At 46.1% G+C, this 144179-nt stretch overlaps 1 protein-coding gene across 2 annotated transcripts; it reads right to left on the reverse strand.

The window, feature by feature from the left end:
• Positions 1 to 17435: 17435 nt before the first annotated feature.
• On the reverse strand, positions 17436 to 108413 carry PRMT8 (protein arginine methyltransferase 8). 2 transcript variants are annotated; one of them, XM_044914962.1, is made up of 11 exons: positions 108339 to 108413; positions 97312 to 97315; positions 69850 to 70031; positions 56259 to 56414; positions 53902 to 53965; positions 40763 to 40905; positions 40071 to 40158; positions 32554 to 32669; positions 26622 to 26772; positions 18290 to 18411; positions 17436 to 17519 (listed from the first exon to the last, which is right to left on the reverse strand). In XM_044914962.1, the coding sequence occupies exons 1-11, from the start codon at positions 108411 to 108413 to the stop codon at positions 17436 to 17438; spliced, it is 1185 nt and encodes a 394-aa protein (XP_044770897.1). The 2 variants fall into 2 exon arrangements, with proteins under 2 accessions (XP_044770897.1, XP_044770896.1); XM_044914961.1 differs by lacking the exon at positions 97312 to 97315 and having other exon boundaries at positions 69850 to 70027; positions 108331 to 108413.
• Positions 108414 to 144179: the final 35766 nt, after the last annotated feature.

Raw genomic sequence — 144179 nt, forward strand, 5'->3', positions numbered from 1 at the left:
CACTGGTTCAAAATGAGCTGCTGCTTCTGGCTCTTAAAACAGAGTGCTTACTGGGTATTTACCCCAAAGATACAAAAGTAGGGATCCGAAGGGGTACGTGCACCCCGATGTTTATAGCAGCAATGTCCACAATAGCCAAACTGGAAAGAGCCAAGATGTCCATCGACAGATGAATGGATAAAGAAGAGGTGGTATATATATACAATGGAATATTATGCAACCATCAAAAGGAATGAGATCTTGCCATTTGCAACGACGTGGATGGAACTGGAGGGTATTATGTTGAGTGAAATAAGTCAAACAGAGAAAGACATGTATCATATGATCTCACTGATATGAGGAATTCTTAATCTCAGGAAACAAACTGAGGGTTGCTGGAGTGGGGGGTGGGGTGGGAAGGATGGGGTGACTGGGTGATAGACACTGGGGAGGGTATGTGCTCTGGTAAGCGCTGTGAATTGTGCAAGACTGTTGAATCTCAGATCTGTACCTCTGAAACAAATAATGCAATATATGTTAAGAAAAAAAAAGAAGAAGAAGAAGAAGGTAGCGGGAGGGGAAGAATGAAGCGGGGGAAATCGGAGGGGTAGACGAACCATGAGAGACGATGGACTCTGAAAAACAAACAGGGTTCTAGAGGGGAGGGGGGTGGGAGGATGGGTTAGCCTGGTGGTGGGTATTGAGGAGGGCACATTCTGCATGGAGCACTGGGTGTTATGCACAAACAATGAATCATGGAACACTTCATCTAAAACTAATGATGTAATGTATGGGGATTAACATAAGAATTAAAAAAAAATCAATGTAAAAAAAAAAAAAAACAGAGTGCTGAGAACATTCCAGCTGCTGTGATTCAATTGCATTTCAGACAGTGTGATGCCCATCAAAGCATTCCATCTCATCACCCTGCAGCCTCCCCAGCTGTTGCTAGTAGCAATCCATTACCCTCGGGTGGCTCAACAACTCAATCTCACTTGGGCTCCATGCCTCTGTGCATAAAAGATGCTTCTTTACCTGGTTCTCTTCCTTCCTGGTATGGAACCGACCATCTTTACCCAGACTGTGCCTCTCCCAGATGTTTTCTCTAACCCCTAACGATCTGTTCAGAATAAGAACCTGCACACAAGTTGTGTGGCTTTAGGCAAAAGCTGGAACTTCTTGGTGCTCTGAGCCTAGCTTCCAAATCTGTAAAATAGTGTTCTCTGTCCTACTGTCTGCTAGTGTGAAGGTCAAACAAGAACTCTGGGGAAAGGGTTTAGACAACTGAAAGCCTCTAGACAAATGTTAGTTATTACATCATCTGTCTCCCTGTGCAAAAGACCAAAACAAAATAAGGAAGAAAGAAAGTCCCACACTTCTTGGTAACCAGGAGAAGCTGGGGCCTTAAGTAAGAGCATCTCCTATTTCTCTGGGCTAGTAGAATAAGGAAAACTTGCATTCCTTCAAGCTACAGACTTCTGTCTAAGAATGCTTTGTATCTTTCCACTCTGCCTTGAAATGGGACAGGAGCCCAGCATCACAGACTACAAGGTTCTCACTGGCAGGGTTCTGGTCTCATTCATTTTTCTATTTACATAATAGATGCTAGGTGTGGATGTGTAGTTTTGTTGCCCAGTCAAGACTTCAGATAGTGCACTCCTAATCAAACCACCTTTACATATATGGTTTACAGACTCTTTCATTTTGGGATGGTGAAAAGCTCTGGAGTTGGAAGGGAGTGATGGTTGCACACAATATTGTGACTGTACTCAATGTCACTGAATTGTACATTTGTAAATGGTTAAAATTGCAAACTTTACATTTTGTATATTTTACCATAATACCTTTTTTTCAGAAAACACTTTCACAAACAATTATGTTCCATGAATGAATATAGGATTGATTCTCTTCAATGCCCAACTACTGAGGGTCTAAGACATTTCTCTCAGGTTTTATCAGAGATAAGGGAGCAGAAAGGAAGACAGGCTTACTTAATGCCCTCAATGCTTCAGTGTACTCAAGGGGAAGAAATACCTAGAAACCCACAAGTATACAGTAGAATTCCATAAAAATACCATGACCACAATCCCCCGGGTCCCCTTCCCTTAAGGGCCTCAACCAGCCCCACCTCACCCTGGATTCTCCTAGCACTTCTGCCTCTGCACACCCTTCTCTTTAGGAATTTGGCTCTATTCCTTGTAGATAAGCTCCTGGAGACAGGACTTCCATATCCTCTATGTCCACAGGAGGGGCTAACCTGGTCCCAGAGTGTGGACTCAATAAGAGTGTGTTGAATGACACAAAAAAATGAATGGCAAAAGTCTTTTGTTATTCCTGAAATTTTGTTGCATTGCCTACAGTGGGAAACACACTCATTAGCATCCAGAAATACTTTGGTTTAGCAAGATTTATGCTGTAATCGTTTATGGTAAGGACACTAGGAACTAGCATAGGAGGACTGGAGTAGAGAGGACCCAAATACTGTGTTCTGTGATGAAGGGCTGACTCTGACTTGGGCATTACATTGTTCTGAGGGACTCAACAGGCCAGATTAGGGCCAGCCAGCACAGAGCATGGGGATTGCAACCTATCCTAAGGAAGTTTGTCCCCGTAATCACTGCCCAGCAATGGAACAGGCTGTCTCACCAGATACTGAGCTCCCTGATACTAGAGGTATTCAAGCAGATGTTGAACACTCTGCTCCCAGGATTGCCTCTACCTCTACCCCACCAACCCTGAGAGTCTGGGATTGTTTTGAACTGAGACTGACGTCAAAGTATACAGTGTAAGGCGTGCCGGGGAGTCTGGATGAGTTGACTGGGAACTGTCCCTGGACCAGGAGAATGTTGAGCCAGTCCATTTCTGAGTCTTACCATTCACCCTTCTCCACTTTCTACCCTGCCCCACTTCTGCCCCACTTTTCCCTCCCTTTCCCATCTTCTGTATCTTTTTATCTTTCCGCCACCTCCTCCTCCAGGCTGCTCCCACTGTCCGGGAGTAGAAGGCACCTGGCGTGAAGGTCTCCCCACGCCTCCGCAGCTGGCCTGGCCTGGGGAGAGGTGCTGCGTCTTCGCTCTCTGCTGCGGCAAGTGAAATTACCAGCTTCACTCTGCAGATCTACTCAAATCAGCCTTTCACGTCTGATGGATTTAAAAACATGCTAGAAGTCAGCATCTTAAATCCAAGAAACACAAACAAGCAGATGAGGCTGCATTTTCCTCCCTCTGTGCCCACCCCACCCTCTTCCCTTCCTCCCACTCTCTCCTGCCCCCTCCCAAGGCAGGTTTCATTCACGAGGCCCATCTCCCCGCCCCCCAACCCATCCCTCCCCTTCTCTAGCTGGTGCACAGTCTTCAGCCTGAGCAGTGGCTGGGAGCCCCGGGGTCTAGGTTGCCTCCTCAACTCTGAGGGACACAAATAAGGCCACCCAGCAGTGAATGCCAACACCCTCGCTCCCAGAGTGGCCAGGGGGGGTCTTCTGCCCTGGCAGCTGTGACGGAACCCAGGGCGGGCTCACCAACCTCCCTCCTGTCCCAGACAAGGAGGCTGTGGCTCGGCAGGAAGGGTGACCTGCTGCGTTCAGAGGTCAGTGAGCGGCCACGCGGGCTCCTGGCCCACTGCCCCGGCAGTCCACAGCCAGCCTTCCCAAGCCTGTGTGTTCAGTTTTCTGGGAACGCCATTTGCTACCCCAGAGCCCCACAGCTCCCAGCAATCCTCCTGTGAGAGTTTCTCAGGCTCTGGTCACAGCAGGTCTGTCCCCGGATATTCACTGGGGACCCTCTTTGGGGCCTTGGCCCACTTCGGTTGACCTAGCCCAATTTTCTCCAGCTATAATTTAAGTCCTATTCCCTTTAAGCCCTGAGTGCCATCTCTTTGAGACTTGATAAATGGGCCCCCCAGTATGTCCTCTGCCTGTGGGGCAGTGGCCGGCTCTGGGGCTGCAGTGGGGAGGCCAGGAGAGCTGTCTCACCTGGAAAAGGCTCGACTGCTCTGCCCGCAGCTCAGGCAGACGTGGTGGTTCCAGGTGGTGGTCCTCAACCTTGGATACCCCCTGGCATCACCGGAGTGGTTTTTCTTTATCTTTACTAGCTTATTTATTTTTATTTATTCTAATTCTTCTTGTTTTATCATTTAAAAAAAAATAATGCCGATCCTCGCCCCCCCCACACACACACGCCAGAATTTCTGATGTAAGTAAAGTTAAAAGAGCTTTAAAATTTTGTTTAATATTACCATTATTAGCAATAAAAATAATGGAATGGAATAATGGAAAGAGAAAAATATTCTGCTTGTGTGTGAACATTTTCTTGACCTTGGGTCTGCTCTTTGTACCTCTGTCTTTGCCCATGCTGTTCCCTCCAGTTGGATTCTTGAAGAGAATTTCAAGGACTTGCTGATGGCCACGTAACCGGCCATCAGTGAGGCCGATGGCCTAACAGGGTTCTGAGGCCTCCGTAGCATTACACGCCCTCTCAGTTACCAGGCCTTCGAAAGCAGCCACGTGCTGATGCTCTACGCTCACGAGGGACAGTTGGGGCTCAGGTGCTACACCAAATTCATCATGTGTCTGTGGATAGAGCACTCACGCACACACACACAGAACCATACACACATACCACACACTCAGACACTCATACATGCACACACACCACATACACACCACACACGCCGCACACTCAGACACAACTCACACACACATACACCAAATACTTACACACCATACACACACCACATGCTCAGATATCACACACACCAAATACTTACACACCATACACACACCACACGCTCAGATATCACACACACACCATATACTCACACACCATACACACAGCACACGCTCAGATATCACACACACCATATACTTACACAGCATACAGCACACGCTCAGATATCACACACACCATATACTTACACACCATATACACACCACACGCTCAGATATCACACACACACCATATACTTACACACCATACACACACACACATACCACATCACATACTCAGATACTACACACTCACACATGTACCACACATATTACACACTCACACACATTCCAGCACACCACGCACACTCTCATACTCACATGCACACATTCACCAAACACACACGTACCACTCACACCACACACACACACCACACACACTGAGGAAACTGCACTCTCTACCCGTTCCAGTTTCATCCCCGACTCCCTCCCCAGTAGTCCCACCACTGATGGCTTGAAATACTTTCCATGAGAGTTTGAATATATGCCACCGTGCCAAGCAATATACTATGCCCTTGGACCATAAAAACGGAGAAAAAAATCAAGGAGCCCAAAGTCAGTGGAACTTAACTAGCAGAGAAATGGGAAATGAGAGGGACAGGGCAGGATGCCCTGCGATGTGGGAAGTTAGAGACTAAGTTGTCCCTGGGTTTGGAGTGGGGGGAAGCTGCCTTTTGTGCCCTCAGACAAAGACAGAAGGGGGGCAGTGGGGAGTAGCGATGACAGGAAGAGAAGTGGGAGAAGGCAGGCGGTTTGGGGATCCAGCCGGGCTGGCTGCCAGGCTTGTGGGCAGATGTGGGATGAGGATTCTGGGGTTGGGGATGGAGAATGAATCCGGGGATGTAAGCAGATGAGGCCAAACCTTGAGAGCCTGCCTGGACCAGAGGAGTTTAAATGCCATCTTGTCAGTGATGAGGAACCCGCGGAGGGTTTTAAACAGGGAAGTGACAGGGTCAAATCTGTCACTCAGGGCAGGAAGACAGGGGAGGCTTTCTGGCGCTGGTCCCAGGATCCTGTGCTGAGAGAATCAGGGTGTGGCGAGAAGGGAGAAAGAACCTCATAACCAACCAACCTCAACTTTCAACATGACCCGTGTTTGCCCATGAACCAGGCCACATTTTATCCCTTGGCTTCCCTCTCTGCCTTCCCACAGCCCAGTGTGTTCCCAGGCTGGCCATTCCTTCCTCCTTCTGGGATAGGGAAGCTGAAGAGCTCCATCAAAATCTGACTTTTGCTCCTTGTCCTGCTTCTATTCTTGCTGGGACTTGCACCCCTACTTTACATGTCTCTTTAGTGCAAATAATGTGTGTCCTCCTTGTAAAGGACAAGGAGTTAATGATTTCTTTGGAAGTCATCCAGCACAGGATATAACATCTAAGGAAGGACTGGGTGAGAATGACCTCATGAAGCCATCATGTGCGTATTCCAGCCCACGGGTGCTGGACATCTTGGTACCAAGACCTCCTGACTTCAAGGAATAAGTGACTTATAGAGGACACCTGGACCCTTATCCTTGTTCGAACCAGTTCCAGGATGCCTAAGAGGACACTTATACCAGACCACAATCCTCAATAAAACCCCAGGCCCCAAGCAAAGACGAGACTCTCCTTTTCTTTTCCGAGTCTCCCATGTGCTCTGTATCTGCGCTCTCTCTGTATCTTCAATAAACTCTGCTCTCATTTCCTGCTGGCTTGCATTTGATTTCTATCCTGCACGTAGCCAAGGAGCCCCTCTGTGCACTTGGACCCAGCCGGGCTACATCAATCCCATACCTTAAGTCACTAAATATTAACCACTGATTTTTTTTTCCAATTAAATCCAGTGAGCCTTAGGAAACATGGTTTCTCAGGAGGTGGGGGCTTAGGGATTATACACTGCAAACCTCAAGCCAAATAAAATTAGATTTTGTATCATCCACTACTTTGAATTCTCCAGGTCCGAATTTCCTCCATGCACATAAATAGTCAAAGCTAGATGTGGTTTGTGGACTGGGCAGGGGTTAAGAGAAAACCCAGGACTATACAGCACTTTAGAGTTTACAAGTTTCTTCCACGACACCCTCTGTAGATCAACTTCTGTCTGTGGAACTGGAGACTTATGAGCATGAGGACCTCCTCCAGAGCATGGCTGTGAGCAACAGAGCTAGAACTTGTCCAGCCCCCGAATTCCTTTTTTTTTTTTTTAAAGATTTTATTTATTTATTTGACAGAGAGAGACACAGCGAAAGAGGGAACACAAGCATGGGGAGTGGGAGAGGGAGAAGTGGGCTTCCCGCCGAGCAGGGAGCCCAATGTGGGGCTCGATCCCAGGACCCTAGGATCATGACCTGAGCCGAAGGCACACACTTAACCAAATGAGCCATCCAGACGCCCCTTCGTCATGATTTTTTTTTTTTTAAGATTTTATTTATTTGACAGAGAGAGACAGCGAGAGAGGAAACACAAGCAGGGGAAGTGAGAAAGGTAGAAGCAGGCTTCCGACAGAGCAGGGAGCCTGATGTGGGGCTCGATCCCAGGACCCTAGGATCATGACCTGAGCCGAAGGCAGACGCTTAACGACTGAGCCACCCAGGCGCCCCCAGCCCCCGAATTCTTAAGTCTGGGGCCAGAGTCACTGCGCTTAGATGTGACCATATTGTTCGCCCTCCGCTTCCATCTGCTGCTTATCAATCCCAGCACCCCCTCCACCCTGGATCCTGAACACCTGTGCAGCCCTCCTCCTCCCACCCATTCCCTCAACTTCCTCAGAAGCCCACCTCTCCACAGGTCTCCTTGTTTGGGGACACTCTGGGGAGTGACACATGAAAGGGAATCTAATCAGAGATCATCAATAGGCAATATTAGCAGAGCCAAATGAAGTCCCCGGCTGGATGAGAGTCAGCTAGCCCTGGCCAGCAGGCAGCCAGGACCCCTAATTCCATTTCCTCTTGGTTATTAAAATGATTTTCCAAGAGATAGTCCCATCTCAGGAGAGTCACAGACTAATAAAGTGCAGTCAAGGGCCCAGAAAAGACCTGTATCCATGCCCCCCTCCCGTTTCCTTTGGCTGCTCACTGGCAAAGCCTCTGGGGGGTGTTTCTGCAGTGGGGAGGGATCTTCACTTTCCCTCTTGAGCCGTATTTCTCACCCTGACCCTGCCCCCACAAAAAGCCCAGCAGCCTTCCTCCTTTCACTGAAAACTCAGGCACCGGATCTCCTTGGACAGCTCTGAGCCCAGGGTCACAAAATAAGGGCCGTGGAACTGCAGAATGGGAGAGTCAGATTCTTCCAGCCGGTCGTGCAGGCAGGGGAAGGGGGCGCCTGGGGATCATGCCCAGCGAGCACCTTCGTTTCATAGATGAGAACCCCTAGGCCTAGAGGGGGCCACACCGGAGGTCCCAAGAGCAGGAGCAACAGGTGAAACTGGCAACGGGCAAGAGAGTCATGGCAGCGAGTCATCATCTGCCCCTTCGGCAAATATTTACCCCATGTCTCTGATGGGCCATGGGACTCTACTCAACACTGAAGCACACACATAAGTGAGCTGTAGAACCTTCCCTCCAGAAGACTGCAGTCTTGGGGCTGGGGAGGGGGGCAGTGAACACAAAACCAGATACTGCTAATAGAGCATCGTAAGTGTGGGCACAGAGAGCTGCCCAGGACACAGGGAGCCGAGTGGGGAGGCTCACAGAGGCCAACGTGTCTGAGTCCCGCAGGCGCTCAGAGCCCAGCAGAAGTCGGAGCCTTAGCCTGTAATCAGCAATGACAGCGGACATACACCTGTTGACTGCGTCCTCAGCACGGTTCTCATTCCATCCTTCCCATCTTCCTCTGAGAACAGTACCGCCAGGATACAGGTCAGGGAAACTGAGGCAGGGAGAGGCTAGCTGCCTTTCCTGAGGTTATGCAGCCAGGAGAGGGAGAACTGGGGTCCTAGCTCCAGAGTCCACACTCCAGCGTGGCCCGTGCTCCTCTGCTCCCGGGTGACCGCAGGTCCTGTTAGGCCACTATGGCCAGCTATGAGCTCCCGGTCCAACACTGCCCCATGCAGCTGGCGGCCTGGGGCCTGAGTCACGTTTAATGATCTCAGCTTCCCCAAGCCCTGGCCCTGCTCTGACCTCCCAGGGTGTCCCTAATCCAGACCTCTGCAAATACCACTTGCAGAATTGTTTCCAAGCAACAGGATAGTGTGCCTTTTCTCTTTGGCCCCCCCAAACAAGCATTCCCATCTCCTGCGGGCAGAGGCTCTACACCCAGAGTCACCCGCACGTTCTCACCTGGGGCCCTCGGTTCCGAAAACAGGGAGCAGCGCTTATAAGCTGCTGCCATGTGTGCTGCGTGCTGCATGCGCAGCGCCTGGAGAAAGGTGTTAGTCTCGTCCACATTTAACAGAGAAGAATTCACACAGGAACAAAGACTCCCAGCAACCCAGGGCAGGTCTCAGGGCCACTGGCTGCAAGAGTCAGCCTTCTGCCCCAGGTCTGCTCATCTCCAAGGCTGGCTGGAGTTCAAGGCATCGTCCATGACCATGAAACTTGAGTGGTGAATCTGCGAAGCCTCCATCTTTGGCTTCAGGCACAATGCTGTATCCAACTGAGCTAACCGACCGTGGCCCGGAAGTAATTGTCATAATATCAGAAACCCATTATGACCCACGAAGCCTCAGAAAGATGCTTCAAGAATCCGTCTGTGAGTTGAAAGCGATGCTGAGCATTATGCACCCCTGGAAACAGCTGCCTAGGGGTTCGGAGACAGCAGAACCATCCCAAGACGCAGAGCCAGCCTCGTACAAACCCTACCTTTTGCCTCCCAGACATTACATCCTCTGAGCCGAGGGGAAGCCATCCTTGTGCGGAGAACAGTATGACATGACACCAGAAAGGATAATGCAAATAATCTCAGAGTTGCACAAATTGCCCCTTTGTGGATCCCTGATTGGTGAACAAGGCAACCCTACAATGAAGCAATTGTATTCAAGCCATTTTCCATAGCAGCATCCCAGAGAAGCCTCAATCTACACCCTCCACTCGTGGCTCCTAGAGGCTCTGCCCAATTTACATTGACCTTGTCTGTGGTCGTCTGTGGTTTTCTGAAGCAGGCAGTGGGTTAAGTCTATTACCAGATTCCAGGGGAAAGGACTGCCAACTTGAGCTCATTAAATTGTGAGCATGCGTGGGGTGCAAATCTTGTCTTGTCACTTTCCTCATTAAACCTTCAGTGGCTTCTCAGTGCCCAAGGCAAATAGCTCCCTGACATGGTGGCTCCTGAGGCTCCTGACCGTGGGCCCTGGCTGTATCTTCTCACTGCTCTCCCCTGGCCCTGGCCTTCGCTCTTCTCTTCTCCTCTTTTCCAAATGTGTCACTCCCTCTGGCCACCTTTGGGCTGGGCCTGGGCATAGATGTTTCCCCACTTCTCCCTCCCTTGCCTTGCCCCTCTGCTTCTGCTTTTGTGAGCTCCTGCTTAAAGTCGTATCTTCAGAGAGGCTGTCTTAAAAATTTAAAAAAAAAAAAAAAGATTTCTTTATTTCAGAGAGAGAGTGCAACAGGGGGAGGGGCAGAGGGGAGAAAGAGACAAGCAGACTCCCATGAGTGCAGAGCCCCTGTGGGGCTCGATCCTATGACCCTGAGATCATGACCATGACCCGAGCCAAAATCAAGAGGAGGAGGCTTAACCAGGTGCGCCACCCAGGTGCCCCCAGAGAGGCTCTTATTCCCTCAGCCTCTGCCTTTCCTCTTCCATCATATTATCATTCTTGTCTAGGCTCTGCTCTTCCCGTTTCCTGTACATTCCAGGAGGGCAGACGCATCTGTTTTGCTCACTCCTGTGTTCCCAGTGCCTAGCGTCATGTCTGCTACACGGGAGGGACTCAAGAAATCTCTACAGAAGGGGGTAAGTTAGGAAAAACTACTTGCTTAGCTCTCCTGGTTCCAACTGGGATGGAACCACAGTCCTTGTGCTGAAGATGAAGTAGCATCCCGTGCTTGATCCGAAAGCCATGCCCAGTCTCCAGACAACAAGTGGCAAGGGTACCCTCTCTTGTCCTCAAATAGATTTCATGTTTCGTGGTGACATGTGGCGGTGTGTGCAGCAAAGCATTTCAGCATCTCTGGGTTTTGCTCCTTCCTCCCTGCACTGATGTTCTCTTGGGAGGCTCAATCCTTGCCCTGGGCACAGAGAAGGATCCCTATTTTTCTGTTCTTCTAATGCCTTCTGACTCACAATGCCACAGTGGCATGTGCCTCGGCCACATTAATGACAATTTGTGACACTGGAGAGGTGGCTGGTTATTTCCTATTAAGTGGAGCCAGACAGCTCTCATCTAAGCATTTCCATGGTTACTGCAATCCAGATGAAGCTCCCAGCCTGGTCCCCACTCATCCCTCTTGCCAGGCCCAGAGCATGCTCCCGAGCCACTAACCCGGGCCCTCAAAGAGAATAGGTGCTCTGAGTACACAAACTCAATACATTATTAATCACAACCAAATACCACTAGAGGAAAAGTCTCCTGGGAATAGCAACATGTGTCTGATTCCAGAGTAAAGCGAACATTTTGGATTGCTACTGCTCTTCTCCGTGGGATATGAATCATGCACTAGACATAGACTCTAGGATCGGTCTCAGGGTCACCGGGAAGTCCTTGTGTCTGGAAATGCAGGTGGAGAGAGCCAGAAGTGGGGGTCCTGACCAGGTGCCCCAGGTGGGGCTACGGCATCTCGCTGATTGAGGATCTTTTCATTCTAATGGAAGGACACGTGCTGTTGGTGTCAGTCAGTCACTTCCTGCTGGAGGTCTGAGAGATCTCCACAAACCACTTGTGAGGCCTTTAAGAGCTAATGAACAGGAGCCAGTAAGCAGGCCGCTCTGCCCAGGGCTTTTGGCAGAAACCCTACATGTGTGTCACCTACAGTGACCAGCCTGCAGTCCTGGGGCCGCACCAGCTGCTGACCTTGGCTCTGACAGCAGAGCCTGCCGCCCCCAGGACCTTCAGAGGCCCACAGGCACTGGCACCCAGGCATGCTTCTCAATAACGGAGTTGGCATGCAGGGCAGAAATATTATTAAAATAGCAATTGTAACTGGAATTGCGATTGCGCTTTACACATTCCAAACATGCTTTATATTAATCTCATTTCCTCCAGGTCATCTCTTTCTGAGTCTCATGGATGTAGAGTAACTTGCCCCACAGTTAGTAAGCGGCCCCACTGGGGTTTGCCTCAGTCTTTGGCTCCAATCCTCACGGTGTGTGGCAGAATTGTCCAGTGACAGATGCTTCCCTTTGAAGGAGGGACAGCAGGGCCTGGGTCAAGTGACGTAGCATCCAGGGAGTTTCTTCTGGCCAGTTTGCTCTGGCTGCCCCTGAGGCTGAGATGCTAGCTGGAGCCTAGTATTTGGGAAAGACCCTTTTCACTTCTGCTATGATAAATGACTTATGGTTAGGATCAAAAAGGGTCCCGGGTCTCCTTGAGTGCTGTCATTCTCTGAAAATGATAGACTGGGTCCTTCTATGGGATTCACAGATAGCATATTTTCCTTCTGTTTCATAGGCTTAATGACTGAGAGATGCTAAGAAGGCTAAAACCTCACCGCCCAGCCTGGCAGGGCTTGTGACACTGAGCTGGGCTCAGACTACGGATGTGGTGGGATGGGGTAGAGTGGGCTGCTGAGGGAGGTGGCTGAGGGACCTCATTTTTCAACCAGCCAGTGTGGCCGTGAGGGTAGGGACAGTGCCTGCTGACTCTGCTGCCTGCCATTGCCTAGCTCAGGGCCAGGAGCCTGTTAAGTAGCTGATAAATGCTTGTTGGCCAAACTTCTGATTGTTGAACGTGTTGTGTCTGAGCCTGAGCTGAATATGAGCTTGTTGCTTTCCATGGGTTGGGCTCCGGGCAGCCTGGGAGGCTCTAGATGTGGTTAGACAGGTGTGAGGAGATCACCCATCCTCAAGCAGGCTTATCCTGGCAATCCCAAGACCACAAGCCAAGGGTTTGGGGGAAGCCTGTGGAGGCCCGAGGGTCTAAGGCAAGCTGGAAGGCCACATGGATGGGGTTGTGCTCAGAAGCCCGGTGTGCAGGGAGGAGCTCTTCAAGACTCTAGGCAGGGAACCAGAAAAATATGTCTTCGGGAACAGGGCTCCAGAACCCAAGGTGGGGGCCCTCTGTGCAGTGGCAGGGTGGGGTGGAGAGCAGTGCAAGAATAAGAGAGACTCAAAGATGAAAGATAGGCGATCACCCCTTGATCACAGCTGGCCCCTAGGCCGAGGACAAGGTCTTAGCTGGGTGGCTGATCCTAGGCATGAGAATGGGCTGAGATGTCTGGCTTAACTGCACTGTGTTGCAGAGGTCCTGATTCAGGCAGGGCCTCGAGGTGGGGCTCCAGCTGTTGTGCCCGGGGGAGGAAGGCTGTAGAGACAGGGGAGCAGGGAGGGCCTCGCACAGGGGAGACGGCCTCCATGGGGTGGTTTGTACAAGAGTAAGGAAAATGTCAGCCTCTCCCCAGGGGCAGGATAGAGGGACAGGAAGCCGGTAATCCTAGAATGGCTCCTGGACACATTCCATGATGTCAAGCTGGCCAGCTGTCACCGTCTCCCACCTGCACCCCATGCTGTTCAAGGGGATGGGCAGAGAGAGGCCAGTTCCCGCCCCTGGAGCCTGCGTTCTAAAGGCAAAGAGGGACCATGCTTGCAACGACCCTCAGAGTGACTCAGGGAGACAAGCTCAGATAAGACCCCAAAAGAGGCCCCCTGGCTGTGGGTGTGGGGAGAAGTCGGCTGGGAATGGAAGGGAGAAGTTCCCCCAAAGAGGAAGAAGAGGACAGGAGTGCACTAGTAGGTTTGTACAGTCTTTAAGGATAAAAAAAAAAAAAAGGTAGGGTCAGGGACAGAAGAGGTTTCATAAGTGAAGTCATATTTGCCACGCCTCTGTTGTCATGCCGAGACCCCATCTCACACACCAGCTTGGATGCAGAACGTGTTCCAAGCAGATATTGCTTATTTTCCACTGAATCAGAAGGAAATTACAGTTCCCATTAGAGCATTCCCGTGGGCAGGAGGAAGGGGCTGCTGTGGAGGTGCTCCTTCCTGCCTCCCCAGGCCTCACCCCTGCAACCCAGGAGCAGAGATGGGAATGACGCGACAGGGGCTGGAGACCCAGGGCCAGGGCAAGCTGCAGGGGTGACCTTCTTCTCTTCTGGTGGCTGGAGAGGCCTGAAGGACCTCTGGGCCTCCGCTCAGCCCAATCCTCCCCTGTCCCCCAGCAATGTCAGGGATGCCTGCAGGCCCCAAATGCCTGCAGCATCCGGCGTGGGGGGTGTCATCATCCTGATTGGCTCCTGCTAATGTACAATTTTACCCCATTGACCATGGATGGAATCCTCCATGAACTTGGCTGGGCTCCCTGCCCAAGGAAAGGCAGAAGGTAGGAGTTCCCCAAGTGCCACCACAGTGAAAAGCCACTACTGCGTTTCCCTCAAATGGCCTCTGGGGGAGCCCCCACCCCCATGTCCTTCTTCAAGCCCCCTTCCCTCTCCTAACACATTCACTGCTGTCCCCTCAAGCTTTTCTGTCCTTCTTGTCTAACATATGGACTACATGATGTTAGCTGTACTTGTCCAGGTACAAGGAGAGGCCTCCAGGCCTGGCTTCAGAGGGACCCGCACGGGTGGTGGAGGGACCACTGAGCAAGACTCAGGTCCCGGCCCAGCTCTGCTACAACCCCACTCCTCCTCCTGGGGCCTCAGTGGGTCCCTGCTACAGAACGGGTGGGGGCACCTCTGCCCCTAACTCCAGGACTCTGGGGAAGCCAACAAGTACATTATGGAAGGGTAGGGGCCACTGCTGCTGGAGTTGCTCATCTTTCTCAAAGGCACTGCCAGCCCCCGGACGCCCCACCTGCAGCCAAGCCAAGTGCTACTCTACCTCCCTCTGTCTGGGGCCCACTCAGCTCCACCCACCACCTCCAAAGGGCCCTTTTTTCTTCCCAGCACCTGGGGTGTCTCTCCCAGGGGAGATGATGCAGATGAGATCTCCTGTCTCAGAAGCTAAAGAATAACCCAAACCTAAACCAGATCAAAATGCTTCACCATACCTGGCAAAGTACACTGACTCCCATCCCACGGAGATTCAGTTACCACACTTGGATGGAGGCTGCAAGTTTTGCTGACAGGTTTCTAATGGAAAGTATGATTGGCTAGAATTGGAATGCAGGGCAGCCTTCTACTAGCTAGAAGGAAACAAACACGGGCTCCAACGGGCCCAGCATAGCTTTTCTTGGGGCACCTGAGTACTGTTGTGCAGTTTTTGTGCCAGACCAAGGGACAGGGGGGACTGAAATTCACTTTGCCTGCCAAGTAGAGCATCCACAGAGCTATGTGTGCCTTCAGGAGGGCCCTTTTAAAATCCAGGCAAAGAACCCATATCTGCCCACAGAGCCTGTCCCCCTTTCTGAGTGACAGTGGTTCTAAAGAGAATATTTCAGAGCTGATGGGGGCAAGAGATAACATAAAGATGCAGGTGGGTGAAAATGTGGTTCTGAGCCAAGTGGTAGGCACCCAGCTGAGACCCAAATGCTGCTTGGGGGCAGCTTCCGGTGAAATTGCACAGAACTCACAGTGGGAGAGAAGGAAAGAGAAAGAGAGAGAGGGTCCAAGATTCCACTGACCTCAGAGTATTAGGGCCAGGGGGACTCCAGGGTCACCTAGATACATCATTTTTGGAGGTGTTTGGTTTTGGTCTTGGTTCCTTTTCATTTCTTTATTTCATTTTTATTTTGAGTAGTAGAATCCTTTTCCCAAAGAAAATTAAAACAGATAAGGGAAGCATTGGGTTGTTTCTTTTTTTAATCTGGGGAGAGGGAAATCCATAGCTCTGCCCACCTTGACCTGGCACCTCCCCCAAGCCCTAGGGCTCCCCAGGACACAATGTGGAAAACATTCACCTAGTCCAGCTCCCTTTCCTCAGTGGTAATAAGGAAAATGATGTGACTTGCCCAAGGTCCACTGAGGCAAGCCTACACCTCCATGGCCCAGGATCTGTTCCTTCCCACACAGCAAAGAGGCAGACCCTCAGGCTCCTTGGCAATGGAATCTTCAAGGCAGCTAGGCCTGGGTTCCTGCCCACAGGTAAGGCCCATGTCTTTCCCTCGGGTGATTGTTCCCAATCACAGAAATCCCTCATCTGGTTCTGCCCTCTCCACGATGGAACCAGAGTCTAGAATCTGGTTGACGATTCAACCCTGCAGGGTTGAAGAAGTTGAGGGCACTGGAGATTTACCAACCATGCTGAGGATGGGGGAGCTGCAGTGAGAACCTGGGGTACCATCCTAGGACCCAGTCTCACTGGGGCTCAGTGGGAAGGCCCCCGTCAAGGTGGGTGAGCTCCTGTTGGTGCGGAGGGTGGCAGGCCAGGCCAGCTACTGGCCAGGGGTGAGGGAGCAGGGATGAGACTCTGTGCAGTGCTGCAAACTTTCAGCACCTCGGACAAGAACAATCTCCCCACTAGCCTTCCACTCAGACCCTGCCCCAGTCTCTCCCCAGGGACCCAGGACCACCATCTCCTGCTTTCTCCGGGCCCTCCCAGCAGGACGCATATCCCGGATTCTCCTGTTCCTGAGCTTGGCCTCCCTCCAGGCAACATGTAGCCTCCTATTCTAGAGCGTTCTTGGTTAGCTCACATCCCCCCACCTCACTGCTAAGTCCCTCTTCCCACCCCCTGAGAGTTTGCAGCGAACATGCCCTTGAACCAGTCGTGACTTTCACGGCTGCTTCGACCATGAGCTGCCTTCTGGGATCTGGGAGCAGCATCCATTGCTCCTTGGATCTCCCGTTCCTATGGGGCCTCTGATGTCCTTCCGAGCCCTCCCAGCCCAGAGCACCAGGAACACAGCCAGGCCATCGATTCGCTCTCATGTGCATTTATTGAGTGCCAACAGAGTGCATGGTACTATGCTCAGGGTTCAGAGCCACAGTCTAGTCAAAAGGAGACCAGAGCTAGTACAGAGAACGTTTCATAGCTGCTTAACATCTGTAAGGGACGGGGAACGGGGAGAACTAATCACAAAACAAATTCCTATTCGAAAGCAACAGAATCTCCTCTCAGAGTAATATATATTCTACACACACACGCGCACGCACGCACACACACACATACACACACGCACACACACACACCCTGAATGAACACAGAAATACACCCACGTGGTTGTATATGCATTCATATACAGGTGTTGTGGGTAAAGAAACTAATGGATCCGCTGGAGGCGCGCACACACGCACGCACGCACGCACGCACACGGCACCACGCAGACGGGTAATCTGGCTTATGCTATCAAAGACACTATGTCTCCAGGTTCTAGTGAAGCAATCTGTCCTAGATGCCTGCAGCATGCAAAACTTGAAAGTTCCGGAGATTCACAGTTAAGGAGGACAATGGGTATACGTGTGTACTTTTCCATCCTCGGGGCCCCAGCCACCACACTGGAGATTGCTCTTTGTCTGCGACAACAAAGCCTCGGTGAAGGGCTCCCAGAGCCGAGCTGGGGAGCTGGAGGCTCTCTGTCCTAGTGGCAGGGCCCACAGGAGCCCTGGTGAGTTCACCAATCTTCAAGGCAGAATTTAAAACTCTGGTTTTCAAGTGTATAGTCCTGCAAACGGTATTCCTTGTTACAGAGCCGCAGATCGAGGGAAGAGTTTCTCTTCTTGCTCGCTCGCTGCAGCTTCCCACGTGTGCTAACGCATTTTGTAGTCGTTAGATACAGATGTTTCACACAGCTGTCCTTTAAAATCCAAATCTACTGTGAAATCGAGGTCTCGCTGCAAAAGAGGAACGAAGGGTCCCAGCATTAGTGTGGGAGTGAGCGAGTCGAGCGCCTCCCACTCCTGCGGGCAGGGGGGTGGGCAACTACCGTTTCTAAGGTTTTCTAGCTAAGGGGTTCCCACGAACAGCCCTCGGGAATCTATTCTGGTGTCTCATTATCCTCACAGGAAGTGCTTTGATTTTGAACCTAAACCCTTCCTGTTATAACATAGAAATGTTCCCACTGATTTCATCCTGAGAGAAAACAGAGTGGGGTGGTTGAGTCTTGTGTGGCACAACCCTCAAAGCATTCTCTAGACTCTTTCAACACACATGCTTGCACCTGGGGCTACTCAAAAAGAATCACATGATCCCCAAGCCACCAGGGCCACTGAAGAAATGTGAACCAAACATCTTCCAGGCCACCAGAAACTGTTATTTCCTGGCTTGGCTTGTTCTAAATGATCTGAAACCCATGGCAACAGCCTCTGTGCTCAAAGCCCCCTGGGTGAAGAACTGGAAGCTGTTCAAGGCTGAAAGTCCAGAGCGGGGCCTTGAGAAAAATCTATCATCTTTGAGTGTTAAGGGGCCACGGCTGGAGGCCTTCAATGACACCTGTCAGATCCAAACCAGGCTTTCTACTGCCCCTCCCCCAATACCTTGTCTGGTTGTGCACAAGACACTCGGGCACCTGGGCAAGGGGGTCCTGGCAGCTGCAGGGAGCCAGCTCAATGGGTCCCTTCCTCTCTCTGACCCTGGCCCAGACAGAGACTTCCTCAGCACTCACCACGTTTTTGGCATTTGGCTTCATGGATATGGTCCCATAGATTTCTTCCCCCCTCCGGACAGTGAGGTAATCTTCCAAGTAGAAGACAGTCTGCTTCCAGTGGGTGTAGGGGGCATCGGGGGCTGAGGGGAGAAGAATAGGGGAGGTAGGAAGGAAGGATCAGAGAAGATATCTCCAGAAGGTCTGAGGCTGAGACCCTGCCTAGAAGTTGCTGGGCTTCTTCTGGGATTCACTGAACCAATACCCAGCACTCTTGCAGGGTCAGTGCCCAGCCCCTATAGCCTGCCGCCAAGCCCCAGAAATCCTCACTCGGCCCCAGTGCTCCTCCTTCCATCAAATTCCCATCTCCTCGGGGCTGCTGATCTTCCAGGGAATCAGAAGAGAAAGATGCTGGTATTACCAGTTCATTCCAAGGGGTGGGATGAATACCCTCTCACCAACTAAACTCATTAACGCAAATGAAACTCAAAATGCTACTGTTTGTAATCAGTTCAACAGAGGGAAGACATTCAGACAGTGTAAGGGGGAGATTTGTAGAGTAGGCCATCCTGGCTCTCCTTAAATGACATTATGTATGCAAATTCCAGAGCTAAACTAGTGTCCCACTGACACCCCCATCCTACACATAGCTTTCCTTGCCATTTCTCTGCCCTAGAACCAAACCTAGTACCCTTGGCCCAAGCCTGCTGTGGGGTTTCAGCGGTGTCCTCCTAACTGGATCAAAAAGAAATGAGGGATGGGGTGCCTGGGTGGCTCAGTCGGTTAAGTGTTCAGCTATTGATTTTGGCTCAGATTATGATCTCGGGGTCCTGAGATCGAGCCCCACATCAGGCTCCGCGCTCTGCAGGGAGTCTGCTTGAGATTCTCTCCCTCCTTCTCCCTCTGCCCCTCCCCCCTCAAATAAATAAATAAATCTTTAAAAAAAGAAATGGGGCATAATTCTCATCCCACAGACCCACCACTGGTCTACAGTGCACTCCTGCAGGATCCAGAGCTGCACTGATGCTGGCGCCTCCCCTGTATTTGCCATTAAATCCCAACCAGCCTCTCTCGACACACTGCATGCTCAAAAGCCAAAGGAGGGGTCCTGCTTATGGGCCATCTTCCTCAGCACCAGCTGTCTTTGGCATACTCTTCCCTCCCTGTCCAGCAAGCTCTCCCTTCCTCATCCGTCAAGGTCACTTCCTCTGGGAAGCCTTGCCTGACGGCCCACCCTGGGCTTATGCTACCACAATGTCTATCACACTATGGCATAAAGGCCTTCGTCTTTTTTCAGCTGTTTGTTCCTCCATAGGATTGCAACTTCCATGAGGACAGGTGCCCTGCCAGGCTTATTGACTGTGACGTCCTTGGTGCCTACCACCACACTTGCTAGATCTGTAAGAGCTGAATAAATGAGCTATGGCAAAAACCCAAAGAGCAGACACTTCGTTATGCTTCAGGGTACCCACAGATGTTCAATTACAGTGGAGGCTTTGAAAACTGTAGGTAGTAGAAGAAGCCATTATAGTAAGTTCCTCTTGGCCCTTTAGGATCTTACCTTCCACCACCTGGATGTAGGACTCCTTAATACTGATTTTCTCTTTGCTTAGGACCAGAGCTAAAGATGAGAAGACTTGGGAGAATATAAGAAGTGCCTTTCAAATACTTCAAAAGCTGTCATATGGAAAGACTTACATGTGGGGTTATATATGGCGTTGGAAACAGAACAAAGGCTAGTCACTGGGAATTACTAGAAGGCAGATTTTTAATTCATCAGGAAAAATCAGGACTGTTCTGCAATCGTCTGAGCTACCTGAGATCCAGCCTTGAGGTGTTCCTACAACAACCACTAACGGGATTTATCATGCGCTGAGCCAGACCAGGTAACCCCTAAGATCTTACAAACCCCAAGACCTATTTAAATGGTAGTGAAGGGTCTGTCTTTCTTCGCCCTTTGCAATGAACTGGCTTGATCAAAGGTCAGTGGTTTGGTTAAAGACTCGTGTAGCCTTCAATGTGTGCATTTAGGAGATCAACACAAACTCAAAGTTATGGTGGGGGAAAAGCAGCCTGAGCACTTGGAAAAGATCAAAGGAGGGTCATGAATGTGCAGTCTGTGCCTCTCAGATCCTAGATTCCCAAACACATCCAGCCTTCATGGCCTCTAAGGCATACTGCTGTCTACGGACAAAGTCCACCTGTCCCAGCACCTTCCCCGCCAACTATATCTAAATAAATTGTCAAAAGATAGTCTCTGGTGTGTGCAGAGAATGGCAGCGTATGACTGAAAGCACTCTCGCCCCCACTTCCTCCTACACCAGTCAGACAGGTGTCTCTCTCTCCTGTTCTTAAAGACCTTCAGGCAAGGAGATTCAAGCAGCTTCCTTCTGTCACCTAATCAGATGCCTTAAGAGAGTCCCAGAGATTTTGCTGGCTCAGGGTTGGCAGCCATCAAGCCTAGGTGTGTCTGATGGTTGTCCAAAATATATGCCAGCCTTGTGTTGGAGGAAAGTGATTTTTTTCCCCTTGCCATCAACATCAAAAGTTTGAGAACCTCCCCAAACATTTCATTTCTGTGATGGGTCCATTAGCTGTGGACTAATTATCTAAACCAGCTTTCACAATACTAATACTCTGTCGGGGTGTCCAGGAGAAACTGATTAAAATTCAGATGTCTCGACTCTACTCCTGGAGACTTGAATTCAGTCATTCTGGGGGACGTGAAGGGGGCATACTTGCCAAGACTTAAAAATCTCCCCCCAGATGTTGTAGACATACAGCATGGCTGAAATCACTGTGCAAACCCACTCTTTTGCATCTAATAACATCTCCAGATGGGCAAGAGTGGAAAGGACATTAAATAGGCAACAACAGGCCCAGTTTCCTGCTTCCACATTGCCATGTGTTTGCACTATGACCCTGGGGCTCATTTGCTATATCTGCAGAATGTGGGGCGTGATATTGATCTCCCCGGGTACTTTGAGGATTAGATGGGATGACAAGGGGGAAAGGGTATACTAAGGGTGACCAAATATCCTGCTGTGCCCAAGACAACTCCAGGTTACTTGTCTTTGTGGCACAACTATGAATAGCTCTCCCTTTCACTATCAGAAGTGTCCTTAATTGGAAGATAAATTATATAGTCACCCTATGACAGACACATTAGGCCAATGTGAGGGTATCACTAAGCCATTATAATATAAGTCCCATATAATCACTATGGGAAGTGGTATATATAATTTTATTTATCCATAATCTATGGTTCTGACCTGCAAAGATGTGCTGCCTCACTCTAGCAGTGTAGAATGTCCTGGGGAAGCATCTAGAAAGGTGCTAGGTTGCAAGGGTGAGTACACAACACAGGGCTGTGGATGACATCTAGAGTTCTCATCAGGGAATAAGTCTTTCCCTCCCTTCCCTGCCCCAACTATAACCTTCAAGATCATGTATGTGACTTTCAGCTTTCCCTGTTATGAAGATATCTTTATACTCTTAATATCCTGACCCCATACGCCAACCTCTCCTTTTCTCCCTCCCTTTCCCAGTCTCTCTGGGCTCTGGATTATGGACAGCTTTTGTTCTATATTTTAAGTGAGTGTGACCAGTACTGCCCCCAGCATGCATTCCTCCATTCAACAGACATCAATTCAGGATGCCTATCATGTGCCAGTTACGGTTCTAAATTTGGGAAACAGCAACCTGTACAGCCTTGCCTCCCTTCACATCCTGCAGCCTCAGCAAGAAGACACTCAGATCGCTGGGTCATCCTCCTGACCAAGGACAGGGGTGCAGAGCTCAGGGGGCTGTGGGAACGAACGGCAAGGGCCCCTCACAAGAAGATTTTTCCTGGTGCTTTCAGAAAGGGAGTGGAATCCTGCTCCCTGTTTCACTTCCCAGTGTCTAAGTGGCTGGTAGCTTTTCCTGAAATTTAGCACTTTTTCTGGCTATCAATTTGCAATTATATTCCCCCGGGGGGTCAGAAGCTTTTTAGAGAATGAAAGATTATGCACCAAGAAGTTTCTTTGACCTGCTACAATGACTCATTGTCACGGGATGGCAAAGCGGGAAGGGGCTGCTAGGCATCTCGGTCTGACCACATCATCTCACAAATAACAAGCCAGAGTCCCAGAAAGTAAACTACTCAAAGCCCATCTCCTATGTATGGCCACCCTACCTGGCTGACTCCTGGAAAAACGAAGACTCCAACCCAGGCCTGCTTCTACTCAAGCAACTGCCCCTCCACGCACTCCAGCTGCCCCAAGGGTCCCAGTTCCCATTTCCTGCCCCCACCCACTGAGGATGTGGCCAAGGTGTGGGGCAGCCATGCCCGCTGGCTGGCACAGCCTGGAACCCTGGGCTCCTGTGCTCATTTTCAACAGCTTCTGCCTGGAGCTGCAGAGAGGAGACTCGAGAGCCATTAACAGGGACTGTCTTCAAGCTGCATGCTACGTGGTGTGCTTTCGAGTGGGCCCCCCAGAGCTAGCTGTGGCTGGGCTGAGACAGAAAGCTTGGCGGATAATCGATGGGAAGGGGCCACATACAACAGGCTACACTCTGCATGAAGTTCGAAAATAGCTGAGACCAAACAATACAGTGTTCTGACATACACATAGATGTGATCAAACTTTTTAAAAATAGCAAGGGGATAAAGAACACAAAATCATTTGGAATAATGTTCATCTAGAGGCAATATGGGGGGGGTGTGATGAGATGGGGTGGAGCATCTGTTTAATTATGTGATGAGCTCACAGGGATTAATTATGTGACTGTGAATTAATTTACTTATTAATTATAAATAGTATCATTATAGCCACTAATGTATTTCTGGTTAACACTCATATTCTAATTAGTAATAGTTTATTTCTTGATATTAAATAATACATTTACATTCTAATAACAATAATACATTTCTTTCCAGTTACTATTGCGTTCTAGTTAATAATACTTTATTTACATTACTGAGTTAGTGGTGAGTTCACAGGTGTTCATTATATTAATAAATAAACAAGCAGAAAGTGAACCGTGCCTGACCCAATGATGTCATGAACCAGGAATTAGGATTAATCTAATTCTGTGCATCTGAAGTCCTTAAAAACAAAAAGTAAATACTCTTTTCTAGGCGGTCAGACTACAGAGGGTCTGAAAAGCCCACTGCCAAACCCACACTACCTGGTAGCAAAATCCCCAGTGGACATTCCACAGGTGGCTGAAGAATCGGCTAAACAAATTATTTCCCCTGATCTCTAAACATATGGGGATGCTGCATCAAGAGGGACCTACGTCAGACAGAAGACCTAGGCTTTGATAAGAAAAGAGGGCATATCGTAGTAGGGAGATGGAATTATCTTTCCAGAAAGGCATCAACAGGAGCCAAATTCACAAGCATCTTGTTCAAGCCGTCCTGCACAGGGGCAGTGGTTCTCAGACTGATTTGTGTATCACAATCACCTGGAGGGCCACACCCCCGAGTTTCTGATTCAGAAGGTCGGGGGTAAGTCTTGAGGATTTGCATTTCTAGCAAGTTCCCACGTGATGCTGAAGCTGCTGGCCACAGACCACACTTTGAGAAGGGAAACGGAAGACTGCAAGACCTCTGGGTGACCTTTGAGACCTGAGTTTCCGGGGTTCTGTGCAAAGAGGAGGCAACATAACACCATAGTTGCAAAAAGACAGACGAGTGAGCTCGGACCTTGATCTAGACCCACGGTATTTGAGCCTATGAAACACAGTCCTTGTCATTTCTCTCATAGGGACTTGTGAGGAACTACAGTGGGGTTGTGACCACAGAATAGGAAGAAACTGCACCAGTGGGTTGGAGACTTGAATGCTGAGAGCAAACCCTCACCATCCCTCAAGCAGGCTCCTGCTCAGCCCTCCCGCAGCTGCCTTACCCCCTACTGTGAGGCTGAGTCTCACCCATCCTTCAAGGTCCAGGTAAAACCTCCCTTCCCCTCCAGGCTATTCCTGACCATCAGGAAGACAATCTCACCTGCTGCCCCACTAAGGAAGGTAGTAGCTGAAAATGACCCCAGTTGGGGGGGGGTCTCTTGTTTTCCCCAAGACAAGGGGCACCAGCACTGGCCTGGATGATGGAGACCAGAAGATTGTGGTCTTGTTGGTCAGGAGACACCAGTTCTGGAAAAAGCCCTCTGGGAGGGGTTGGATAAATCTCTTGCCCCCCCTGTCCACAGGTAAAAGAGGATCATTGTCACCAAGGCTCAGGAAGTGAATGATCATATCCTCAGATTCTGGTAGAACACATTGACCCCTGCCACATGCACGCTCACTCGCCCCCGACAACGTGCTCCCACTTCCCAGGAGGACTTCACAGGCATGATCAATATGAACATGTTCCCAAGGGCAGGACTTGGATCTTGATATACTCCCTGGACGGAGATTTGTTTAGAACCTACTGCGAGCCAAGCCTACTGCAGACACCAGCAGGGCAGAGATTCATGAGATGTGACCCCAGCCCATGGGGAGACAGAATTGCATAAAAAGAGTGAAAATATTGAATAAACAATGGTACATTTGGCACTGGAATCCTGTGTAGTTGTTTCAAAAAAAAAAAAATACACTAGCTACGTCTGTGAGTCTGTGGAAGGCTCTCCAAGGTATATTGTTAAATAAAGACAAGGTGTCAGAGGGCAGCGTGTTTAGTATGAGCTATCCGGTGTTTTAAAAAAGGTGTAGTTTGGATGTGGTACTGTGGTTACATAAGATGCCACCAATGGGCGAGCTAGGTAAAGGGTTCACAGAGCTCTATGTTCTATTTTTGCAACTTTATATGAGAAGTATTTCAAATAAAAAGCGATGTGCTTCTGTACCATTGAAATGTTTGGGAAGGATACAAAAGAAATCATTAACATATGTCTCTGAGGCACAAGGCTGGGATGCAATAGAAAGAGGACTTCTTCCTTGACTTTTTATACCCCCCTTTTTTTTTACATCACCATGACTGACTGACTAACATAAGCACAGGATATTAGGGAGCTCCAAGAAGGATGCCTAACCTTGACCAGGAGTGAAGGAGGGCATCAAGTAATAACTGAGGTGAGAGATGAGGCCTGTGCTGGAGTTGGCCAGGTGAGGGGCGGGGATGGGGGAGGTGTTTGGGGCTGAATTGTGTCCCCCATAATTCATGGAGGGAGGGTCTGGAGCTGAGGCCCTAAGCCCCTGTCCCTCGGAATATGACTGTATTTGGAGATAGGACCTTTAAAGAGGCCTTTAAAATAACGCCTTTGGGTAGGCCCTAATCCAGTGTGGCTGGTGTCCTTCTAGAAAGAGGAGATTAGGGTACACACAGAGATACCAGGAGCACACATACACAGAGGAAAGTCCACGTGAGGACACAGAGAGCAGGAGGCCACCTGCAAACCAAGGAGAGAGCCTCAGGAGAAACCAAACCTGCCGACACCTTGATCTTCCAGAACTATGAAAAATAAATTTCTGTAGTTTAAGCCACCGGCCTGTAGTACTTTGTTATAGCAGCCCTAGCAGACAAATATGGGAGGAAGGAGATGACAAGAGTCTCTGACAAAAGACCCTCCTGTCCCCATGGTGCACCTGGATGAACAAGGGGTTGGCGTGTGCAGAGACAATGGCCTAGAGACTTAAGAAGCCTTGCTAAGTTCCGGGACTGCAAGGTGTTCGGTGTGACTAGGCTGTGTGTGCAGTGAAGGGACAAGGGAAGAGGGCAAAGCAAAGGAGGGGCAGTAAGAAGCGAGGTGACAGAAGTGAGCTAGGGCCGGGTCATGGAACCCCCATTTACCAGGCTAAGAAATTTGGGGTCATCTGCTGCAGGAAATGAGACACTTCTGAAGCCGGGCAGGGAGGGAGTTTTGTTGTGCTTCTAGAACAGGTGGGCTTTGGGGCACAGTGTCAGGAACTTAATGAAGGAAGGATTGGGGTGGAAGCAACAAAGAAAGGAAGGAGACAGAGAGACATAGGCTGCAGCCTACTGAGAGACCCGTTGAATCCTGTGGTAGGGCAAGGCAGTGAAGATAGGGAAACCTTACTCTATATCCTTACCGCTCGCACGGAATATGCTCAGTAAATGTTCAAAGAACAAATGTGCCTTTCAAATGGGGCCGCCCCCCTCTGCCTCTCCCTGCCCAACACACACTCTCAGCTCTGGTCTTACCATACCTATTTTCATCTACCTTCTCCTTTGGCAGCCAAAAGCGTGCTGGAGAAGGCTTATAAGATGCCAAGCAAGGGCCCCTGCCTGGCTCATGCCCCAGGTCCTGCCCCCAAGAAGAGGCCAACCCCGGTCACTTCTGCAAAGCATCAACATGGAGGGTCTCAACATGGAGGGAGGGTCTGGAGTGAGTGCCCACCAAAGGCTCACCTGTGGAAAACCCCATTTTCTTGTGGCACTTGGTAAATTCAATATTAAAATAGGTGACCAGGGCGTGGATGTAGTCATTTCTCTGTATCTGCAGGCAGAAGGCAGATGTGAACGACAGCTCTTCCGTCTTCACCGTATAAATGTCCACTTCCTGTGGCCCAGAAGAAAGAGAATGCCAACACTTAGTGCCTCCACCAGGTCTGGGTCCTGGTCAGCAGCTTCCTTCCCGTGGAAGACCACCAACAGTAGACTCTCTGGGGGTGTCATTACTCTCGGGGTGGCTCCCCAGCCTGCCCACCGCCCTCCCAGGGACCTCCTCCATCCTTTCTAGGGTGGGGTAAGCTCAGGTAATGGTGCAAACACATTTGAATCAGAATGTGTGGGGAACAGAATTAGGAAGGTCAATCTTCTGGGGATGGGGGCTTATGGGGGAGGGGGAGGAGAGGGGAGAGGAGGATTAATGAGACAGAGCTTTCCTGAATCTAACAGAGCAGCCTCAAAGCAGTCCCCCTCAGCATTGCTCCCTTCATCTAGTGGTTCTCAAAGTGTAGTCCCAAATGATAGGCATTAGCATCACCTGGGTGCAAATTCTGAGTGGGTGGGGTAGGGACGGCATCTCAGACCTATGGAATCAAAACAGCAATCTGTGCTTTATCAAGCCCTCCCCTTGATTTGGGTGAACCAGATTAGTCATTTCCCAATTTTTTGATATTCAAGTTTCCAGCAATAGGAGACACTAAGTATTATCTCAGGAGTGAGGACCTGAGCCCACCCACAGTCACAGACTGGACCAAGGGAAGTTCTGCTGACCATCTACACCAAGCCTGGATGAAAGAAAGAAAAGGCGGGGGAGAGAGACAGAGGAAGGAAGGAAGGAAGGAGGGAAGGAAGGAAGGAAGGAAGGAGGGAAAGAAGGAAGGAAGGAAGGAAGGAAGGAAGGAAGGAAGGAAGGAAGGAAGGAAGGAAGGAAGGGAGGGGGGAAGGAGGGAGGGAGGGAGGGAAAGAAAGAAGGAAAGGAAGGAAGGAAGGGAGGGAGGGAAGGAGGGAGGGAGGGAGGGAAAGAAAGAAAGGAAGGAATGAAGGAACGAAGGAAGGAAGGAAAGAAGGAAGAAAGGGAGAGGGAAAGGGGAGGGAGAGGAAGGGAAAAAAGAGAAAGGAAGAAAGAAAAAAGGGGAGAAATAAGAGGTAAGAATTTTTCAGTTCTGGCTGGGGAACGGAGAACACAAAGAACTAATAATTCTAACAATTTCAGTTGGGAAGTGGCTGAAAATCAATGTTGCGTGGGGAGCAAGTATAATGAAAGACAGTTTGCAATGTGCAACATGTTCTTTTCTGTGTGGAGGATGCTGACCTACTGTTTCCTGGCCCCGATGAGACAGGGCAAACCTCCCAAGAGCCCTAGAGGCATCCGGACAGTTTTCAGTGAGGTTTAAGGAAGCTTCCCATTGTTGGGGTTGTGTAGCAAGGACCTCTGTCTGAAGACTCTGTAAGAGCCAGACAGATACCCGTGTGCCTGGACTGGTTCCAAGGGGCTCTCCTGAGACCCGGATGATGGAAGATATTGGAGAAAATTAGGAGAGGGGTCTCAGGGTGGGGAAACAAGAGCAGGGAAGACACAGAATAATGTAACAGAAATGGCTTTTATCTCTACATATTTCTAGAATAAATAAAGGAAAAGAAGACGCAAAGCATCCCGGGGCCTTGAAAGAGAAGTCCTGTTTCCAGGGGGTGGACAGAGGAAGAGGTTTGGTCAAGGAGGCAAGTCAGATCAGAGCCCTATTGTGGTCTGTGGTGTATAGCCCTTGTATCCCCTGGGGGAAGCTGAAGCTCTGACCTATTAGTTGGGAAGAGGGTGGGATTGCAGATTTAGGGGAATGGGGAGCCCCTTGGTGATGTCACCTCAATGCAAGTTTTGTTGTGCTTCTAGAACCAAGGATGAGGAACAAGAATCAGTAGAATGGGAAGCCATGGGTCAGGCATGCAGAATTTGACGGGATTAGAAAGCCATCAATGCAAGAGCCCTTTTGGTAGCATCCCTAGGAAGTCGTCATCGGGTGCTTGCTAGGACACCTTCGTGGGTGATGTATTCAGTACCTGTCAGGCAGCTGATTCCATTTCCTGACATCTCCAATGGACGGGTCCCTCTTCAAAACGAGTGAGGAGAGTACACACCCGTCTCTGTAACTTCCACCCATGGTATAAGCCAAATGCCTATTCCCGCTCATATGGGCCCCCTAAACCTTTTCTTCTCCAACATAAACTGTGTCTGGTTTTTCATTCACTTCTCATAAGTCATGATTTCTTACTCTGTCACCCTCCTTGTTTGGGACCTACTTCTAGCAGCCTCTGGTCTCAAAGAGCACACTGCTGGCTCAGACGCACTCGGTTGGCCAAGCCCTCTCCCTCCACCGCATCCTGCTCATGCTCCTTTTTGCTTTTGTCCTGGAAACTGAGTGTAGGATCCTCCATTATATGTCATCCTGCTAAGTTTGATCCATGGCTCCTTTTTAAAGCCAGCGCCTGTCAGCCTACATGACATTCATTAGCCCTCCGGCCACATGCTGCCCAAGGTTCCTTCCAGCTCCACAACTCAGAGCAAGATGTGGTTAACTGTATTTTTGTTAATGGCATCAGCACAGTCCACCAGGCTCACGGTGCCTATACTTACTGACTACCATTTGCTTCTTAGCCAGGGCCAGACGGCCAGGCTCCAGACTCTTTCCAAGGTCCTTGTTATCTTTTTCTCTCGGTCCCTCTGCCTCCAGCCTCACCTGGTCTTTCCACCGTACTTCTGGCTATCTCAGCAGCCTGGCCCCCTCGTTGGACAGGATCTCAGCACAGAGGCTGCCCATTATGGGTCTGTGTACCCTCGCTGTGTAACCTAGCACCTGCCAGCCCTCAGTCTTCTCCTTACTGGCCTCCACACTCGACAGTGTTCCTGCCCCCAGCCCCAGGCCTCTTCTCCAAACCAAGCCCCTAATCCCTCAGATCCATTCAGACTGTACTGCTCTCTGAATCCGAAACCTTCCATCACTCTGTATCGCTTACCTAAAGAGAGTGGCCCTCTTGGCCTGAACACAGACAGTGAGCTCCAAAGGTAGGCTCCGGGACACATCTGGACATGGCTGCTTTCTCTAGTCACCCGCCTCACTTCTTCACGACATTCAGGGCGCGCATGTGCACGCACACACACACTCCATCCCTCCTTCATAGGGTCCTGCTCTCAGATGTACATCAACCACTCTCAGCTATCGACTCCCCTTTTAGCTGATAGTGTTCGCTAAGTCCTACAGATATTTGCATCTTAATAGGGGCCTCTGAAGGAACAAAAGTTTTCGAGACAGAAGTGATGAAGCTATACATTAAAATGGTGACAATGGAGGGGCGCCCGGCTGGCTCAGTCCATAGAGCATGTGACTCTTGATCTTGGGGTTGTGAGTTGGGCATAGAGCTCACTAAAATAAAATAAAATAAAATAAAATAAAATAAAATAAAATAAAATAAAATAAAATAAAATAAAATAAAATGGTGACAATAGAGGCAGTTGGTCTTTTGGAATGAGGGCTGGGCCATCTGTGAAGGTGGCCAGCTATGACTAGGCTTTGGAGACTCAGAGGCCCTCAGGGCTCAGGTCCACCCTCCTGTCAGACCCAAAGGCTACAGAGCCAAACCCGTTACCTGGCTCCCTAGAGCCCTGAGCCCTGTGGTGGAAGGTTTCTGTATTCCTTCTGCAGCAGCATCTCTGACACCACAGGGGGTCCCCCTGACTAGGCCTCAGGGAACCCCCGTGAAGCGGAGGGCTCTGGAGGCCTCAATACTCAGAAGAACCCCAGGTCTCTGTTATCCCCAGCACTAAATAACGTTACAAATGGATGTCTCAGAGCAGAAGACTGGTCAAAACAGAGTCTTAATTATAATAAGTGTCACACTCTGCAACGTTAATAGCGATGAAAGTAGCAATTAAGTGTGTGAAGAAGGGCAAGTGTTTTCCCAGCAGGCTTGGCAAAATGTTGCTTAGCACACTGGTGAGCAAGCTGATGGAGGGGCTCTCCTGGTTGCAGAAGCATGCACAGGCAGCCCTTACCCTTCTCGGGGAAGAGAGGAAGAAGGGTTGCGGGCACAGGGAGGGGGCAGGACTTCAGCCCCAAGGAGTTTACAGGAGTGTGTGATGCGTGCCCTTCTGCACCCCATTCCCTGAGTTCAGTTGTTTTGCCCCTGGCTGCACTCAGGTATAACCAAGGGGAAGACCCTTGCTGGGAGTGGGGGGAAGAAGGCGGGAGGCCAGGGTGGCCTGGGGGCGGGGGTGGGGTGCGGGGAGGAGAAGCAGGCCAGTCCACCACGTGACCTGCAGTAGACCTATGGAAGCACAGTGGCCACACCTACCGTCAAAGGCGGAAAAGGTGGAAATTGACCTGGGGCCCCAGCACATTGAAGGAGTTGTACCTTCAAGCCAAGGCCATGACACACAGGTGCCTGACGGTTCCATATAGCTGCCACATGTCATTTAGGCAAATTCAGTTGCACCAGTTTGGGAGTATACTTTCCTGCTTTTGTTTGGGGCAGGGAGAGGCTTCAGGGACCGAGGGGCCGATAGGAAAAAACTAAAAGGACACGTTTGTTTGCAGTTGAGCCTGCCTGGACTTGGGATGGGCCGAGTTAAGAAGTAGTGAGAACCCCATCAACAGAGAGCCCAAGACTTAGATTTCCAGCCACATCTCTTAGGCGGGATGTTACAAGGAAGCAGCAGCTGATGAGACTTATCTGTGTATTTGCCCTCGGAGGTCCCTTCTAAATGCTACAATGACACTATGGACCAAGAGTTGTGTTTCTTCTTAGGAAGACTGTGCCCAGGGACAAGGGACAGTTGTGAACCTAGCAAAGCCATGGTATATATCAGAACTTCAGAAATCTCTCCTCATCCCCAGTGGCCCTGGACTCTTCCCCTTTATCCCCTGAAAATGCTGCCGGTCTCCAGCCCAATACTCCTGGCAAAGAAGTGACACATACAGGACCAGAGCCGGCAAGTATGTTTTAGTAAGATGAGGGCTACGTGCGCCAATGAATACTTACAGAATGAACCCAGATTTTTAAATTAAAAAGTTAGCTTCAACCATATGAAAGTGATGTCTTTCTAGATTTAAAAAAACCAAATATCAGTAGTTTATATGGTTCAACATAATATATTAGTGTCTGTAAATGCAAATTCTCAGGAAAGGGCTGGAAAGATCAATCCAACATGTGAACAGTATTACCTCCAGGAAAAGTGTGGGGTTGAAAGGGAGGGGAGGTCAAGGGGAGCTTTTGTTTTCACTCTCTCAAATTTGCTACGTTTGAATATTTAATAATAAGAATACACTAAGGATCGGTGTGCCGAGGATACTGACCAGCTGTTCTTCATTTGCACCGAAGAAAGTCTTGTCAGGAAAGTTGTTAGAGCATATGTACAAACAAGACCACTCGGGAAGGGGGTTGAGTAGCTCTGTCTGGCCAGGTCAGATGTGTGCTTGGAGGTGGGAGTATAAATGCCGATTACACAGCAGATTGAGGTATTGGATTGCTTCCCTAAGAGGGCCATCCACCTTGGAATGGAAGAGCTTCCCCAAACCTGAGCATACCCTCCTGCCTCTCTGCTGATGCCCCCTCCCCCATACCCTTCCCTTTGCACCACCGAGGGATGTGAACTGACTCCCTCCCCTCAGCTGTGCCACTGTGGAGTCCAGGGGCTCTCTCTGTGACTCTGCTTAGTATGAGCATCTTCTTTTGACTGGCGGTCACCTTAGGTTGCCAAAGGCTCTGGCCAAGGTGGCCTTGCTTTGCCAGGCCGGGGCAGTGCAGGAGCTGAATATTGCTTTTACTCCAGGCCCACAGGTTTCCAGGGTGGCACAGCTGGGTTGCCAGCATGCTTGGGCCCCAGCAGAATGAGTCTGCAGACCTTTATTAAACAGGCATTGGTCACCACTTGCTTTGGGTCCACGATGTCCACCAGGGGCTCCTTCATGGCAACATCCCGGATACAGGTCATATCAAAGCCATAGACATTCTCCCACCCTGTGAAAACAGAGCGAGACATGAGGGCCAGCAGCAGGACCCCCGGAAGTCTTCCCAGCCCTCCTGAGGACTAGAGCACAGCATGCCCAAGAGGGGGAGGGGCATACCATGTTCCCCTGCAATCAGAATAGAAGAATCACTCATCTGGGTGAAGAGCTTTGCAGAACATACAGATCGCACTTGATGGTAGGAAAACTAAAGCTCAGAGAGGCTGAAAAACTTCTCTAAGGTCACACGCCAGAATGCCACAGGGTCAAGACTAGAATCCAGATTGCCTGACTCTTCCTGTATCCACTTTCCTGTCCCTCTATCTGAGCCAGCAGAGTCTCCTACAAACTCTTATCTGGCACCCACATTTCTATCTTGATGCCTTTGCTCAAGCTGTCCTGCACACTTAGAAGACCCACCTCTCTCCCTTCTCCTGTCCCCGCCCACTGAATCTTTAACAAAGCAGGGAGAAACATGGGCTCTTAAAATTATATAGACTAGTTTGAATCCCAGCACCACCACTTACTGGCCAGGCCCTTGTGCTAATTCCCTAACATCTCTGAACCTCTGTTTTTTCAACTGCAAAACGAGGGGGGAGGGTGGGTCCGTGAGAGTCTTGGCCTTTCTCACATGCCATGATGCACTCACTAAGAATCCATCCCATAAGAAATACCCCCAGGTGGTGCACAACCATCCCAGTGGTGCTCATTGGCTCCTTGTGGCTGCTCATAAGATGCTTTGAGAGGGAGAAAGATGTAGGGTGCAAGGCTGGTGAGTAAATGAATGTACATCTGATGGCCCAAGACCATCCTTATATGGTGGCCATCATTGCTACCATTGACTGACCACCTAGCTGAAGCCAGACTCTTCATTTAATCTATCCAGCAACCTCCAGATATGTCTATTGACAGTCAAGGAAACAGGCTGGGAGAAGTTGGCATGTGGCCCACACACAATATATGGGCCAAGATCACACATCAAGGAGATGGTGGAACTAGGGCTCACTCCAGCTTGTCCCCTGACTCTTCAGCTGCACTGACCCAGCTGTGACAGCAACCAGGAATGCAATTTCCTCCCCCGTACTGTAGAGGGTGTGGCCTAAGCAGAAGCTTTAGTCACTGAGCAGCTGAATCTCATTTGTCTGTTTATGCAGATGGGTCTAGAAATGCATCGAAGGAGAGATGCTTTTCTCTAGAATCTTATGGGATTAAATTTCCTTTTAAAATGTGCATCAAACAAATGGTAGTTTCGGGAACTATGTTTCCGTATGTTTAGTAGAGGGGGTGTGTGAAGAGGAAGGTGGGAACAGTCAGTGAAAGCCGTGTGTTTCTTTGACTCCTTTCTAAGGCACACAAAGACCTTCCTCAGGGAGAAGAGGCAGAGAAAATAATCATCTCCCAGAGGGTGAGCACTTGTGAAATTCTGGCTTGAGGATAAGATGCCAGTCATATCCATTAAATCACATGAGGTTGGTGCCAAGTTCCTAGTTGAAGCCTACGTTTGGAGAAGTAAGCTGCTTGGTTGGCAATGGCTTCAGAGGAGTTGCCCTTCTAGAGTCTGGAAGCCCCCACATAAAACGTATACACTAAACAAAGTGCCTTCATTTTAAATCTTTCCTAAAGACACCTGCTGCCATGTTCCTGCTCCTTCCCATTCCCCGCCCTGCCTTAAGTTGAGGTTAAGGGTAAGTGTTGGGCAAAAACCCAAGAGTCCATGTGCGTGATGGTTAAAGGCCTGGGCTTTGGAGTTCAACTCTGGGTTCTGCCATTTATTTGCTGTGTAATATTAACAAAAATTTAGCTCTCGAAGAGTTGGTTTCTTCTTTAAAATAGAGATGATGGTGATAACCACAGCTACTCTGTTGGGTTGTCATGAGGATTAAATGTAGAGTGTGTAAGGGGATGCCTGGCACACAGAACTGCTGGTTCATAGTGATTGTTATCATGATGTGGTTTGAGCTCTGACTTTGTCACCATCTGAGCTGCGTGATCTTGGACATATCAATCCTCTTCTCTGGGCTTGTTTGTAAAGTGAGGAGTTTGGTTCAGTGGTTCTGTGCTCCAGAATCACCTGGGATGCTTCTAAAAATACAAATTCCTGGGCCCAAACCAGATCTGCTGAATCAGAATCTCCAGATTTGGGATCTGGGAAGCTGGAATTTTACAAATCTATGTAGGTAGGGGTGCCTGGGTGACTCAGTCAGTTAAGAGTCTGACTCTTGATTTCAGCTCAAGTCATGATCTCAGGGTCGTGAGATCAGCCCTGCATTGGGCTCTGCACTGAACAGGGAGTCTGCTTGAGATTCTCTCTCTCGTTCTCCCTCTGCCCCTCCCCCCACCACATGCACATGCTCTTTCTCACTCTCTCTCTCTCTCAAAAAAAAAATTCCTTTACAGTCAAGAAATGGTGAGTTGAATGTCTCTTGCTTTTGTGAAACCTTTTCTAACCATTCCCAACTATGAGACTACTTCTATATCCTCAACACCTATAGCCCAGCATCTAGTGCAATACAAGCGCACAGATAATGCTTTTTTAATTGGAACTCATTCCCAAATATTTAATGTTCTACACTGCCTTGCAATGCCCAGTATTTTAGTTACCTTTTCAGAGGTTAATTCATGTTTTTCTCCCCAGCTAGACTACCTTGCCTTCAGTTATTCAGGAGAAAGTTCACCCAGGACAATAAATTTGTTTTCTCTTCTTTCTGCTAACCATTTATCTCCCACTAGCTCCTTTAGCAGAAGTGGAGCAGGGATGGGAGACAACACTAATCAAACAGATTAATTTTTCGTTGCAACTCTATCTTGTTTATTGACTAAGTGAATGTGGGGTGAGGGCTATTGCTACCAGGAAATATTGTTATTAATTTTCTTATTTAAATTTAAACAATAACATCAGATGGACCTGTGAACTTTTGTTTATGGATTAAAAAACAAATTCTCAGAAAGGACAGCACTGAGGCACGATGAATGTAACTAAAGCAACAGCCAAAACGCAACCTATCATTATGACAGACTAGATTGACTCAAATCCCCACTTTAAAAGCCTGGCAGAGGAAAAGGCATACTCTTTTCTGGGCATAAATATTGTGCATCTGTCCCTACTGTTCTCTTACTGATATTGCCCAGCATTAAGAAAAATTACAAGATGAATGAAAAAGGAAAAAAAAAATGACCCATCATCAGAAGAAAATATAGTCAATAGAACCAGACTTAGAGACAGCCCAGATGTTGGAATTATCCAATAGAGACTTTAAAGTACCTATAATAAGAAGTTAAAGACTCCAATTGAAAAACATGCATGAACAGATCAGGAATTTCACTGGTGAGATGGAAACTATAAAAATGAGCCAATGGAAATGTTAGAAATGAAAATCACAATATCAGGGGTGAAGAATTCTTTCAATGTGCTTATTAAAAGAATGCATACATCAGAGGAAGTAATGAATAACTTCAGGATAGGTCAATAAAAATTATCCAAACTTAAATACAGAGAGAGAAAAAATATAGCACCCAAGATCCATAGGACAATATCAAACAGTATCTAACATATGTGTAATTGGAGTCCCTGAAGGAGAAGAGAAAGAGAATCAGGCAGGAAAAAATATTTGCAGAGATAATGGCTCTAAATTTTCCTGAATCAATGAAATCATCAACCCATAGATCCAAGAATGCTGTAGAACCCCAAGCAGGATAAATAGAAAGGAAAACACTTGTAGACACATCCGAGTCAACCTGATGAGTATCAAAATAAAGAGAAAATCTCAAAAGCAGTTGCAGAAAAAGAAATGTGAAGTACTGGAGAACCAACTTTATGTTTCATTGAAGAGAGCTGAAGCTACATCCTCCTTCCCCACCCTGGCCCCACAGTTTCAGTTTCTCCGCTAGGGCGGATGGGACTGCCTCCGAATGTGTTAGAGGGAAACAGAGCAAGTGCCACCAGGCGCTACTTACAGTTTCTCTTCTAGACAGAAGGGAAGGTGTTCACAATAGTTTCATACATTCTAGTCTCTCAGGCACAGAGGCAACTTCTTGTATAAAATAGGACAGAGGGGCACCTGGGTGGCTCAGTCGGTTAAGCGTCTGCCTTTGGCTCAGGTCATGATCCCAGTGTCCTGGCATCGAGCCCTGCATCGGGCTCCCTGCTCCGAGGGAGGCCTGCTTCTCCCTCTCCCACTGCCTCTCCCCCCAGCTTATGCTCTCTCTCTCGTTCACTCTCTCTCTCTCTCTCAAATAAATAAATACAATCTTTTTAAAAAAATAAAATAAAATAGGAAAGAGCCGGAGAACAGAGCTCTGGATGTTGAGGGTGGGGGTGAAGGTGGGAAAGAACCACATGGAGAGCAACTGAGCACTCCAAGAGGTCCTGCCTTTACAACCTCCCTCGGGCTGCAGGCACCACTGACGCTATGGAAGGCCTTCCTTCTTATCTTCTCATGAGCTGGGAAGCTGGTGCCCATATCTCTGACTCCCAGCAGGTTGGAGTTTCATGTATTGGGTCAGATTCGTGTATTGGATAAGAAATCAAATAGAACACCTACCACATTTCCTTCCAGTTTTAAGATTCTATAAATCTCCTCCATAGTAGAAATTCTAAAAAATGATCACTCCTCTCTCTCGGGGTTACACACTACACTTTGCACATTCCTCTACTGCTTATTTTTACTCCTTCATTTGTTTCTTCATGCATTCACTCAACAAAATATGTATCCTGAGACTGGTTCATGCCAATCATTTGCCTCTCTTCTTCTGTGTTCTCTAGTAGCTGGTGAGCAAAATAAAGGCAATTTCTGTGTTTCACTTATTCTTGTGTTTCTGTGTTGCATGTGATTGAGAAAGGAAAGGAGAGAAGAAGGGAGAGGGGAAAGGAGGGAGGGAGGGGAGAGAGAGGGAGGGGGGAGGGGGGGAAGGGGAAGGTGGTAGAAGGGAGGAGAGGGGCAGGGAGGAAGCGGTTTTGTAACAATTTACTTTGTGAAAGGGTCTGGGCTTGTCTCATTCTCCTGCCCCACTTTAAGATTTTTCTTTTTTAGCCGGTTCTTGAACCAACTGAAATTTGCTTACAATTGTTCCCTTAGCAACCAGCAACCTTTATGCTTTACTTTTGATTTAGAACTCAAGAGTATCCAAAATCTCTGTTTATCTGAAACAGATTTCTAAATGGGCTTGCTTCCTTTACTAAAAACAAAAACAGATCATTAAAACATTTTTAAATGGAAAACTTCACAGTTTTTTAAATAAATTTTAAATGTATGTTTCATTTTTATTTTTTGGGTCTGGGGTTTTTGGTGTTTGTTGGATAGAAGACTCCAGAGCAAACATTTCACAAGAAAAGAGGATTTAAATTTTTTAGAAGCTGATTTAAATTTTTTTTCTTCCCCAGAACCTATGAAAATTGCAGTGGTCATCATAAGATTAAGTCACACCATCTCCAGTCCTGCACCAGCACCTGAGGAACAGCAACTGCCCTCTTGCACCTTCCAGGGTCCATGCAGTCCGGTCCAGCTCCAGCTGGCTCACTACAATGTGCGTCTGCCACAGGTTCCCAAACACAATCCAGCGAAAGGAGGAAGGTAAGGAATGTTGGCTTTTAAACCATGAGGAAGTCCCTTAAAGAGCTGTGCCCAGGGTCAGGGCTCGGTAAATATTTATGCATAAGAATGAAGAATGCACCTGATGGTTCTCCTCAAAACATGATTCGGTATAGTTACACCGCAAGAACTCCAAAAGCAGTATTATAATGCAGCTCCAGGGCAAAATATGTCCTATTTATACATGCATTTGATCAATGTTCACTGTTGGGTTGTTTCTGCAATCTACCGTGAGAGCACATCTGTCCTAGATTCTGAGCCACTGGAGGCCAACAAGCTTGGCAGTCAGGCTCGCTTACCAGAGCTGCAAACAGAAAGGGGCTTAGTGACATGTTCCGTGCCTAGGTCCAGTCTGGTGCCATGTGCCTCCAAGAACTGTCACATCCTTTCCTATACATCATCTCACTTAATCCTCATGGCTAGTGTGTGGGATTGGTGATATTATCTGTGAGGCCAAAGGGGTTGGGTAAATTGCTCCCAGTCATCCAGGTAGGATTTGAACCCAGAGCTGGCAGACTTTGAAACATGATCATCCAACGTAGGCTACTCTCCCTCTCATTGCTCATCAAATGTTAGAAATGTCACCAGATTGGCTGGAGGCAGAGGGCACAGAGCCTCGAATAACTGTCCGGCTTCTGCCTTCTCCTGAATCTGACTCTGCACTTTGTGCTTTGATGTTTTATTTCCGGAAGGGTGTGAACACACACACAAATGTACGCGTTCCGTAGCGCAGTCCAGCTGGGGTGTCATTAAGGCACTAAAAAAATTAGATGGCAATCGTGTGAATCCATGGAGCAACAATTTGTCGAACTATCAAGTCTCAGCCTCTCAGGGTGCTGATCCTCTGCTCAGTCTGTGCACGCCTCCACAGTAATCTTGCCAAGGAGGGCTTGACCACTGCAGGGGCAGGAACCCCAAGTCTGCTGACTCCATCGCACTGCACAGAGTTCCTGTGTCATGCTTTGGGTTGGATTGTGTGTGTGCTTGCCTGTGTGAGGGGCTCTTTGCTCCTTTGTCGTGTTTTCTTCTGGCTGAGGAGACATGGCTGTTTCTAAGTGATGGGAACACATTTGAAATAAGCTTGAGGACTAGCTTGTGTCACTGAGAAATGCTACCCTCTAAATTAAAAAGAACAAAGCATCCTTTTTGGACCAGATATGACATTGGAGAGGGTTTTTGTTTGTTTGGCTTTTTTTCCCTAAAAGAACAAATTTTCAACTGATAAAGCAGTATGAATGTAGGTTTGGATATGAGTCCCTGACACACGCATGTACACAACTGCACATATATGGCATGCAAAGTCTCCATCTCTCCCCACCCCCACTGCCATCCATTCCCCCAAAAGAACCACAAAGAAGAATATATATTTTACTTAATGTGAAGAAGAGTCACTATCATTTTCATAAATTCAAGTAGCATGAAGGCAGGCTTCAGAATGGTCGAGCTGGCTAGCGATCTGCCATTTTTGACCCCTGTAGTGGACTTTTGGGATAACCGAAACTCCTCAGGCTCCCAGCCCCCTGGCCTGAAGTTCTCTACAAAAATCAGTTTCTGTTGCTTCAGCTCATTTTTCATTCACATTGCTTTCATTCTCTCACCCCAGGATATGTCTCTTAAATCAACTGCTTTGCTTATTTTCTCTCTGCAGACCTCCTACCCTTGGGACCAAGGGAAAACGCCTAGAGAGAAGAATCCAGAATAAGTCACAGGTAAACTCCTCCATAGGTATATCAGCTGTATTCATGAGGCTGGTTGCTTATCTCAGAGCCACTGTAGTACCTCCCACCCCAACTGTGAGAAAGACAAAAACTTAAAAGGTGACTTACAGTGGATTTTGAAGTCCTTGTACTGTCTGTCTTCAATTGCTACCACGTACAAAGCTGCCCGGTCTGGAAACATAAGCCCTCCAGGTTTCTGTTGATGAATTGTGGGGAAATGGGTCTCGTAATCTATTCACCTGACAAAGACATCACATTTTGAACTGCACATAGAGTCACCAGACAGGCACCCCCTTGCCAGTATTTCTCATTCAGCAGACTGTCACCTTGGCCAGGGTTAGGGTTAGGATGACAATGCCCAATTTTTATTTGGGAATGGGGAGAACTTGAGGGACCTAAGTGGAGACCATAGAACAAAAGAACTGGGGCAAAGGTAAGTTCAATGGGGAAAAGCCTGGACAAGCCAGAGTCAGAAGCATGCTCAGCTCTCTGGCAGCCAAACAAGTCCTAAGTACCTGTTGACCAGAAGAGATTTTTGTCTTGACAACAGAGAATGGGTGTTGATTACAACCAAAGAGGACAAGGTGAGCCCTACAGAACAATGAGGCAGACATGTTGGACCTGGGTACCATCGTTCTGTCCCCTGAAGCAGATCTGGTTTAAGGAGAGGGGTCTGGAGGAGGTGACCTTCTAGCCCAAGCCCTCTCTGGAGTCCTCATATTCTTCCTAGACTGTCGACCAGGGGTAGAGCAGCAGGACAGCCAGCAGACCAACAAGGGGATGGCATGCAGGACACTTACCAGCCACTTGTCCCTGGCAAAGATCACCGTGTTGAGCATTGACTCATAGAACAGACAGTAGCCCATCCACTCGCTGATGATGATGTCTACCTTCTCCACAGGCAGCTCCACCTCTTCTACTTTACCCTTAAATATGGTGATGACTGGAAAATAGGAACCCCACGGCCACACTTTGCAGGGACCCTAGCCTGGAACCATGAGCACCCCACATCAGGGCCAGACCTGCAGGTTTTAGCCCTGTTCTGATTCTGCTTTTAGGATGCGACATACCTCATCCTTCACCAAGCTAGTTATGCAAAGAGAACTGCGAATGACTTGCATGTTTTCTCCCCAAAATGTACAGGGCAGTGACTATGTCCTGGCCCCTGTGCTGAGCCTGTGATACGCACCGTATCATGTGATCTTCCCAGCAACTCCATGAAGTAAGCACGTTACTATTATTCTCATTTTTGAAGTGAGGCTTAGAGAGGTTGAATGGTGGGTGTGGAAGTACAGACCAGGTCTAATATGCTATGACTCTAACACTCTGATCACAGTCCCCATCCCATTTTAGGCCACCATGATGGTTCAGATCCAAAGGGCAAAGATGTTCACATCCAGGGCTCATCCCCCAGTGGGTTCGTGAGGAAGGCAACTTGGTGTCTTGACAAGAGCATGGGCTCTATAATCAGGGGTTTAAGTCCTGATTCTTCTCATTATTAACTATATGATTTTGCACAAGGTTTTTGACTTAACTGAACTCCGATTCCCCAGAAAACAACCAAGGAAAGTAGTATCTACTTAGCGGGCAGTTGAACTGATACGATGAAATAACAAATGTTAAGTGCCAGGCTTATAGCCAGGGCTCAAGAGAAGGTACACATCATCTGAAATTTCCCCCCTTGCTGATGGAAAGGTGAGGGGGATAAGGATGGAACCACTCTCCTGCTCTTAGTGACCTCTGCTCATGAGTCACTTCCTAGACCTTCCTATCCCTCCGTGGCAGGAGAAACTTCTTAGTTGAGTTTTTGATCATTTGACATAGTCATACACATAATTTTGGAGTCTCTTTTTTGCATTGGTTGCTCTAAAGATCATAGCAAACACTATCTTAGATGCTGCTATGAAATTGACAGGGTGATGTATTGGTTGGCTGATTCCATCTGAACATTTCCTCTGAAAGGATACACATATTCATACTCTGAAATTCTCTTTCTGCACCATCTTCTGAAAAATCACACCATGCCTGAGCTTTGCTGGGAAAATTGAACAAGAGCTTGTATTCAGGAGTGAAAAAAAAAACAAAAAAACAAAAAAACAAAAACCTGTACACAAAGAGAACACATCTGTCCTGAATCTGAGCTTCATGAAAATGAATTTGGATTAGAGGCTCCTGGATGACAAAGGGCACACAGGTCACTGGTTTTGTTTCATGTCCTCACATTGGATAATGCAGCTGATGAAGTGCCCATTAGCAGCCTTTAATGATTTGCTCTCCAGTACCTGGTGTCTAATCAAGTCTTAACCAGATAAGGCCTCCTCCATGATCAGTCAGACACTTTGCAGACGTACGTTGGTCCTGATCGCTCTAGAGGGAGGCCCAGGCTTGTGTGGCCTTCCTGGCTACTACTCATGAGCCCTGCCCCTAAGTGGTAAGAACAAGGACAGCCTAGTCATCTCCAAAAGTTTTGGAAGGGGTGGGAGGAGTAGGTGTCAAAGTTCTGCTTCTCTGGGGGGCTCCACAACCCGAGAGCAGGAACGCAAACAAGAGGAGAGCCCAGGATGAACCAAGAGAATTCACAGGGAACAAAGTAAGGGATTTTTGAAAATGCAAAGTGAGTGCCTAACTTATTTCTCATTCTGAAAAAGAGTTGACAGGTACAGGCCCGACCCACCTGTCTCATTATTTGAGTGCAAAGCTTGGTTTGTCTTACTTTTGCAAATCTTTGTTGTTGTTGAAGAGTAACTGACGTATATTCATTTCATGTGCACAACACAGTGATTTGACATTGTATATGTACATTGTGAACTGATCACCACGATAAATCTAGTTACCATCCGTCACCAGACAAAGTTGATACAAATTATTGACTATATTCCTCATGCGGCACATTACATCCCCATGACTTATTTATTTTAGAGCTGGAAGTTTGTACCTCTTAATCCCCTTCACCCTTTCCCCACCATCCCCTACCCCACCTCTGGCTGCCAGCAATCTGTCCTCTGTGTCTATGAGTTTGGGTTTGGTTTGGTTTGGTTTTGTAGACTCCACTTCTTAGTGAAACCATGCAATATTTATCTTTCTCTGTCTGACTTCTTTCACTTATTGTGATGCCCTCAAGGTGGCCTCCCTTTCTTCTCTCTTTGCACATTTCTTGAAGGCTCTTCCCTAATGTTTGCATGTATCTATGGGGCTATAAGTCTGCTCCATCTCCTACATTAGATCATGCCCTCCATGTGGCTTGGGAAGATGACTTCTCCTGCCCATGGTGCCCCACGGCCTCCACTCTGGGTGCCTAGTACACAGCTCACTGGGGATGGTTCCATGAACAGGACTCCAATAGGACTACAAGAAGCAGAGATGGACAAGAACTTACAGTCTCGTCTGACAGATGGGTATGTACAGAACATTCCTGGGGTATCCCCAGCATGAGTGAATGCTGTCCCTGTTCTTGGCAGTAGCACTCTATCCATTCGTTGCTAAATCCTGATCACTATGGCTACGACAGATGATAGGTAGGTAGATAGATAGATGAGAGACAGACAGAGAGAGAGAGATACACACGGTAGGTCATAGAAAGGTAGAAGGTATCAATTAACCCTGTTTTAAAAAATCAACAGTCTGTGCCTCTGTTTACTTAACATCACCATTCTGCATCCAAACATTTTTTGGAGCAGATGTAGCCCCTGCTTGGCTTGGTGAGTAGATGGGCCCTCTGTGAAAGGAAAAAGGCAGGCCTCCTCTCAGTCCAGTGGTGGACTGGATTTCAGACCCCCTTCATCCCCTTGCTCAGGTGTTTCTATACAGTGCTCAATTTCCACAACCTTCTGCCGGTGTCCTAGGGGCAGACAACTTCTGTTCTTCTTCCAGCTGACAACAAACCTTGATCAAACATTTCCTCCCCTTTGGGGACTCAATTTCTTTATTGTGGGGGAGAAAAGAAGGGGGATTGAACCTAAGATGCTCTGCAGTGCCAAAATGCTTCGATTCTTCAGATATATATTGAGCATGTAAAAGGCATTCTGCAAAGTTTACTGGTAGAAGTAGCTGACACCAATAAAGAAACAGTGCCTACAATTTCCAGTTTGACTAATTTGCACCAATTCCTTGAGGCTAATTTAAAAAAAAAAAAAGAGGCTATGTTGTTTCTATGGACCCAAATATAATTGCCCAGCTGAATCATCAAGGATATTCTTCCTGTTTTCTACAGTCACACCAGCAACCATTTAAATTCCCAGATTCAATTTCCCAGTCTGCAAAATGCTACTTCTTGCGGTGGGCTTTATGGCAACCAATGGGGTGGGGAGGGCTATTGGCCAGTGCAATGCAGTGGGCTGCTTCCAAGGACTGTGTGGGCATCTGAACCTTCTCCACATCAAGATTTTTCAAGGGGCATCTTAGCCACTGATACTCAGGTTCTGAGCAGCTATGAGCTGCAGAACCCCACTCCCAATCTGGACCCCACATCACTAACCCTGTGTCAGCTCAAGGTTGCACTGAGGTCCCTCTTTGGAGCTATGTTTTTACTCCATAGAGATAATGGAAAGTTTGTTCCAACAACAGGCCCAGGGCTCATAAATTTTGGAATGATTAATCATAACTAAGTGCACAACAAGGGGCAATGCACTCTGAACTCTAAATTGGGACATTCTTCCCCTGTAATTTCAAGTTTGCAAATTAGACATCCAGATTTTTTTTTTCTTTTTTTGGATTTGTTTTCTTTTTATCTTGAGTGTTTATTACAGAAAGTTAGCCAAACTGACTCACAGTTATTCGTTTGACTTAAAAAAAACAAATCGGGACAGCCTGATATCATCTGGGCCTCCAGCATGTCCATCAGAGTCAACTGACCCCACAGGTCCGAAGTTAGAGGTCTCCTCAGTTTAGACTCTTCTGTTCCCCAGAGCAGATCCTGTGCCAGAGAGGAGTGGGCATGAGGGTCGTGAGTGCGAGGTGGGGGCACATTCTGAGGCAGTAGAGCCTCTCTGATGCCACCCCCACTGCAGCATGGCCACTAGCCGCCCCCCAACTATCTTGCCATGTTGTTCACCTGCCTATTTTGGCGACACCCACGCCGGCTGCCACACACCTTCCAAGGGCCTGACTCACCTCCAGGCTACGATCTCTTCTTCTTAATTGCCTATCCTAGCGTCCTATTTCCAGGACCTCACAGAGCACTTGACTCCTCACAAACATCAGGAATCATTGCTGAATGAATGAATGGACGAATAAGCAATTTTGAAAAAAGGGTATTTGGGTTCAAAGACAAAAGATCCTCAAACCAGTCCTAATTAGGATAGTAAAAAATTACTAGCATTTGAATAGCAGCTTTGCAGAGTTGATTTCGCTTATATTATCTCTGTAACCCTCACAGGAACCTGTGCGGTTGGTTTTTATTATTCCATCTGCCTAATGAGAAAACTGGACTTTAGAGAAATCAAAAGATAGAGCCAAAAGCGAGGCCTGTTTTATAACCTGGTACAAGTCACCAGCCTCCCTGAGGTTCCCTTCCTTCACCTGCAGCCGATATAGCATCTGCCTTAAATACCTCGTGGGATTGCTGTGGACATGAAGCAACTGCTTGGGAATGATGGAGGAAAAGAAATCAGAGAAGGCCAAGGACTAACCCATCCTCCTCCTGAAGGCTGTCAGATTGGTTAGGAGGGTGAGGAGAGGTAGAGCCATCATGAGCCTATCAGGATGGTGGAGGAAGAACCCATCCAACCCCCTGGTATCAGCTCTGTCTCAGGTTCCCATGGTCCAGACACATGGATAAATCTCTCTTACAAGGTCAGACCTAGCCCCATTCTTGAGCCAGTAGTGATGGGACAAAGAAGACAACAACAACTTTACCCCCAATATCTGGTGGGACTTGGAATATACTCTACAGCCAACAGACCCCATAACTGGAGTGGCAGAGATGAGCCATGGGTGCTTCATAGCCGCAATATAGTAGAAACTTCAGTATGGTAACCCCTTTCTTCCCCAGCCCCCCTTTGCCCGAGAACATAGGGCTTGAACTTCTGTCTTGTCCCTAGTACATCATCTGCCTGGCTTTGTGTCTTAGCCTGCTCTGGTTCCCTTGAGGACCGAGGACCTTGTCTGCTTAGCTAAAGCTCTGAAGTCCTGCTAGTTTTGGCCAGAGAACTCCTCTGGCCAGAGACCCTGCACAGCTGGACTAACACTCAGGCAATCAAAACCATATTGGGACTCACCCCCACCCCAAGCTATTGCCTACCACTTAGGACCCCTGGCACAGCACAGCCTGGGAAGATACCTCACACATTGGCCACAGGCAGAGGATTGTGCGGGCTTGGCCAAGTGGGGGCAGGGATGAGGAAGGCAGTGGAACGGGACAGGGTGGTTGAATCAGTGCAAGTGTAGAAGACAGCAAAGCCTCCCCGAGGCCCCAGGACTCAGGAAATCATCCCAGGTGTCACTGTCGCTCACTACCTAGAGTTTACATGGGACAGGCACAAAGTGTCTCTCATCTCGGGGAGCTGGCATGGACGGTCCCTCTGCGTGACACACTTCTGTCCACTCAGCAGCTGGCCTCTTCGTCCGTCAGGTCTGTGCCTCAGGGGCCTCCCTCCAGAAGCTTCCTCACTTCCAGTACTGTGCTGGTCAGTGTCTAACAACCGGCTCCGGGAGTGGGGCCAAGGTGCTTGCTGGTGTCTGTGGTGCAAATATCTCCACCATGGCTGATTTCTGCTCACCCCGGGACGTCACCCGTGCGCAGTTGGGAAGAAAAGTACAAGGCAGTGTGAGCCATGTGAGCCGGCTCCAGAATGCCATTACGACCCCCCAGTCGGAAGTGGGCACCCCACTTTGCTCAATGGCCCCATCGTGTCTTGTTCTAAAACCTGTCATGATTTGTAATTCTACCATGATGTCTGTTCACTTGCGTTCATGTCGGTTCTCTCCGTGAGACGGTGAGCTTCACCAGAGCAAGAGCCTGCCTGTTGGGTCTGCGATTGGCACCCAGCACGTGGCACAGGGTGTGGAGCGTGGCACAACGATGCCTGAAGGAACGAGTGTGTGAAAACCAGCCCTAAGGTTATTAATAGGCTGCTTCACGAGCAGTTAGGAACGGAAGTAGCAACCGCCAGCAGTCACCAGTGCAGGTTCATTAAAAACAATTATATCTGATTGATCTCACTTCTTTTGACAGGGTTATTAGTCAAGTTAGTAAATGAAATAATAATAACAATAGCGAACATTTATTGGCCACTTACTGCCCACGAGGTATCGTTGTGTTTTACACAGAGGTGTGCTAGTATGACCAATTGGGGTTTCGGGGGAAGTAGCCCTGATTTGTAGCATTTGCTGATTTCTGCGGTATAAATATTCCCATGGTGGCCGATTTCAAGCCACCAGAGTGGCTTCATCCATATAACAAATGTACTGAAAATTTCACAGTCCGCCCTCAGGAGCCTGTAGGAGCCTGTTTCGGCACACCGTGGTTTTCCCTAGTAACATGGGATTATCACAATGACCCTATGAGATATGCCCCGCTATTGTTCCTATTTCACAGATGGGGAAACTGAGGCACAGAAAATGAGGGGTCCAAGATCACAAGCTAATTGGGCAGAACTGAGTGTGAACCAGGAAGCCGGGGTCCAGAGTCAGTGCTCTTCACCTGCCCCCCCCTCCCCATGCCCGTGGTGAGCGATGTGGGCACATCCTTGCCTCCATGGGATCCTCATGGATATGCCATATTACTGTATGGCTTCACCACTGGCTACTTGGCTGTATTCAAAGGTGCTGATCAAGAGCTGAATGCAGACCAGGCTACAGGCACTTCACACTCACCCCAGGGCTCCCATCAGAGATGCAGGAACGCCAAGCACAGAATGGTGACCCTGGGAGAGCCATGCTCTCGGGATTCCTAGCAGTTGTAAGGAAGGACCAAATCTACCAGCATGAAGTCTACTATGAATAAAAAGGGCAACTCTCCATTTGGATTCAAGACATAGGTTAGGAACTACAGCTTGGCAGTAACTCTGATAGACGACAGATACGGGTATGGACAGACAACAGATTGTAGCTGATTCCAGCTCAGCACCAGATGACATGCGGTTTCCATGATTCCTAATGGACACTGGAGCCACGGGGCCAGCAGCACAGCATCTGGGTCCCTCCAGGCGCCAGTTGGGTTTATTTCTTAGCATGACTCTGAGGGTGAGAGGGTGACTCAAACCAAAGCCAGGGGTGAAGGACCGTCGGGGGATGTGGGAGAAGGGCTGCCGCCTGAGGAGGAGGCTTCTACGCCACGTGGCCCCAGAGGAAAGAAAGGGAGCGTGGGCAAGGTTGCAGGGAGGCGGACGCCCCCAGGAGCCAAAGCTTCTCCCAACGGTGGTTCACAGGTGGCCAGTGGCGGGGTCCCTGTCAGGGCCACCTCCAGGACTGCATGGCTCCAGGGCACGGGAGGAAGCCTGCTACAGCAGATAATTCAAGCATCGTCTATGGAAGTCATTGAGTGTGGGGCTAAGAAAGAGCAAAGTGCCCAAACGGACCCACACTTAATGCTTTTTGAGCACCTACTACGCAGGAAGCCTAACACTGGGCACTCGGTGAACGCTCTCTCGCATCCCCCCAGGACCCCCGCAGGCTGCGCAGGGACCTAGCTCCTCTCTGGGCAGGAGGTGAAGTGACAGGACAGAGCCACCCCTCCTGGGACGTTGCAGAGCTTGCTGTCCACTGCCACTCTGCCGGGGTATGTTACGCTCAGGCCTCTCCGTCCGCGACTCTCCTGCTTTAGGATGTGCGCAGGTAGAAAAAGAGAGGAAAGGAGGGGTACACTTTCTCCCTTTAGTTTTCTGAGAAGTACGTGGGTTCTAATTCTTTTGTTCCTAAAACTATAAACATTTCATCAATCCCTGAGCACCTATGTCAACTTTCACAAACAAATCTACCTTTTGAGGCATCCCGGCAATAGCACCCTGGCTTCCTCCGCAGGGAAACAGAGGAAATAATAGTGCTTAAGTCAAAGAGTGGGCCACCCGTGTGGTAGAAGCCATGTGACGCTGTGAGACCGCTGCAGGTGGCTTCGTGGAGGTGTGTGTCTCCATGGGGATAAACCCCTCCCCAGGAACCGTGTGGAGGTAGATGGGGAAAGGGCTTGATTGATTCTGGGTGGCAGGTATTTTATGTCCTGTGTTGTTATTTATGTCTCTACACCTACACTCCTGAGCCCCACACAACTGGCTGTTGCAACATTTCAAAAGCATTTCCATGGAAGCATTCATACAGTCAAGCTGTCCTCTTTCCAGTACACACGCCAAGGCTGAGTGAGCAGGTGCCACAGTCGGGGCCCTGGGCGGCCACCCCGGCTCCAGCCACCTATTGCTGTGCTCGGGGAAGGAAGAAGTGGGAACAACGTTGCCTTGGAAGGGCCCCTGGCCCTGGAGTTCCCTCCCCCTCACTGGATGTGAGGGGAGGGTCCAAGGGGGCAAGAGGGTCCCTGCACAGGAAGCAAGCCTGGCTCAGCGGACTGGAGTCGAGCAGGGAGAGGAGAGTGCCCATGCACGTGTCAGAGCCCAGCACGGGGTGACAGACACATCTGCACTGGGCACGAGGTGGTGACAGTGGGAGATGGTGCACATACGGTGGGATTGATTCAATAAGTAAACATGTTAAGAATAGTGAGAGCCAGATTTTTCACCGTCAGAGAAAGGAATCTCCAACGTGGGAAGGGAGGAAGTTAGAGCACCCGGTGGGGCTGGTTGCAGCCAGGGCATCACGTGAACTCACACTTGACAGTATGTGTAGATAGATTCAGAAACACACGTTATGTAAATGCCTATGTACACACACACACACACACACACACACTTTAGTTCTTTCCACTGAAGCAGCCCTGGGGACATCAACGCCCTAAAATCAATGAGGACACTTAGCCCCAGATCCTAGTTTCTAAATGCCATCGTCCACTAAATGGGCTTCAAGACTCCTTGGAGAAATGACTGATTCTAAAACAAAGCCATGTAAAGTACAAGGTGAACCTGGAACATTTGTGCCAGAAAATAAGAAAGCTCACAAAAAAAATGAAGAAGGAATGACAAAAGGATGCAGAAGCCAGCTTGAAGGGGGTCCTGTGACCAAATTAGGAACAATTTGTGTTTCAAAATGAGTATTGATAATAACAGACATAACCTATTGAATAAAATAAGGAATTAATGATAATGAATGAAGTGTTTACATGGTTTCAAACCGCCTCCCCCAGAAAATCCTACTCATTACAAAAGGAGAAGGAGCAACGTGACCGTGGAGAAGCCTGGTAGACATCACCTTAAGCAGGGATCAAAGTCAATGCTGTCAGTGACAGGACAAATCCAAACTGCATGTCCCCAAGAGCGTGCAGGGAGAAGGACACAGCATCTCAGCTGAACCCATTAGTGCAGAGGCATCCTACATCCCCAGACGGAGGGACATTCTACAGAACTCTGGCCTGCGATCCTCAAGCATCAAGATGACAAGAGTCAAGGAAAGTCTGGCTGCTCCAGCCTGAAGGCAACCAGAGATATGTCAACTAAATGCAACACGTGGTTTGAAACAGAATCCCTTTGTTGTAAAGGGTATTATTTTCGACAAGTGGCCAGCAGTAGGATCTGAGCACTCAATAACAATAATGTAAGAACGCTAGTCTCCTGATTTTGATGGGCGCAGTGTGGCTATGCAGAGAAATGTCCCAGTTTGTAGGACACACACATTTGTGTCTTCAGGGCTGATGGGGCCTCATGTCAACAACTTGCTTTCAAAGCATTCAGGGAAAAAGAGAAACTTGCACCTTTTCTATAAAGTGGAATGTTCTGAGGGTTAAAGGAAAGAAGGGAAAAAGGAAAGGAAGGGGAATAAAACAATTTACAGGAGTCTGAAGCAGGGACGGGGAGGGGGGCCCTCGAGGTGTGACCAGAGTTCATGGTGAGGAGCTGTGGGCTTTCTTTTTCCTGGCAAGCCTCCGGAGCCAAACTGCTCTTCTCCTGAGGTCAGGCACTCCTCAGCTAATGTTCTCCCCTCTCCCGCTCAGGCCTGCCCCACACACTGCTACCAATGGCTATGGGCAGCCAACCTCAGCAAGCCAGGGGGGCTACGGTTCTAGATCCCGACAGCAGCAAGAGACAGATGACAAGTAAGTGGGGGCTGGGCAGAACCTCCCTCCAAGGGCAGGCGTCCTTGCGCAAGAGAACCTGTACAGAGGCAAGGATGGTCCAAATGTCCTTTGAAGGCCTCTTAGGGCCCAGGGATGGGACTGAGAGGACGTCAGGTCAGACATCTATTTGCACACACCCTCCTCTCCTAAGAGGTTTTGATGTTCATTTTCAGGATTGGCAGCCACTGCTGGGGCTACCACATCAACGTAAACACACTTCAGGGGAGAGGACATGAGCAAAGCCAAGACTGAAGGTTCTGCCCTAGCTCTCCTAACCTCAGCTTCCACGGCTGTGGCACAGAGCTGGAGAAAAGGATATCCGATGAAAACATGGGGATGGCAGGCCGATTCACCCTTGTAGAGAAAGAACTGGCCAGTCTTCTTTTCCATCATAGTAGGCAAGTAGAACGCTCACCTCTCTTTCCCTTCTGCCCACGTCAGGTACTATTCCGAGGAGCGTAGGAAACAGCCGGCTCCCCTGAGCGAACCGAGAGAGGCTGGACACCAAGGCCAGAGGTCAGGGGTGTCTGAGCAACACTTCCCCTACTCAGGCTGGAAAGAGGCCTCTGGACCCCTTTTGTGGCCCACCCCTAACTTTTGTGCTGTGGCTCACCCACCATCGCCCCCTTCCCTTCCTCACTTCCTGCCTTCCCCAGCTTGGATTCCATGATCCATTATTGCAGTCAACTCCCGTGCTCTGCCATCAAATGCCCCACCCAGGCAGTCCTCCTCACACCCAAGCTGGTGAGCGTGGTAGGGGGAAATTCATGCGTGGACCAAGCTTACTGCCTGTCTGTGTTGACTCATCTCCAACAGGCACTGACCACTCCCCAGCAATCCCCACTAGTCCTACTACTATATCTGCCTTTCTCCCTCCTAAAAGACCATTCCATCCCTTCTCATGTCTCTTCTCATCACCTTCTTCTCTGCCAATGACTGTCTTATTCTTTGAAAAGGAAATGGAGGCAATAAACCAGGGGCTTTCCACTGCCAGCCCACCTCTGTCTGGACCCACACCCTCCACTTTCCCTCTGGTTCCCTACTCCAAGAAAAAGGCCAACCCCTGAACCTGTGCTCTGAACTCAAGGGCCTCGCTTCTGTATCTTTCCCCTGGACAATTGAATCAAACACACGTTTCCATATCTCTAGCCTTAAAAAACAACTCCCTCCCTTGGCCCCACATTCCCCTGTAGATACAGTTCCATTTTTCTGTGCCCCAGCACAGCAAGAAGACTTACTTATAGCCCTCCCTTAACCTACTCTAACTGGACTTCAGAAACCCCCCCCACATTGAGTCCGCTCTTGTTTAGAACACCAGTACCTTCCATGTGGCCAAACTCAATGATCACTTCTCTATTCTTACCTTACTTGATCTCTTAGCATTCCCTACACTCGTCCCTATCTCCTTCCCTTGACTTCATGGTACATCTCTCTCCTGAAGGTCCACCAGCCTCACTGGGGGTATCTTCTCTGCCTCTTGCTGGCCCCTTCTCCTCTGCTTGCTCTCCAGATATTAAAATGCTCTAGAGCCCTATCTTTGGCCCATTTCTTTTCTTCCAGCTCTACTTTATCCTTAAGTGACGTCATGCTCTAGCTTCAAATAAAATCCATATGCCAAAGACTCCCAACTCTATATGGCTCTCCCTGGAACTCTAGACTTATATATCCCATCTTACTCAACATGTCTATTGGATGTCCATCTCAAACCTGACATGGGCTGAAGAGAACTTTTGACTCTTTTCTCCCTCCCATCACCCCTAGGAATTCTCTACTTTCAGTCTTCCACCACCACCCCCCCATTTTCAAGGCAACAAAACAGCCCTTGCTCCTGTCTTTTTATCATTCCAATATGCATTGCATCAGTAGGTCCCCTTGCATTTTGGCCCAAAGTGCTCAAATCACCTCCACTGCCACCATCCTTGCCACCAGCCATGCCACAGTACATCCCCCGAGCACTGAAATAGCCTAATGAGTCTCTGCTTACACTCTTGATGCCTACAACCCATTCTGATCCATACTCCATAGGAACCACTTCTCCAAAATGCCTCCATCATCCTTAGAAAAAAAAAATTCAACTTGGTTTTCCTAGTTCATAAAACCTACATGATCTGGCCCAGCTCAGCACAGGACTTGGGGGCTAAATCACATCAGGTTGACTGATAAAAGATGCAAGGAGTTCTTTGGATCTGGGACACTTGTGGGTGTGAGTGTGTTCAAGATAGGTTCCAGGACAAAGGGCCTGGGAACTGTTGCAATGCATGGGAAAGGAGTGAGGGGAGGAAGGGTAGAGAGGACACCTCTCTTTATAATCAGACTCCAGCCTGGAGAAGGTCCCACTCCCAAGGGCAGCCTAATTGCCAAGACAGCTTCATCAGCAACAGGGCCGGTGGGCAGTAGAGGACCGCATTTCTCCAAAGGCAGAGCCTGGAGTCTGCTAGGATGCCCCTGCTTAGCTTACAGGGAGAGGTGGGGCTGGGGGCTGTGCAGAGGAAAGAAGAGGAGGAAGAGCAATAGAATGCCTACAGCTGGGGCCAAGCAGAAGGAATGGTGGCTAAGCCATGGAAGCTGAGCTGGGAATAACGTGCCCTTGGCTGAAATGGCTGGGATGGGGAACCTCAAAACCTCCTGGGCACCATCCTGCAAATAGGGCCTCAGCCAGGCTCCACCATTCCAAGGCCAAGTGCTCTGTACTCTTCCCTCTTATGTCAGTCTATACCACCCAAACAAGAAAGTGCAAGCCCCCTCACTCCCTCCCTCCGTGGGAAAATACGTGGAGGTGTGTCTTACTGTTGTCCAAGTGGTTGGCCTTAATGATCTTCTCTGAGTAGTCAGAAATACTGGAACATTCAATCTAGAAAGGGCACAGAACAGAGGAGTGAGGCATAAAAAAGATCACAGCATGTCTGGCACCAATTTAGCCGATGGAGAAGCTGAGCCTGGAGGGGTACGGTGACCTGCCCAATGCCATACAGTTATTTTCTAGTAGACTGAAGACTACAGTGCAGCCCTCCGAATTGGCAGGACTGTGGCTCTTGCATTGAGTCTGTCTGCCTTTGCCGGAGGCTGATTCCCAGCTACTGCTTCACAATGGAGGGCCTGGTATCCAAGTTGGGGGATTCAGAAGGAAGTGGCAGGCCTCCTCCTGGCCAGAGGAGAGTGGCCTGGAGAGTGACCTGGATTCACATTCAGCCTCAGCCACTCTCCACCTGCCCCTCAGTTTCCTCCTAAGTGAGGAAACAGTCCCTGTTTTACTTGGTCATTGTGTGGATTAAATAAGCCAAAGCATGTGATCCACTCAGAGCATGACGGCCCCCAAGCCCCAGCCCCCGGGAGGGCGGCCTTACAGCCCTCTTTTCTCTTCTCCTGTCTTTGCCCCCCTGCTTTCCTTTTCCCCTTCTCTCTTCTCTCCCTCTCCCTCTCTCTCTCCCTCTCTCTCCCTCTACTTCTCTCTCTCTCTGGAGAAGAGCAGTGGGTAGAAAGGGGAGCCTGGAACAGGAGAACCTGTGAAATGGGCCATCAGGAAAGAGGCCCAGCTAAATGTGGGAGCTGTTTAGAAAAGAGCAGTGACAACAAAAGCCCGGGAAGCAGACAGATTGGGACAGTTGGGATAGTCGCCACAGCTGGAAGGCGCCAAGGGGGCGCCTCCTGACAGCTCCTTAGCTGGGGCCGCTGGCCACTTAGAAGCCCAGCCCTCTCATTGCTCAGCCCTCGGCTACCCATTCCCCAGCTGGACAGGGGCTGAGATGAGGCCTCTGAGACAGTGCTGGGAGGGCGGGCAGGGGGATGGCCAGACAAACCAAGTCCCACCCTGAGGTTTTGTGACCTCATTGGAAGAGGAGTCTGTCCCTTGCTGGAAAGCCTCCCTTTGGGTGAGGAAGGCCCAGTGAAGGAGAGCTGGAAGGTGGGGAGGGGCAGGACTCGACCTGGGGCATCCGGATTGGCCCGTCTCCTCAGCTGAGTACATCTCAGCTTTTTCAGTCAAGTCTGTGGTGGAGATGCCTCAAGGATGGCCCAGGTTTCTAGAAGACCTCTACAGCCAACGCCTAGGCACTTTCCAAGTGAGGCATGGAGAAGGAACGTTGTCGCTGCTGGGGACTCAGGGACAGGCCTCTGAGGCCAAGTGGGGTTGGCCAAGGGGATGTGGAGGGCTCTGGGATTGTCAGCACAGGCTACAGGACCACGCAGCTAAATGCACAGAGAACAAAGCCCCACTGAAAGTTGCTCAGCTCCCATGGGCCTCTGCAAGCAGCTGTCTTGTGTGCACACTGGGAGCTTAATTGTAGTGTGTCTTAAATTTTGCTCAAGACCAATTCCCATATTCTAGCCTTGGGCCCTCTGCGTTTTTCAAACATCAGCCAGCCACTCAAGAGATTTTCTTTTTCACAGTTTCTTCCCAGCTCCAGAGCCCACAGCCTCCCTGTCATCAAGCAGTGCCCAGCTCTGTAGTGTAGCCAGAGGAAGGCTGGGAGCCCTCCCAAAGTGTCAGCCTCCATTTCTATCTGGAGGGGCTGCAGCAGCCAGAGCAGCAGAATTTAAACTTACCAACTTGCCCTTTAACGAACAAAGGAAGGAGATTGTCTTGTTATTATCCCCTAGGGCCTCATCCCAACTATATTAATATTAGACACTGAGCATTGGTCATATGCCAGGCCCTGTTCTAAACACTTTACATATGTATTAAACTCATTTATTCTTCACAATCACCGCATGGGCGAGGTATTGTTCCTAGGGCCATTTATAGATGGAGAAACAGAAGTACAGAAGTGAATTATCCTCAGTCACACAGAGCAGAGATTCAAGCCAAAGCCCACACATATAACCACACAGCACTGCTTCTCAAGCTGATGGTAGGACTAAGTGCTCTAAGGTAATGATGACACCAGAATGATTTCCAGAAAGTCAAAAATCCTCCCTAAATGTCAGCATTTGTCAGGGCAAGGAGCCAGGAGCAATGCCCAAGTGACAGGGAGCCCTGCGAGCTTGCCCCACCTCCTAAGAGTCACACTTGATTTTCTCTACCTCTCCTCAAGGGTGTGGCCCCAGCAAGGAATGGACCTAGATTTGTACTTGTGGGAGGGGCAGGAGAAGGTAGGAGGCAGCTGGTTCTACAGGAGCCAACAGGAGGGAGGGAGTCGCATGCTCACCCCAAATACTTTCTTGGCCCCTGCTTTGGCAGCAAACATGGAAAGGATCCCAGTACCACTCCCAACGTCCAGCACCACTTTGTCCTTGAACACATGCTTATTGTGGTACATGGAGTTCCGGTAGGTGAGTGTCCGCACCTCATCCTTCAGCATTTCCTGTGGAAGGAAAGGCAAGGCAATGTCAATGTATTCAAGCGACCTAGGAGTACACCAAGGTCATGGACCCCAGGACTGTCCTGTTAAATTTTTCAAGAATACAGCCACTTTGGAAAACAGTGTGGAGATGCCTCAGAAAATTAAATATAGAGCTACCCTATGATCCAGCAATGGCACTACTGGGTATTTACCCCAAAGACACAGATGTAGTGAAAAGAAGGGCCATATGCACCCCAATGTTCATAGCAGCAATGTCCGCAATAGCCAAACTATGGAAAGAGCCAAGATGCCCTTCAACAGATGAATGGATAAAGAAGATGTGGTCCATATATACAATGGAATATTACTCAGCCATCAGAAAGGATGAATACCCAACTTTTACATCAACATGGATGGGACTGGAGGAGATTATGCTAAGTGAAATAAGTCAAGCAGAGAAAGTCAATTATCATATGGTTTCACTTATTTGTGGAACATAAGGAATAGCATGGAGGACATTAGGAGAAGGAAGGGAAAAATGAAGGGGGGTGGAGATCAGAGGGAGAGATGAACCATGAGAGACTATGGACTCTGAGAAACAAACAGGGTTTTAGAGGGGAGGGGGGAGGAGGGGTTGGTTAGCCCGGTGATGGGTATTAAGGAGGGCACGTACTTCATGGAGCACCAGGTATTATACGAAAACAATGGATGGTGGATCACCACATGAAAAACTAATAATGTATTGTATAGTGACTAACATAACATAATAAAATAAAATTAAAAAAAAAAAGAATCTCAGTGATGGGGGTGCCTGGCTGGCTCAGTCACTGGAGCGTGCAACTCTTGATCTTGGGGTTGTGAGTTTGAGCCCTGTGTAGGGTATAGAGATTGCTTAAAAATAAAATCTTTAAAAAAATCTCAGTGATGTCATTAGGCCAAGCTGCAGGAGAGTATTGTAGGGCAGCTGGACTAGGGGCTACCTGTACACTTATAAACAACTCCAGCCTTAAAACTCTACCCAAGAAAGATAATTTTGTACTATAAAAGGAGAAACCCATGTCCAGCCCTGGGAAAACTTCCATCTACCAAAGAAAAAAGGAAAGATCAGTGCAATGCAACCTGAGGGATTTAAGTTAAACCTAAAGCAGAATCTTCTGCCACCATGAAAGAATTGTCTTCAAACAGGTTATTAGAGGAGGCTTTGTTTCGTGTGTGTGTGTGTGTGTGTGTGCATACCTTTTTCATTTGCTTTTTTTAAAGAATGGAAAACATATTTCTTTGCTCACCATTATTCAAGTGCTTTGTGGCCTAAAAGAAAGCAGGTTACCCCTTACAACTGTCTCCAATCTAAGGAGAACATGATTAATCTGTGTATGGTGGTGAGGCAGAGACCTTTGTCCATTCAGGCTATCAGGAAACACTTTTTCTTTTTTTTTGAGAGAAAGAGAGCATGCAAGCAGGGTGGGGAGGCAGAGGGAGAGGGAGAGAATCTTAAGCAGGGTCCACACCTGACATGGGGCTCAATCTCACTACCCTGAGGTCATGACCTGAGCCAAAATCAAGAATTGGACATTTAACTGACTGAGCCGCTCAGGCACCCCAAACACTTCTGACTAATTCATCACCAATAGTACTGGGGTTATAGTATAATTTTAGTATAATGTTTAGTATAACTTGCATACAATAAAAAGCACAAATTTTAAATGCATGGTTAGGTATAGAGTTTTTTTTTTTAATTTAAATTCAGTTAGCCAACATATAGTACATCACATGCCCTCCTAGGGGTAAGAGTTTAAACAAATGTATACCTGTGTAACCACCACTATAACCAAGATATAGAACATCTCCACCCCCCTAGAAAGTCCTTAATGTCCCTTGGGCAGTCAATCCCCACCACCACCCAAATGATTAATCATCTAACTTCTATCACTGAAGTTTCCTTCTGTCTTCATATAAATTAAATCATATGGTATGTACACTTTTGTGTCTGGCTTCCTTTGCTCAATATAAGGTTTTTGATGTTCATCTACTTTATTGCATATATCCAAGGTTTGTTCCTTTTTTCTTGTTCTTGTTGTATTGACTAGTATTCCATTGTATGGACATTTATCCATTCACTTGTCGATGGGTATTTGGATTGGTACAAATAAGTCAGGTACAAACATTCTTGTATAAGTATATTTGAGGATATGTTCTCATTTTCCTTGGGTAAATACCTAGAAATGGGTTTGCTGGTAGGTGTTTAATATCATAAGAAATTGCCAGTTTTCCAAAATAGTTGCTCTAGTTCATGATCCCACCAGCAATGCATGAGATCTCAAGCTGCTTCACATGCCAGCAACTTATTATTATCACTTTTTAAAATTTTATTCATTCTTGTAGATATGAGCTGGTATCTCATGACAGTTTTAATTGCATTTCCCTGATATCTATTGATGTAGATAAATTTTTCATGTGCTTATTAGCTATTCATATAAATCTTCTATGCTGTGTCTGTTTGAGTCTTTTGTCCACTTTTTTCTTGACCTATCTGTCTTTTCTTTATTGAATTGTAGGAATTTATATATTCCAGAAACAAATCCTTTGTCAGACATATGTACTGTGAATATCTTCTTCCAATCTGAGATTTGCCTTTTCATTTTCTTGATGTTGTCTTTTGAAAAACAGTTTTTAGTTTTGATAAAGGCCAAGTTTGTAGGTGTTTTTTTTTTTTTAATGATTAGAATTTTTTGTGTCCTGCCTAATTTTTATCTACCCCAAGGTCACAAAGATAATCATCTATGTTTTCGTCCAGAAGTTTTATAGTTATGGCTTTTACTTTAGGTCTATGATTCATGTCAAATTAATTTTTTTCATATGCTGTAAATTAGGGAAATGAGTTCATTTTTTTATATAAAACAGGTGATGTAAGCACCATTTATAGAATAAACTCATTTCCTCCATTGAATTACCTTGCCATCCTTGGCAAAGATCAATTAACTATGTATTTGTAGCTTCTCTGACCTGTTCCATTAATATACCAATTCAACACTAACTTGATTACTGTAGCTTTATATTAACTTTGAAATAAAGTAATGTGAGTCCTAGTTCTTTTTTTACAAGTTTTATTTTAGATCCTATGCATTTCCATATACATTTTAGAGTCTGCTTATTAATTCATACAGAACAGCCCCCTGGAGTTGATTGGAATTGCATTGAATCTATAAATCAATTTGGAGAGAATTGATATCTTACAAATATTGAGTCTTACAATCCAAGAACACTGACACAGCTTTCCATCTATTTAGGTCTCCTTTAATTTCTCTCTGCAATGTTTTATAGATTTTAAAAGGCTTGCATTTCTTTCATTGAATTTATTCTCAACTATTTTACTTTATGGTATTGTATATGATATTTTTAAATGTTATTTTCCAATTGTTTTATGTCAGTGTATATATTGAACATATTGTGTTTTGCAGGCTTGCTCACTTCCCACACTAATTGTAGTATGATTTTTTGTAGATTCCTTTGTTTTTCTATGTAAAAAATCTTGTCACTTGTGAATTAAGACAATTTTACTTCTTTTTTCCAATCTGTATGCCTTATATTTTTTGTTCTTTCCTTTTGTTTTACTGCACTGGCAAGGACTACCATACAATAAAACATTGAATAAAATAGGAGAAGACAGGCATTCTTTCTGTGTTCCAATAATGTAAATGTCACCATTGAGCATAATGTTAGCTGTGGGCTTTCTATAAATGTCTTTTATCAGATGAAGACGTTCTTTTCTATTTATAATTTGCTGAGAGCTTTTATCATGATTAGCATTGAATTCTGTCACATGCTTTTTCTACATTTATTGAAATGGTATGTGACTTTTCTCCTTTATTCTGATAATATGTTGAACTCCAGAGATTGGTTTCAAATGCTAAACCAACATTTTGTCATGACGTATTATCCTTTTTAAATATTGCTGGGTTTTATTTACTAATATTTTGTTGCAGATATTTCTATCTATCTTTGTGAGACATTAATCTGTAATTTTCTCTTACCTTTCTCTGGTAATAAGTTATGCTGACTGAGCTCATCACACAAGTTAGAAAGTGTTCTCTCATATACTTTCTGAAAAAGTTTGTGTGAGATAGGTATTTTTCTTCTTTAAATATTTGACATATAATTCACCAGTAAAACTATCTGGGCCTGGAGTCCTTTTTGTGGGAAGATTCAATTTTTCAATAGATAGAGGGCTGTTTTAGTTTTCCGTGCATTCTTACATCAGTTCTGACAAAGTGTTTTTCCAAGGAATTTATCCATTTCAGCTAAGAGATCAAATTTATGGGCATAACATTGTCATAATATTCTCAAATTACCTCTCAAATGTTTATATAATCTGTACTAATGTCCTTGTCTTACTATAATTTGTATTTCATCTGACTTTTTCTTGATCAGTCTAACTAGGGGTTATCAATTTAATTAGTCTTTTCAAAAACTAACTTTTAGCTTCGTTGATTTTCTATATTGCTTTATGTCTACTTCATTGATTTGTGCTCTCATCTTTATTATTTGCTTTTCCAAACTTACTTGGGTTTTCTTTTCTGCTTCATAAAGTAGAAGTTTTGATCATTGATTTTGTACCTTGCTTTTTGTCTAATATAAGCATTTAAAGTTATAAATTTATGGGGTACCTGGGTGGCTCAGTTGGTTAAGCATCCAACTCTTGATGTCAGCTCAGGTCATGATTTCAGGATCATGAGATTGAGCCCTGCATCAGGCTCCATACTGAGTGTGGAGCCTACTTAAGATTCTCTCTCTCCTTCTCCCTCTGCCCCTCCCCACTATAAATAAATAAATAAATAAATAAATAAATAAATAAATAAAGTTATAAATTTCCCTCTAGGTTTTGCTCTAATTACAACCCACAAATTTCCATGTGTCTGTTTCTTAGTTCAGAAACAGCTATAACAAAATACTATAGACTGGGTGGCTTAGAAAACAAACGTTTCTCACAGTTCTGGAGACTAGAAATCCAAGATCAAGGTACCAGCAGATCCATTATCTGGTGAGGGCCTGCTTCATGGTTTGCATATGGTCATCTTTTCCTTGTAGCCTCACGTGGTGGAGAGTAGAGTGAAAAAACAAGCCCTCATGTCTCTTTTTATTTTTTCAAGATTCCAGAATACATTATAAATTTATTTTGCTGAGAGAAGGATAGATTATCTAATAAATGATGCTGTAGTACCGAACAACCTGTATAGAAATATGGCTGGACCATAACCTCACAGGATATAGAACATTACTTAAAGATTAAATACTTAAAAAAATAAAGATTAAATAAACACTTAAGTATGGAAAAAAAAAACAAAAAATAACTTCAGCAGAATTTTTAGGAGACTGTATTAGTTTTCTATTCCTGCTGTTACAAATTACCAAAGACTTAGTGATTTAAAACAACACAGATTTGTTATCACACAGTCTGGAGGTCAGAAGTCTCATCCAGGTCTCATTGGCCCAAAATCAGGTGTCGGCAGGGCTGTGTTCCTTCTGGAAGATCTAGGACAAAATCCATCCCCTTGCCTTTTACAGCTTCTAGAAGGTACCTGCATTCCTTGGCTCATGGCTCCTTGCTCCTTCAAAACCAGCAACTGCATCACTGTAACCTCTGTCTCCATTGTCCTCACATCTCCCTCTCTGACTCTGACCTCACTCTCCTGCTTTCTTCTTTCACTTATTGGGACTCTTGTGTCATGTCTCCTCTTAGTATACTAATCCCATTCATGAGGGCTCCACTTTCATGACCTACTTACCTCCCCAAGGCCCTACCTCCTGATACCAATATACTGGGCATTAAGATTTCAATATATGAATATTGAGGGGGACACAAAATTCGGTCCATAGCATTGTGTTTTCACTATCATTCAGTTTCCAATATTTTCTAATTTCTCTTGTTATTTCTTCTCTGACCTTGTTTTCAGTGCTGCTTAATTTCCGAGTATTTAGAGATTTTCTCAATAATTTATTGGTTTTGGTTTCTAATTTAATTCCATATGATCAAAATAATGTATTCTGCATGATTTCAGTGTTTTAAAATGTATTAAGATTTGTTTATGGCCTGACATATGATCTATCTTAGTGAATGTTTCAATGTGTACTTAAAAGGAATGTGTATTCTTTTAGTTTGGAGATGCAATGTTCTACAAAAGCCTATTAGGTCAGGTTATTTGATTGTATCATTCAAATTTCTACATCTTACTGATTTGTGTGTGTGTATTTGTTCTATCAATTATCAAGAGGGAAGTGTTAAAAAAAAATCTTTAACCATAGTTGGGGATTTGTATTTTTATCCTTCTAGTTCTATAGATTTTGCTTGATGTTTTTGAAGTTTTGTGCACACATGTGTGACAGCTTTGTAATGTGTCACCTTGGCTTGCTACTCTGCATTTCCCATAATTCTCTTTCTACTATGTTACCAGTTAAAGTGGGCCATAGAGGAGATTTGGAAGGTAAAAAGGAGGCAGGAAGCATTTTGTAGTGCACACGTCATTGACGAAGTGTTGACTCACTTTGTTGGCATGAAGCAGCAGCTGGACCTTCTTCCGTTTCTCTGTCTCCTGAGCCGGGTGTGTGTGTATAGCTCCATGGTGAAACTCCCAGCCTCTATAGGATATGATCACCACCAAGGTCAAAGGCAATAGAATGGGCATGTCTTTCAGTCTGTCGTCATAGGGTTCAAGCTTGTGCTTATTGGTTCTAGCTTCTCCTGATCTCCCCATATTTTACATTCATATTCTTTTCTGGCTACCTGCCCTGTGGACTTCAAGCTCCAGCATAGACATGGAGACACAGCCTTACACAATTACATTAGCCAATTCTCTGTGTGTATGTGTGGAGATATATATATATATATATATATCTGGATCAACTTTCATGGTTGAACTCTGTCTGATACAGAATTTGATACCAAGAATATCTCTTGAATATAAGGATGTATTCTCTGAATTGGTTTTCAGTTTTCTGGAATCTGATTAGAATTAAAGGCACTAATGCCTCTATTGCCAATGATAAGGAGGACACAAGTGGCCAATAGCATGAAATGGCAAAGTAGTCACTCAAAACTTTAGATACCTATAATAAAGTATCTATGGAAGACCAGATTCTGGATGACCAAGTATTTTCTACCTTAGAACATTTTAGTCAACATAAGAGGTATAATGGGTGGGTTAGTTGGTTGGTTACTACTAACTGTTCTAAAAAACATGGAGAAAGAAAATGAACTTAGGAATTTAAATTCTCAGCTCAAGGTCTGCACATAGCACCCAAAAGCTTCTATGATTTCTCTGGGGAAAAAAACACACACAAACAAAAACATTTCCTGTAGGTACAGGGCCAAGATTTCCAAAAACCAAATCCAAAGTCTAATCATACAAGTGCCTGAATTACAACACAAATTGCATTCTCATCCTTGCAAGGCCTCTTTTGTTAAAGTTGAGGCATCTGTTGGGAATGAACAGGATCCTAAAAATTGGAATGGAAACATATAGGAAACATATGATTAAGGTGGGACCTCAAGTTCCTAAATTACAGAATCTTCTTTGCCAGTAGAAGCATCTTCTTCCCCTGCCTGAGGGAGTTAGTTTTCCTTTTCCTGAAGAATCATATTGGCTTCCCTTGAGGTAGTTGCTTGCAAGTACTGCTGATTCTCCTCAGGATCTACCCCTGCTTTCTTTTCTGCTAGCCCTATAACTAGATTCAATTCCAATCAGGCCCCAAAGGGTGAGGTATATAATGTGACTCATGAGGAGGTATGATACACACCAAAATGGTATTTCTCATTTATATAGATTGAATCCTGGGGAATATGTATGGGAATGTGTATTAAAGCTGTGGGATCAATGTGGAAGGAATGTAAAGTTGAATGGGGCCAAGTTTATTGATATGGGCTCACTAAGCAGAGATTCTGGATTCACTATTTGTGCTTAGAGGCTTAGAATGCCTGTAACAGTTGGTTTGTTTGAGTAGCTGAAACATGGACCCAAGGTTAGCCTCCACTAAATGAAGTTGAAATGCTAGAACTTCCTTGGTATGCTGAAGAGAAAGGTATGCAAAGGCTTAGAAGATTGGAATGTTAGAGTGCATTTGTCATGTGAGACTTACTCACCAACATCAGAGAACAGACCTTTGACCACAGCTGTGAAAAATAAGTTTGCAAGGGGAGTCCAGCATCCTTGAAGAGCTCTGTGGTTGCTCTTCTCTATAGGTCAGAAATTACAGTGGGAACTGCTACCATCGAACTGAGATCCCTAATTGCAATGGGAATAATATCAAACTGGGATTCTGGGGAGGCACAGGTCAAATCACAGCACCTAATCACCATATATTAGGTGGGTGTGGTTACTGCAAAGGACTTGGGAGCCAAAGCAGTAATCAGAACTCTGACTTGCAGAGACCTATGGTGTTGGCCATAGGTCTTTAGAAAAGAGATCATAGAGTGTTTAGAAAAGAAATAGCTAGGAAGCATCCTGAATTCTTACTCGATCTGTTTAAGCAGAAAAATTATAGGTCTAGTGAACAAAGGTCTGGTTTGAATCATTAAATCTAGAGTCACACTGTTCAACTGATTCCCAGACTTGAGCCAGTTAACAGACACAGAACTCTTGAATGAAGGAAAGGCTATGTTCCATGAAGAAAAACCCTGTTACAGTGCCAAAAATGAATACTGTTAATCTTTCTTCCAGTCTTCACCAACAGGACCTGCAGCCATTACCACATTACAGTGTGACTAAATTGGAGAAAGGAAAATAAACAAATTTTTGAGAATTATTGGATATTGGCTCTGAACTGACACTAATTCCAGGAGACCCATTAGTCCAGGAGACTAATTTCAGGAGACCCACGTCCCCATTCAAGTGGCCTATTTGCCTATGAGAAAATGGAAATGGATCTTGGAGAATGACTATAGATTATCATAAACATAATCAGGTGGTGATTTCGATTATAGCAGCTGTTCCAGATGTCATTTTAGTGCTTGAGAAAATCAATACAGAGGATTGCTGATTTGTTGTTGTTATCAGTTTTAGCAATTGATCCACCTATATTTCTTTAAATCACAGCTCCCACGCTTTTGAGGTCTTTAATCCAGAGCATCATTTAGCTTCTGTGTGTCAATTTCCCCTTCTGGAAAATGGAATGATAATAGTACCTACTTCGTAGGGTTGTTGTGATGATTAAATAAATGCAGCAAGTGTTACAAAAGTGTTAGCTCTGGCTCTTTGTGACAACTGTCACCATTTTCATCCATGCAAAGAAACAGTTGAAGGTGAGCAACAATTGAGGAATGGAGGCAAAATAGTGGCAAAGTTTTCGGAGATTCATCAGCCATAGCCAGAGTTGGAAGTCCTTATTGCCTGTCTTCTTGGAATTAGATTGGCCCAGTGCCTCTGCAGATTCTGTTGTTGCTAAAGGGGAGCTTCCCAGATGCCCATCTTTAATTCAATGCTTTCTGTCACTTCTTTGACCCCCTCTTTCCTCTAAGGCTTCAGACCACAGGAGTTTGGTCCAAAGCTACAAGTTCTGGGAGAAGAGTTGTGACTTAGCAAGGCTTCCCTTGCTCAACCCGCCAAAAGAGAGGCTCTCTCCCGTTCCTCCACCCCTGCTTTAATCATCCCTAGGAGAGAAAAGCCCAAAGAAGTCTCCAGACATTTCAAACAAGAGCATGCCACTCTTTGTTGAAAACGATTCCCAGCCCCCAGCTGTGGATGCCTTTGTCTCCCAGCTTCCCTGCCTATTAAACACATGACAGCACATTGACTAATTGTTGGGAAATGAGGCCCTGAAGAATCTATTTCAAAAGAACCTGCAGCAAGATTGTCAAAAGAAGAGAGCTGGCCGGGAGTGGGATCAGTGCCCAGGACTGGGGGCTGGGAACACAGCCCCACCAGCAGGCATTCTTCTGGCTGCCAAAGAACCAAGCCCAGGGGCCCACTGTCAAAGATGCTGGGAATTTGGAGCTGGGATTTGGGAGGTCGTGGATCTGGCCCCCTCCCCTCTGAGAGCCTCAGTAAGCACACATCTGTCATTTCCTCTCCTATTCAAGATTCCATTCCTCTCAGAGATGCCCTGTAACAGCTGGGCCATGGGATGGAAGAACAGAAGTGTCCAGAATCACCTCTTACTGTGCTCTCCCAGCCCCTAGGAGTGCCCTCCCCCAAACTCGACACTTCTTGTTTGTATTCACAGACTAATCAAACCCAATCCATCCAGTACCATGTTTCCTAAACACTCACTGATCACTATTAATCAGCAAGCTGGCGATGTTGCTGCCTGCCCGTGAGCATCTTGTTAATGATGGGAGAAGACTGCCAAACGGCCAGCTCAGCTCTGGATGGGGAGGTATGGGTCTTGTCCAGATGGAGGTATGGGACTTGTCCAGACTGAGGAGGCAAACGCATTGCTGCAAACTGCCTGGCATAGAAAGGAGATCCCTGGTGCTTGATAATGAGAAACGAGCAGGCCCTGTCTCTGCAAAGAACAATGTTCAGAGTCCATCCACATGTCCCCTACCTTTTTTTATACCAGATGATCTTGGGGACCAAACAGGGTGGAGAGAGACCTCAAGGGTGAAGGAAGCCTAGGTAGCCACCTCTACACTGAAGACCTATGCATTTCCCAAGAAGCCAGATCTAGAGATGGATGGCCTACAGCAGCAGGAGGGTGATCAGAAATACTTCCAGATGCAAAGCATTGCTAAAACTATTCTGGGGCAGGTTACTAAGGAAAGAAATGTTATGTATGACCTGAGAATCATTTGTTCCATGTTTATTAGCTCAGTCTGCACTATATTTATATATGTTTATGTATAAGTTTGGGTTTTCTATCAATACATGAAATGGAGGGAAGCTGGTACAATATTTATTTGATGGCCCTTGGTTTCTTCTCCCACTGGAGATCACACCCTCCAGGATGCACAGCCATGTGCTGACCAGGCATCACCTGAGTGATCAGATTAGCAACCATGTTAACAAACCTTTACAAATCAGTCAGTGTCAAGCCCTGGGTTAGAGGCAGGGGAACCAAGTCCTGAGGGAATTATAGAAGTTAATCCTAGCACAGGAGAGCACATTGTAGGAGCCAAAAACTTAGTTATCCAGAGGGAGTTGTCCCAGAAGTCAATCACAGGAGGCTCCATTGGGGGGGGTGGAGCTTGAAGACCAGGGAAGGAAGGGCATGAGGTGCACATCATGATTGATTGGTTTCTAGGGGAGGGATTTCAAGCAAGCCCAAGGGGAGGCATTTTGGGGAATTACCATCTCTCCTAGGAATCTACCTCATTGAAATAGGTGCCCAGACCCACATGCCTGTTAGAATTTGTCATGTTGTGGGGGGGGGGGCTGGGTGGCCCAGTTGTTAAGCATCTGCCTTCGGCTCTGCTCATGGTCCCAGGGTCATGGGATCGAGTCCCACATCGGGCTCCCTGCTCGGCAGGAAGCCTGCTTCTCCCTCTCCCACTCCCCCTGCTTGTGTTCCTTCTCTCACTGTGTCTCTCTCTGTCAAATAAATAAAAAATCTTTTAAAAAAAAAAGAATTTGTCATGTGGATGACATGTCCTCTAACTAGGGACAGGGTGAGCTCTTAAAGATGTCCTTTCTGCCTCCCAGAACCTCTCACAGGTCTAGGATAGGGCTTAGTGCACCACCTCACCCCTACCCCCACTCCCATGGGGAACAGGATCAGGGAAGGTACAGCAGCTCACTTATCTGCCCTAAGATGGGACATGTGAGCCACCAAGAACAGGAGCAGGCTCAGCTGCCCTGGCCCTCCTAGGCCAGGACCCCCAGAACAAGCACAGGGCCCACTCTTCCTCCCCTGCAGGTCCCACGCCTAACAATTTTATGTGAACAGCAGTTCTTGGGGGTCAAACCCTGAGTCTCCCCAAGGTGAATGAGCCAAGCCTCTGAGTCTAGAATTAACTGAGGGACCCCTCCTTCTCTCTCTGTCTCCATATGGAATTGCAAAGGAACCACCAGAAACAAAGTCAAAGTTCCCAGAAAGAAAGACCTGGTTTAAAGTCTATAAGGCATGGTAGCTACGGATGAAACTCCTGGGTCCCAAACATAAAGGTTTCATTCCTAGCTCTGCCACTTGTTAGCTTGTGACCTTGCACGCAAAAGACACAAGGAATGAAAGTTGATCTGGATTCTTAAGATCTCACATCCTCATGTATAAACTGGGGACAAATAATCCTGTATTCCTCAAGTTCATTATAATGAATTTATATTATTTTATAAGTAGGTTGGTGGGTGGCATAGGGGATAATGTGCCTCTTTAAAAAAGGAATATATGAAATCAAAACAGAAACAAAAAGAGTAAATACTAAGTAATACAAATTTGGCTTGTCTAAAAACAAACACACAAATAATTATAATTGGGGACAAAACCCAACTTCATAGGGTTGACCCGAGGAATAAATGAGCCAATCATGTAAAATCTTGGAACAACACCCAGCATGCTGTAAGCACTCAAAAAAAAAAAAAAGGAAAGAAATGCTGGCTATTATTTTTTAAATACTCTTCTGGCAGTGACAGTGTTACCATTTTGTCACAGGGAGGGTTTACAGAGGCATCTAATTGAAAGGGGAACTTGGAGACTTATTTCAAAAACGCATTTGCAAAGCAAGCAAGGCTTTGTTCCTTTTTCAGTATTATTTCATACTGTAAGGGGATAATAGAAATATTTTCTTCATAGGGTTCTTAGGTGATTAAGTGAAATGATATGTATAATGTGCTTAGAACAGTGCCCAGCACTGCGTAAGCACCTGGTTAAAGAATAAACACTCCCCGGTCTGGGTGGCTGGAGAAAATGCTGGAGGTGAGGGGGGTGGAGGCTTCCTGGCTGTAGGGGAGTTCTGTTCTGTTCCACAAGGAACATAAATCTTCCCCTGCTGTGGTACAAGTCAAGCATTTAGACACAAGAATTTCCCGAGAATCAATCAGGATGGCAGACCTGGGCCAGGTTTCCAAGGAAGCTTGCTGTATTTCTTCCCCTGGAGGTGCTCACTGGTCTAGGACCTAAGGGTTCATGTTCAGGCCTCCCTGAAGACCAGACATCATGGCCTCTGGAAGGTGTTCTCAGCCTTAGGACTCAAGCTGCAAAGCATCTGAGCTCCTAGAGCAGGGACCTAGAGCAAAGACATCTGGTCCACCTGGATCACCTGGGCTTAGGGTCTCGAAGACTCAGGGGCCGAACCATAAAACAAAGAAACCTTAAGCCCCCCTTGCTCTCTGGCCAAGAAACACACAGACATATGCTTCTAGATACTCACCTGCTGCTGGCCTGGCCCTGACCATCTCCCAGAGAGGCTCACAGGAGGGAGGGCCAGGGGCCTTGGGCCCCTGAGAAAACCTCCTTTATGACAGTAGACAATACATTACGCTGCCTCAGAAAACAGTGATGGAACAGCAGGGCTGAGCTCAGCATGCTTTACCTCGTGGATCCCAAAGTGGGCGTAGGAGTCGAAGTAATAATCTCTCGAGGTCATCTCTTCCGGGTTCAGCAGCTTGGACATCTTGCCCCGTCCTGGGCAGCTGGGTTGAGTGGACACATGATGGACACATTGCACAGGCTTGGGTGGGACGACGGGCTGAGGGGGCTGCGGGGGGGGGACTGCTCACCTGAGGGGAAGAGAAGGGGCCTGGTGTCAACAGCAGCACTGAGGCCCTGCCCTCTGAGATGCCGCCTTTCCTTCCTTCCCCTCCCTGAGCCCCTGGCTCCAATCGCCACAGCAGCCACTCCTAAGGGGCAGATGGACCCTTCCGGCTTTCTGGCAGGCCCACTGAGGGCTGTGACTTGTAGAGAGGCGCCATGCTACTGAGGAGCCAGAAAGACCTCAAATTAATCCAATCTCATCACTTGCTAGTCAGGTGACCTGAGCCAATCTGGGCCTCAGTTTCCAGATCTGCTAAATGAGGACAAAAATACATTCCTTTATAGGCGAATAGTGGACTCTCACTGAAGGGAGAGATGCATAGCATCACATAGCCTGGTGGCTGGAGTATAGATTCCAGAGCCAGTCTGCCAAAACCGGAACCCCAGCTCTGCCACTCAGGAGCTATGCACCCAACCTCGGGCAAAATTAACCTCTCAGGGCCTTGGTTTCCCCATCCCTCAAATGGGAATAAAATGATCCCCACGTCCTAGAATCACCCTGAGGATCAGATAGTTGTTATTTGTGAAGTGCTTATAAAAGGGCCTAGCACATAATCAGTATTTGTTAAACTGAATCCCACCTGCACCCTTAGGAAGATCGAGTCCCTGGGCTTCCCTCCAGCAGACCGCACTTGTCCCCCAAAATGCAGGTCTCTTAGGTTCTGGGGCCTCACACCTATTGTCTTCCCTCCTGCTTTCTGTGAACTTCACTCTGAACTTCGGCAGAAGTCTACTCTGAACTGTGAATGCCCACGCTGATGGTGGCCTCCTTCCTGCGCACAACCAAGCATGCTCTTTCTGGGTTCCCAACCCTGCCATGCAGCCCCACTCTACACTCCACTGCTGCTGCCGGTCCCTGGCCAGCACCTCTGCCTTCACAGGCTAAGGGGAGGAGGGAGAAGGAGAGGAAGTTCAGGGAGTTTTGGAGCCCAAACATTTGGCTTGACTGCAGACACGAGGTCATCCTAGAAGAAACTTCTCTCCCCGGAGCGTAAGAATCCAGGTGTGCACAGCACAGCAAAGGCCTCAAAGCAGGGTAAAAGTTTAAAATATAGAGAAGCAGGATTATCCAGTAGTTGGTCCTCTGGGACTCCTGGATCCCATCCTGCCTCTAGTAAAATTAAAAACAGATATTGAGAGTCAGGTGGTACGGTATAAAGCATAAATCCTGAGGCCACATTGCCTGGCTTTGAAAAACAGCCCTGTTGCTTAGTGGCTGACAAATGACCTTCAGAAGTCATTTGTCATCATGTGCCTCAGTCTCCTCCTCCATAAAATAGACATCATGGTAAAACCCATCTGAGCGAGCAGTCAAAAAGTTTGGGTGAGTTCATACATATGAAGTGTTGAGAACAGTGCCTGGCAATAGTAAGCTCTAATATTATTATTACCGTTATCAATATTATTCAGATTACATAAACATGTCTGTTTCATGCCTTGATTTTCTCATTTGTGAGCTGAATCAGCTCAGACTTATTAATCTCCTTCCCAACAAGGGAAATAGGGAGGCCCTAGGACAGAGCAAGATCAAGAAACCCAAGTGACTCCATCTCTCCATTGTGCTGTGCATACAGCCCCCAGACTGCCCTGTGTCCTGGGCTGTAGGGGAGTGAGCTCAGGGGAGTGTGATGGTCCCATTTTCCTGGTGTATCTAGGCTACAGCCTCTGGGAAATAAGCAGACTTCCCAGTTTAGCAACATCAGATTTGAGGTCGGAGAGATCCCGGCTGGCTGGCAGAGGCAATTGGGGCTGCCTCATTAGAATGCAGCAGGTGTGCCCACCCTCATCTTGGGATATTGGTCACGGTCCCTGGGAGGCTAAAAATAGACTGTCAGTTGCATACTCCCATGCTGGCTTCAGAGTCACCTCTAAAGCTGAAGAAGGCTCCGTGCATGAAGCTGACCCCAATCTTGACTCTATTTAAATACATTAAAGAGAGAAAAAGTCCTCCTGGTCCAGGCAGCATGCATGGTCAGGGTCACAGGAGCCTCCTGCACCCCTGAGCTGCCGTTCAACTCTGATTCCAAGGTTCTCTCTCCTACGAGGTGTCTGAAATCCTTTTCTCAGCTGCCAACTTACGAAGTGTCTACCATGCACCATGCATTGCATTCATGAGGCAAAGTGATGATTGAATTTGGGGAAGCATTCACCTCGATAACCACAGGTCAAACCATGAGGACAAAGAGGTGACTGTGGCCCAGTCCCTGGTCCCAAAGGCTGTCAGCCTGGCTCAGCCTCTTGCAGAGGGGACTTGCACTCTGTCCATTAGCTGATAGTTGTGTCCTGTCCCTGGAGACCGGGAGTGGGATGGGAAACAGCAGTGACCCATGGTCCCCAGGCATTCAGCTACCTGGAGGGTTGCTTTTCATCCCATAAATGCCTACTGAATATCAGCTGTGGCAAAACACTGCAGGTTCTGTGGAAGAACAGAGACGAATAGTAAGAGTGCCCTCAAAGGACTCTGCTTTTTTGGTAGGAAAGTAAAACCTTAGAAGGCTCCACTAGATGATGGAATAGGATTTGTTTTACAAGAGAACCTTGAGCAAATTGTTCTGGGAGTTTCAAATAGAGAGAATTCACTTTAAAGAATCAGAAAAGCTTGGGATAGCTGGCAGTGGGGTAGGTGGGGAGCTTTCTGAATGGATTTTGGTAGATGGAAATGGTGGGAGGGGATTCTAGGAGGAGGAAATGGCTGGAGCAAAAGGTAAAGGGGCAGAAAGCTGTGAGCTTATGTGAGGAGCAACTTGGCCGAGATAGTGGGAGATTCCATTGAAAGGAAATTAAGGCCAGGCTAAGAGGTTGTAATTAAATACAAGACAATGGGGAGTTGGTGGTTTGTTACCAGAGAGTTCCATGCTTAAGCTCTACTTTAGGAAGATTAATGTGGTGGCGGTGTGCAGGAGGGGCAAGGAGGAGAAATGACAAGTCAAGGGACTAGGGTTGGGGAAGCAAGGTATGAACTTATGAGGCCATTTTCAAAGTCCAGTCAAGAAATAATGAGAACCGGAACTACCATTGTGTTAGAGGGCCCGCCCGCCAGGGAAATGACAGAAATTGAATCTTCACAGAGATTGCCTGTGGGCTGGCAACTGACGGGATATAGGGGAAAAGAGAAATGTTGGAACCCAAGATAACCCCAACAATTCAAGCCTCGGTGACCAGAAAAACAGTGGTGACATTAATAGAAAAAAGCAAGTCAGCAGGAAGAGCAGGTGAGGCGAGAGGGGGGAATAATGAATTTCCGCTTGGATTTGTGAAGTTTAAAATGTCATTGAGTCATATAAGAAAAGAGTCTAGAGGGCGCCTGGGTGGCTCAGTTGGTTAAGCAACTGCCTTCGGCTCAGGTCATGATCCTGGAGTCCTGGGATCGAGTCCCGCATCGGGCTCCCTGCTCGGCGGGGAGTCTGCTTCTCCCTCTGACCCTCCCGCCTCTCATGTGCTTTCTCTCTCTCATTCTCTCTCTCTCAAATAAATAAATAAAATCTTTAAAAAAAAAAAAAAGAAAAGAGTCTAGCAAGCAGAGTAGTACAGTCCCAGTCAATAAACATCATAAATAGAATTGAAAAGCAAATGATAAAATGAGAAGTACCTTTCTAACATAGATGGATGAAAGTGAATATCCTTAATATGTAGAGAGCTTTTATAAACCAATAAGAGGGAAGCAAGCATCCCTCATTTAGCATTGAACAAAGGATCTTACCGTTAATTCACATGAAAATAAACAAATGACAAATGAACATGAGGCAAAAATATTTAGCCTCTCTAGAAACCAGGTAGCTTCAAATTTAAAAAAAGTTATCATTTTTAATTATTAAATAAGCTTGACTCCTCCCACAACTATGATAACACTGCACTTGTAAAGGCTGTAGAGAAAGAAGTACTTTTATATAGTTCTAGAGAGGATTTTTCTGGAAGGCAGTTTGATAAAAATGCATTAAAAGTCTTTGAAAGCACAAATCCTTAAACCCAGTAATTACTTCTTTTGGAATTCATCCTGAGGAAAGAGTCATGGCAGACAACACAAAATGGGAGTCAACCTAGAGGTTCCACGAAACAAAACTGATTACATAAACTATGGTACATCCACACAACAGAATGCTATACATCCGCTTGTAATGTTGTGGCAGAGTGTTTAATAAAAGAAATATGATCACGATAAACTGTGGGTTGAGGAGAACAAGTGCGAGAAGAATAGACAGTGTGATCACATTTTTAAAATTAAAACCTATTCATGCCTGTGTTAAGAGGGGAGACTCAAGGAAGTCACCAGAATTGGCGACAATTATGACAGGGTGTTGGATGATAAACAGTTAATTCTTTCCTTTCCTGTGCTTGTTGATACTTTCTAAAATGTATGCCATTCACATGTACTACTTTTGAAAAGAGCAAAGCATAATAATATTGGCAAAAAAAAAGAAACTCAATCCCAGACCTCTGAAAAGAAGCCGAGGCTGGCCCTCTGGGGGGAAACCATCTGCTCAGAGAGGGGCTAAGGGGCTCACTTGGGAGACACCGCCAGGGAAGGAGGTAGAGGGGAATGAGGCTGCGCCAGGGAGAGAAGCCAGAATCCTCCTTCTCTGAGGACCTTGGAGGCACAGGGGATGTGGGGGGAGAGGCTTCGGAGGATGTGTCTTCACCCCTCCAGTTCTGTGACTGCCCTTCCTCTGAGGATGTGCGAGACAAGCGCTGCAATCCAGTGGCCACTCAACAGCACGAAAGCAAAGACAACCTGTAGCTAGCCTCACTTATCCAGAAGGACGCCATGCTAGGAAGCTGTGCAGTTACTTCTAGAGCTAACGAATTCTCCATGCATGAAGCTGACCCCAATCTTGACTCTATTTAAAGGTATTAAGGAGAGGAAAATTCCTAGCTGGTCGGGGCAGCATACGTACAAGGGCCTCCTGCACCCCTTAGCTCTGATTCTGAGGTTCCCTTTTCCACAGGGTTCCTGAGATTCTTTCCTCCATTGCCAACTTGGAAAGTGTCCACCATGCACCATGCATTACATTCATGAGGCAAGCAGGTGAATGGATTTGGGGGGGGCATTCACCTCAATAACCGCAGGTCAAACCATGAGGACAAAGAGGCACCTGTGGCCCAGTCCCTGGTCCCAAAGGCTGTCATCCTGGCTCAGCCTCTTGCAGAGGGGACTTGCACTCTGTCCATTAGCTGATAATGTGTCCTGTCCCTGGAGGCTGGGAGTGGGATGGGAAACAGCAGTGACCCATGATCCCCAGGCATTCAGCTACCTGGAGTGTTGCTTTTCATTCCATATATACCTACTGAATATCAGCTGTGGCAAAGCACTGTGCAGGTTCTGTGGAAGAACAAAGATGTATACAAACCTTCTAGGTCCCCATATGGGCATATAGGAACTAGTATAGGAATCCAGATGTTTCTGTGGAAGCTATCAAAGTTGGTTAAGCCACAGTGGAAGGTCCTTTGGACGGTATCTGAAAACCCAGCCTTTGCCACATCTGCCTACCCTCCATGGCCCTGGAAAGACTCGAGCAATGTAGGGGATGGGTCTTGGAGGACAATGGTGGGTTCATCTGGGAAGTCAGAAGCCCTGAGTCCTCCATAGGTCAACCAGAGGCTCTGGGTGAAGGCAGCCTTCAAACTTCGACTCATCTTGTCTACATTGGCTGAGAGGGCAGACAAGGGTTGGGAATCACAGTGGGAGATGGAGGCCAGACTGACTCCCGACCTCAGCTCCTCAGTCTCCCATAGCTGTGGCTGTCACAGCTCTGATCTTCTCCCTGTGCCCAAGTTCTTTCCCACCAGATGTTTTAACCCCTCTAGCACTGCAGCATGAGACTTGTGCTCACATTACTCTCAAGTACCATCCTTGATGCAGTGGGATGCTTGGTGCTGCAATGCATACAGAAGCCCTGCCTTGCTCTCCCACCTCCCCCAAGGGCCTCAGGTTCAGGGTACCACTATTTGCAGAATAGCATGTTGCCTGCTTTCCTGGTCTTTTGAGACTCACCTGTCACTGTCAGGATTTCTGACTTTGTTTTCTGCTCTTAGTGCCAACTGCTGATTGGGACTCTTTAGACACTGTAACCTCCCTCTAGGCCTGGCCTTTCCCAAGGCATTTCAGCAGTTTTTCTCCCCAGTAAATCATCTATGATCTTCCTAGTCCACCCCATTCTGCTGGGGTGAATGGGCCCAAGTCCCACTAAATGCTGAGATAAGCTGAAGGGTTGTGGAAACACCAAAGCTGGAGGAAGCACCAAAGCTGGAGACCAAAAGGAGGACGGCTTCCTGAAGAAGTGGTGTTTGAGCTGGCCCTTGAAGGGGTGGAGGGGCAAGGATGGGAGTTCAGGGAGAGCATTTTTTTTAATCTAACTCACTTCCATCTGAAAATAAGGGTAGATGATAGGTGATAATGCTGTTGATGATTGATCCCTAACATTGATTGATCCCTAATGCTAGGCACTGTGCTAAGCACTTGACAAACACCATCTCATAAAATCCTCCTAATAACTCAATGAGGCACTGAAATTTACAAAGAAACTGATGCTCAAAAATTTTAGTCAGAGCTCACAAGTAATGGAGCCAGGACCTAAAGTGCTATCTGTTGGACACCAAAGTCATGCTCTTGACACGGATGCTGTGGTTAGCTCAGTTCAGTCACACCAAGCTTAACTGAGCTACTGCTAGGAGCCCTGTGCTCAGAAATAGGTGGCAAAGCTGACCAAGACAGGAAGTCCAGTCCTGCAGAAAAAGGGGTCAACAGGCAATGACTAAAAAGAAGAAAATGTGAAGGTAGGCAGAGGTAGGTACCTCTCCAAAGTAACTGAGTTCAAAGGGGAACAAACAGAAAGCTCCATTTTATAGAAAGAGGAACTGAAGCCCACATAAGAAAAGGAATGTGTCTAGGGTCACACAGGCAAATCCAGAACTGGAGCCTCTAAGAAAATAGAGAAGGAGTGGTGGGGGAGAGGGAAAAGAGGTTTTGAGGAAGGAGAGTGGAGGTAAAGGAGATATGATGGGGAAAGCTGGGCAGCAGGGGGCAGAGAGAAGCCAGCACTTTCTGCACCAGGCAGCTGAAGCTAACCCAAGCCCATTGGGCTATAAATGGCTCTTACTGGCACCAGCCCAAGCTGTAAAAATGATTTTCCTGAGAACAAGAGGCTCCACTGGAGGAGCCAAATCCTGCTCTGTTTTCCAAATGTCAAGAGAGCTTTTTCTAACCTGAGTCGTCTGTCCTCAGCAGCAGCCTGCCTGGCCTGAGGTCCTATGGAGGGAACAGAAAGGGGACTGCAAAGGGTGGGTCACTGCAAGGTGGGTAGAGGAGAGTGTGGGAGGAGAGGTGACCCCCTCGCCAGGTCTCACCACATCTTTTTTTCCAGACGACTTTGTCTCTCTCCCACCTTCTTCTAGCCCATGTTCACACTGGCCCCTGTCCCAGGTTCACCCTCAGACACTCATCACGCTATTTCTTCATCCTGATTTTTACTCACAAGACTATGATCTTGTGGTCCATGTCATTGGTAATCACCTAGGGTGAGCTCTTCTAGCACCATCTGTCTGCCTTTAGATAGGGACCAGAGCTTTAACTGAAAGGAGAAAATTCTAATGGTAGAATGTCAGGCAACAGGGCTCTGCTGGGCATATGGACCTCTCCTATTGTCCAAGATCACAACAAAAATATATAGCTTTCATGTCTGCCTTTGGCCAAAGACAACCCTGTTTCCACCCTCACATCTACTCTTCTGCAGCCATGTTTCCTATCATCTGGGCTGAAGATGAGTCCCAGCAAAGCAACGTCAAAGTCAGCCTCCCCACCAAAAAGTGCTATACTAAATAGCCCCAGCTCATGGTTTCTCACCCTGGGAGTCAGAAACCTGTGAATCTGGAGGATGGGGGGAAGCATCTAGATGCTGCTGGTCCCACAAGACTGTGATGTCTTCCTGTACATGGCCTCCAGGGCACCTTGGCCTGTATATTTGTCAACAGTCACTCTCATGTCCCTCACTAGAGTTGGCTCTTTAAAGTCATAGACTCTTTCTAGACCCCCCTGGGGCAGGGCCAAGCACTGATGCATGTCAGAGAGTGTCAACTGCTGTCACCCACTGGGATCATCCTGTTCTACAGTGTCCCTGATTATGACTGACATCTTGGCAGAACCAATCTTCACATGCTTTATTACTTTAGACTCAAGTTCCCTCCAAGGCTGTCCTCCCTGGAATCTTCTCCCCTCCGATCCTGCCACCCACTTTTCTCAGCCCCCACTTTCCTACTGGTGAATGCTTTGCCCTGGGGAATGTTGCCAGGAGGCCTGGCAGAACACTTGCCTGAGCCAGGGCTTACCAAGGGATCTAAGACAGTGGTTCTCAATGTCTAGTCCTCAGACCACCAGCATCAGCATCTCCTTGGAGCTTGAAAGAAATGCAAATTCTCAGCCTTTACCAGAAACCACTGAATCATAATCTCTGTGGTAGGGTTTAGCAATCTGTTCCAACAAGCCTCCATGTGATTCTGATGTATCACAGAGTTTGAGCTCCACTGGTCTAGTGTTACATTTTTCCACATTGTATTCTACAGAATAGAGATTCCTAGAAAAGGGGTTCCATGGTCAAGTAAGTTTGGACAAGTAAGCTAAAGAGATTTTTCATTTTTTTCCCCAGATTTACTGAAGTATAATTGACATATAATGTATAAGTTTAAGGTACAACATAATGATCTGATATATGTATATACTGAAAAATGCGAAGAGGTTTCTTAATTGCAATACTTTTAAACCTTTAATTTGCTAAAACAAATTGTGAATCTGCAAGAGGGAGTTAGGGTGTCTTTTGCTACCAAATTTATGGCTGCGACATCCTTTTCTTCTGAGAGCTCTATAAACATCTCTAGAAATTAATGTTCTGAGGAAACTATCTGTGGGACTCTGATTTAGGACAGTGTTTCTCTATTAAAATCTGCATCAGCCACCTTGGGATGGGTCTCAGGCCCCACCCCAGACCAATGGAGTCAGAGCCTGTGGGGTGAGACCCAACAAGCTGCACATTTAACAAGCTCCCCGCAGTGATGCCTATGAAATCCTGGTCCAGAGCTGAGGACAGCTACCTGCCTTCTCCATCACTCTCTGACCCCTAATGCAGTCCCCAGGGCCAGCCTGGAATAGCCTTGGTGCTACTGTGATACCCCAGACAATGTCAGGGCTGGGCCAAGGACACCTGGACCAGAGGCAGCCACAATTCACAGAAAGCACCTTAGCTCCCACAGTGAAAGAGCTTGGATTGAGTGTAGCTGTGCCACCTTTAGGCTAGGTGACCTTGGGCCAGTCCCTAACTTGCTGTCATTGCCAGGGTCATGATGTGCCTCAACTCGAAGGGCAGTCCTCGGCAGCTGTGCACTGTGTCTGGGTGCTTCCCGTCAGCCCTTGGCTGTCTCTTTGTGGTACAACAGCTGTGCCTGCTTTAAATCAAAATGGCATTGCACCCACACGGCACTCCCTCTGTCTCCTGGATCAGTAACTGCTGGGAAGGAGTCTATTGGATTTGTTGGGCCTGACCTATTTTTTAAATAAACTGGGGCTGTTTTCCAGCTATTAGTCACTTTTCTCCCAAGCCTCCACATATTAAATTCTCTTCTTATATCCTCAGATATTTTGGCTGCAAGAGATGTCAGGTTAATTGGATGTTTGACTCCTGGCTCTTCCACCTTAATGGGTTTAAAAAGCAGACTCCCCCCCCCCCCACATTTCCTCCCTTTTCCCTCCCCAAGGCAACAGGAGCCTTTTCTCTCCTTTGACTTGAAAGTGGTCACCAAGCACTTGGCTTCCTTCTCCACTTCCCTGTATGGGCATATGTGCAGAAAGACACAGCCAATGTCCTCACACCCACACCTCACCCAGAGTTGGACTAAGCTTTAGTTTCATATTTGGGTCAAATCATCCCTGTAGGATCTGAGCTGGGTTCATGACTCCCCACCCCAGGCTGGGTCATCCATGGAGGCAGTGGGTATCAGGCTGAAGTTGTACAGATAGAACATCTATGGGTTTTGGTTTTGGTTCTTTCTTGTCCTATTCAGGTCACTATGCAAAAGCAATTTAAACTTTCTTACACTCTCTTTCTTTTTCTGTCAAATGACAACAATTATGTGTCCTGCTTCTTTCATGAGCCTACTGTGATGACTGAAAGATGCTGAGTATGTAAATATTTGCAGGAAATTCTAATGTGTGGTAAAGGAGTATGAAACTTCCATCTGTGGCAATCTGAATCTATGCCCTTATGCTATTTTTGGATGTCCTCTGGGCTCTTCTCTGGCACAAGACACAGTAGCTTTGGCTACTCTTAACATTCTGTTCTTCTGCCTGCCTGACTCTGGTCCTCCCCCTCCACATTGTCCGCTCTCTAGGCTCTATTCTGCCCCCCTTCCTTGGAGCTTTCTGAGTATTATGCAATTGCTATCTTCAGGAACATAGCCATCATGAAAAGTCAGTCATTTTTTCCAGCTCCTTACACCTGGTCTCTTCTACTCCTATTCTGAGCTCATATGACGTCTGCTAGTCTAAAGCAGTAGGTTACATTCTGTGTTATTTTGTTGAAAAATGGTCTCACAATTGTAGGTGTTGCTTCTACAACTAAGAAGTAAATTCCTTCAGACCAGGAACCAGATCCTATGTGTTATTGTTTCTCCTTTAATACTTGGCATAGAGCTGGGGCTCAATAAAGATGTGTTGGTTACAGTATCCTTACACTTCATTGGGTCGATGTTGCCCTTCATAAATATATTATGAAAGTGGAGTGAAGGAGACTTTTTTCCCCACCATGTAATCAGAGAACTTTCATTCCCCTTGAAAGGGTAGAGAGACAGCAAGAAGAAAGACAAAACTGAGAAAAATAATTATCAGAATCTTAATAATACTTAACACTCCTATGAGGGTTGAATGGTACTCCAAATGTCTTTATCAAGAAGTGTCTTATCTCTTGATCTCCTGAGATTTCTAGGAGGAGAAAATATCTTTCAAATACAGAATGGATTTACTAAGCACCCATAATTCCATCTGTACAGACTACAAGTGGTTTCAAGTACAGATTCAAGTATATCTGTTAGATATTTTCCCAAATCTCTTCACACCAAATAATGCAAGGCCAGAAATGCAGGTAATGATACTGTGGCTCAGGGAAGCTGACTGACAGATTCAGCCCATATAGCATACCTGGTCTGAACCTCAGAGTTGAACCTCACAGAGCCTCAGGCCCCATCACCTGGCCATTAAGCTGATCCCTGAAGAAAAGTGAGCTACAGTCATACATCAGAAAGAAAATCACAAGTTGTTTGTCAAGACCATAGCCACACCAACCAAATTCTCATCTGGTTTCTATGGACTCCTCCAGACACTTTCTATCTAGTTCTAGCAAACCCATTTACTCCAAATAAATGTATTTCTACCCAGATCCTGAGCAGAAGTGACTGACTCCTTTAATCAGAGATTCTGATGCAAGTTTGCACAGGAAATACTGGCATTCCAGTTAGAAAGAAAACAATGTCAGCCATCTGGTATATATTTGGCCACTACTCCAAAGGTGGCCTCAAATTGGTCAATGAGAGATTCCAGGAATCTGGATTTTTAAAAGCACTCCCAGGCAATGCCCATGATCAGTTAAAAAGCCAGGCAAAACATAAGAAATAATAATTTTCAAGACATGGAACATCAGACAATGAAAAACTGTACCCTGAGATGGCAAACAAAAAAGACGAATCCTACAATGGCCCAGCTTGTTGCCTAGTGTGAGTATCCAGGCTACAGTGTAGGGAGTGGAAACCAAGCTAGAAATCTGTCTTAGTTGAAGAGATGGAGGTGGGACTCTGGAGATAGCAGGGCAGTGAGAGTTGGCAAGGCAAAATACTGGAGGGTAGAAGACTATGGGGCTGGGGGGAAGGTGGGGCTTTGGAGACCTGGAGAGAATCCCCCTCAAGCCTTCAGCTGAGGTGGATCAAACCATGCATGTGAAGAAACTACCTGATGCCAGGAAAAGAACTACTGAGAAGACAGAGGGACGATTTATTGTTCTCACAGAGGGACAGGAATACTTCTTGACCCCTTAAGCCAGAGTAGAAAACTTCATAATTCATGAATATGCAGAAAAGGTTATTTTTCCCTTAGTGGTGGAAATTAGCCCTAAAGACTGTTTTAATCCCACCAAACAAAGCTTAAAAGCAAGACCTGAAAGGGTTAAACTGTTCAAGTAACTTAACTGCATCCCAGAACAAAGCCTAGAAATACAATATATCAAAAAATATCCAGTACCCAACAATATCCCAAGGTCTGGATTGCACAGTGTTTGCCATTCAGTCAAAAATTATCAGACTTACCAAAGAATTGAGAAAATACTACCTATAATGAAGAAAAAAGCCAATCTCATGATATCAACCCAGAAAGAAGACAGATGACAGAATTGGTAGACAAGGTCATTAAAATTGTTATTGGAACTATTTCATATGTTCAAGTAACTAGATGAAAAATTAAACCTAATAAGTAGAGACATGAAAGATAGAAAAATGACCCAAACTGAACTTCTAGACATAAAAATTATATGTGATGAAGAATATACTGGATTAGGTTAATAGCAGATTAAGCATTACAGAAGAAAGTATTAGTGAATCTGACAGAAGGCAATAAAAACTATCTAAAATAAAACATAAAGAGAAAAAAAGACTGAAAAGTGGTTAAACAGAACGAAATCTTACCATTTTCAGCAATATGTATGGACCTAGAGAGTATAATGGTAAATGGAATAAGACAGTCAGAGAAAGACAAATACCATATGATTTCACTCATATGTTGAATTTAAGAAACAAAACAAATGAACAAACAAAGGGAAAAAAGAGAACAACAACAACAACAACAGACTCTTAACTATAAAGAACAAACTGACAGTTACCAAAGGGGAAGTGGATGGGAAGATTGGTGAAATAGGTGAGGGGAACAAAGAGTACACTTATCTTGGTGAGCACTGAGAAATGCATGAAATTGGTGAACCACTATATGGCACACCTGAAATTAATATAACACTGCACGTTAATTATATTTGAATAATAAAAAAAGTTAAACAGAGCATCATTGAGCTGTGGGACAACTTCAGGTGTCCTGGGGCACATGTAATTGTAGCACCCAAAGAAAGAGGAAGCAGAAAAATAGTTAAAGAATATTGGAATGACGGCTGAAAAATTCCGAATAATAAAAACCATAAATTTGCAGATCCAAGAAACTCACCAAACCCTGAGGAAAAGAAATATGAAGCAGAAAAAATTACACCAAGTTACATCATAATCAGGGCACCTGAGTGGCTCAGTCAGTTAAGCATCTGCCTTCAGCTCATGATCCTGGGGTGCTGGGATTGAGCCCTGCATCAGGCTCCATGCTCAGTGGGGAGTCCGCTTTTCCCTCCCCCCCCCCCACTCACCCACTCGTGCTCTTTCTCGTGCTCTCTCTCTCTCTCTCATAAATAAATAAAATATTTAAAAATAAATTTTTTAAAAAGTTACATCATAATCAAACTGCTTAAAACCACTGATAAATAGAAAATCTTAAAAACAGCCAGAAGGAGGAAAAGAGATGCTATATACAGAACAAAGAAAATAATGACAACCAACTTATAAGTAACAACACAGCCCAGAAGACAGGACAGCAACGTCTTTAAAGTGCTGGAAAGAAAAAAGAAAAACTCTCAACTTATAATTCTATACCCAGTGAAATATCCTTAAAAATAAAGACAACATATGGGGTGCCTGGGTGGCTCAGTCAGTTAAGGGTCTGCCTTCAGCTCAGGTCATGGTCCCAGGGTCCTGGGATCGAGTCCCACATCGGGCTCCCTGCTCAGCCAGGGAGTCTGCTTCTCCCTCTCCCTCTCCCTCTCCCTCTCCCAGTTCATGCTCTCTCTCTCTCTCTCTCTCACTCACTCACTCTCTCAAATAAATAAAGTTTTAAAAATAAATAAATAAAGGCAACATAAACACTTTTTGAGTCTTACAAAAGCTGAAAGATTTCATCATCCTCAGGCCCACACTCTAAGAAATGTTAAAGGACATTCTTTGGGCAGAAGGAAAATGACATCAGAGAGAAATTTGGATCTATGTCAAGAATGAAGTGCTCTGAAAATGGGTAAATATAAAAAAACCCTTTTTTATTATCATTTAAATGTCTTTAAAAGATCACTGTTTAAATAAAAAAAAACCAATGTCTTATGGTATTTATAACATATGTAGAAATAAAATGTATGGTAGCAGTAGCACAAAGGCCAGGAGGGGAAAAATGGAAGTATACTCTTACAAGATTCTTATAATATATGTGAAGTGCTGTAATTTTACTTGAAGATAGACTGTGTTAAATTAAATATATATACTACAAAGTTTAAAGCAGCCATTTTATAAAAGCACAAAATGTTATAGACAGTAAACCAGGAAAGGATATAAAATGAAATCATAAAAAATACTCATGTATTACCCCCCCCAAAAAAAAGTTGAAAAAAAGGGTGAAGGTAACAAAGTACAGATAAATGATATAGAAACAAATAGCAAGATGGTAGATTTGAACCCAATAGCATCAATAATTACATTAAATATAAATGGTCTAAAAACCTCAATTAAAAAGCAAAGGTTGTCATATTAGATTTAAACACAGACATATTCCACCCTATTTGAAACTTACTTTTAGCATAAAAAAGTAAAAGGATGAAATATGGCATACTATGTTAACTCTAATGAAAGGAAAACTAAAGTAGCTATATTAATATAAGACAAAATAGATATGAGCCAATAATATCAGGAAAAGAGGATATTTTCATAATGATTAAGATCAATTCATGAAAAGAACATAATTGCAAATGCATATTCATCTAATAAAAGATATGCAAAATATATGAAGCAAAACCAAATAGAACCAATTATTAATGAAATGGAAATTGAAAGAACAATGAGATACTACCTCACATTCAGTAGGATGGCTAATATTTTTTAGAAAGAAGGAAAGAAAAAGAAAATAACAAGTGTTGGCAAGGATGTGGAGAAATTGGAGCCCTTGTGCACTGTTAGTGGGAATGTAAAATGATGTAGCCACTATGGAAAAGGGTATGGCATTTCCTCAAAAAAATTAAAAATAGAATTACCATATGATCCAGCAACTCTACTTCTAGATACGTAGTCAAAAGAATTGAAAGTGGAGTCTTGAACAGATATTTGTACATCCATTATTCATAAAGCTAAAATGTAGAAGCAACCCAAGTGTCCATCAATGAATGAATGGATAAGCAAAATGTGATCTATACATAAAATGGAATATTCAGTCTTAAAAAGAAAGGAAATGCTGACAATTATTATAACATGGATGAACTTGAGGACTTTATGCTAAATGAAAGAAGCCAGTCACAAAAAGACAAATACTGTATCATTCCACCTATATAGGGTGATACTTAGAGTAGTCAAAATCATAGAGACAGAAAGTAGAATGGTGGTTGCCAGGGGTTGGAGGGGGAGGGGAACATGGTGAGTTATTGTGTAATGGGTATAGAGTCAGTTTTGCAAGATGAAAGAGTTCCAGAGACGAATGGTAGTGACGTTTGCACAGTAATGTGAATGTACTTGAAACTACTGAGCTGTACACTTAAAAATGTTAAGATAGTATGTTTTATGTTATGTAAAAGCTATATAAGTTATATAAAGCATTTACTTGTCTAAATTAACACCTTAGTGTAAACTCACTCATCATGTCTCTTCATTCCTGAAAGGAGGAAGAAAGTACATTTTAACAATGATAGGAAAGACAAAACTATTGTAATCAAAACTGTATGGTACTGGCACAAAAAATAGACACAAAGATCAATGGAACAGAACAGAGGGCCCAGAAATAAACCCATGCTTATAAGGTCAATTAATCTACAACAGAGGAAGTAAGAATATACAAGGAAAAGACAGTCCCTTCAAGGAATGGTGCTGGGAAAGCTGGTCAGCTACAGGCAAAAGAATGAATCTGGACCTCTTTCTTGCATCATACACAAAAAGAAACTCAAAATGGATTAAAGACTTAGATGTGAGACCTGAAATTCGAAAAGTCCTAGAAGAAAACATAAATAGTATCTTTGGTATCAACCTTAGGAACATTTTACTAGATGTGTTTTTTCAAGCAAAGGAAACAAAAGCAAAAATAAATTATTGGGATCACACCAAAATAAAAAGCCTTTGTATAGTAAAGGAAACCATCAACAAAATGAAAAGGCAATGAATAAGAGAATATATTTGCAAATGATATAGACAATAAGGAGTTAATATCCAAAATATATAAAGAACTTGTACAGCTCAACACCAAAGCAAAACAAAAAAACAATTAATCCAATTTAAAAATGGGCAGAGGACTTGAATAGACATTTCTCTAAAGAAGACATCCAGATGGCCAATAGACACATGAAAAGATGTTCAACATCAGTGGTCATTAGGGAAATGCAAATCAAAACCACAGTGAGGTACCACCTTACACCTGTCAGAATGGTTAGTATCAAAAAGATAAGAAATAACAAGTGTGGATGAGGATGTGGAGAAAAGGGAACCCTCATGCACTGCTGGTGGGAATGTAACAAGTATAGTGGAAAACAGCATGGAAGCTTCTCAAAAAATTAAAAATAGAAATACAAAATGATCCAGCAATTCTACTACTGGGTATTTACCCAAAGAAAACAAAAACACTAATTTGAAAAGATATATGTACTCCTATATTTATTGCAGCATTATTTACAATAGCCAAGATATGGAAACAACCCAAGTGTCCATCCCTAGATTAATGAATATGTATATTCATTGTATATATATGTGTGTGTATATGTGTGTGTGTGTGTGTGTGTGTGTATACACAGTGGAATATTGCTCATCCATAAAAAGGAATGAGATCTTGCCATTGATATGTGAATGGACCAGAGGGCATCATGCTACATAAAATAAGTCAGATAGAGAAAGACAAATACTATGTGATTTCACTTATATGTGGAATAAAAACAAACAAACAAGTGAACAAACAAACAAAAAAAAAGCAGAAACAAACTCCTAAACACAGAGAACAAACTGGTAGCTGCCAGAGGGGAGGAGAGTGGGAGAATAGACAAAATGGGTGAAGGGGAGTGGGAAGTAGAGGCTTCCAGGTATGGAATGAATAAGTTATGGGGATGAAAGGTACAGAAAAAGGAATATAATCAAAGATATTGTAATAGCATTGCATGATGATATATGCTAGCTACACTTGCGAGCATAGTATGATGTATGACTTGCTGAATTACTATGTTGTATGTCAACTATACTTCAATAAAGAAAAGAACAAGAAAAGAATTGAGAGAGAGCAGAACAAAACGTCACCTTCATTACTAATAAAGTTGAAGCAGGAAAAAGCAATAATGATAAGAAAGAGGAAGAGGACAAAATTGAGAGACCATTTGGTCTCTGAAGCCTGAGAAAGGTAGTATCTAGAATCAAAGGAAGGCCATGTGCTGTAGGAGAAGTAGGAAAGCCCAGAGTCCAACTGACATCCCCTCAGTGTTCTGGGTTCTAAACTTTTATCCCCAAATTTTCCATCCCCTTCATACCTATAAGGACCTGCAACCTTTCCAACCCCCTCCTGCTATTTTATCTCTGTCAGCCTGGACTTCATTCTACTGCTTGTACACCCAAAACTTGCGCCCACCTAGGAACTTTGCACCAGCTGTTTTGTCCATATATTTGATGATTCCCTCATTCACCTCATTTAAGTTTTTATTCAAATCTCACTTTTGCAGAGTGTCCTCTCCAGGTTACCCTTTCTGCAAATACCCCACCTCCATCACATTCTATTCCCTTACTCGCTTTATTTTTCTTCAGAACTTTTATTGGTGCCTAATAATAGTTTGGATATTTGTTTATGTCTATCTTCCCCATACAATGAAAGCTCTATAAATGCAGGCACCATCAGGTGCTCTGTAATCCCAGTTTATAGAACTGTGCCTGACACTGAGTGAGTGTTCAATAAATAGTCATTGAAGGTATGAATGAATGAGCAAATAAATGAATGAATGATTTCCTTGACAAGGTGTCTGGGCGAGCTATGCAAAGAAAAGGGCTGAATAACCATGATGGAGCAGTTGGAAGTCAGTCCTGGAGGCCCATTCTCATCCCACACCAGGCAGCTCCATCCCAGAGAGCCCCCAGGGCACATTTTGCCACCTGTCCATGCTTGACTCTGGCCCCACTCTAGGCTGGCTCTCAGATGTTCCCCCACATGAATGTCCTGTTCTGCCCTGCTTTATCTCAGAGGAGGCCGAGCACTCCAGAGCCCAGGAAAACTGGGTTAGCTGTTAGCAAACACTTTGTTCATGAGGCCTAAGCAGAAGCTGGTGCTACCAGAGTCCTTACAGTTAAAGTCCAAATTTGTTACCAAGAGTTACAGTTCTCTACTCTCTGCCATGGTATGAGCCCTGTATACTCCTCGGGTTCCTCCTCAAATGCTGCTCCAGTCCTACTGCCCTTCCTGTGTCCCCTGATGCGTTGTGCCCTGGCCTTGTTACCTGTTATTCCTCTGCCTAGAATCACCAGCTCCTCTCTGTCTACTGACACATTCCTGCCCAACCCACACCTGGACAACTCCAGTAACAGACTCAGATATCATTCCCTATAGCAAGTCCTAAAGACCTAAAGAAATTGGTCACAGAACATGCAATCTGCCTGTCAGAGAAAGATAAATCTCCACAGAATGATAGGTCCTTAATGCTTTATAAGATTCCTTTTAAGGACAGCTTTTTAAGGTTACTAATCAGAGGGTCCCAAGATCTCTTATTAAGAGTCATGAGATTGGGGCACCTGGGTGGCTCAGTCAGTTAAGCATCTGATTTCAGCTCAAGTCATGATCTCAGGGTCTTGGGATCAAGCCCCCTGGTGAGCTCCCCACTCAGCGGGGAGTCTGCTTCTCCCTCTCCCTCTGTCCCTCCTCCCACTCATGGTCTCTCTGTCACTCTCTCACATAAATAAATAAAATTTTAAAAAAGAAAGAATCATTGGACTTCCCCTCCATGAGTGCCATAGTCCCTTCCCTCAGTGAATGTCATGAAATTCCTCTCCTGTGCAACTGCAAGATAACTGAGGGGAAGGCTTGGCCTTCATCTCTGTATAAAAGAAAACTTATGGTTTTGCTGTGCTAAGAAATGTTAAGGAACAGAGGGAACTGAAGCATACAGCCTTCAGGAGCATGACTTTGCCTCTCATTTTCCTGCGTTGCAGTTCTTAGCAAATGGTGAAGTCTTATTTTAAATTACAAGTCTTGTCCTTTTTCCCCCAACAGCACTCTTCCTTTTTTTTTTTTTTTTGCTTTTAAAGATTTTATTCATTTATTTGCCAGAGAGAGAGCACAAGCAGGGGGAACGGCAGGCAGAGGGAGACACAGGCTCTCCGCTGAGCAGGGAGCCCCATGCGGGGCTCGATCCCAGGACGCTGGGATCATGACCTGAGCCGAAGGCAGACGCTTAATGACTGAGCCACCCAGGCATCCCAACAGCACCCTTCTATAGATGCTCCCTTGGCACCCCTCCTTCAGTCTCCACAATACCCTTATAATGGCTGGTATCTTGTCTGACTCCCCTACTAAAGCATAAACTCCTCAAAAGCAAGGACTGTTTCTTACTTGGTTGCATCTCCAGGGTTTATCATACTGCATGACATGGGGCAGGCACATAGTTCATTCTCAGTAAATACTTGTTGAAGGAGCAACTAATTAAATGGATAAATGGATGGATGGGTGGACAAACGTCCCAGTAGAGAAGACTAGGGCTCAGAGTTTAAGTGGCTTCCCCCCAGGTCCTTGATGTCAGCAAATGACAGAAGTCAGGGCTTCCATGCTGTCAGAGTTGGCAATAGGCAGGATTTCTGAGTCCAGTTTCCCCTAGGTGTCTTCCCAGATGAACGGGGCCCATATGTGGCCTCAGACCCCTTTGGGCTTAACTTTAACACACAAACCAGGTCTGATTTTCTGAATTCACTCAAAACAGGTGAGCATGTAGCAATCCTGATCAATACTCACCACCACAAACAAAACAACAGTTACCATGTTAACCAGGTTCTGTGCTAAGTGCACTTTAACTTTTTTCACTTGACCTTTACACCAATCTTTTGAGGAAAGAATATGTAACTCTTATTTCAAGGTCATTGTGTTAGAAATTAAAAGAACATGGAATCAAGCCTAGAGGAAGCTGCCTTCCAAATTTTAACACAGACTTAGGAGAGGCAGTGTTACTCCAAGGTCAAGATCCTGAGCTGTAGGGCCAGCAATGACAGCCCCTGCCCAAAATATTTTCCATTCAAAGTCATCCCACTTAGGGTCATGCTTGGATCCAACAGCTCTTATTTCTGGTCCCAGCTTGCCACTAACTCATTGTGCATCCTTGAGTCAGCCTTTACCCTCTCTGGCCTTGGATTCCCATCTATAGAAAAAGAAGGGACTAGGTTCAATACAGTGGAGCCCAAGGATCAAAAAGGCATGTCCAAGGGGACCCAGCTGGTGACATGAACCAGTGGCGTGTGTGAATATAGGTGATGACACCCACCACGGGTAAGCAGGGGACTATGGCAGAGAGGATGGGCACCTTCTCTAAGAGGTGGCCAGTGTCCCATGACGTTATCTTCTGATCAGAAATGTCTTGATTTTTAAATGCTGGCCTCTCTGAGACCAAACGAAACTAACTATGAGCAGGTTTGGTTCATGTCTTCCCATTACTTATCACTGTTGTGTTCACAATTAGAGAGCTGAGGCTTGGAAAAAGGAGATCAGTGAAAGACAAAGCCAGAGCAAATAGGCACACAGCCCTGAGAAACCAACCTTGAGGGGAACCTGAGCTTCTGGCTTATCAGAATAACCAAAATACAGAAGATAGAAACTGCCTAAACCACGGGCAATGCATGGTATTTAAGGCAGCTTAGGATAGGCTGGAGAATGGAAGTTAGCCATGCTAGTTCAGCCATGTGAGTCACAGTGGGTACAGAAAGAAAAAAAAAAAAAGAGTGAATTTCTCTCAAAGAAAGTGATGAGTGTTTAGATACATGTACCACATGTGAAGGTTCAGTGTGGAGCAGTGGTTCTCAAACGTGAGTGAGCATCAAAATCACCTGAAGAATAGATTGCAGGACTCACCCCTAGAGTCTCTGAATCAGTATGTCTGAGGTCGGGTTGAGAATTTGATTTCTAACAGGTTCCCTGATGATGCTGATTTGGTTGGTCCAGGGACCACATTGGTAACCAGTGGGAATTTGGGTTCTGGTATGTGACTATTCATGTTTGGAACCAGGGTCCACCACATACTAGCTATGTGACCCTGGGAAATTTACTAAACTTTTCTGTGTCTCGGTTCCTTCCTTTGTAAATTGGGGACATTATTAGTATCTACTCAGAAGATTGTTTAAGAATTAAATTCAATAGTCCATGTAAAGAGCTTTGAAAGGTGCTTAGAGCATAATAAGTACTCAATGAATGCCATCAAGCATTTCTGTTTGTAAAAGTAGCTCAGTGGAAGCTACAATGACAGTACCCCAGGACTGGTAACACAGGAGCTCCATGATGACCTCTAGCTGTAAGGAGGCAAGAGGAGAGAAGTTACTGGAACCCAGAGATGGTGATGGCTATATGGAGAGGGCTACGTGAGAGCTTCAGTTCTGGGAAAGAGTAGATAGTGACCCCATAGGGAAGGAGCTGGAAGAATAACTACTCTGACTTCACTCCCCTCCCTTCTCTGATCGGCTGATGCTTCCCTCTGGTGGAACTCTAACAGCCAGAGGCCTGGGGGAGCTGGGAAAGGGAGCCTATTGATACAGTCCATTACAATTCAGTCTTCCAAGGCATAAATCAGGGTGAAGAAGGATGGAGAGCAAACTGGAGGAACAAATGTAAGATACCAGCACACTTAGAAAAGGGCCTCCAGATATCTTTGGTCTACAACCCCACCTTGAGGCAGGTTGACTCCTAATCCAACTCATATGGGTGATCTCCAGTGAAAGAGCTAATGGATTCAGTCCACATCCTGCAGCCTAAAATGCAAGCCACACCCCAACATCAATCTGGTCACTGGCATTCCTGGCAAGGTGAGCCAGAGGATCCTGGTTCGAGACCTAGCGAGGGCTCTGACACTGAGCTAACTAGGCACCAAGCATGGAGAAAACTGAACTCTTTGGCTTTCTGTAGGGGATAAGAGACCACCTTGTAGTAAGCAGAAAAGACAAGATGAATTTAGCAGAGATTGGAAAATAAACACAGTAACCTGATGCATAGGACCATGAGTGCCTAGAGCCTGGCTCTGGCCCTGAAGCTAACTCTCTGACCTTGACAAAGCACCTCTCCTCAGAGCCTCCCCATCTGAAAGAGTCACTCTTACTCCTGTCCTCTTCTTCCACCTGGCTCCTCCTTATCCTTCAGATGTGGGGCCTGGAAAAGAATTCCAAGATGTGGTAAGTCACCCTAGGCTCCTTGGAGGAAACCACTAGAGCAATACCTGATATAATAGTGATTATTCATTATCTGAAATTGGACAGAATGAATTACTGCAAAACAATATACTGTAGGGAATGGATATGCTAAAGCGATGGACTGAATTAAAATAGTTGCTACTAAATATTTTTCCTAAGACTGGTAACTTTTGGTGCTTTCTTTACTCATATCCTGGTTCTCATCTCCAGAACCCTTGAGACGGACTGAGGTGATGCACTTTCCTGACACTGATGGGGAAGTGACCTGGAAGAGGCAAGTAGCCAGCTCTCCAAAAAGATCCAGGCACAACAAAGTATAGAAGATATCACAAGAAATTTACCATGGAAAGAGAAGATAGTATGTATAAGTATAGAACACAATTACATTCACTAAAACCTGCAGTTGGAAAAGTCAAATTAACAATGGAAACCTGAAAGGGACCTCAATGAGTCATGAAGTCCTGTCCCCTGGCTTCAGGTAAGATGTTATTAACTCTGCCCAAATAGCCAAGGAACTTACTGGGATCACCCAGTCAGCTACTCAACCTTAATGTAAAATCCCTACTCAAGCCGAAATACAAGGGAAATTTGATGGGAATTATGTGTTAAATAGGCACAAACTAGATTTTGTTTATGAGTCAGAGCTCTGCCAAAAGGCTTCCAGAATCCCCAGGATAAAGCCCATTCTGTCACAAGGGAAAGAGGAAGAAAGAGGGCATGGAAGCTCACATTAGAACTTTCTGAGAGAATTGGGTGATGCTGGGGGTATTGAACAATGTTTCATGTAAGGAACTACCAGGATACTTCCTTATGGATTCAACCACTTCTCCAGGTTCACTCTATCATAATCTTTGTTCTTCTCCCTCCCAAAGGATAATGCTACATGGTAAATGCAGAGCAACTGAGAACCTCAAACTCCCTGATTCTTTATTTTGCAGTACTCTCAGGGTCAAGGACAGCCTCAGAAAATACCTGTCCCATAGCAAGCAAGTTGCAGAGCCTGGGCTATCACCAGGTCTCCCAAATCCCTTAGACGTCATCCTAAAATTATTTAATACCCAACCATCACCACCAATGCCAAATGAGATAGAGAATGGTGATCCCTGATGTTAACCCCCAAAGGCAACCAGCTGCAGAACAATCACCTTGCATTGCTCCTCTGAGTAGGCAATCTCTACCTATAACTCATTCACTCATTCATTCATTCATTCATTCAATAAACATCCACTGAGTCCTTCCATAGCCCAGGTATTGTGCTTTGGTGTAGACAATGGACTGGCAAGGAGCAGGAGCAGAAGCTGGGAAGAAGGAAGCCAGTTACAGTGGCTCAGATGAGATAATGAGGGTCTGATCTGAGGCAGTAGGGATAAGGAAAAGGAGATGTCAACAAAGTAGAATTAAAAGTAGAGTTAAAAGGATTTTGTTATATATTATCTGGGATTGCGGTCGGGGAGGTGAGAATGAGAGAAGCCTCTAGTATGATTCCCTATTTCTGACTAGAATGAAGGAGAGAATGGCAAAGTCCTTCATGAAGACAGGCATACAAGGGGAGGCACAGATGAGCAAGTTCAGAGGAAACACAAGGAGCTCAGTTTGGGTCATGCTGAAATTGAAGTGCCTGCAGAACCCTGAGGAAGAGAAATCCAGCCAGGGTCTGGATGTCACAAGATGTGGAAGAGGATGAGATTATCCAGGGACAGTAAGCTGGGGACAGCATCACTAAGAGGTGAAAAGAAGAAGAATTTGCATGAAAGATTGAGAGAGAAGTCAGAGATGTGGGAGAGGCAAGAGAAAGTAGGGCTTTGGACACCAAAGAGGAGAGGCTATCAAGAAAAACACAATGACCAACAGTGTCTAATGTCATAGATTGGTCACATGCAATGAGAATCCATAACAGTGGGTAAGAAGGAGTGGGGGTCTCCAAGGTTGGTGGTGAGGTCATGTCAGAGGAGGGTTAACATAGGATCAGCCCTTCCCCAGGCCCTCAGTATGAAGCTCAGCTTCTGGCACCAGCCATGGTACCCAAAGGAGTATGAGATCCTGGCTTGGGCCTATATCTGGGACATAAGCCAGGTCCTAGCACTTTAGAAATGATGGTCTTGTACTGCACACTGGGGAAGACAAAGAAGTACGGCTTCAAGAAATTTGAAGCTAAAATCTTCCCCTTCTTTTCCTTTAGCCCTGCACACATTCAGAACAGGCTAGACCTGTGACACCAAGTAAGGTTATGCATCAGTTGCCTGGTTGAGTGGGTATTAAAGGAGCTGCTGCCAGAGACTGGATTCTCTCCAACATCCAGGCCCACAGAGCCCAGAACCAAGAAGCTGAAGCTGTCTCCCCCTGCCACCTGAATGGTAAGCCCTTCATAGTCTCTCCTGCCTGAAAAAGAAAGAGCCATTGCTCTTAGAAGCCTACAGGCCCATGCCTGAGAAATGAGAGAGAACAGAGGAGACTGAGCCAGCAGGTGGAAAGCAAAAATGAAGACAGAGGTTTCTGGAGGAAGATTCACTCTTTCCCAGATAAATAGTTGCCTGAAAGCTGCCTACCCTTACACTGTTTGTTCAAATCAGGACCCTAAAAGAGGTCTGCTCCTCACCAAGCCAAAGCCCAGATTGACAGCATATTTTTGCTTTTCCCCAAACCTCCACTTTCTATGCCATTTGCCACCAAGGGGGAAAACATCTCCCATTTTGCACAGCACGAATTTAGCACACGTGGGCATGTCTGGAAGGGGAAGCCATGTGGAGGATGGCGATGAGCTTGTCTCCAACTCCACTGACAATTCAATAAGGGGAAATTGGCATAATGCTGCACTGGGAGGCACTTGAGATAGCAAGTGAATCACAACAAAGTTTAAGTTTTGCACAATACCTCTTCCCTTTCCCAAATGGCCTTATTCCCTTTGTCTCATTTAGTTCAAAGGCACCCCTATCAAGTAGGATAGATTAGGATCAACTCATCCATTTTTCATTTGGTAGCTGAGAGTCATAGAAGGCAGATGACAACAGAGTCAGGATCGTGGGTTCTGTCAGTTGGTTCTCAACTCTTTCTATACTACCTACTATGAACTGATGGCCTGAGGAACTGGAGCAAATAATCAAGGCAAGTTGAGGCAGTTCCTCCTTAGTCTTAGGACATGGCCTGACTATCTTGACTAGATCATGTGGAGTACCCTCCAGGGGTATAGGGGATGGATCTCAAGAGCTCTGAGACTGTGGATCTTTGATGCTGGAGCAGAGCTGGAAGAAGAAAAGGAGGTGGGTGCAGGCTTGGCAGAGTTTCAGTGACGCTTCCAAGAAAAGCCACCAGATCTAACCTTGTGGACAAAGTCCTAGGACCCTGCAGTACTGGCAGCCCAAGTCATTGATTTGGTTTTCTTCACATCCTGGAATACGGAGCATCTTATTTTTAGCCTTATAAACAGAGGAATGAATAGCAGTGCTGGACCAATATAACCCTGGGCAAAGCTGGGGGCAGGAGTCGTGTCTACTCTCCAGAGCAGCTGGCCCCAGAGCAGGAGCCTGCAGTTAGGAACCAGAACCTCAGGGCAGTTCAGATTCCCTTATCTGGGGACACCCCCCACTAGGTCTCCTGCTCACATCAGCCAGTGATGCTGGGAATAAATATATTGTCTGATCCAAACCCCCAAACTCTTCTGCCTCAAGCAAGGTTTTCAGGGGACCCTCCATGGTCTCTCTGCTGCATCTTGCCACTGTTAAAGTGCAGGGAATTCCCAATCACTCAGGCAAAACCCTGACCCTCATCCTTTCTAGGACTGACACCTTGCCTGTTCGGGGGATATTAAATTTACACCTTTGTTTATTCAAAAATCTCTTACCCAGTTTGCCTTGACTATAAACCTTCTTCCTGCAATTCTAGTTTTGTCCATCAGCAACTCTTTCTACGCTACTGGGACATCTAACTTGGACAGCTTAAGTACAGCATGGCTTTGGGTCAGGAATATTTCTTGTTATAGTGGGATCCTATGTGACATAGTTGAGACCAGTGTATTAGGAAGGGAACAATAGATAGATATCCATTTAAACACTAGCATCCATAGAAGATTTTCCATACAGGAATGGTGCATGTAGCAATGATCATTCATTGAACAAATGGTTTTGAACCTCTAATAAGTACTAGGCACTGTAGTGGGTGCTGGGATTCAATGGTGAACAGCACAGAGTCCCCACTCTCACATTTATGGTGGACTTATAGACAAGGAAATCAGCAAGTACAGTGTGATATGTGCCATGACAAAGAATGCACAGGTACTATAGGATCACATGGGTGGGAGAACTAAGCCAGACTTGGATAAGGTGGTAGTATCAGGGAGGGCTTCCAGGAAATGATGCTATCTAAGCAGAGACCTGAAGAAAGAGTAGTAGGTATCCAGAAAATAGAAGGAAGCAAGTTGAGCATAGCTGGAGTGGGTGGAAAGGACTTACAAGAAATGAAAGAAAGGAAGGTGGAAAGGTGTTCTGGGGAATGCTCTGTAGAGCTCTATGAGCTATGCTAAGGAGGGGACCTTTCTCCTAATAATAAGGGAAAAGTCACTGAAGGGGATTATGGAGGTGAGAAGTATAATCAGATTTCCATGTTAGAACACACATTCATGCTGCTAGGAAAATAAATCTAAGCCAGGAAAGGGAGGATGTGGGAACAGTGTCCAGGAGGTCACTGCGAAGATCCAGGCAAGAAATGGGGGGCCATGAACTGGGATTACAAAAGCGGGACTGGAAACAGGAGGACAAGTTCAGGACAGAGAGACAAACCTGTGGGATGCAGAATCATCACTCATTGTGGAGAAAGGAGATAGGAGAGTCAGGGCTTATGATTGGTGAATTAATACTAAGCAGGATGAGGATCAGCAGGAGGAGAGGCAGGCTGGTGGGAAGAAATGCTATCCCTCGGGGGAGCCTGTGAGACATCTGAGTGGGGCTGTCCCATAGGCAGTCAGTTATGTGGTTCTAAGCTCAGAGGAAAGATTTGGGCTGCAGCTTGGAGTCTGGGAATCATCAGCATCTAAACTAGTAATGAAGCCAAGAGAGGGGATAAGATGGCCTGGGTGGGTAGTAAGAAAAGAAGGTGACTCAGAACCCAGCCCAAAAGAAAACCACAGTGCCTGAGTTGCATAATATATATTACCCATCAGTGAAGTCAGGGCTGCATAAACTTCCTGACTCTACAATTCAGATCTGTCTCTATAAGACTCTCCCTCAGAGTCCCACACTCGACCTCACCCCAGCATGGGTCCCACATATGACACACTCCCCCATGTTGACTCATCAGACCCTGGGTCAAGCTCAGAAGCTCCAGGCTAGTAATTAAATGTGTACCTTATGTATCTCCTACTACAAATTGCAAACCACATAGGATAAGTATGTAAGTGTACAAGCATGTGCTTCTGCATGATGGACCTACAGACTTAGGTGTTCGCAAACATCCCTGCACATAAAGACACCCACACACACTCCAGTCTGGATTAGGTCATTTATATCCACTCAAACTGAACATTAGAAGTGACTGTTCCCACTTTGAACTACAGATTTTCCCCTAAAAACAAAACAAAAGCTGGGCAAATAAACAGTTACAACAGGAGGGGGAAAAAAGAAAACATTTGTCAAGATTCTTCTTTATTTATTCTTCTTATTCCATGATCGAATTTAATCCTCATGGCTAACCTGTAAGATGGGTTTTTGTTTGTTTGTTTGTTTTTTAGATTTTATTTATTTGACACACAGAGAGATAGAGAACACAAGCAGGGAGAGCGGCAGGCAGAGGGAGAGGGAGAAGCGGGCTCCCTGCTCAGCAGGGAGCCCGATGTAGGACTTGATCCCAGGACCCTGGAATCATGACCTGAGCTGAAGGCAGACGCTTAACTGACTGAGCCACCCAGGTGTCCCTAAGATGGGTTTTATAATCCCGAAGGGATGAAGATGAGACTCAAGCTTGACTCCAAAACGCTCCCCTGTCCCACACTGGGACAACAACTTTAATTCTCGAGAAGGGAGAGTAGAAAGACATTCTAGCAAAAAAGAAGCTGGTGTGGCGTAGGTGTGATACACAGGTTTGTTACCTTTATTCATTCAATAAATATTCGTCCTTATCCTACTATGTCCCCGGAGGCAAGTGTTGACCAAATGCATGTAAGAAGAGAGCATTCCTTAATTAGGATGCTGTCTACACTTCTGAGGGGTTGTAATCATTTTTGTGGGACTGTCTGATGGAGCCTCCTTAGAGAGAAGTTGTTGTAACTGCTGTCAGGGACAGATGAAGTCCTTGAATTTAAGGTGTCTGTGGGAATTGTAGCCTTTCATTTTCCAGCAGGCCCATCCTTCAAAGGCCACCACTGTACTTTACTTCGGCTAACAAGAGATTACCTTTCACAATAGAGCTATAAAAAGGGCACTAATTGATGAATTTGCTAATGGCCCTTCCCTTTATAGTGGCATTAGCCTGGTTCAGTTCTGTCTTAGCTGAGCCTCCCCTGGGTCAGGCCTCACACGCAGTGAATATATCCTGCTCGATTTATGGCAAAGAGGACAGGGAGTTTAACTCAGTCATTAAACATCCGATTTGCCACATGAGCCTGGGCAATATCTCTGTCCTGTCTCTTCCTTTTTCCTGTGCCTCAGTTTCTCTCAGTAGGAACATGGGGGAAAGTTATTGATCAATCCAGTAATCAAGAAGGAATTGCTCTCTTTTTAGAAGCAAGGCTTACAAAGGGCACAAGCAAGTCTAAGGTATTGGCCCTTCCTTCAGAAGGTCTGCAACCGATCATGATTGAAACTCTCCCATCTCCCGCTTCTCTCACATTTGTAGGTACTCAGTGAGGTTTCCATCTCATTCTTTAAATGTTGCCAAACACCTGCTTCCAAGAGCTGGGAGTGGGGTAGGCCAGCCTGTGGGTCACAGAAAACCCCGTCCCTCCTGTGACTGAAGCACTTCACATGGGGGCTAGTGGCCCCTGGGCCCCTAGGGTGCTAAAGAGCCTTGTCTTCAGCTGCCTTCATGGCTGAATCAGTGATTCAGTGAATGAATAACTTGAATCAAAGATGCCTTCCCTTCACTGCTCTGCTCCAGCTCTGCTGAAACTGGCTCCATAACATCAGTGGTAAAGACCCTTTATTCATCCACTCTCCCTTTTGGGGCAGCACTGGATAAGCCCAGATTACAAATAACAGCTTGTCTTTCTTGAGCATTTACCATGTGCCAGGAGTGTGCTTTATGTGAAATAACTCGCTTAATCCCCATAATAACTCAATGGGATCAAGTGCTATTACCATATCATAGATGATGAAGCCAAGACACAGATGATGATGGTAACTTACGCAAGGCTGGTAAGCTGAGATCCAGCCCCAGGCGTGCCAGTCCCAGGGGCTGCACACTTAACCTAACACTAAAGCGCCTTAGGCGAGAAGTCAGCAGCCCACGTGGTTTAACTGTTTGGAAGGTGCCAAGAAAATCCTTATCCCTCCTGCTTCCAGAATTGCCCCTCAAATAAGCTAGTAATGGGCTCACAATTCTACCACTGAAATAATTACCTTGGCGATGACAAAGCAAACCTCCTAGGAGGATGAGGGGATCCAATACATGGAGTTTGCTACAGAGTGATGGGCTCCAATTTGCCATAGGTCCTTTCTGGAATATGCATGGAAGTGGATCAGTTCCTTCCTAAATCCCCCCAAGTTTTCAGCAAGTGGGAGCTGGTGTGGGGCAAAGACGAGAATAAGCTCAAAGTTGGGCATGTGGATAAAAACAGGAGAGAAGCCCGAGTCAACAGCAAAGCAGTTCCAGTTCTGAGAATACCCCACCTTGGCTACTTTCTAGCTCTATAATCAACCACTGCAAGCTCCCACTTCTTCAACTGCAAAACAGAAATAGAAAGAGCTGCATTGTAATCTTTTTGTGTAAATTAAATAAGGTGATGCTTACAAAGCACTTAACACTGTGCCCAACGCACAATAGGAACATTAAAATGGCAGCTCTTGTTATAATTGTTTCTATTGCACAAGAAAGGAAGGCCCTATCAAGACACTGAGAAGCCAGTGGGCAAGGTGGACAGCTGAGTGAGCAGGAGGAAAGAGACTTGAAGGAGAGAGACTGCCTTCATCAACTTTGCAACTATTCTGAGGCCTATTTATGTATTCATTTAGTCGTTCATCTGCCATTTTCAACTCAGACCTAATATATGTGGACACTGTGTTGGATGATGTTGTGGGTTGAATCAAGTTGAATCAAGTCCCTCTCCCCCAAAATGTCAAGTCCTAGCCCATTACCAAGAATATGAACCTATTTGGAAGTAAGTTATTTGCAGATGTAATCAAGTTAAGACGAGGTCATACCAGATTAGGTTGGGCTGTAATCCAGTTGACTGGTGTGCTTATAAAGAAGAAGAAATATAGACACACACATGGAGAAAAGGGCCATGTGAAGATGAAGGCAGAGATTGCAACAATGTGTTGACAAGCCAAGGAATATCAAGCACAGCTGGCAGCAACTAGAAGCTAGGAAAGAAGTGAGAAACAAATTCCCCCCTAAGAACCTCCAGAAGCAACCACCTTTGCTGACACATGGATTTCAGACTTCTGGCCTTCATAACTGTGAGAGTAAATTACCCTTGTTTTAAGCCAGCCAGTTTGCGGTCCTTCCTTATAGCAGTCATAGAAAACAAACATAGGTGATAAAACCACAAAGATACAATGAAAACCCAAAGTTCCTATTCTGAAGTCTTTGTTATTTATTTCACCCCCCAAAAGAGGCATACTGTGTTAGACAAGTTTCTCCCCTAGCCCACTAGCGAGGACTCCAGGCATAAGGATATCTTACATGAGTAGGCGGTGTGGAACGAGGATTGTCCCAGCCACAAGTCATATCAGGTCCCTGCCACCCACAGGGCATAGCATTGATGACTGTGAAAAGGAGGATGGCAGGGTGGTGGGGGAGGCAGGGAAAGAAAGCCCGGAAAAAAGAAGGCAGGACTGATGTCTTGTTTTCCATTTCTTCCAAATCCACCATTCCTCATTTCTCCTCTTAATTTCTCCATTTTTTCTCTTCATGTTTTAAGTTTATACTCTGGTCCCTCAGATGCCTTCATAGCCTGGTAGACTGGAAAAAGTACGGGTCTTGGTGGCAAGAAGAGTTTGAAGCCCAGTTCCATCACTTACTACTTGTGGGATCTTGGGCAATAACACTAACCGTCTATGCTTTGGATTCTTCATCTGTACAATGGGGATAATATGTAACTCATAGTGTTATGTATGTATGTCTGACATACATTATATAATGCATATGTGTATGTATGTAGTATATGATGGCATACATTGAACAAGATGATATATGCCAAAGCATTTTAAATGTCATGTGAAAAGGACCGCAATCTCATTATACACAATTCCTAGATTATATGTACAGAAACTCTGGTTTTCAATATTACGTGTCAGGACATACACAGAATTAGCACCAAAAATAAGAACAGTAAATCAGATGCTACATTTAAAGGACCAAAACCAATGTATAAATGCCAATGGATAAATGGCGTTGACCTAGCAGTAAACATGGTCTCAACACCAGCACTGAAGATCTCTGTGATAATAGGCAAGATTTTCCATCTCTTGATTTAAATGATTTGAGTTTCCATCCAGCTCTAAGATTCTATGACTTTTTGAAAATGTACACATCAGGCTGTTTGCTCTTATAAAATTATACTTTTAAAAGAGGTCTTTACTTATGGGTCACCCATTACAAATCTAGGGAAAGCTGTGATGCTTGAGGGAATTCTAATAACAAGTGAAGTAGAAAAGCCACTTGATGTGTGAAATAACCAATGGGCTGCATAACACAGGAAAGGCAAGTCTTCTTAAACAATCCTCTCCTAGTTATTCATAGGAGAAGGCTAATGTCAGACTATCAGAGACACAGGGGTTGGAATACCTTGGAACAAAAGCCGGTAATGAGGGTGAGACACTCCTAATACAGCCCCAAATACAAAGGCAACCAGAGAGTTTTTATCTCCTTTTGGAATAATATAAACAAAGGTGACTGGGTTTACAATAGAAGAGATTGAGCTCCACTTCTGGAAGAACTTCCTACCGGGATACGAGATATGTAAGAAGTTTGGGGAAATCACCTTCTCCTGAGCTTTTCAGTGAGAGACCAAGCAACCAACTTGGTGTCCTGGGTTAAGTGTGTTCAGCAGTGGGAGCATGGACAGAGTGACCTTTTGGAGGTCCCTATCTGCCTGTGTTCTCTCCGTGCTTTCACTAAGTCAGTTCACAATGGTACAATAATGCCTGCGTGTCACACAACACAATCCGGCTTCCAGTTACCTTGGCAGTTCACATGTTGTCATGCTGCCCACTTTTCCCCTGCTGGCACAGTAGACTCCAAGGTGTAAGTACTGTTTTTATAGATTTTTGCACGTTCAACACTGGTATGTGATAATCACTTTGCATTGCAGTTAGCAAAGAAGAGGAAACGAAACCCACTCCTGAGCTGGAGACGAGAATGTTGTGTTTCACCCTCCTTGACAGCCAAAAGCCAATTTAGGACTCTGAAAAGCCAAATTTCTGAGGGGGGAAAATGTGGGTATCTTTTAATTCTCCTGAGCTCACTTAAGGATTGAAATCAGTGTTTGCTGAGGGAGGAAAAAATCAATGAGGATTATCGTTTATGGATCATTTCAGCTGGAGGAACAAGGAAATGGGAGAGTTCATCTGGTTTGCACTTCTTCAACAAGACTCCTAAAAGCTAGCAGGATAATAATCATAAACACTTATTGAGCACTCACCATATTCTAAACCCTTTGCATGAATTAATTCATTTAATCATCACAACAATTTTATGAGGCCCAGAGAGTTTAAGTTATATTCAACCTAACAACACATCTACTGAGTTCCGAGCTGGATTTTAAGGCAAGCAGTCTGGCTCTAGAGCTGAGATAGTTGTTAGCTCCCATACTCTTTGGAAAGAGACATGGATGCAGACCATCCTCAAAGAAGTGGGCCTGTATCCTGCCTTCTTTTGTCCTCTTCCTCCTCAATTCCCTGACCTTTGTACTATAGAACCACACACTTCAGCTGAAAAGAACTTCCTGAGGAGAGGACTCCATTAGGCACGGCCACCAACATACCCCATGTCAGAAGTCAGCTCACTGCACCCCACAACTCATAGAGCAGCAATCACTGGTATCCTAACCCCATTGTCCCATTGTAGGATTTTCCCCAACCCATAATTATTCTCTCTCTGGGTCAGAAAGTCAATAGAACATTTTTTTTAAAAAGAGTCTCCAAAATGACTCCTTTGCTAAAACTCTTTCCCTCACCCCTGGGGGCTCTCCTCTGAGGTGCTAAAACCCCAGTCAGGGAGTCATCACCATAAATAATGCATCAGGCTTTCACCAAGAATCAGTAAAGCAAGCAGCAGCTCAGAAAAGTCCATTATCCCCCCATGGTTCATAACTGGGCGTTGTGATTAATCCATTTATCTGCTATTCAGATGAACACCCCATAATAAGAGTCAGTAATTACAGAATATTGAATAGGTACATGAATAACCAAAATGTACCCATGTTTTGAGTTGCTGCAGCAACTTGATTCCCAGAATCTTTACTCATTTTGAGTTTTAAAGGTCCACAATAGCAGAAGTGCAGCAGAGGGGTGGGAGATAGGAAGCCCAATTTTCAGAAAGTCACGAGTGACTAAAACCCAGAAGGCTCACCGAGCTTACGTGGGCATAATCACATGAATCAGTTCAGTCAACAATTATCAACATTTATTATTTACTGTGTGTCAGGCACAGTGTTAGGAACAGGGTATACCAAAAAAAAAAAAAAAGTTCATTATCTAACTGAAGAAATAGACATATAAAAAGGCAATCAACTTATAATAGGAAAAATGAGACGTGTGTTAAGAACACAGAAGAAGGAGAATGAGTAGTCACTCCTCATGACCGTGGAGGATAAGTGGAGATCTGGGTAGGGTGCCCAGAGGAAATGACCTTTGAGTTGAGTGTTGCAGGTTGAGGAGGATTTTTTTTTCCAGAGAAGAAGGGGAAAGAGCAGCCCAGGCAGAGGGACCAGTATGCACAAAAGCATTCAGGCAGGAAGTGGTTTATACAGAGAATTGCACTGGGCAGGTATTAAAGGACTTTTACACTATACTAGGGAAACTGGGCTTTATCTTGTATCCTGTATGCAATAGGGCAACATGGTAAATTTTTAAAGAGATGTGTGATCATGAGCAGATTGTGCTTCGGAAAACCCTTTGAGCAGTGATAATGAGGCGGGATTAGAGAAGAGGACCTGCGGTTGAGAGCCTATTGCCGTAGTGAGGGCAAAAGTGAAAATGACCTGCCTTGGGCACTGATAGTGAGCTGAATAGGATAGTAAGACAGAACAGTCAGGCCAGAGGCTTTGCAGACTTTTCAGAAGGCCGTATCAGAAAGTTTCTGATGATATGTGGGGAGCAGAGGTGATAATTCCTTTAGCTGAGGAGGAGAAGCATATCAAGGAACCCAATAAAGCATAAATGGAACTAACATTGCTTCATGTGTACCCTGTGCCAGGGGCTGTCAGAGTATTTCCTTATATCCTATGCCTTCTCTGTACCATAAAGGGAACCAGCTCAAGTGAACACATAGGGGTACTGAAGTCAAAGTAGTTAAAGAGTGCACTCAGGGCCACCCAGAACATATTGTGCCCACCAAGCCCATGCCCTTGATATTCCCACTGCCCCAGCTCTGAACTTCACTTAATGAGGGAGGCTTTGCTCACAATATGAGTAGCTTTATTCTTCACTTTCTCCCTCCTGCCTGACAATTAGAATGTCTGTCCCTATTTTTACCTTGTGAAAAAAAAAAGAAAAACACTTTCTCCCATCATCCTTGCCTACCCCCAACATTGCCTCTCTCCCTTCCAAAGTATCTCTGTCCTCCCCACTCCTCACCCACTCCTATTCACACATGACATCTTTTTGGAAGTAAGTGTAGGGCAAAGGGCAACGAGTGAGAAGTGGTGGCAGTCTGTGTCCCAGGGCTGTCCTAGCCCAGCAGGTGACTCTCAGAAACTGCTTGATCTCGCAGGCCCAGTGTCCTCACTTGTAAAATGGGGACATGAAATGAATACTAACCTTTGCTTACCTCACAGGATTATTGTAAGAGGAAAGGAGATAAAGTGCTTGCAAACAACACTAACAAAAGGCAGGAAAAGGTGCTACAGAATTATCTGAATTATTGGGCATTGTGGTCCACCAGACTGTGAGCTCCTTATGGGCAGGGGCCTGGGGTTGCCTCCATCTTTCAATCAGGAGTATCTAATTATTCCTGGTACAGAGTCAGTCTCTGATAAAGACGTTATATTAGCAACAAGGACCACTACCACCATCAACACACACACACACACACACACACACACACAGGTGTCCTTTCCTCTCTCTCTCACCATAATGCAGGCAAAGCCATAATACCTCCACTTTTGGAAGTACTGCTCTAGTCCTGGTGTATTCCAAAAACAGCCAGTTCCTGGAGGAAAACCAAGTGATTGTCACGCGCCTGGATGCCTCCACTGGGCACATTTGACCAAGTCTGAATCTTCTCCCTCTCAAGGGAAGTTGCTAAGAACTGAACCCCCAGACTCACTCCTCTCCAAAGAGCTCCAGCTGGGTCTGTCCCTCCCCACCCCCACCTTTGTGCCAGGCATGCGACGTGTTGTTTTTTTTTTTTTTTTCCTCGCAGGAGCTCAGCCGCCTCTACTGCTGTTTTCATTGATGCCTTGAGCAGAGCTGGCATGTGCAACTGCTGAGAAGGGGGAGCTTGGAGCCGCGGGGGAAGCAAGTAAAAATAGCCTGGCGCGCGTCGCTCTGCCTGCTCTGGACGCCTTTAACCCTGGCCAAGGTGGGGAGCTCAGTAGCCGCTCCTGCACACTGCGGAATCTGGCAGGGGTCTGCACCCAGACCCCGCGCAACAGCGGGGGTTGGGCAGGGGGCGGGGGGGGGGGGGCTTAGGGACCCGTGAAAACTTTTTTTTAGAAACCGCGAGGGAGGAGGGAAGAGCCGGAGAAAGCTGTTTCTTGCTTCCAGCGCTCCAGCCACCTGGCTGCAGGGACTGTGACATGCCCACTGGTTCAATACTTTACAGAAGTGCAGCCTTGACTCTGAGCTATTTTTAGCAACCTCTTCTGCGGGTGGGCGATCAGAGGGAGGAATGCGAGGGGATTGGTAAGGCTAGCTCTCTGCTGTGAGGCTAGGCGCCTTTGCTGGCTGGGGAAGAGGAAGTGTCCAGGGGACTGTAGGCATGCTGGCTTTGCCCTAACTCAAGGAGACAACGTTAGCTACTGAATGCCCAAGCCCCAGAGCGTGTTTGTTTTTCGAAATCGACAATTGCCAGATGCATGCTGCTTCTAGTGTCTCAGAGAATGGGGATTTTAAAAGCTTTGCTGCCTATGCTGTGGGATAATGGTTAGCTGCAGTTAAGACCTTACTGAAGAAGATCGGAAGGGTCTCCGCACCTTTTTGCATTCCAGCAAGACAGAGGGACAATCCCCGCGCCACACCTCCATCCCCGCCCCACGCTGCATATGGGTAACCATATGTGAAATGTACGGCAGCCCCACCAGACACCAGGCTATTAATAGAGCCCGGGAGTTTGCTCTCTGTCTTTTTCCTGCCACCGAGTAAGGGATGATCTTCACACACATACCCCACTCCGCCCCCACCTCGGCGCACCGTTTCTCCAGGAAGGTAAGGGGGCTGCCCACGCTGATCCCCTTCGTGACTACAGGTGCCTAGAGCCAACGGACTAGTCCAGTTGTATCTACAGCAGGGTCAGTGCGAGGCCAAGGAATTACAGCCTCCGGTCTCGGGACGCAAAACTCAGCAGGGCTCTTTGAGGCTCAGGGCCAATTCAAGAGCAGAGAAAGGGCAGCTATTGGGCTGTCGAAGGCGGGGGGCAAGAGCTCAATTTGCGGAGCTAGAGCGACCTCCTCCAAAGCTGCTGCGGGACGAGTGGCTACAGACCCATTTCTCGCTGCAGCCCACGGCACGCAGCCCCCACCCGGCGCGGGCTCGGCAGCTGCAGGAGCGGGTGCTGTCCCTGGTTCTGAAGGTGGCCGCGGCCAGTGCTCCCTACTCGGGTTAGCGCCCCTGAAGCGGCTCAAACGTTCGAGGACTGCAGACTTCTCCCGTGACGGATCTGGGCGGGAGGGTCTATTGGTGGTGCCCAGATCCCACCACCGGCTCGGTTTGCCCCCAACCGGCCGCCCCCCTCCCCACCATCAAAAGGCCCGGAGCTCTCCGCGGTGCTGCGGGGACTGAGAGCTGGGAACTGACTCGAGCTTGAAGGGTAAAGCTGAGGCAGCGGCTGGAGACGGTCAAGGCACTGCAGGGAGCAAACGTGGCCCCAGGATCACCCATCCCAGCTTTGCACAAATCCGGGACTCTGGACCCCTAATGCAGCCCAGAGGAGAGGGCAGGGGAGCGCTGCTGCCCAGGGTTTGGGACTTGGGGAAAGAGAAGCGAGCGGCGGGTGGAGGAGAGGGAGATGGGGTGAGAGCGACTCTTTTGCATTTTCAAGAGGGAGGGGACCTGAGACATGCACTGTCTTTCCCCCATCACACACACACACACACACACACACACACACACACACACGGCCGGCAGAAGCAAGCGGGATGGAGCAGGGGAAAGTTTGGCACTAGGTGCAGAGCGCCGGCGCGGCGGCGGCGGCGACAGCGACGGCGGCGCGGTGGTCCGGGGTGGGCTGCCGGGGTTGCCGAGAGCCCCAGCCCTCTCGCCTCCTTACCTCGGTGTTCTCGGCAGCGTTCTCCGCCATTTTCCTCCTTAGGAGCAGGCAGCGGGAGGAGTGTTTCATGCCCATAAGAGCCAGCAAGGGTTTGGTGATACAGAGATAGTAGAGAAAGAGAGAGCTGGTGTAGCTTTAAAAGAGAGAGAGAGAGAGAATGGGAGAAAAAAAAAAAAAAAAAAAACCAACCCAGCCCCTCTGCTGGAGCGTCAGCCGATACAATCAACTACGGTTGAGTCTTTTCTGCAGTCTCCACTTTGTTTTATTTTCCTCCCTTCTCATCTGCTTCGGATTCCTTCACACAGTTTCAAGTTCTTCTCGCGCACCCGACCCCCTCCCCGCCCCTCTCCACCCGCGCTGCGGGCTAAGCTGGAGGGAGGCAGCCCCGAAGGCTCCGCGGCAGCGGCGGCGTCTCCTCTCGCGGCTGCTCGCAAAGTCCGGCCGGCCGGAGGCAGCCACCAACTCCTCTCAACTTCTGCAGATCGGCTGGGCGAAGCAACACGCTTCCTGCGCGTCTCTCCTAGGGGCTGAGCCGGGTGAGTGGGGGCGGGGTAGGAGGTTCGGTAGAGCGGGCGGTGGCTGGGCGCAGACGGAGGGCCCCCAGCGCCCCCGGGCCCACCACCTCCCCCAGGCTCCAGGGGTCTCTTGGCCGCCTCCACTGCCGGGCGCTGTGCACAACTTGAACAAGGGCAAGGGCCGCGTGGACGCTGCAGGGCCACGCGGGAGGCTCGCAGAAAGCGGGGCGCCGGAGCTGGGCTCTTGCAGGTTCTTAGACCCGAGTGTTCGTCCTCCCACCGAGGACAAGCTCTGGGCAAGATTGGGCCATAGTTACCTCGCCCCCACCCCACCCCACCCCCCAACTCCCCAGCTCCTCCGTCAATTCTTGGTTCCTTCCTTGACGAATTACGGTTTCTTCGGGAGCGAAGGGGTGGGTGTCTGGGTGAGGGAGGGTCCTTAACTCCTTCAACTCTTGGACTAAGTGTGCTATCATCTCTCCTTTTCTCCCACTGACCCTGTCCAGGCACTTGGGGCTCCAAGCCTCTATTAGGCTGAGAGGTTGGGCCAGAGGTTCAGCCAGAGGTGGTTTGGGAAAGACGGTAGGAGATAGTCAAATGGATGAGCCTGCAGTCCTGTTCCCCCTACCTCAATCTTCCCTATCAGCCCCCTGCCCACACATTTCTCTTCTCCCTCCTCACCCCTCCCCCATCATCACCAGATTTTGAAGTCCCTTTTATGGGAGAGAGGGAGGATGTCACGTACCCATTAGGATTCTCTTGATCCTTTTTTAAGGGAGTTTGGGCGGTAGCAGGGGGTGTGAATTTTTATACAATGCATTCCTGTCTTCACTTTGAGAGCTTTTTTCTCTGTCTTACTGGCCATCTGTCAGGCGGGTGGGAAATAGAACAAGGGGGGGCACTCTGTCTCTCCCTTTGCAACAGGCCAGTCAGGCTGGACTTCTTCAAAGACAGCTGCACTTTCAAGCTTTCAACCCAGAAGTCAAGGACAGGGACCTGAAAGATGCTCCTGAGCACCCTGGCTCTCTTCACTTCAACCCTGTACTTACATAGGGAGATCAGTCCTGCATGCATGCCCTATTTGTTTTTATCATCACCTTTGACAGCCAGGAAATGTGAGCCTAGTTGTCCTCAACTAACCTCAGAGTCCATTGAAGAAATGGGCCAGAATCTAAAGATGCCTCCATCACCTGATCCTAGGGGAAAGAGAGGATGCATTGCAATAAGTGGAGGAGGGAGAGAAGTGGAAGTGGAGAGTAAAAAGACTGAAAAGACAATGGGCAACAGGCTTGAGTTAATGGGCTCCTGTGTGTGTGTGTGTCTCTGTGTGTGTCTGTGTGTGTGTCTGTTTGTGTGTCTCGTGGAAGGAGTGAATGTAAATGAAAGAATGAGCCTAACTCCTTAACCTTTTCCTTTCCCAGACCACAAACTTTGACTAGTGTTGGGGGTGAGTGAGCAAAATCTTTTTCAACACCCGGTCATCCTCCTTCCTTTCACATCCTGCCAACATGCAGAAAGTTGTAGGTGGGTGAATGAGATGAATCTAAAGAATGACTTTTACCCTCTTGAACCCCATCTTATCTTAGCATCTTTCTCAGAAACAAAAGATTGAGACATCTCATCCCCTACCATGAGAGTCTCAATACTCATACAGTCAATGAAAATCAGAAAGGGAAGGATCCTCACAGCATTTTGGTCCTCTAATCTTACAAATAAGAACCCTGAGATCAGAGAAAGGAGGACATTTGTCCATGATCCTTCAGCCAGCTGAGGGAACATCTGAGAGCAGCTTCCCAGCTTCCTGACTTTCAGTTCAACACTCTCCCCTCCACCTCACCCCACACTGCTTCTGCCTGTGCAGTGCATCCATTCTGTGACTAACCAGGGAGGAGGGGAGCTGAGACAAGCTCCCACCGAAATAGGCTGCTGCCTGTGCGTGATTATGTTGCTATGAGAACCTCAGTGGGTGTGTTTCCTCCGTTCTCTGTTGAAATCTTTTGCTTGGCTTGGCTTCTCCCCAAGCACAGACACAGTTCCCCTTAGAATGGGGAGTAGAGAGGCTGAGATAGAGAGCTGCATTCTTCTGGCAAGATTTTCTATTCCAGCCCATCCAACCCAGAGCCAACCTGGGGCTGCAAGTGAGGAGCCTAGGCTACCAAGGTGGTTCCATAATGGCTGGAGTGAAAGCAGATACTCCAGTCCTCTGTTGAGCCATCTTGGAGCAGAGTTGTTATTTCTGCTATGCTCCCACCTAATTACAAATTCACAAGCAAAAGAATTGTTACCTGAAGAGACTAAGTTCTGGCATACTTTATTACACAGCCAAAGATTACCTGAACATTCATCTCCTACAGTTGTGAAAATGATGCATGAAAAGTGCCTAGCACATAAGTAGGCATCCCCACTACCTCACCGTTCACAGGAATTCAGTCTTTCTCCCTCTCTTTTGCATAAATATATTAGCATAGTTTCACAAGATTAATTTCATCATTCCACAAAGAATTTACTGGGCATCTGTTATATGCCTAGCTCATTAATAAACACTGGGCTTGGGGCACCTGGGTGGCTCAGTCATTAAGCGTCTGCCTTCAGCTCAGGTCATGATCCCAGGGTCCTGGGATCCAGCCCCGCATCAGGCTCCCTGCTCCGCGGGAAGCCTGCTTCTCCCTCTCCCATTCCCCCTGCTTGTATTCCCTCTCTCGCGGTGTCTCTCTCTGTCAAATAAATAAATAAAATCTTAAAAAAAAAATAAACACTGGGCTTGACAATAGGCAACAAAAGGTATTGGATTGACCATTGAGGAGCTCTGAATTTAGTCACCTTGGATGTTTTGGAAGTGTATAGAATTTTCATAGAAGAGCTTTAGGAGGGATTTTGGTGGGAGGCAAGAAGATACATGAGATGACAAGAGATGTAGGTTGTTCACTAAGATGTAAGTTAAATAGATAGTCTGGGACAATATACCCTACCATGTAGAGGTGTCCTGAAGACACATTTTGCTTATGTCTTCAGTGCAACAAAATGCATTGACATGTAAAGTACGTAGGATAATGCACTTGGCTCATGTTAAGACCACAAACATTGTGTTAACATTTGCTAGGCCCTGTCCTAGGCTCTGAGTCAAACTTTATAGAGCACTTATTAGATGCCAGAGATTCATCTAGACTTAATATGTCCTCATGCAGTTCTTTTGACAACTCTTTTCAGAGAGTACTGTTATTATCCCTAAAAAACAGATGAGAACACAAAAACACAGAGTTGCCCAAGTGACAGAGTCAGGATTCAAATCTAGGATGCTTTATTCTACAGCATGACCTTTAAGAGGTTAACCAGATTCTGTGAACAAGAGAACAAGTGGTTCTCAAACTTGGCACAGTGGACTCATCTGGGGAGCTTTAAAAATACCAGTGCTTTGGTTCAACCCCCAGAAAGGATGATTTAGTGAGGCCTGGCATCAGGATTTTGTTTTAATTCTCTAGTTGATTCTAATGTGCAGTCATGGTTGAGGACAATTGGATAAGTATATGTGGAAGAGATGAAAGGACCCACAGAGAAAGAAGGTCCTTAAGTTATAGAAAGGGCCCCCCAAAACTAAGGAACCCCCATGGTATAGAAAGGTCCATCTCTAACACAGAGGTTCTTGAGAGCCATGAAGTTCTTGAGAGTGAAAATGTGCTGATGGTTGAACTAGCATGCAAAGGTTGGAATGAGACTCTTGGGAAGGACTATTAATTGGAAAAGTTACCTAGCTTTGTGAGATGCCACAGAGAAGTGAATTTCCTGCCACTGGAAGGGTTCAGTCAGACTATTTGGCATAGCTGTTGCAGTGGAACTGCAAACCCTAGAAGGTTGAACAAGGATTCTAAGGTTCCATTCACCCTATGGGGCGACTGCAGAATTGTCTCCTCTCATTTCTGAGCCCTCCAGGAGGTGAAGACTGTGTAGTTGGTTCAACTTCAGGAGCTAGTCAACACTTCATTGCTTCCCCAAATCCAATGCCCCTGCCATCAGGATGCAATGTCTCTTGCAGACTGTGCTGTCTGGGAAAGCCCAGACTCTGGCTCATTCAGATATGATTGTTGCAATAAAAGATGTATAAGATATGTCATGTGGCTTCTCCCTCCTTCTCCTAGGAGAACCTCACATATGGCGTGGGCTCACATATGGCCACAGCATGCTGCAGTGAATCCATGGCTCCTCAAGAATCAGACCACAGGCGTGATCCATCACCACCTCATGGCAGCTCACCCAGCAGTGTTCTTAGTGTCTTCTGGGACAGATGGGAGTCACGCCAAGGCTGCAGCAGCCGGCTAGCTACCTGGCTGAGCCTCCATGCAGCCCCACACCTGGGCAGTTCTCCTGCTCAAAAGCCTCGGCAGTCCTATTTCTCCCTAACACAAGGGCAAATTATTTCTTAAACTACATCCCAAAGAACAACTTGCAAGAATGTCACCAGCACCTACAAAGTTTGGGTTTCTTTCTTTTTTTTTCCTTTTGTCATTAAAACCAGAATGTTATTCTTTCTTGCTCTGATAATGTCTGAGTAAATCAATTCAGCATTGTTTTGTACTAGATATGAAAGTGTTTGGTTCGATTATTTATTCTAACAATTCTTCAGGGCATTTTCTTAGTAGTTCTACATTAATAGCTAAATCCTTGGTGTTCTATGCCCCTAAAAAATTGAATACCATTGTTACCTGCTTTTCTCTCAGGGTGAGGAGGACTCAGAAAGACATCTAGATTTTCTCAGTGGTCTATAATGGAACTGGAACTTCTTCAGAGAAGGGCCCTGAAAGAAGGATATAGTAGTAGAAACATAAAGGTATTTAAATAGTCCTTCTAAAATGCTATTACAGTAGAAATTAGCTTTTTCCTCTTGGTGGAAGTTGTATACTCCACTCCTCTCCTCCTTTTCAAATCTTTCATAAAGGCTTACTTTTTTCTGGAAAATCCCTCCTGAACCCTCCACGGCTAACTAGAAATCAATTCAGTTTATCCAGTGCAATAACTCAATACAGATTTGCTTCCATTAGCCCTTATATTAAGTACTAGGACCCAAGCACTCTGCTAGGCATTCTGGACTAAAAGATGAAAGGACATATCCCTACCCTGATGACACATCTTCTCCCAGGAAAAGTTGGTAATGGATTCAAGTCCTATCAAGGGTCATATGGATTGGTTCTAAAAGGTTAAATATAGCTATATCATTGGTCACATAGGCCCTGCGAAGTATCTATAGATATGGACAGACAGATCCTGGAGGCTATAGGGTCTGGACCAGAAGCATAGTAGCCTTCATTCAAGTAAGGTTGGGGACACATTCTCTATCAAAATTCTAAAGTTCCTGTGTGCCTCTGAAACTTTTATGGGTAAGAAGTTTTCAGCCTTGCTCCTGCCCCAGACACATTATATACTGATGTCACTTGAGGCATGACACATTATGACCTGCCTTAGTGCAGGGTTGATCTCTGGTGTCTCAGGGATAGCCCCACCTGAAAATGCACAGTGAATGGACGTAGCTAAACAAAGCTGTGCTTGATTCCATCTGTTTCCTTTCTGGACCATTTAACCACCCTTATCTCTTTCTTCACTTCCCAGAGGAGAGAGCATGAGCTTTGTGGTCTTACAGCCCAGTAGGTTAACCTCTCCATCTGTGTGAAAATGGCTTAATGGTGATCTCGCTCTGGCAGAAGGGCATGACAATAAAATAAGCCAATGTAGATGAAACACCTAGCATAGTTCCTAGGAAATAGTGTTCTAATAAAAGTCAGTTTCCTTCCCAGCATCTCATCATACAAGACCATGTGTCTACCTACATGAGATAGAGACACAGCACCATGTGGAGAAAGAGTGTACTGCAGGGGTCAACAGACCTGTGCCCTAGTCCCAGCTCCAGCATTAAATAGGTGGGTGGCTTTGAGAAAGTCACTTTACCTCTTGAGCCCATTTCTTTAAAAGAGGAGGTTTGTAGGAGACAAGCCCTGCATCCCCTTTCTGCTTTGTCATTTTATGCATGGTATAAACTATAATTCTAATCACACCCAAATCACAACAAAGACTGGTCACATGCATCTCAAACCAAAATTCAAGTCTGATGGCCAAAACAAAGGCTGAGGAGTAGATCAGCCTCTCCCTCCCATGTATAAGAGTGATTGAGTGGAAAGAAATATTCCTGTCAGGTCAGAGATTTACAAAGGAGACTTATAGGTAATGCTCATTACAATGTTCACTCCAGCCCTGGGCTATCATTAGGGCTTTCCAGAGGTCAAAAGGAGGGCCCCCCTCCTTTTTTTAACAGTACTGCCTGATTCTAGCAGCCTCAAAGACTGTAATCAAGCAGTCATTATAAATGGTCATCACTTGATTTCTCCAACGCTTGTCAGGGGATAGAGCTCAGTGGGAGAACCAATGATTTTTTTTTTTTTAGATTTTTATTTATTCATTTGAGAGAGAGAGAGAGAGTGCACCAGCAGGGGGGAGGGACAGAGGGAGAGGGAGAAGCAGACTCCCCACTGAGTAGGGAGCAGACTCCGGCGATCCCAAGACCCTGAGATCATGACCTAAGCTGAAGGCAGACGCTTAGCCGACTGAGCCACCCAGGCGCCCCTACCAGTGAATTTCTTGGCAACACAGGCTACCAGGGTTGTAGTCAGCATAACCCCATCAAGTCTCAATGATCCATATTGATGCCTGAATATGGCAAATCAGCAGATTACCCAAAAATCACTTCTCTTTGACTCATTTTATGTATCCAGATACACTCAAATAGAATTTCTACCTGTCTAATGATTCTTGGCTCCAAAACATACTCAAATTAACACTCTGTCCCACAGTACACAGTAATGGTCACAGATGATGGTCCAGAAGGCAGCGAGATGAGTTGCTAGAGAAGCCTGCCACAGTCCTAATCTTACCAGGAAGAGTTCACTTTATGGTTAATTCACCTGTGGGAGAACAAAAATCAATTATCATTCTAACACACCTGTCTGAGTCATGGATTATTCAAGCTATTCCACAGGAAAAACTATATAAAGGTTAGGTGATGTGTTTAAAATCACATGACAAGAGAAGAATGGCTTCAATTTCTTGGACCATCCAGGTATGCATTTAATTCAAATGCAGCTGTGGCTTCCCAGAGGGAAGAGCTTCCCTCTCCTAGGATGGAAACACTGCTTGTAAAGCTGAGAGCTGTCTTCTGTGGATGTGCTTCTTCTCCTGGGGCCTCACAGAAGGGAAAAGGGGCCTGGTGACTTCAGGCCAAGTGCCCACTCCAGGCCAGGCACTGTGCTAAATGCATTCCACACACTACCCCATTGAGTCCCCACACCATCCCCAGAAGTTAGCTGCATCTTTTTGCCCCTGTTTTATAGATTAAGAAAGGACAGCTCGGAAAGGTTAAAAGGCTTGCTCAAGTCACACACCTGGCAAGGGATTGAAGACTGCTCAGAGCCCATGTCTTTCTGACTCCACCAGTGGAAGGAGCACAGACCTCAGAGCTGCACAGACCTAGTTTTCAGTCCACATTGTTACATTTTAACTCTGTAACGTTGGGCACATTGCTTCAGTTCTTGGAGCCCTAAATTTCCCATCGGCAAAAAATAAATAAATAAATAAAAATAAAAGGTGTGGGCCTGGTAAAACCTACTTCAGGGTTGTTGTAAGGTGACTGACCCAGAATCAAGCTCATGATAGACCTCAGTAAATGGGTGTGATGGTATACAGCATGTGGCCGGATGTGACCGACTTAACTCAGCAAAACTGCATCTGCTGTTATGTTACTCTCCAGCACAAGTATAAAAAGTACACCCCACTCCCAGAGGCCAGAGTATCTGTCAACCTGACGATGGCTCTAGACAGTGTAACTCCATCTAAATGGCACCTATCAACCTGTATTCTTGCTGCAGTTCTTTCTGTCACATCTGCTTAGTAAGTGCCCTAAGTGGTGTCATTCCGGGTTGCATACCATATTTGCAGGTATGGAGGATGTTGATTTTTTTTAACTTCTGGAAATCTCAGCTATGCAGTAGCCAAATCTGCCACACAACTACATCAGGACCTAGTTAATGCATCCTGAGCAAATGTGGGATTAATCACAGGAAGGAAGGAAAGACCCGGTACTTTAGCAGGTGGATGGTGGAGGAAGAAGGGAGAGAATGATATCAAAACAACTTTGCATGTATGCCCTGGCTCTTTTCCAGCCTTCAAAGATAGGCTTTTCTTTCTTTCTTTCTTTCCTTTTTTTTAAATCTATATCTGTATCTTTTCCTCTTGGCCCATAGACCAGACCCTGGAAGGTTCAGGTTATGGTTTCCTGCTGGGAGACTCTGAACAAATCTTTTCCTCTTCCTTATGCCTTATTTTATCTCAAGTTTTAAGACCAGATTGGGCTTCCCTTTCCTTCCAGTGGTTGGATAATGGAGTCCCTGACACTGTTCTTCTTACTGTTCTTTCCCAGACTGAGTTTGGAATAAACTTTCCAGTCCTATAGAATCATGACCTAAATTGGGGTGGATAAGAAAGGGGGAGATTGGACCAGTGAGCTACTGGAATTTTCTCTAACCAGCGCCAAAGGCTCTTTTCCCTGGCCCTGGGATTAGAGTTTATTTTTGTCTATTGACATGTCAGGCAGGGTTCAAATGATGTAATAGGAACTCCAGTATAACCAGGCCACTCCGGCCTGTGTCACACTGAGTAACAATCACCCAAACTTCCTCTTCTCAGCCCCTTTTGTTACAGAGAATCCCTTACCACCCTCTCCTTTTATAAAGACTCTCCCAAGGGTTTCCAGGAGACCCTGTAGGACCACATCATTTGTACTCACATTGAGTCTCCCCCTCCTCCTCCTTCTGCATCTCTGGCTGCCCTTAGCCCATGTCCAGTGACCCTGATGTGGCTTTTAGGAGCCTTGCCACTGCCCATGTTGGCAACATCCCTTATGAGGATGCTGATAGCTGTACCAGGGCAGTTATCTTCCAGCATACCCAGCAACTTCTGGATGGCACAAGAAGCAGGAGCAGATTCGCCAAGCCCCTAAGCCCACTCCTTGCATTTTGAGTCTCATCAAACCTCTTGGAGAAACAGCCCCTCTGCTTCTGGTCCGAACTCTTCCATTGCTCTACAAGGGCACAGAGGCCACTGTCGGGGTAGGCAGATGATACACCATCCCCTCTGTTGTTCAGTTTCTTCCTCCCCTGTCTTCCACCCACAAAATAGTAGTACAAACTACTCCATTCTTCAGCCATAAACAGAAGTGTCCATGCAGATCAACTCATGCAAATGAAGCCTTGAGGTAGGGGTGGGGACCTGGCTCCAACTAAGCCTCGATGCCCATTACACAGAAAGCCCTAGGCTAGGCATCCTCTGATGGCAGATGGGTGTGAGCAGCACTTTCCCTTTGGGCTTTCAAACATTTGTTCATGCCTTGGGAAGGGAATTTCTCACCGACATGTCTGGGCCATGTTCTTATATACTTAGTTGGGTAGGTAAATGGTAGCACTTATGGAATGTCTACAACAGTGTGGACCCATTCTCACATCAGTCCCAACTTTGTCCTCCTATTTCAATGAATTCCAAAATCTCTCTGCCTCGGCTTCCTCTCCATACCACCACACCGTTGGTTATTTACGCTCTTGGGGAAACAGCCCTTGCAATTTATTAGCTATCAGCTGTTGGTGGCCTTCCCAGAGGTATTTACATTTCAAGAGGAGACTCTGGAAGTCTACCTCGCCTCCAAGTTACAAAAGAATGAATCTCTAATGGTGGAAGGTCAAGCATCAGTGACAGACTGGTGGGAACATGATTTGTGGAAGGTCACCCTGCCCTCTTTAAAATCATTATACTTATTTCATTCTTCTGCCTGCCAGTAAGTTCTGGCCTGGCCTAAGGCCTGCAGAGAAAGCATAGAACTAGCTCCTTGGGGGGATAAAGCACTGAACTTGAATAGGGAGACTCAAATTCTAGCTCCGCTTTTTTCACAAGTTGCTGAAGACCCTGGGGTGGGGAGATGTCAAGACGAGACCTCTGAGCAAAAGGAAAGGGTGACTAAGGTTTGTCCTTGCCCTCACAGCCCTTTGTAGTTCTGGTTTTTATCTCTTCCTCTGTAATGTGAGGAGTTTGGACAAGCTGAATTCATGGGTCACTTTCAACTCTTTCATCCTATTATTGTGAACCTTGTGGTTGGCATTCAGAGTAGAGATGCTGTCCCCAGGAAAAGATATTAGGAAAGTTTGTGCTCCAAGGGCTCAGGCACTTGGGCCTTAAGAACACCCAAATCTACCTATCTTTATAGTTTTTTTTCTTTAGAAAAAAAAAGACAAGCTTTAAATGCTACCTTGAGGAGATCAAATGCTCATGGTCTCCTGATAGAAATCATCTGTTTTAAAATATTGTGTCTAAGCTAGACTTGCAGAAAAGGTCTGTCTAGCTGGAAGTTTATGGAGAAACATGTCAGCTAGGGTTATCCAGGCACATGCAATGGGCAGGCTGGTGAAATGCATCTATGGACTGGTACTCCGGGTATCTCTTTGCAAGGTAGCCATAAGCAGCTGCCTGTTCCTCCACCACCTTCCCCATCACACTTCTGACCCTCTGCCCCTGCTCTCATCATTTCCTGTAGTTCTGTACAGATGCTTTTAAGTGGCGTATAGTGTCTGAAGCATGAATAAAAACATCTGAGCGTCTAACCTGGCACGAACATATAACATAGAAAAACTTCCCACAGTAGGTTCAAGAATCAAGAGGTCTTTTTATTCCTAGGCAAATATGGCATGAGCTCATGTGCAATCAAAGCTCTTTGGAGGGTGGGAAAAACTCTCAGGCTGGCCATTTCCCCAGTGGGTCTTCAGGGGAGTGTCTCAATTTTTCTTGGCCGACAGCAAGTGAAATACTGGAAAGCCTTCCCAAGAAATGTTACAGTAGCTGCTTCTCTGGGGGTTATTTTTTTTAAAAGCAGAGAAGAAAGTCATCTGAAGAAAATAGCTTCAATTCAGTCCTGCCTAGAGTCAGGGGACAGGACATGTGGCTTCAAGGGTCCCCTACTAAGTTATACAACCTATGATTTTAATAGAAGGACTAAAAAATGTTAGCCAAGTTCCTATGGCTCTTCTGAAGACACGTGGTTGAGCGTGGTTGGTTCCCAGCCTCCCTCCAATCTGGGGAGTCAGGGAGAATCATGGGACAAAGGCCCTCATAGGTGGAGGGAGGATTAGGCCAGGCCCAACCTCTAATAGGGGAAGTTGCCAGGGAAGCACAAACTCGTGACGGGAACATGAGCCCCACTTGGTTTTCTCAAACACAATTATACAGAGGATAGAAATTTGAGGGGGGAAAATTACTTTAATAACATATGAATTTTTTAAAAGCTTCCAAACCCTCCTCTGTGGAGAAGATCCAGACCACTTCCCAGCCTTAATCTGTTGTGTCTTGGCTCAGATTCTGCTGACCTGTGGGGCAGCCGCATATGCCCCTCTCATGCCTACCAGGAGTTTCCCTGAGGTAGCACTTTGTGGATTCACCTGCACTTCTGGTACATACAGCCTCCTTACAATATTTTTTTTCCTCTTCTCTCCAAGGCTATTAGGCCCTCTTCCTTACTGGTCTTTCTTCTCCACCCAGGAGAACTGGCAGTGTCTCAAATTGCCAGGCCACTGGGCAGAGTTCCCAGAGGCCCAGGCCATGCTTCTCTCTGCTCGGCTGGACATATGCCTGATGTTCTGAGCAATTTAAGTCTGCCATTGTAGTGCTTCCAATCAGAAAAAGTCACACAGGTGTGTTTACTGCAATCCAGAGCATCAGTCTAGGGAGAGAGATAGTTTCCCCAACCTCATCCCCTGTGAATACAAATGGGATGGATTTGAGAATTAAGAGAAAGAAAATATGTAATATATATAATGCAACCCCTAGCCATGCCTCTTTAGGCTCCAGAGATAAAAGCAAGGGCTTGGATCAGGATTGAGAGGAGATTGCCAACATGTCCTGCCCATTCCACACTTTGATACAGTGAACCTACACAGGCAGCTCAGTTCATACCTTCTGTCTGGGCAGTTGCTTCTATTTAACCAATTGTCCTGTGGAGAGGACAGATACATTCACTTTTTCTCAACCAGATGGGAACTAATTGAAACTGCCTTGCTCTATTTAAGACAGAAGTACGTGCAGTTAGTAAAGAGTAGGCCTTGACTTCCTTCCCACTTCTTTTGTTTTTATGACCTCTAGTAATTTTTATAGAGGGAGCCAGTGAATGGTAAACCATTTGAATCTGTAATGTCCAAAATGACTCTTTTTCATATACACACCTAAATGATAGTTTTACTGGGTATACAATTCCAGTGCAGTATCTTCCACTCCCCCACAGTACTATTCATATAGTTCCACTGACTTTTTGCATCTAGCATTGCTCATGAGAAGTCTGTTGTCACTCTCATATTTTTTTTCTCTTGCAAGTTTTTTTTTTCTTTTCTTTCCTTTTCTCTCTCTTTTTTAGTAGTTTTCCCTTAACTTTATTATTGTGATGTATCCAGTTACAGGTCTTCTCTCATTCATCATCTTTGAATCTTGGAACTTTTGTCTTATACTGATTATTTTATACCTTCTGGTAAATTTTATGGTATTGTTTCTTTTCTATTTTCTTTTCTTTATTCCATTTATTCTATCCTTCTGAAATTCTTTGTAGACAGATACCAAAATATCTGAATTCATGTCCTCCAAATCTCAACTTTTCTCTCCATATTTTCATCTCATGATCCTTTTAGGTGACATAAGAGAATTCCTCCATTTCATCTTCCAGTTCACTAATTTATTCCTTGACTATGTCCATGGTCCTGTCCATTTGTTGGTTTTTAAATTTTGTTGTGAATATTTTAGGTTCCAAGGTCTTTGGCTGATTTTTTTTAATAGACCCAATAAGAGTACTTATTTCAAAAGCTCCAGAAAAGTCCTCTTCTGCTTGCACTACTAACATTTCCTTGGGTGTGAACTTTTTGTTTTTTACTGTAATCAGTATCTCTTTTTCACATTATTGGTTTTCCACATATTTTTGGTGAATCCTACATACATGTCCATTTTTGTATCAGAAAACCCATGTCAACCTGGTCAACAGAGGGAAAGAGTAGGATGTATTATGGGGCAGGTTTTACTTCAGCCTGTCCAACCTAAGTGAGGGAAGGTGCCTGCTGTTGGTAGAGTGAGCCAGTAGGGAGTAAAATAGGAATATAGGGAAAAATATTTCACCTGGAGCCTACTCTGACTCTCTGATCCAAGCATCCAAGCAATCTCTATTGCTCACTGCCTACCCTGAGGAGGTCAAATGTAGAGGTGTTGAAGGAATCATCTGCCTGCAAGATGCCCCTCCCCCCATTTTAAGTGGATGCAGAATTTGGTATCAGTTAGTAGGATCTTAGTCAGGACCCAATAGCATGGCTTCTTTTTTTTTTTTTTTTTGACCTTTCCTTACTGTTCCAGATTTTCCAAGGATTGGTAAGTTGAAAAAAAGACTAATATTTTTCATTAATAAAAGATGCCCACATGAGCTAATACCCATGGGTGGCTCCTGATGTTGAGTGTAATTTTGTAATCTTTATGAAGTATTAGGAAAATCTGGATTCTAGAGAAGAGGATGGGCCTTTAACAGCACAAGGAGAAGATGAAACCAGTCTTCTTCCTCCTCTACCTTTAAAGTACACATAGAAGCTCAGTGAAACTGCCTCATTTTATGTCCTCTAAGTGAAAGCCATGGTACAAGTTTCTGTCCTACAATTGATGCTCACAATGCAGGAAGCACTCATGGCCAGCAAATGCACCATGGCTTCCTACAGAATGTGGAAGGGACCTAGCCAACATTCTGTAAAATAAATTCCTGCACAGGATGGCAGGGTGGATGATGTGGCATTGCAGTTAAGCTCATGAAGTGTTATATCATAAAGACTCTCTGATTCCATTGGAAAGTTCAGTCTACACCTTCTGAATAATGTAACCACTTCCCTACAACTCACCAAAGCCCTTTCATGTCCTCAAGGTCTCACTAAGTTTCATTTCCATGAAAACTTTCCTGTGGCCTCCCAGCCCATGGGGAATCTTTTTCTTCTTTAAATTTTCACAGCAATAGACAGTGTCACTGACTTTGACACCTCATCTTATAGAGTTTTGTCCTACTTTACCAAAAGTTAGATCCAACAACTGTGATTATGCAGAATACAGCTTAAGGGAAGGAAAACACTCTCAGAAAAGGAGAATAGTTATCACATTGTCCATGCAACACTCCAACCACCAAGCCAATGCTTATTACCCTTAAGCTGAATGTGAAGTTAAGCTTGCTCATTAAACAAAAATAGTTCTCTCATTTCTCCAGTCAATCCTCAATTCTAATGGTTATAGCCAATTAGGGTATAGTAGCAGCTAGAACAACTAGAACTTGACAAGAAATGATTACCACTGGTTTGGAAGAAAGAAGAACAAACAACTAGAAAAGTTTGGGGGATGTTCAAGGAAAAGGTCAAGTTAGAACCAAACCATTAGAAAGAGATGAAATTGTGTTCTGTGAATTCTATTTTATAAGGCAGAAGAGGTTATCCTTTTAAAGATCTCCCATCAAAACTATTCAAATAAAATGTTTCAGAACTCAAAAGCTATAAAAATAACTGCTGCAGGAAAATCCAGGTACATGGTACACCCCATGTCCAAACCAAGTTGAATAAAGAAAAGTCAAGCCACTTTCCCCTTCTGTGCTGCAGATGCTTAGCCATTTCCTGGCCATGCCTCTTGATTTATTTCTCAACTGTAAGCTCTAAGAGGGCAGGGTCATGACCTTCTGTTTCATTTCCCTCTCAATGCCTGGCCCAGTGCCAAACACATAGAAGATGCTTATGTATGCTAGTTGAATGAATGAATGAATAAATGCATCTGAAAAATTGATCCCTTCCTCTAACTTTTATTATTAGGCTCACTGCCTTTTGTTATTCTGGAGAAAGATTAGGAAGTGGATATTTTTAAATAATTTTGAACAACTAGGAAGCCTTGTAAACAAACCACTGCAGCCTCACAGTGCTCATCACCACCCATCATTTAGCTTCCTCTTCACTTCCAGCAATACCATACGGAAAATTTTTTCTCTTATAATCAAACACACTCCAAGTTGACCCTACAAATATAAATTCCTGAGGAAAAAAAGACAATACAGGATGCTGATTCCCTTAAAAATGCTGCCTGAATTCTCCAAGGCTGAAGCCTTGTGGGCCCAGCTCCTAAGGAGCCCTCCTCTCTTCACCATCTGCCAAATGGACAGACTCAAAGCCTAGTCCCTATTTAGCTGCATGCTAGGATACTCACATCCCAGAACCTGCAAACAGTTGCAGACGTTTTGTTAGGCAGAAAGTAGAAAAAGTAAGAGATTGCCATCAATGCTCCAGGGAAGTCATCCATCAGCTGACTATTCTGATTGACCCAGCCATGGAAGCCTCTACCTGAGAGGGGTTTTTGCAGAGACCCATTCAATCTGACTAATTTCATGACCTCTCTGCACAGTATTGAGCAAAACTCCTGCCTTAACAGGCAGATGGGAGAGGAAGAGAGAGAACATATGTATACTAATGAGGGGCCCTGAGCACCTGTGGACTTTCCATATAAATGCTAACCAACTCACAGACACCTCCCTGGTTCACTGTTTATAAACCTGCCAATAGCAAAACCTAATTCAAGCAGAGAATCAGACTTCAAAGAAATCGTCTACCCTCAGGTAGACCAGCTGGCTTAGTCCTCCATTGCTCCACAGGCCCACATTTCTGTCACTTCACATAGATGAGAGCTTATCCTTTTTAGAAGCCTCTGGAAAAGCAGCTTCAACCTCTGTCATTCCCAAACACCCTGACCCTTAGCAAGAAGTGTTGACATCTGCCTAACCTAAACAGTTCTCACTTACAGCTGAAGCTCCCTTTAAGGTGCTTGCCTCTTGGGAGGGCCAGAAAATGTTTGAGCCTCTGCTCTAGAAACTCACAATGTTGGGAGAGAGGATAAAGGAATTTTTATTAAAGTCAGTCTTAAGACCAGTTACCCAAATGAAGTCTTCCCTCTATAAAAATGCTTAAATTCTTAGTAGACAAAACACATGACTTCTAAAGCTCTGCTGAGCACCCAGACCAACCCTATTGCTTAGCAAATTATCAGAAAGCCAACTTTAAAAGCTCTGACATGGAAAAAGGTGAGAAAAAAAAATCTAAGGTACAAAATTAATCAGTCTTTGGCCCCTCATCTTCCACATACATCATACACTTACAGGATGTGGAAGAGAGTGAGCATAACAAACAAGAGTGTTCTGGGGCACTGGGCTCTCCTGGGAGGGGAGCCCAGTAGCTGCCGGCACCTTTCCCTCCCCAGGAATCAGCAGTCTGACACCGCACTGGGTAGGGTGGTAAGGGAGGCAAGCTTGTCCTATCAGTGTGGCTAGAGGGAATAATGCCCTGGCTTTTGCAGGACAACAGATGGGGTAGGGGGACAGGGGTGTCTACAGATTGCTTGCAATCTATCTCCACTTCTATTAGACATGAAAAGTAATGAATACCCCAGTAATTTCTAACAACTCAGGAGATGGTCGGGTTCAATAGACCTAAGGACTCTACCATGTTGAGGGCTGGCAAGCAGGTCATCAGGCAGAAGAAACCCCCAGGGATCCCTCTAACTAAAAATGGGCAGGTTCATTCATGAACTGATGGGAAGTGACATTCAGAGACACTCTGACCCGTCTGAAAACTGATTTTTTTTAAAGATTTTATTTATTTATTTGACAGAGAGAGAGAGACAGCGAGAGAGGGAACACAAGCAGGGGGAGTGGGAGAGTGAGAAGCAGGCTTCCCACAGAGCAGGGAGCCCGATGCGGGGCTCGATCCCAGGACTCTGGGATCATGACCTGAGCTGAAGGCAGACACAACGACTGAGCCACCCAGGCGCCCCTGAAAACTGATTTTAAAACAAAAACTAAAACCAGTTCAGTGGTAAAGGTCAGTCCTTGCTTGACAGTCTCTGGGGCAAATGTCCACAATTCTCCAAGCTAACCAGAATAAGAAATCATGCATTTCCTCTAGGACTTTGCTCTACACCTCCCCTCTCAAATGCTTCTTGCGCTCAGACCCCAATGCCACCTTTTGTGACCCCTGCCACTGAGGTACCTCAGAGCCAGCCCAGGACCCTCCGTGACGACTAAGATTGATTTGTGATTTGCACAAAGTAAGATGAAGACCCAGTTTCCTCATCATTAGATTTCCCTCCTCTCAGAGGCCAAGCAGTCAGCAATACCTGAGGAGAGTCACCTACATGCTAATTCTACAGGCACCATTCTGCCAGGGACCCTGCCCTCAGGGAGCTTACAGTCTGATGGGCTGACAGCCCTACTCCCAAGAGGAACAGAAAAATAAACAAGAATGAGAGTGTTTCAAGCAAATAAATAATGAAAGTAAGAATTTGAATACCACCTGGATAGAGTTCCATGTTTAAGTTTGTTCTTCAGCAAATGTTTACTAACAGCCTGGTATGCCTGAGATACTATGTAGGTACCAGGGATATAGAGATAAGTAAGACATGATCCCTACCCTGGAGGGGATGCCTTGCACAGGGAAGAGCACTTGAGAAGGTAATTGTAAGACAGTGAAGGCCCTGACAGGAGTGTGAAATGACTGCTATAGAAACATCTAGGCCCAGCAGTTAGTCTTGGGGTGTTCAGGTGAAACTTCCAGCGAGGAAACCTGATTATGAGGAGTTATTGAAGCAAAGAGAGGAAGGTGCTAAGGTGGGCACAGAGCTGCAGACAGTATAAACTGGGCGGAAATGAGAAAAGCAAGCGTGTTGTCTTCTGGCAAGGACAGCAGCTCAGGGGCACTGGATCAGAGGGCATCGGGTGAAAAGCTGACAGGCAAGAGGCAGAGATGGGAAATAAATAGCAGGTTCCATGTGCTGCATGCCTACAATGAGAAAGGCACTTTGCTAGACAAGTACAAAAACAAAGACACCGTATACATTACTTCATTTTATCCTCACAGCACCCCCTGAGGTAGGCATATTACCGTCATTATATACATAAGAATGCGGAGGCTCATAGAGGTTAAGTAACTTACTCAAAGTCACACAGCCAAAATGCTGCCATGATTTGAACAGGAGTCTGAGTTATCCCGAGTCTATCCAAGTCCAAACACTAGTCATGTTTCTATTACCACAGGATGTGAAAGGTCTTGGACACCCCGCTAAGGAGTTTGGACTTTATCCTGAAGGCATCGGGGAAGCCCAGAAGAATTTTAGGCAGGAGGATGGCATGAATGGATTTGCATTTTTAGAAGTTCATTCTGACAACTGTGTGGAGAATGGATGGGAGGGGTCCACACACCAAGGCAAAAAGTGCAAGCAGGGAGGCTGCTCATAAATCCCAACAAGAGACAATGGGGGTCTAGAGTATGGCTGTGGCAGTGGAGATGAAGATGAACTCAACAGGGAGTAAGAAGGTAGAATCGGTTGACCTTGGTGATGGGCTGGGTATGGGTAGAAAGGAGAATGAACTGCCAAAAGTTAAGTGGGAGGAACAGAGAAAGTGACCAGTGGGTTGGTAGGAGCTGGATCTCACATAATAGTTAACTTGGCCAGGTTAACTTGGTGGTTGGAGACAATATTTATCAAGATAGGGAACAAAGGAGAAAGAGCAGGTTGGAGGAATGAAAGAAGAAATCCAGTTTTGGGGTAGCAAGAGGAGATGTCCCTACAGGAGTTGGCTATCACATCTGGTCCTCAGGAAGGACACCTGACTGGGCTTCCATCCAATGGGCAGTCATCAGCATCACAATTACATTTGAACTCTTGAAGAGAATCTGCTCACCCAAGGAGAAGGTGATGATTGGGAATTACAGAGAATAGACATGGAACTCTGGAAAACCCTAATCTTTAAGTAGGATGAACAGAGGGAGAGGATCTCAGGAAGGAGAATGAAAAAGACCAGCTAGAGAGACAGAAGGAAACCCAGGAGATAGCACTAGCATGGAAGCCAAGGCAGGAGAGCATCTCTGGGGTGGAACAGTCAATGGCATCCCACTGAGGAAACTTCGAGTCTGGGAGACCTGAGAAGTAGTATCTGTTGGGCTTTACGATCCAGGGGCCAGCAGTAATTTCAGCTGAAGGGGTTGCACAGGGGTTCATGGAAGCTAGGTCTATGAAACCAGATTGTGAGGGTTGAGAGGTGAATGAGAAGGGATGCCATGCAGACAGTACATGCAGACAATACCATCAAGAACACTGTAAAGAGAAGCAGTGACGGGGCCATAGTTTCATTGTGGGGCTGGAGGGACTCCCAGGGTTGAGAGAGGGTTTTGTCATTTTTGAAAGAGCCAGGAGCACATTTCAGTGCTAATGGGAGACCACTGGCAGTAAGGAAAAGGCTGGTTCTGTGAGAGAAGGAGCATGCATGGAATAAGCTCCCTGAGGAACAGGGAAGGGAAGAAGGGTTGGGACTCAATGCTGGGGGCAAGTATTAGCTTTACTCAAAAGTAAGAGCCGGCTGCCATTATTATGGCAGGAGAAGCTACCAGGAAGAGTGGGCCGGAGGGGCCAGAGAGTGAGCAAGATCCTCCCACATGATGGACTTCACTTTGACCTTGAAGTACAAAGTGAGGCTGCTGGGAGTTGGGGTAGGGACAGGCGAGTTAGTAGGAAAGAAAGTTAAGTTGACAAGTGGGGGGCGCGTTTGTGGCAGCTTTTGTGGGGGCCACACATAAAGCTGGTCGGGGTCCAAGGAAGGGCTCTGGGCAGGCAGCAGCACCGAGGACCAAGTGCAGATTGGACATCTGGAGCTGGCCTAAAGGCAGGAGGTAGTGTGACCTTCAGCTGCTGTTCACCACCCCAGCCAGGAGCAGAGCAGGCATCCAGCTAGACTGAGTCGCCTCCTCCCCAGAGGCTGACAGGGGCAGACCATGAGGTGAAGGAGTAGAAGCGGTACGGGAGTGGTTGGCACAATGTGTCACAGAGAAGCAAGTGATGACATGGGGGGACTTCTTGGGGGTCTTGGGAGGAAATGGAAAGGCTAAGTCTTTGATACAATGAGGCCTCGAGGTCACAAGGCTGACAACTGAAAGGAGCAGAAGTTGGGATGGAAGAGACCCCAGCATCTCAGCGTTAAGAGGTGGAGCAGTTCTGGAGAATGGGGTTGGAAAGGGTGATTTTGATTGTGGAGTGACAAACAATCATACAGGTGTCACCTCTGTAGCTTCTCTGGGAACCTAGCACCTTTCCCTGCCTCGAACCTCCCTTTCCCACCTCCCATCACAGAGTCAGACCAAAAGAGCCTGCCTGGCAATGAGCTGGCACACACTGGGACTCCAGAGTTGCATATTTAAGATAGATGAGGGGGGACACAAAGGAGACATTTCCTGGCCTCCATTCAGAGGTCACCCTCCCAGGACAGCATCCTCCCCGCCCCCCGCCCCAGGGCTTCCTGTTCTCTGACCTAGCTGCCTCTTGGCTCTTAGCTTTTGCCCCAAACGGACCCACAGACTTGTTCTCTGACTAAGCCTTCATTTACCCCATGCAGATTTTGGCACTGCTGGTGGCATTACCCTCGTATTAGATCCAGATGTTCTCTTGCTGCTTCCCAATCGGCTGACTTCTGGAAAAAGCCCACGCCTGCCGGATTTGTAGCCTAACCCTGTTGGAACTGGTACTTGAGTCCCAGCAACACAGCCACCTCGCTAACTCCCCGGGAGGTGAAGATGAGACAAGCAGCTGGGGTGTGGGCTTCCCTTCATGTCCCCCTCTCCTTAATCGCAGGCCAGGCGTTCATTACCCAACGGGCCTGTGTACCCATGTCCATAGGTGGGGAATGGCCTCCTCCTACCCTCCAGGCCCCCTGAGCTAAAGTAATACTTCCAGCTCTCAACACTTGAGCACCCTGTGTCAGACCCCGTGCTAGGAAGGTATGTGGTCCCTTGGACTTCCCAAAGAACTTTGAAGCGAGCATTATCCTAACCTTACAGCTGAGGAAAGGGAGGCTCAGAGAAGTTAAGCAACTTGTGCCATTGTTGCCCAACTTGCAAGTAGCAAAGCCAGGATTCAAAGCTAGGCCTTCCTTCTACCAGAGCCGGGAACCTCGACCTTCTCCTAGCTGGCCTCCTCTAAAGGGCTGATGGTAAATTCATGTTCTCATTCTCATCCATTCGTTCATTTATCAAACATCTGAGCACTTGCTAAGCTCCAAATCTACTTCAAGACTTAGAAAGGTCAAGTTTAGCATAAAAAGGAAAAGGTTCAGATGAGCTGAGGTGTCCATAGCCAGGGGCACAGTAGAACCCATTTCTCATGGCCACCTACAGATCACCTCCTGTAGCCAGAAAGAGCTCTTTGCAAACCTTTCCAGTCACCTTTCCTTGTTCTGATTACACAACCAAAAAAGCAAGAGAGAGTCAGAATGAGGCAATACCTTCCAAGCCTACCACTCTTTGCAACCGGATGGAGAGATCTGACTTGGAAAACAGTGCCATGGGCATTGTTGTCTCTCCCACACACACTGCAGAGGCCTTTGGAATCTTTTCAAAGAACCCCACCTCCCCCATCACCAAGTGCTTCATATTTTTTGTTGCCAGGACAAAAGTTCAGACAGGCCAAGTCTTAAGAGACCTGCTACTGTCCCATTCGAGCCCTCCCCACCCCCCCTGCCCCTGCTCCACACACAGACTCCCTACCACCAACAGTCTCTTTCCAAACAGGAGAAAAGGCTGTTATCCCAGCAATTGCTACTGGACCAGGGACAGGCATCTGATTTATGGACAACCCATTTATTGGCCAGTGGCCCAGGAGGTGGCCTAGCACAAAAGTGGCTACTAACATGGGCCATGGTGACAATGGTCTAATTGAATTCTCTGGAGAAGTTTGAATGTGAGAGAAAAGGCAGCTGGGAGTGTGACTAGAAGCTAAAAGACACAGAGAGAAGCCACAAGCAAGCAGAAGCCATGAATAAACAGAAACCACATGCAGGATCCGTAGAGGCAGAGACAAAGGAGCAGAGAACCCAAGCATTAGGGCTGAGGACTTCTACCTTGTTGTAGAGAGGATGAGATAACTTGGAGCTGCTTGAGGTCCAGAATCCTGTTCCAAGCTCCTAGAAGCCAATCTGCCCTCAGTGATTATGGAACCCTGAGGCTTCGGTGGCCTCCCAATTTCCAGAAATATCCTTACAATAAATCCCCATTTACTGAAAGTCACCTGAGAGGGTCTCTGTGCCCCCGAGGGAGGCTGACTAATACTCGGGCTCTTTAAACCCGTTCAGATTCACGGGACTGGCTGGAGGAGTGCTGGGAACATGGGTGAGTCACCACACAAAGGCTCTTGGCATTTTTGTCACTCCATCCTGCCCTTCTCTTTCCTGCCAAAAAGCACAGCCGACTGCAAAACCCAGATCTGGCTCTCTCCAGTCTCTAACAGCACAATCACTGAAACACTCCCCAAGTACTACCATCACTGCACTTGCTTTTCCATGAAGAAAGCATTGTTCCTTCTGAATCCCCTCACACGCAGTCTGGCAGAACTCAAGACATCAGTCACCAACCCCTGGACTCCACCAAGAGTGGCCCCAGCAGAAAGCCACTACATTAAATCAGGGTATCTTCCCTTTAAATGTATCTTTTCCAGTAGCAGGTTTGAACTTACGTCTTTAAAAAAACTCCTAAATGTTTGTTTTCAAGAGCAAGCCCTGTGTCCCAAGGCCTGTGGCAAGTTGGAGGCTTGGGTCCCTTGACGTAGCCTGAGAATGGACATGGCAATTTAGAGCTAAGGAGCTCATCCAAGTCACCAGGCTCACGTTTAGCTGAAGGAGGGCTTCCATTGTCCTTTCCCCTCTGTCCCTGAGACTCCCTTGGATGGTAGCCCTGGACACAGCTGTCCACTGGGGGGTGGGGGGGGCAGTGGTTTGCGATGATGCCTAGTTCCTACAATCTGAGAGAGACCATTCTAAGATGGGTGCTCACTTCACACCTGCCCTATGTCCTCCACCCAGAAAACCAGTGGATACGTCTACACCAGCAGTGGTTTCCTGGATGGAGGTAAGGCTCACAGGTATGTCCCACCCACTGAGAAGAGAAAACAAATGACAGAGAGCCACTGGAAGGAGACAGCTTTGAGCAGGTCTCCCCTCAGAGGCTCCCAGCCCCAACCCACAGCCCTCTGTTATACGCCGACCTGTTTCCCTCCCCTGTAGCTTAGTGCTGCCCTTGGCCCTCTCAGTAAGAGACACATCAAATCTTGTGGAAAAATCACAGAAGTTAGTATAATTGGTGCAGTCGCCATGACATCCCAGATGCCCAGGAGACTGGAGGATTTGAAATACTCTGACACACCCGCTTTCTGGGGTTAATGAGGTGTGTGGGGCGGGGTGCCTTTCCACAGACACAGTGGCATCTCATGTTTTGGCTTCAGTGGGAAATGACCATTTCACATGTGTTGTCTTTCTAGCTACCTGAAATTTGACACCAGAGGTTTTAAGATTCCTTTAAAAGTCTGGCAATTTTGAAAGAATTTTTTTTTTTTTTTTACAAATTCCATATGATCCACTCCTCTGCCTTTTTAAACTAAGCATTTTGAAAATAATGTCACCTTTTCATAATGACTTGCTTGGGGTTGTTAGTGTGAACGCCCTTTGTTGCCCTGCGATGTGCTCCGTCCAGAGTGCAGGGACCATGTCTTAGTTGTCTTTATATCCCTCAACACCTCGGCCGGCATGCAGTCAAGCAGGAGTGTGAGCCGCATGCATGGGGGGTTGCATGGAAGAAAACCCAGAGGTTATGGACCAGGAGGCAGGCAGAGCTCATGGCTCTCGATGGCTCTGCTTTGGCAGCCAACTTTTCCTTAGTGCCTGAATCCTGCCTTGCTATCAGGTTCTCAGGTTGCCAGATCTGAATGTTCTTTGTTTTCTAACATTTTTTTTTTTAGATTTTATTTATTTATTTGACAGAGAGAGACACAGCGAGAGAGGGAACACAAGTAGGGGGAGTGGGAGAGGGAGAAGCAGGCTTCCCGCTGAGCAGGGAGCCCGATGTGGGGCTCGATCCCAGGACCCTCGGATCATGACCTGAGCTGAAGGCAGCTGCTTAACGACTGAGCCACCCAGGCGCCCCTCTAACATTTTTTTGAGACATAGATCACATATCATAAAATTTACCCTTTTAAAGTGGTTTTTAGTAAGTTCGCAAAGTTGTGCAATCACCTCTAATGCCAAACATTTCTCCACCCTCAAAGGAAATCCCACACCCATCAATTGTCAGTCCTCATTCTCCATTCCAGCCCAGCCCCTGGCAGCCACTAATCTACCTGCGCTCTCTCTGGATTTGCCCATTCTGGAAACTCTGTGGTCCTTGGTTCCTGGCTCCTTCATTTAGCATGTCTTCAAGGACCTTTGGTGTGCCAGAACTTGTTGCTACTCTTCTTGCTCCTGCTTCTGAGCATTCCTTCACCTTCTCCCTTGCATTTCTAGTCTTCTGTGAGCATGATAACACAACTTGTTAGGATGTGTGCCAAACAGGCTAAATAGATCTTGTGGAAAACTCTGAGTTCTTGTAAAAATGTGGGGTGTTTGGGCACTTTTATTTCAGGGGCTCAGAAGTGTTAACTGCTTCCTCTCAATTTCCCGACTATTTTCTCAATGGCCAGCGTTTCTGGTTTAGAGCCTCCCAGGTGAGAAAAGGGTCAAGTCATTCACTTCATTTCCATTGTGCGGTCCATTTTTACAAATCCTTTTATACCTCTTTTCTATTTTGAGTCTCCCACCAGCACTGAAGAATTGGTTCATACAAGAAAGAGAAAAGTGGCCCCTGACACTTAAGAATGGGCCTAATCCACAACTAGGGCTCAGTTTGTTCGGAGTTAGCCATGGTTCTCTGTTGGATGTGCTCTCACAGGACTCCAACATCAGACACAGTCACTCTGTGACTGTGAGGGAGACAAAAAACAACACTACTTCGTAATCTTGTTGAAGCCCAGGCAGAAAATCAGGTCATTGTGCCAATCAGAGAACTATCAAGCACCTCCCCATCCTGGAGAACACAGGTGACTGCTGCTTCTTTACCAACCACCGCTTGAGCGTTGCTCCATCCTTCTCACCTTCTAGATAAGAATCATCAAGGTACACAATCACAGCATTACACCTGCTCACTGATAATAGTCAACTCAGAGAGAAGAGCCCCACCACCTTCCTAAACACTCCTGGAAAATCACCAGACACAAGCCAAAATCCCATTAAGTTCTTTCTAACATTCCCTTTACTAGTATACTCTTCCTTCTTGCAACAAGTCAATGAACCCAACTCTGTTCAACCACAGGTATGTTCTTGGTGGTGGTTTTTAACTGGAGAATATTGGCAGGAATCAAAGTTCTGCTGAGAGTCAGCAGAAACACTTCCTTGAACCAAGAGACTCCCATCCCCAAACACACATCTGAAACCTCTTGACTCTATGCCTGTTTGGGGAACTATGCGGCTCCTAGCTAGGAGGTAAGCTCAGAATGAGTTGAATTTCAGTGTTTCTTTGAGGCCCTTCTAGAGGATTTTCAGCTAGCCCCTGATTGGTGACCATTGCCTTTGGCCTTTGACCATGCTCCAGAGACAGAAAGTCTCCTTATGGTCCATTCTGGCTCTCTTGGGGTCTTCTTTATGTAAAACGGCACTCTCCTGGGCCAAACACCTGCTGCTTTCCTATTCTCTAACATGTGAAGGCATCTCCTTATTTCTCTAACACAGTAGAAGAGACACTTTGAAACTGCAGCGGCCACTTGAGGGAATTTTGACATGAACAAGATGGTACAGATACAGGACAGAAAGTGAAGAAACCCTCATGAAGAGCTTGTCATGCCTAAAAGAGAGATCATTTTGTTTAATGTAAGAGATGCAGGCTTCCTCCTTTGTTTCCATATTTCAGGGATTATTAAGTGCTGGCTTTTTATCATCTGCTTGATAAAATGTGAAGGGCCCAAGCTATTGTCTAAAACAGTATGATGTCACTCTCTTTCAAGTGTATATGTCAAAATCCCTTTTTCTACAGCCAACCTTTTTACCTCTCTTGCAGAAGGAATTTAATTACCCTTGTAGGGATAACTTCTCATATTGGAAGCTAGCTTCCTCTAATTTTCTTGTTTCTATCCCTCTATTTTTCCCTCCCTTTGGAAAGTGTAAAGATAGCTGATCAAAAGCGTCATTCCTTTGTGTGGCTGTTCTACCACTATCTAGAGTCCAGATAAACAGTCAAAAATGTCGACAAAGGAAGTTATTCAATTCAATTGTGTTCCTTTTTTGTGGACACCGAAAAGCATATTTAGATAATAGTCTCTCTCTTTTCACCACATTTGTGAGATAATAAGGTTTTAGCTCCAAGATAGAGTCCTGGGTTTGATTCAGAGTCCTCAAAAAGTTTACTATGTACAAATATGCCAGCATAATATTTTGCTTTGAACAAGTCCATGGTTCAAGTTCTCATGGTTCATACTTCCCAAGTTTTCCACATTGGTTTTATGATGTAGGTAAGTTCCACTGTTCCTGTAACTTGTTTAAAAATAAAAATTATACATACATACATATAAAATCACATGGCAACTAAATGGACTCATGATAATGGCTCATTTGGGAGACATGCAAAGGACATTGAGATTCTGGTTCATGTGCAGGTCATCTACCGCTTACTACTGTATTTTGACTCCTCTTTCTCCATGTAAGCTCCCTTACAATCCTCCTGTTGTTTTTGACTCCCTGTGGTCTTCTGCCACTTGAGAAAAAAATGAAACTCTTGCAGTTTTCTCCAACCTTAGCTACTGCTCTGAATTTAACTGATTTTTTTTACAAATTTAATTAGCTCTTCTTTAAACACTTAAGGTAGATCTCCTTCTACATGTCCCTTCTGGTTCTTAAGTTTCCCTGCATAATTAATTCCAGACTTGAGTCTATAAAAACTGAATCTTACCCCACCTTCAACAAGATGCTTCTTCTGGGGTTATTGCAACCCTATCAGCAAAACCTAGGCCATCGGAAATGGGAACTAATATGAGGGCTCTTCTCGCTACAAGAGTCAATCTGTTCTTACTTTCAGCAACTATTTGACTCCACTCAAGGGATCTGCCCACCTTGAGGGGCAAAAACTTGGCTCAATGCTATTATGCTAAATGATACTTATTCTCCCAATACAGTCTATGCCCCACTAGGGGATTAGTTCTCATGTGGACATTGGGCTTACACCTATCTGCCAACACACTAACTTATTACCTTATGTGTTCAGGATAGCTTTTAGAGACTTTCAGGTGCTTCAAATTACCACCCTTCCACTGGATCGAGTTTCTCTGAAAATTATACTTAGAAACCTCCAAAACAGGCAAGCACGGAGTACATCATGCATACTCTGAGAGCTACAGTTCCCCCAGTAGGGATTCATACAACTGAGAAACGTAGTCCAAACTTTTCTCTGACCCTAACAGACACCGTAAATGACAGCAGCTCAGTTTAAACTTCATTAGCCAGAGTTGGATCATCCCATGGATAATCACATGGCCCTAAAGTTCATCTCAGGTAGTCAAAGAGAAATTTATATTACAGCAAACAGGTCTTGCTATCCCTGTGTCAATACTATAGGACAAGCAGGGCAGTATGTGACTAAGTAAAAGACAAAGCCACTGGACTCTCTAAAACAGACCCAGATGGATTCTGGCACCTGTTTTCATTGTCTAAATTTTGTAATCTAGGCCCCTTCACTTTGAGACCTGTCAAAAAAACTAATCATCCTTCTGTTTCTAATGATTGATATATTCTGTCCAGGGTCCTTGGGGCTACTGTGCAGGAATTATCAAGTCACAGGAGCCAACAATTCACCTTGCAACAAAATAACCAGAAGAAACTAACTCCTAGTCCAGCTACACACTACGTTCTCTGGACACCCTCTTGATTCTGATCAGCATAAATTCAGCAAAGGCAAGATCTGGATGTCAAGGATTAATGTCCTATAGCTTGGCTCTATCTCCATGGCCAAAAGGAAGACTCTCTGGCTGAAGGGCATTGACACATTATTTTAGAAAAGGAAACAGGAGGCTCATAGAGATTAAGTGACTTGCCCAAGTTCACACTGTTAACTTACAGCAAGGCCAAAACTTGAACTCAGGTTGTAAGACCCGGCCAAGGATCTGAGCAAAGGTGCATCCTGTTGAGTTGCCTCCCTCAGTACCAGTGAGAGGGAAGAGAAACTGGGCGATCATCAGACTCGCCATGCCAGAGCTGACAACAGCCTTCCTTAGCCCCATAAACTCACAATTTCAGAGCTCAAGGAACTTTAGAGACCATCCAGGCTAACTTCTCAGTTTATAGATCAGGAGACACAGGCCCAGAGAAGACAAGTGACTTCCTTAAGGTCACACAGCAAATTAGTGGCAATGTCCAGACTTGATCCGAGATCACCAGAGCTTGGTGCATGGCCACATCTTGCCCCTCATCAGCGGCAGGTGCATTCATCCCGCCTGGTTGCTGGAGGATGTTATCATGTTCTGATTCAGTGCCCTTCCTCTTAGAAAGAAACATCTCCAGACGGGGGTGGCTACTTCCTCCCTTTCAGCCATGTGGAATTTCTCTCTTGTCATTTTAGTTAGAAACGTCATCTCGGTGTTTTCAGTGACTGAGGCTACCTCGAAAGAACCCAACTCTCACGTGTACATGTGCATAGTTCTTCATGCTAAATGGAGAATAAGCAGCAGTGCATATAACCTTAACAGGAGTGCAAGCTAAAAGTGCTGTTCCCTTTTGAACCTTCTCAAGGCATCCTTCAATCTACCCATGCAATGATCTTCTGAGTTCATTCTCAAAAGTGGGATTCCAAATATCAGGGTCTATTCACAAAAGGACAATCATGCTACTTCCCTGCTCAAAAGACTTTGATTACTCCCTATGTCTTCAAAATAAAGCCACAAATCCTTAACCCGTTATTCAAGGCCACCCGCTATCTGGTTTCACTCTACCTCTAGGGCTCACGCCCACTATTTCTTCTGCACTTAGTTTCCCTTTAGCAGATCAGATAGACTACAAAGAACTGCTCCTCTTTCTAAATCCCAAACTGCTCTCTCTCTCTCTCTCTCTCTCTCTCTCTCTCTCTCTCTCTCTCTCGGCAAATCAAATACACACACTAGCATATAGGGATGTCTCTTCTTCCCTAAGGGAAGGGTATCCCATTGATTTTTGTTATCTTTTTGTTATGTGATCTTAACAAATAGTGAGTAAATGAATGAGTGTATGCTTGAAAAATACTACATTTATCCTTCCCCACCCCCCAACCCGTGCCTGGGAAGAATTAACTGCTACTGGAAACATAATGTCTTTAGGTTTTCTCAACAGAATATAAACATAAAGCTCAAATGAGAAAGCAAGCTGAAGGCAGTGTGGCATTGCTTTATTGGTAAGATCTTTTTTTTTTTCTTAAAGAAGTATACTACAGAATAAGAAACCCATTACACTAGGAGTTGAGATGGTATCAACTATCTTTGTGGCTTGTGTGCACTTTTAAACCAGGATTCATGGCTGGAGAAACAAAAGTACCTCTTTGCCTGTATAATTTTGTTCCCTTCCTTTATTGCTTTAAATAGGCAAGATGTGGTTTGCATTCCTTTCACTGCTAATGTTGTTTGCTTTCTGTTCCTGAACAAAAATAACTTGCTGTTCATATTGCTCTCAAAGGTTGTTAAAAATCCCCTCCCCCTTACGCATTCCACTCATTTGTAACCAAGGTCTTGAGTGTTGCTAATGGAGGCTCCCTCAGCCCCATAGCTTCTGTGATAAAGCAGCAGGTGGTGGGTCAAGTTCTATTAAGCACCAGGTAACATCAGCATCCTTTAACCTTACTAAGAGAATCGTGAAGCTGGAGGGATTATCTTGTGTATACAATTGCTCTAGGCAAGAATGGGCACCAACATCCTAGGCGTATAAAGATCATCACCATCACCACGGTAAAGTGATGACAGCTCTTTACAGTTTACATATCTTTTTTCCTGGTTATTCTTCCTCTTGATCATTAAAAGCATCTTGTAAGATAGGTGTTACTCTCTGGAGCACAGCCGAAAATGTTAGGTGGCCTGTTCCTGGAGCACCCAGCTTGGCAGGGCCAACATTAAAAAATGCAGTGCTTTTGCCTCTATGCTGCAGCAAACCTCCACTAGAGTTTTCTGAATGTCCGACTTCTTGGCAAAATGTAGAAAAAGCAACTATAACCTTCCTTGATATTCTAACCTAGCTCTCAACCTTCAGTCTAGAGCAAAACTTCTAAATGTCCAAGACAGGTCCACGTGCCGCATACCTGCATGTGTAAACCTTCACCCATCCACCAGAACCTCAACTCTGAAGCCAGAAACTAGAAATTCTCAGAGTTAACATTTCAGTCATGAAGGCTCACTTTCAGGGCAAGTTAGGATTTGGGTTAACGTCTCCCTCCTCCCAAGTGCCTCTGATTTTACGAAAATCAAACCCTGATTCTTAGGGCCTTCTGCTAATTTCCCTCTCTCTACACACACTGCAGGGACTCCCACCACGCACCACCTCCAATAGGAAGGGTGATCCCTAAACGTGTGTGGCAGTTAACGCTTTCCCTGTCTTTTCCATCTGCCTGCAGCTTGTTACAAGATCTCAGGAAAGGACTAGCCAGGTCTAACAAAGACATTTCTGTGACATAACAAACTGGCTTCTCCCCATTCAGCCCAAAGTTACAGTGCTTTTTGATATTGGTTACAGCCAGGGGACTGCCGGTCCTCCTCAAGCACTTACATTCCTTTGCACACCCTCAACTGGGCTTCCATCTGCCCCTACCAGCAGCTCTTCATAGGAGCAATAGTGACACTCACACTGAACCACATAATGAGATTCCTAATGAGACTAAAGGAATGGCTGGCCCCACTCGTTTCTGTCTGAAACGTGGACTACCCATGAGGGACTTCCTGCTTTAAAATAGGAGAGAGGCTATCTCAGGAGAGAGAGGAAATCGTGTCTGCTAAGGAGGCAGTCTGTCCAATGAGGTCAGGGCAGGGCTGTTGGCAGCTTCCGTTAATTCCGTTGGGGCAGGCAAGTGGTTATTGGCAGTTAGTTCTGAGGTTGAGCTGAGGATGCTGGGATGGATTTTTAAGTGCACAGTTGGCCCTTACATCGTGAGCCTAGCTTAGGTGCCCAGGGAAATGGAATAGCAGGGAGAAGGGATATTCACAAATAATGCCAAAACCTCTTGTTAGTCTTTGGCTTCCATATCCTTCCCTAAAACTTTAGGTCAGGGGCTAAGCCACCCAACATTTCCATCTCTCCCCCATTCCTTCGTGGAAGAGAGTCCTGCTTGCAGAGCAATTGCTGAGATGTTGGCAAGATAAAGGGTTGTAAAAATTACCACAGATAATCTACAAAAAGCTTCATTGGATTAGGTTATGGATCTCTGAACGTGAGTTACGTTTGTTGGGTCAGTGACCTTGTTCAGGAATTGACAGAGGAGATGTCTAATAAATGCCTGTTAGATGGATAAATACACAGCTAAATGAATTTTTACCTGAGTCTAAAAACTGCCTTTCCCAGCATAGAAATAAAGCCCCAGCAGCCTCAGGCCTACACCTGCTAGAAGAATGCTAGTGTCAGCCCCAGGAAAGTGGGCAAGAAGAAGCAAATCCTAAACAAGGCTAACACAGGGGATTTCCCTCCTCCTTTTCTTGCCCTCACTTCCACTGTGGTGCTAAAAATCCCATCAAGACTGGTCAATAAAACAGCAACAGCAGGATAGAAAAGAATTATTACTCTTTGCTCTGGCCATTTAGAAGTTTCCTGGAAACCTGGCTCTCCTCCAAACCATTGCCCCATGAGCATGGTTGTGATGAGCTTGAATCCTGGGTCCTCTTACTAACTAGATGTGAGACTTTGGGCAAATTACTTAACCTCTCTAAACCTCAATTTCCTCAATCTGTAAAATGGGGATAATATTGGGTAAAGCACTAAGCATAATGTCAGGAATATAGTTAATGCTCAATAAATGTTTATTTTTATTACTCCTGCACCCCATTCTGCCATCCCCTTCTTTCTCCTCCTCTCTATTGCTTCTAAAGATATCATTGTCTATGAACAGCCAGAGAGTAGAATGACCAGAAAAAAACAGGTAATTTTGGACGGCCCAGAAGTTATCTACAAGCCTAAGAGCAATCACTGTAGCCTGACCAACTGCCTGGTCTTTTGAAAAGCGTGATTAGTAGCTGATGGTGTCCATAAGCCCACATAGATTCCTAAGAATGACAGAGATGTGTGTTCATTCATAAAGTAACTCTTGACTCTCTAGAAGACAAGTATTTTTTGCTCCCAGTGTATCTCAAATGGCACTTCCAGTGCCGAGAGCCTGCTATTTAATAATGTCACCCAGAGAGGTGAAGGGCGGGTTAAGTCTAGGTCTGTGAACTGAGGTAAGCCACTTGTTAATGGCTTAGTCCCCTCACGTGCAAAACATAAGGGGTTGGACTAGATGTTCACTGAAGTACCTTTACATTTTAAAATGACTTCTGGTTTAAACAATTCCATGATAATCAGAGAGGGATCATAGAAAGGTAAAATACACAAGCTTAACCTCTCAGAAGGACAATAAAAATGTTTCAATTTGAAGTTAACTTATAAAGTGATATAGTTTAATGGAGATGTAATGGCATGAGGAGGCCAGGCCCTCTCAAACACTTTCTCAGCATCAGACGTGGTACCTGGAACAGACCAAGGGGAGGCCAAGAGATTCTATTCCCACCTCCTCTCTCAAGAGGCCTCCATAGTGAGAAAGAGAAAGGGAGCCCCCAACTCTCCTTCCCCTTCACCGGCCACTCTCCAGCTGAAAGGCAGGGGAAAGGGAGACCCCAAGGTCTTCCATCACTGCTGCAGACACCAGCCAAGCCCCTCCCCACTCTCCTTGGCTTTGACTCTCACCTGCATCCCCACCTCCGAAACAGTCTCCCACTAGGTATTAGGTGTCAGCTACACTTCGCCTGCCAAAGGTCTTCCCTTGCCAATTTTTGACACAAGCTTTTGCATACCGTTTGCATAAATTTGCAGGTAGGGTTCAAGAGCCCTGACTCCAATTATACAGGAGGACACACGAGTGCATTTGCAATGAAAAGTGACTTTGGGGAGAGCACACCTGATCTGTCGTCGAGTGCTGTGGGAAAGTCATGCTAACTAGGTTATGCCCATACAGTAAGCCCCCATACCTGCCCTCCCAGCCAACACCAAGGTCCAAGAAACCAGAACTTTTTCAATGTTGGCTTGAAGTCATGCCTAGTAGGTAGAAAAAAGCTTTGCCCAGCCATGGGGAAGAATGGGGGTGGGCATTTATTCCATCAAAGAGGAGCATTGAAAGACAGCTGAGAGCCCAAGTTCAGAGCTGTTCACTCCAAACGGTCAGTGTTTGGTGACTTGACCCAGAAATTCTTGTGTTCTAGTCAGTCAAACCAGGCTCTGATTTCCAACATAACTGTTGCTAGAACAGCTTAGGGGATGAAGGTATGTGACTGAAAGATGGAAGTTGGGACAGTTGCCCCTGCCTTCCGCTCTCAGCCCACCTTCACAAAAATTCGTCACTGTGCCCATTTGTACTGCGTGCGCACGTAATTTAAGAAAAGTTCTTAACTATAAAAGCAAGTGGGTGAGTACCAACAAAATGGGGCCAATCATTTTCAAGTGGAGACCCTCTGAGCAAGTTGGCAAATAAACCAGCCTTTGACCTTCTTCCACAAGGTCTGGGGAAACCTCTTGTGATGACCAGACATGAAGGAGGGCTTCAGATTACAACCTCCAAAGGGATTAGCTATCCACTGACCACAGGGATAAGTGGAGTGAGACCCACAGCACCAAAAAGACCACAAAGACCACCAAAGCAGTCTAATAAAGCAGACACTGAATGCATTATTTGCCATGCAAGGAGAGAAGCCCATTGCATTAAGAAAGGTCAGGAAGTCTGTCCAAACTGGAGGTAAATAGGACAGAGACGGCGTGGAAAAGAAGTTTTGTCTGAACTTCTGATTGGCTCAAAAAGCAGATTGCAAACTCTGTTTTGGGGTTGGTTGCTGTTCTGATTTTGTGTCACAGAGACATGGGCACAGGTCTCCACAGATCCTGGACAGCCCTGTCGTGCACGGCCCTAGCGGGCTGGCGTATGTGCCTGCTCTCACCTCCGTGACATTTTTCTTGGACACGCACTTTGGTGAAGAGTTAGGGCCCCTGGGGTGCCATTGGTCGCTGTGTGGCTTTGTGCCTATTACTCCCACTCTCTTATTCTCACTGCCTATTAATGGGCGGACACACCTCTCTCCTGGCCAAGTGGATGAGATAACCATACGAAAGCAGCTGGGTTGTTTTGTGAGCAGGGAGCTGTATTTTCTAAACAGGAAAACTGAGGCACAGAGGCCCAAGCCCCAGTAAGTTGGGGCACATATGAATAAAATGCTGCTGAATCTGGGGGAGAGGGGAGTGGGGACAGGCTAACTGGAAAGATCTAACCAAATGTTAACTGTGCTTAAATCTGGTGGTGGGATTGTAGGGGATTTTTATTTTCTTCTTTTCTGTATTCGTGTTTATATATTCTCCAAAGTTTCTACTATGTGAGGTTTTGAAATCATATTTTTGAAAAAAAATTTTGATGCAGCAAGGGTGAGCTCAAGGTCAAGGTGACTGTATGTAGTAAAGGTGTATGTGCTTAGCAAAATCAGGACATTCTCCCCAACAGGAGTTCAGAATTCAGAGCTTGCGGCTGAGTCTGGCGCCCCCATGCTGTCTCAACTCAGGGCTCCATCAAAGCCAGAGAGGCCTGTCTGTCCTCTCAGGGCTCAAGAGTGTGACAGTGCTGGCCCGGGGCTTAGAAGCCCTCGCCGGCCCTTGCAAAACCCACTTAGATACTGGAGGAACAAAGACACCAAATAGCCTCTCATCTTTACGAGACACCTCCTCTGCAAATTAAAAAGAAAAAAAAAAGGAGAGCGAATACTCCTTTGTTCTCTAAAAGTGGTGGGGGCACAATCCCAGCGGGACTCTTATTTCTCTGGCCTTAGTGTTTCCATAGCAGGTATGGTCAGTGAGGCCAGTCCCCGACCTTGCACTGCTAGGAGCTGAGCCTGCACCAAGGAAATACAAGGCCATCCTTGGTTTCTAAAGCCTTTGCTTTAAGAGAGCCCACAGCTTCTGTTCTGTTGTTCACCTACTTTCCCTGCTAGAGGGCTTCATTTCTTCCTGATAACATTCCTTTTTTTCCTCTCTCTCTCTCTCTCGTTCAGTACTTAGTCGAGGCGGAGAGATGGTGGCCAACATCAGCGGTTCAGTCCT

Source organism: Neomonachus schauinslandi, chromosome 5 (genome assembly GCF_002201575.2).
Source record: "Neomonachus schauinslandi chromosome 5, ASM220157v2, whole genome shotgun sequence".
NCBI lineage: Eukaryota > Metazoa > Chordata > Mammalia > Carnivora > Phocidae > Neomonachus > Neomonachus schauinslandi.

Coding starts and splice junctions, on each gene's coding strand:
- PRMT8 (XM_044914962.1), bottom strand. CDS start 108,413: ATGGGCATGAAACACTCCTCCCGCTGCCTGCTCCTAAGGAGGAAAATG. Junction 56,415..69,849: donor CCCACTTTGGGATCCACGAG/GTAAAGCATGCT, acceptor TTCCTTCCACAG/GAAATGCTGAAGGATGAGGT. Junction 18,412..26,621: donor GAAAATGGGGTTTTCCACAG/GTGAGCCTTTGG, acceptor TTCTCCCCTCAG/CCCCCGATGCCCCCTACACC.